The 115,990-nt window shown below is 43.5% G+C and overlaps 3 protein-coding genes and 1 non-coding gene across 4 annotated transcripts; 1 reads left to right on the top strand and 3 right to left on the bottom strand.

Annotated features, from left to right (window-relative positions):
• Positions 1-2,688: 2,688 nt before the first annotated feature.
• On the bottom strand, positions 2,689-23,258 carry LOC128716416 (procathepsin L-like). Its single transcript, XM_053811338.1, has 5 exons — positions 22,875-23,258; positions 22,622-22,774; positions 21,007-21,297; positions 20,718-20,846; positions 2,689-2,820 (listed from the first exon to the last, which is right to left on the bottom strand). The coding sequence occupies exons 1-5, from the start codon at positions 23,256-23,258 to the stop codon at positions 2,689-2,691; spliced, it is 1,089 nt and encodes a 362-aa protein (XP_053667313.1).
• A 14,330-nt stretch (positions 23,259-37,588) lies between these two features.
• LOC128708892 (cardioacceleratory peptide receptor-like) lies at positions 37,589-61,055 on the top strand. Its single transcript, XM_053803871.1, has 8 exons — positions 37,589-37,747; positions 38,599-38,709; positions 58,727-58,862; positions 59,239-59,436; positions 59,622-59,717; positions 59,802-59,996; positions 60,411-60,708; positions 60,809-61,055. The coding sequence occupies exons 1-8, from the start codon at positions 37,589-37,591 to the stop codon at positions 61,053-61,055; spliced, it is 1,440 nt and encodes a 479-aa protein (XP_053659846.1).
• A 4,401-nt stretch (positions 61,056-65,456) lies between these two features.
• Positions 65,457-89,373, bottom strand: LOC128707939 (cardioacceleratory peptide receptor-like). Its single transcript, XM_053802897.1, has 8 exons — positions 88,777-89,373; positions 88,572-88,694; positions 71,280-71,415; positions 67,178-67,375; positions 66,996-67,091; positions 66,747-66,911; positions 66,386-66,677; positions 65,457-65,709 (listed from the first exon to the last, which is right to left on the bottom strand). Exons 1-8 carry the CDS (start codon positions 89,371-89,373, stop codon positions 65,457-65,459), a joined length of 1,860 nt encoding a protein of 619 aa, XP_053658872.1.
• Trnan-guu (transfer RNA asparagine (anticodon GUU)) lies at positions 73,224-73,297 on the bottom strand. Its single transcript has one exon. It is a non-coding gene; the product is annotated as a tRNA-Asn (tRNA).
• Positions 89,374-115,990: the final 26,617 nt, after the last annotated feature.

The raw sequence follows: 115,990 nt of genomic DNA, 5'->3' as shown, positions 1-115,990 counted from the left end.
ATAGGACAGTACTGTACTGCTGCGATATAATAACATTTAACTATAGAACAAACAACCGGTAATCCTTCGGTTCCAGCCGAAAGGAACGTTAGGGACCCGACTTTGCATCATGTGATTATTTTTGTTTACTCTACGTGTGCGCGTTTGATGTGTGTTCTTTATATGTAGTAGTTTTGTTGATTTTCATTTTATGAGCTCCTGCTTTTGTCAGACTCTTCGTTTTTCGTTACAGATCTCGAAAGCTAATTACAGTTTCTGTGTTATTATAGCCTTAAGGATTTCGACCTGCAGATGCATAGCACACGGACTAGAACATTCCATTCCATTATTGCAATATTGTTTAATTTGACTAAATTCTATGCGAATTTTATAGCATTGATCAGTATTGACGTTCCCGTTACTCGAACATTCTTTTTCATAGCATTGGAAAACTATTTTCCGGTGCGAAATTCAATATGCCGTTTGAAATCGATAAGCCAAAAGTTGTAACGGATGTTGTTATCTTTAAGTACCAAAAAAATAGATTTCATGAACAACAAGTATTCATCTCAGTCGGTTTCGTTAGAGCAGACATGCAACGTGTGCTACGTCAAAAGCTTGATCTTTAGTTGCATTCAATGTTTATGGTACGCTGATTTATCCTAAAAGGATTTTAATGTGTGTGCGTGTGTGTTTGCGTGTATTTCCGATGTAGCTGAAGGACTACAGTACTGAAAACGCATGGCTAAAGCGAAAAGACATTCTGCTTTATTTTGGAAATCATAGCAACAGAAACATGATATTCGAACCGATGCTTTAGCCACAAAGCATGTACGCATTCCGCTAGATAGGTATAGAGGACACTCACACACTTCATTGATAGAGCTACTCGGTATATGATTTCAGCCAAATAATTAATAATAGTCTGCAGCCCATTCCCAGTGTAGCGCTGCTTGTGGCACGCCCAACTCAATCCAAAACATTCACTCTCTACTGACTCTTAGTAATGGAAAACGAAAACCTAGTTATTCGCATAATAATATTCATACACTCGTAAAGAAAAACGGCTTGGCAAGTATATGAAACGCGCAAAGCACGCTCGAGAGACGTGGAAGACAGTAGGGCCAAAACGATTAGACGGTGGAAAGTAGCAAGACAAGCAAATGCAAAAAAATGGTCTGCATTCAATAGAAATCAATACAATAGCGATACAATCAGGTTTTTTGGCTTGAAAGATTACAACACGGGATAGGATGATAATGCAAAAAGAAAACAACATACATTTATCAATAATATATTCAAGGCGGGCTATGGTGACCGGATGCGCTAATATGTGATCGTGTGAAGCAACAACAAGATCGTCTTCGTAATGAACCAAATAATAATAAAAAAGAACTATGTTTACCAGAATCAAAGCGAACGAAATGGATTCGCGAAAAGAAAGTATTTTCGTAATGAAATATCACAATGTTCTGTTATGTATCAACGTGGTCGTCAGCAACAGGGTGGTACGGGGATGACATAAATCATCTGCGCGAAAAAAAAAACTCTGGTGGCACCTGCTGTCCTTTCTTCTTCCATTCACAAACACGAACATATCTGCGATCATTTATCATTCAATTCGAGGGCTGTAGATCGTTCGTATGGGTAAGGATCGCCGTTGACTTGCCTTTATGCCCCAACGGCTGGTTAATCGGTGTGAGATTACCCGAAATTCAACCTCCATGGTTTTAAAGCCTCATAAATTGGCTGCTTTTATTTTAGCTTGCGCGTGAAGAATGATGTCATTTTCAGATATCCGGATAGTCGGATTGGAATTGAGCCCTTCTGACGTGTGCGAGCGCATTTGTTTGTTTTGTTCCTGAGAATGATTTAAGTACGACCCCTCTCGGACGTTTTTGCCGATGTTAGTGCAGCATGTGCTCTAACTTCGCTTCCCACACGTGCTCTTTGATGGCGGAGGGAACGTTTGGTGGAGTCGTTGTGTTTATGCTTATGTTCGCGTAGATATCAATGCATTTTAGCGAGCGGTCAGTGAACCGACTATCGCACATTTTGATTTACTTAATGATCTGTATATCAATGTAAAGAGCATGCCTGTATGTGTGTTGGCTAGCTGATGATAGAAAGTAAGCAAACATCGCAAACGCTGCTGCTTTTCTAAACCTTTGGTTAGTTTCCTCGAAGCGTTAGACGCATATTGTGAGGAATGCTTCTTGTTGTTAAGGTACCCATTATTAGAATGTCAGAAAATGAAAAACGATGCGTAGAACGCGTACTTCCAACCTCATCAACACACACCTGCCGCACTGAGAACTGTGGCTGTGTGCTGATACAGTAGGTCAGACGGGCAAACGTTAAAGATCCATCAAACAGGCGTGCCTCTCTCGGGAAAGGGTGGCAGCAGGTGTATCTTGCTAAAACAAATCATCTATAAATAACGCGACCCCAACCAGCGAAACGGTACACTTTCTCTAGAACCGATGATCTTTACTCGAAGGTGTTGTTCCGTAAAGAAAACGTTAGCCCGAGTTGTCTGGTACCGCTGGGAATTGTTAAACCAGCGCTCAGGATATCAACTCCAACGGGAATTCATCGGCCAGCTGAAGTATTTATAATCTTTTCAACAAAACAAACGTATTCACAATCGTGTTAACATAGCCCGGCAATGTGGCAAATTGATCATCATTGCTAACCATGTTGGACGCTTCATTTACGAGCGGAACCGAACTGTCCATCGTATTTGTTCGGTTCGTGATGTCTGCTGGTAGACAGTTGCTTAGTGCCACCTACTGATGGGTGTTTACTCTTTCGCTTGACAACCGCGTAAAACACTTCTAGCTGGAATGGAAGATAACAACGTAAACAAACCATAAATATCGGATGCGATGGCAAATAAACTTCCGTTTCTAATAATCGGTTTATTAATGGTGCGCTTCAGAAGGAGTTTGAAATCGTTTAGCAGGAGACGATGCGTACATAAAAAAAATCTCCTGCTGAATAGGTATTAATTTGTAGCTTCGCGAGGTAACAACAATCTTGATGGAAACTTGATGCAGAAAATGTCTTAAGTACGTCTAATGATATTTTTATTCGATGACCTACCTAGTGCTTTTGCTTCGGTGATTGAAGTACTCATTACATTTGGTAGTTCGGCAGGCTGGGTCCAATCCGACAAACCAAGAGAAATGTTCATAAAATGTCGTTGCAATAAAATGGTAAAATAATCTAATCCTCTTTGCCATTGAAAACAAACATCTGTTTTCATTAGTTAGGAACGTTTTCCACCCATAATCCATAATTAAAACACTTTGTATAGCAATCTTACTGCCATCTGATTATGCATCAGATAAAGTTGTCGCACGGCTCATTAACAAAATTGAGTGTACACACAATCCCATCTTACTGCACCTTTCTCCACAGTAACAGGTCTGGACAAGCGGAGGCCGGTGTGCGAGACGGGGTTTTGCTATCCCCGATCGAACCGGGCACCACTTTATCTCGTCCGAACAGTGTGTTTAATGTCAGAGCAAAGTTTACAACACCATAAAGTAACCAAAGTCACGGGTACCACCAATCAGCGGCCGTAGGGTGCCTGTCGCCTACAAAACAGTTCCCAGCTGCCCATGAGGAGGTTGTTCTGGAATGGGATCCCGCAGGATATGCCCAAACTGATCGAAAAACGTCCAAAACAAATGATGAAAAAAACAGAAAGAAATTAATATCTTTCAACACCCAACCCTCTGGGTCCCTAATTGGAGCACCTCGAACGGTGCCACACGATCCTCGCCCGATCTGCACCGAAAAATGTTTTCGGTGACAAACGTGTGCGGAATATATTCCAGCACACACACACGCACTCACACACAAAATCGGTATTAATATGCATACGAGAAAACAAAATGATAATCGTAAAACAACAAACTGGAACGGAATGCCTCCATCAAAGGTGTTTAATTTAATGCGTACCGAGCACAGACAGGTTCAGTTAACTTTACGACCAATTCGCTGATAATGACACCGTCAACCCGGCCCACAGGAATGCCGGGTGGGGGAGGGGTTTTATGTATCCAGTGTGTGCAGTTGTTTTTTTTTCGTGTTTGTTTTTGGGTCTGTTGCAGCATTTTGTTGTTCCTGGGTTGATGGGTTTCGCTTGTTTTCCAAGGCGCGAAATTAAATTTGTCGATCGTTTTGCACATCCGGCAATGAAATAGATGGTATGATCGAGTGTGTCCTTCACGCCGTCGGTCAGGATTCCGGGGAAACCGGGTGTGATCGTTGATTTCCCGTACAGAAGCACAAAAAAAGGAACGCTTATTCCATCTTTAATATTCCACCCGAGGGGCTGGCTTCCGGCGGTGAAGAAGTGCATTGCGTAGAGACCTTTCGCTACCAGGAGGAACCGGGTCCGACAGGGGGGAAGTGGGGGTGACTTTCCGTCACAGTAAACGAGTGTCGTGTATCTTTGCCGGGGGGAAAGCACGATGCATCGTTTCGGTTTGTACAATAAATTTCAATTTGCATACAATGGAACCATTTATGGGCATGCTTTTGGCACCACACACCAGCGTACACGAAACGCGAATCGCGCCTATATTCTATACGCTTTGGATGCGGCAGGAAATAAATCGAGAGCGGGTGTGTGTGTGTGTGTTTGTGTTTTTTTGTTTATTCTGATACGAAGTTCAATAAATTTTAAACGAGCTGTGAAGATAAAACAAGAAAGTGTTACTTGTGGAGTTTTATTTTAACTCTTCTCACCTTGGCTGAGAGTTTCCCATTTTCCCACCCAAATTTACTACTACCGGTTTGGTGAACTGTCGCCCAAAAAGTGTGTCAAGTGTGGTTCTGTTATTCGACTTATAAACACAAATACACGTGTTTGCTGTTTGACATATTTGTCACTCTCTTTAGATAAGGATGGTAGCCTTAATTAGTATTCCAGCTTTTGAAACAATCATTGCAAACCAAATTGGTGATTTTTTTTCCTCCCCGCCAATTATATACCATTTTTGAACCAGTTTATCGAAAATGTTTGTGTTGAAGACGCCACTCAATTTTGTTAGTGACGCTATCGCACGTGAAAAGCTTCGCTTACTCACATCGGGCCAAAATTACTATCTCGCCAGCACCTCTCTCTCTCTCTCTGTGTAACCCGATCCCGAGCCCGGCTGATTAAGTGATAGTAATCTTGTCGAAAGCCGTGAAAAACTGCCACAAATCCTTCGAAGTTACGATAACGGACGGGCGTGTGTTAGGGTCGGCAAATTGAGGGCGAGCAAAAAAAAAAACTGAAAGAAGCGAGATTGCGCCGCCACGCTTGGCGACCTTGCCCGAAGGCGAAAGACGGTTTTTGTATCTTAATTATCCAAATTCAAAAACCCCTTCCGGCCCGCCACCGGTGCTCGTTTTCTTGCATCCCTTGGCCAAGAAACCCTTTTGCCAAGCTTTTGGTAAGCGGGGAAAGGTTCGCTGCCTTTTGATCATCTACGTCTCATGCTCGGTTCGGTTACTTTCACGTTTGTGCACCTTACCGTTCCCGTGCATTGCGGTGAAGGTGGTTCAATCAACGAGCATTGGGTTGTTTTTACACTCTTTATCCAATCAACCGCGGCGGTACGTTCATGCGGGCGGCAAGGCCAGTGGAGCAGGAGGCTGGTCGAGCATTTTAAAAAAATTTATTTACCGAAATATAACAATCAGAAACTAATAATATTTTTGATTGTACGCGTCCGCGTTACGAGTTCCCCATTGTGTGTTTGTTGTTGGGTACGGTGAAGGGTGCGGTGTTTGCAGTTGGTTCAATTATGATTGGGTTTTCGAGTTGTTTATCGTGTTGTAGTTTTCTTTTTTTCAATTGAATTGTTAGTGATTTACAGTGAGCTGCAGATTTGACCGCGTCTGTTTCATCTGATTCGACGATAATAACAAATTATTTCAAAGAAGTGACAAATAAACTCATGTGTATTGCATAGCTTTGGGCGTTTATGTTTAGGTTAATTGGTGAAATCATTGTTGTTTGATGAAAGTAATTTAGTGTGTAAAGAATTTAGCCAAAGCTCTATTTTTAAACATGATTGCAATACTTTACAGATATTGAATATCAAATATAATCAACAATTTCTGTTTATTTTTAACTGTATTGTTTATTTTTGTTAAATTTTGCCTTCTTTTAACGTACTTATACATCATATTTACATCATTTTGAGATTGTAATGATCGGAAAATATAAATCAATGCGATAGAAAGCCTTAAAATTACTTCCGAAATTCGACGACCTCTTCAAGGTATTCGATTTCTGAACTTTCCATTGGAATAAGGATCTTGTGGTGATAAAACCAGCTCGAGCCTTAGCAATGCACAGCACTGTGTCAATCTTACTTGTGATATGTACACCGGTGCACATCGCGAAGGTAAACCGATCCGATTCAGTTGACGTTCCATTACCGAAGTCGGATAAAGTTTTTGTCCACCGCGAACTACATAACGGCAGCTAACACCGAAGCGGAGAAACGAAGATTGATTAAGCACCAGGTACGGGGCTAAAAATGTAAATTTCTGTCACTAATTTGCATAAAGTAGTGTACTTTACGATAATGGCCATCCCCTGTTCCCCCGGCTCCCTGAGGGGCTCGATTGAGCGATACCTGATGCCTTTATTTCTGCTCAAAACTCCACCACACGCAAAGGAGTTTTAACACAGCTGGTGGAGGATCTGTTTGATCGTTCAACCTTGCTTATCCTGCCCCGGACGGCGGGACAGCAGTTTTTGGCACGCAATCGATGCTAACCGTTAGCTGGATCCGTCGGCGCAAACCCGAATCGCGATGATGTCTGAATGTCCTGTGTATCGAATTCCTGTGTTACCTGCCATGGGCACGCCAAGTACAAGATGCCGCGAAGCGAGGGAGAAAAAGAAAACACACGAAAGGCTACGTTTGCTCGACAATAAAACATTTTACGATATTTTAATTACGAATCAATTGAAATCAGCAATCTGTGGCGTCTGGCCAGATGAACTCAACACATTGGATGGAAGATCAGGTTACAGTTTCTTTTAAGCGTATTCTGCGTAAGATGCAGACAGATACAGCTGGCAAATTTATAAGCTAAGAAAAAAAAAGAGTTTAATCTACAGTATTAAAGATTGAACCTTTGCTCCTCCATGGTGCGGGTTCACCGAGGTGCAAAGGTAGCCGGATTAATAATCTCCGTGTGAAAGCGTGCATGGAACGCCTTCGCCAGGCGGTGTATCTGCGAGGGCGTAATCGTGCCCGATATTCGAATGTGCCGCTGGAGCAAAGCGCTCCAATCTCTACCGCGCCACCGTTGGGCTTGATGCCGTAGATCACCGCGACGCTGGAAACGAGATCACTTCCAACATTGCGTGCCGGTAGATCCGTGACTCATTGGGAGGAAGAGGAACATGGTCTCGATACACTGACAACGCCCACACGCAAAACGCTCACCGTGTCATTCGCACCGTGTACGGACAGCCGGGTATTATTCGACGGGGGTTGATTTGTGTTCCGACACAAGCGCGAGGATGCTGTTTTCCCCCGTCTCGAGGTCAAGTGGTTAGCGTATGTTTTTATCAGTTCGAAACAAATCTTTCGAATGTGGTGTCATGTTGAGTGCGAAGGTGGATTGTTTGTATTCGCATGAGACATCACACCAAATCGGATCAGGAACTTGGGCCGAGATAATTCTTATATTTCGCGTGGTATAGTAGCTTTATTAAAACTCTTCTGGATATAAACGCCATTCATGTTGTCGAAACAATTTCCGTATCCTCTTTAGCATTAGAGTAATCTTTCAATACTGCCACCACTATGACTGTTAAGTTAATCTAAGGAGTTTCCTCTTAGTCTTAGGACTTTAGCAATTTGTTCAATGTCCACTTTAATACTTAAATGTCAACTTTTGGCAACCTTTGCATCTTGAGATAACTTATTAAACAACAAAGCTCTGCTGTTTCATAAGGTTATATCTTAGTTCTAGTCATTAGAATACGTTCTCATATGGAAGGAATTCGTATCCTGGACGGTAAAGAGACAGTATCAAGTATGACAGACTCTTATTACTAAATTCAGTCAGAAGTATAGATCATAAATTAGATCTCATATCCGGATTTACCCACCTACAAAAAGCCAAGGTTCTGCTGTTTCTCAAGGTAGTATCTTCGTACTAGGCATGAGACGAAGTGACCAAATGAAAGGAATTTGTAGCTTGGACGCTAAAGAGACAGTACCAACTATGACAGTCTGTTAGTACTACTTCATTTAATCAGAATACTACATCAGACTTGAGAAGAAGTGATCAAATGGAAGGAATTTGTAGCATGGACGCTAAAGAGACAGTATCAACTATGAGAGTATCTTATATCTACACTCAACCAGAATTCATGATCATGATTTGAATCTTATATCCTGTTTAACACGGTCCGTAATTTGTAGTGTTGACTGTTGCCAACATAACCATTAGCAGCATACCCACCCATCATCGTCAGGCTTATTGGAAGTCGGGAGGAAATTACATTAATACCAAGCCCATTTATCGTGTCAACTATCGCTCGAATGATCGTGATTGTAGAGTAGAAGCAAACATTAATTGACTCCCAGAGTACCCCCGGCGGCACACAACCTCCCTTCTTCGCGAAACTAAACCAACCCTGGTGCAGTACGTCTCCAGGGTGCAGTTCTGTGGCTTCGGTTGTGCGTTGCTTTTCCGCACCGAACATAACTTCAAAGATCGTTTTTTTTCGTTCAATTTTCCGCTACTGCCACTACTTAGCACCTGGTTGCAATGTCTCAGGGCACCACTAATAGGCTAGCTAATGCTGCTCAATTTGCTGCATTAAAGTTACACTTGTTTGCGCGTTTCTCGCGCACCCGCTGCCTCACGCACCGCACGCATCTTGGACAGTGGGCCAAATCGCACTACAAACACGATCGTGACTAACAGGCGTAACGAATGCAGCATTCGAATGCCCCCCGGAGGGGGAGGAGGGTGTAAATCCGGGGGGGGAGGTTGGGAAGTTTGTTGTAGTGTCCGCTTCGGGAAGCCACCGGATCGGACGGGTTTCCAAATTTGTCGTGGCGCGCGCGTCGAGTACAGCTGATAATTGGCTGCCAGGGTACGGTTCGCGGCAGGAAGGTAACACATGTGTGCCGTCCCGGGTGACTACCGGGCACAACCGGGCCGGTTAGGACGGTTTGGTTGGTGGGTTTTAGGAGGAAGGAATTTAGCACTCGGTCGCATTTAGTGTCCGCACAGCGGATAAAGAAAGTAAGAGGGTAGAAATTAATGAACCATGCAATTGGCACACTTCTGAGCAGAAAGCAAAAAAAAAACACACACCCATCGGACGCGCCACGTTTGCGCAGTGGCCCGGTGGTAATAGCCCGTTTTGGGTAAACAATGTCGTGACTATTTAATTTGACGCTCAAGTGTTTTTTTTAATGTTGTGTTGTGATGTTTGCGATGCTGGCGCGGCCAGCTTTAAAGCGGTGGTTCGTTGTTTTTTTAATGTCTTCCGTTCGCCGTGCCTACCGTTTGTTTAACCAGCCACATAATTTGATGCCGTTCGCGGTGGACACTGTGGGTAAATAGCAAATGTCACGCGGCGTGTGCGTACGAGTGCGGGTGATACACAGTGATTTTGTGGCGGTGCAGTGTGCCGTGTGACCGATCGCAACACATATCGGTCACGGTGCAAAGCGTATGATGGATGAGCGTTGGAATGTGTGTCTCCGTCTGTCTCTTCCGCAAGTGTCCGCACAAGCAGGGGGTTAATTGTGGATTAGTTGTCATATTGAATAATTTATGCTCTCCGCGGGTAACCATCGCATGCGGGTGTTGGTGTCAACAGCTGTTGGTTGATTTTTACACAATTGAGAAATTAATCTGTGGTAGCGGAACGACAAACAAAAAACACTGCGAATCGTTGGGTTGTTTTGTGGGGCGTAACTATTAAACGCATTATTATCCATCAAGGGCAGACGGGGGAAGAGATGTGCTGTGAAGCGTGAACAATAAGACATAAAAGCAATTTGATTTCAATAAATTAAAACAGTCTTATTTATTTGACTTTGTCACTTAAAAAACGAATTCATTGTGTTGTTTACAGTTTGTTAAATTTTATACAAAAAATGTTATAAAAAATGAGGTATGTGATTAGAATTAGTCTAGAATGGATTTTGATCAAGCAGGATGTCGGAAATAGTGGTCGGATTTTGAATTCTAAGAAAATTGGAAAGAAGTTTCGGAAGGCATAAAGTTGTTAAATAAATTTTAAATAAAAGTTTAGATAACTTCAAGAAATATTTTCGAATGTATGAAGTATTTTAAAGACATTTAATAACATTTAATAACATTTAGATATTTAGTTTAGTGTAGAAAAAACAAACAAACAAAGATGTTATAAAATACATGTTGATGGTATCAACTTCACGATGAGTTCAGTTGCATTTGATGACTTCCAGTTTTGATGCTCAACAGTAAAAATAAAGATTCTTTTTTCTCACATATTTTACTTACTTCAGCGTAAGAAACTTTAACCTTTTTTCCTTCTTCCCAGCATCAAAAACACGGGACATTTAAAGCAGACTGCGAGAGTGCAATAAAGAGAACGAAAACATCGACCAAGCGGGCAGCCGATTCCCGTGCCCGCCGTCCAGCTACAGGTTTTACACTAATCAAGTGCAGAACGCAAGTGCCTCTAATCCGGATTATCGAAAATTTATGTCCCTGTCAGTGTGCTCTAGGGGCCCCGCAGGAGGAGAAAGCAACGGTAAAGCCAACGGAAGGCGAAAAGTCTTTGGTAGGATGGTCGCGTATATGCCTTTTGGCCTTCAATCGTGTCCCGCTCCCCTTTTAACGTGCGATGACTTATTCCTTCCGTTCGGCGTTGTCGCGATGAAGCGGTGTAAAGGATGGAACTGATGCATCCGAGCAAGGAATGGCTATCGCCAGAGCTCCCGATTTCTAGGGCAGAAATGGTAGCTTTAATGTAGCGCGAAGTACGCGTTAATAAAGCTAGCGCTTCCCCGAAGTGCGAATAACTTCCGGTTTTCCGTGCGCATTCCCGCGGTGTTGTTTATTTGAATTTAATCAACAGCATCAACAGCAAGTTGGTTTTTTGCTGCGGAAGGAAGAGAGTGGAAGCGAGGGAAACAGAGAGGGCACGGGGAAAAGCAACAAGAAACAAACAGAAACAAAAATGTTCGAGACACGCGGTGTCTCGACACCTCTTCGGGTCGCGTGGAATTTGCGCCCTTTTGCGAACGGGTGTGTATGCATACGAGCAGAAAGCAACAGGTGAGTGAGAGTACGCTCACCGCCTCGGTTCCGTGTGCGTGAGAGAAAGAGAGTGAGCAATAGGAAAGCAAGGGTGTCGAACTATTCAGCTCACTAACATCAAAATGGTTGAAAGAATGATAAACGTGTCTTTAATCAAGAATTATGATTGGGTATTTTTTGAAAGAAATTTTAAATTAAATTAAAAGTATGTAAGATGATCTCGATTTATTTTCAACTATATAACTAACTGACTAGTGCTTTATTTATTCCCTTTTTATGTAAAATGATTACGAATCAATCACTTCATTTGACTCTGTCTTGTGCCTAGAACCCTTGGAATGAAATTAAAGATTCATTATCAAACAACAAAACTAGCTAAAAATGTCCACAATATTAATAATCATGCTCAAGAAGATATAAACTCTTTAAAAAACTCCTTGACAGTCTTGCAAAATGTAGGACAATTGTTGTAAAACTAATAAAGAAATGGTAGTAATCAAAGAATTGATAAGCAAAGTAGTTGACAGAGAAGTAAATAAACTAAAAAAAACTATTATTCGTCATGTTTGACTTCCAGTTATTCAAAAACTCCTTAGTGTCTCCATTGCTGTAGATTTGTTAGTTAATTTTAAGGAATTTAAACATAAAAATACTATCAATTAACACAACACATAAATTGTAGTTATTCTTTCGTTATTCGTTCCCACAAACCAAACAATTCTCCCGTGTGTCTCTCCAACTCTACGAACCCCCTTAAATTCTATCCCACTTGATATTCAACGGGTCATTGCTCCTTTTCTAAAAGAACTCGCGCAACACGGCAGTACGCTATCAATGGTCAACATGGGGGAAGGTCCCAGACACAGAAATGACCAAAACCGACTTCAAGGTGGTGCAACAAATGCGTTTTGGAGCGTCCTCTAATTTACATGCAGGCAAACACGAAATCAGTCACCAGCCCGAACAGCCCGAACCAGAAGTAACAGCGAACTAATGCCAAACCACCCACTACCCTTTTTGGGAGCATGTTTTCAAAACAACCACCGGCAATGTTTGGATCCACCACGGCACTAGGCGGCGAGCGTGAGAGCAGCACAGCACGCAGCAGATGTCCAGAGAAAGCATCCACGAAAGAGACGTCCAAGTGCATGGGCGGCATGCTGCTGGTTGGGTGGTTTGCCACCACGGTTCGGGTTGTGTGACCGTGCGCTCGCAGCGCCAAAGTCAGTTGGAATTTGTTGGCCGTGTCGAGCGGTCGAGTTTTTCGGTCTGTTCGGTCGGGTTGTTCGCGGGTCGTGCTATATGCGCCGCTTCCGTAGCTCTACGTAACTTAGCATCCGATGCCAATGCCGGCAAGGGAAAAGGTGTGAGAAATGTGAATATTAGGGCGTGTGGTTTTTGTTTTTATGTATTCTTTGCCAGTGTGAACGTTGATCGGCATGATGGTTTTGCCGGTGGAACAGTAAAGCCTTCTTTTTTTTTATTACCCTTGCGAAAATCTCCTCGGGAGACTGTTTGAACCATTTTGTCCCCGCGGGATGGATCACATTGCTCAAAACGTGCGTTCCTCTCCGCGGTAGAACAATGTAATTTAATAATCTGTGCAAAATCTGTGTAGCAGCATCGTTTAGGAGGCCAAAAAAAGGAGAGCATAAAACAAAACACACACAAGAACAACACAAAAATGTCTCCCCGAAGGAAATAGACAGGACACACGTAATGACATGCGGGGTCTAAACCAAGTCAAAAACCAAGCGCGATTTGTTACAGTCACAAGGCAGGCTGGGTGGATAATTTATGAGGTTTAAAGGTGACATTTGTTACATCTGTACGGTTTTTTGTTTTCTTTTCTTCTCCAACAACATGCTTGTAGTTGGCCATGTTTTCACTGATGTCAAGTTTGGCTTTGTGGTAAAGTGAGTGTAGAAAATTAGAATATGAAGTGCGTCGAGTGTGTTTAGAGAAGGAAAAGCGAAAAAAAAGGCCAACCAAATCAACCAACGGAAATGACGGCTTTCCCGCTTGTTTGTGTGTGTGTTTTGCTGTTGCTTCTTGACCTATTCCAAGTGGGCACTACCGAGCACCCACCACGATCCCTGCTGGAAAATGCGTTGCGTTCGCTCACATTGAGGGAAACGAAATTTCCTGCTTCTTTGAGCGGATTAGATTTTGAGATAGACTGAGCAAAAGAAGAGAAAAAAAGCATTTAGGCTGCGCTTGGTGGCGTCCAGCTAGCGACTGGACCGGACCCGGTGCGTTGGTGATTGTGCGGCGCGGTTGAAACAATAACGAAGCACCAGCGGTTTTCGGCCCCGCTGGCGGTGAAGATGAAAGCGAAAGTAGCGTACAACTTTTATTGCACGGCGCGGCGGCGATAGTGTGTGCGATTTTCCGCTCACTTTCGCATCCCACACACCGGCACACCCGGTGATGATGCGGAATGAACTTAGTGACTGCGGTGATTCGTTCGTTCGGGCAAACCGGACGGTGCTTGCAGCACTCGTCATTCGCGATTCGTAGAACCAGCATCCATGGTAACCGCATCCAAGTTGGCATAAAGATGGGATGAATAAGGGGTTTTATTCAAAAAGAAAAACAGTGTATGGATGTATGAATGCTGGATGCTGGATTTTTCTCCACTGAGGTCTTTTATTTTGGTTGCTCGTTATCTCCACCACCGAACGGGAAAAGATCAATGAACAGTACAAGTGAGTGTTTTATTTATATTTTACGGTGTCCTCCTTTATGTGTAGGAGGATTCATCATACCTTGTGCGGGTGTATTTTTTTTTTCCACGGAATATTGTCCCATTTTGTTTGAAGCTCGCGTGTGAATTCCTGTGCAGCCCTTGAATGAAACCGTTCGGGTGCCTTAGTATGGTGGAGGATTTATGCGTGAGAATAATAAGCAACGTTCGAGAAGGGGGAAAAAATTTGTTTCATAAACAAACAACATACAAGAACGTAATTTGAAAACAATTTTCCGTTGTGAAAATTAGACCTTCTTTGCGAACGCGAAAAATTAATGGACGGACATCGCTCAACCTAATGGAGGCGCCCAGTAAGACATAACGACATGAGCTCAGTTTCCTTTTTTTTTTTTCGTTCCCCTTTGCTTTACCGCTTAAAACGGACATACCATTTCGGTGTTCTTTTACGGTGGGGTAGTGTACCGTTTTAAAATTTATGGTTATTTATACTCATCTGCAACTCATGCACGCACGGTACGGGGCGCGCAACCCGCAACGTGATGGCGTGGGAAATTTACAACCTTTATAAAACACACCTCAATCGAATTTAAAAACGCATCTTAATAATAACAACATCTTTCGCGGGGAGGAGGTGTAAAAGGACCGAAACGGATATAATTCGAGAGTGCCCGTGCCTCGCAGTGCCGGTTTTGCATTGGACCATTCTGACGTACGGGCTATTTATAATGTGTTCCATATAATATTTGGGGACCATTCCTTACACTTTGCTTTGTTTCGTGTACCATCCTCCCGTAGGTAGTGTTGTGATTTGTTGCTTTTCCGTGCATTTCCACCCAGCCTGCTGATATGCTGCGACGTGCCAAACCATACCGCGTGCCACGCCGGTATCAGTACACCCCGATCTACGCGCTAGATGAAGCGTAAGCCAAGTGGGCAAACAAAACCATGTGCATGTGCAGCAACAAAAGAATGGCAGTGGAGTGAAAAGTGATATTTATATTCCGGCAACTGTTGATGCGAAAAGTGACAGCAGCGAACGGCGAGTGAACCGTCGCGGTCTCCCGGTGCATGTTTGCAGGTTTGCCGTGCATTTCGCGGGTTGCGAAAGGTGAAAACGGCGCGACGGGACGGGGTGTTGATTTGCTTTCTCTGTTAGCATTATTTATAAACAAGTGCAGTGTTGTGTGTGTGTGTGTGTGTCAGTGTGGAGTGTGTTGTTTTGTTACATTGCGATACTCCCGGACAAAGCGTCCTCACTTTACGATCTTGTTCGATCGCGACTGGGCACAGTTCCTGAGTGTGCGATGGGTGCGAATTTTCAACGGACGGCATCGTGTTTGTAAAGGTAGGTTAATAAATAAATTGATTGAGTGTGTCAATATTTTCACGATATGCCCATTCGTTACATGAGGATCGTTGAGAGCGTTAGGGTTGAGAAGAACATTTACTACCGGGTGTTTATTGAAATCTAAATACTGTCTAATGGAATGCGTTTGATAACAAGGTTGTAGAATGTTTGCTACACACAACAATAAGTGTGCTATACACACTTTATTTGAAATAAAATTCGATCTTGTAAATATTGCTTCTTACGTACTTACTTATCTGGTGCAACAAACGCTTCGCGATTAGTACCTGCTGCAGGAGTCTTATATGGTGAATGGAGTTGGTGTGATGACTTCAAGTTGAGTCTACCACTCATCTACCTTATATGTAGATGACCTAGAAAGACTCTACGGGCTGGATCGTCCGGTATCATTCTCATGACATGACTAGCCCACCGGAGTCTGTCAGAGTCTTATTCATCATATCGCTCGTAGAGCTCGTCATTGTAGTGGCTGCAAGGAAATTGGAGATCCTTCAACACATACTGGGTCTTAAATTTTTCTGGGCATTTTCGACTCAAACACGGCCAATTTTGCTTCTAAAATGACTTCTACTTATATTATCCGTTTATTTTTCCTTTCCGATTATCTCTTCACAAGCTACGCTGTAATTTTAAGGAAGTCTCGGTTTATTTTATTTCTTTTTAATTTAAAGACCGTCAAGTAGTCAATGCAACAATAGACATAAAAAAGTATCTTTGGCTTGAAGTAACGCATCTATGCGTTACGGCGTTACGCTTAAATCAGTTAGGTCACATTAAATTGAACCACCTACCTCTGTGTGTAAATAAATTGAAAATAAGGTTGGGCATTGATTATTTATTGCTAACGTGTCTTTCTTATGAATCTAATAATAACCGCTGATTGTTATTTTTTATGCCCTCAGAGCAGTAATGCGCACACGTGATTGAACATGCGTTAAAGCAACGTCGAAAGCATGCAGTTGTTTTTCACTCCGTACCATTCAATTAGTATGCTGATGAGGTTTTATATGCGCCTAAGTAAGCAAGCGGCAGAAGAAAGGAAGCTCGTTGCGGGAGCCTGCACAATATGTTGCTTGCCGAACCATTTTTCCGACGAAGCCGAAAGTATCGCATCCAACCACTTTGAAAGAACACGGAACGTAACGAAGTATTATAGCATTTAGAGTGTGAGAGAGTGAACGGAAGGTTCACTTTAATGTGCATCACCACCCCCTTATACCGGAGCAACACTGGGATTGACCTTGATTTTGTCGGGGGTTCCGGGATGGTAAGCAACGGGTACGGTTGTTGCGAACAAACAGCACCACTGTGTTTACCCGATATGTACCGCTGCACAGTTCAGATCCTGCAGAGGGAAACCCCCTTTCGATGCATTTCGCCCGTTTTGCTGCAGTCGGTGAAGGATGTTATTTTCTAGGAAATTTAAGCACACCTCCTTTACCCGCATCTTTTAAGCAAAGGATGGAGCGAAAAAAAAGAAAAGAAAAGCATCGTCGTACATTTTCCCATCTTTGCCCCGTAAACACGTGTCCCACGGTATGGTCGCCTTTTTGAACGTTACTTTTCTATCGCTTCCTTCACTCCGGTACACCCTAATAACAACGCTGTTTGCAGCACGCTTTTGTCGACTTCTTGTTATGAGGAAAGCTAGCTGAAAAGGTTTGTTACCGTGCAAAAGTCGCGTTTTGCGTTTGGCATCCAACTATGGTGACAAGTTGTTTTTCTTGCACACCAAACTTTACCCACTTGGGAATGGCAAGTCCCTCCGGCGGTGTGTTGCCTGCAAACCAGGGCGTGAAAGTGAAGCTTTTATTAAAATGCTTTCCTTTGATCAGGTGAACGACGCGTGGGTTGCAAAAAAGTGACAACCGATGGAAAAAGGCCAATCAGTCGCTCGGAGGTGAAAAAGTTCTGAGGCGCGTGAGTGTGCCTTGGGTAGGACTGATCAGTTTGGTGTCTAGGGAACAGTGTACCGATGTTTATCAGCTGTATTGAGTGTCGGGTGTAGGCGATGCTGTGCAATCGTGTCTAGCATTCGATGGAATATTGAAAGCAACACTACTCTAGTACCTCATATCCATCATTCGGTGATTGTCTTTTTTCTGGCGCTTTCGGCAAACTATCTTCGCCACAACGTTCATTACGTTCAATCAAGGCTTATTTTCAAATCCATTAGCACAGTACGGCTTGGTGCTTGCAAATTGCGTTACAAATTTGCAATGTGTCTGCCCCACGTGCGACTGTTGGATCGGATTGCTTGATTGTCCGTTGGCAGGACCGACTGCCAAGGGAACGTACACGCAGTTTTGTCTCCCTGCTTGATAACGGGCAACCGTAAAAGCACATTTTTCATTGCGCATTTGCTTTTCCAGTTTATTTCTACTTCAAGCCAAGTGTGCATTGCGTACCGTTCCATTCCAGATGGTTTGAATGGCGAAAGAATTGTTTTTTCTTTGAGATCATTTTACCGTTTTCGGAAATGCTTGCTTTACTTCTTTTTATGCAGACCGATAGCGTGGTTATGCCTATGATAAGTTTTATGTTTATGATTCATTTTTTTTCTTTTGTTTGTGTTTGGTCATATTTTTGGGACACAGTAAATGCGACGTTTGACTAGATGGTAATGGTTTTTTTCTCATCTTTCTTTGCATCCAACACCCGTTTGACCGTTCGGCCATTCGGCGTTCTGGTTCGGGGGCGTTGGGAATCGGAACATTTGTTTATCACACAGCAGAGCCTTTTTCGCCATCATGCATGAAGCTGACGATTTCATACCCTGTTTGCTTTTACATTATGCATTAGCCATCGATAGTTGCGATGTGGCTAGATGTTTCCTTTGCTAACGGGCGGCTTTCCGGTGGATTACAGGTGGATTACTGGTTGTAATGCAGCTTAGTGAGTTGTCTGCTTTGCCTTTTTGCGCCTCCGGTACATAATATGCGACCGATAAAGGGGAATGAGAGGTAAATGTATAAGCATTGAATTGATATGGTTTCGAAAATTGTCTCGTCAAATGCTGCGTTGCTTACTGATTTCCACGATGCATCTGACAGTAGCGGCTGCGACGCAATATCTGGAACACTCGGGAGTTTCCATCCGAGCTTATCGGGGTTGCTGGAATGGTGATGATGACGCATGTCAGTAGGCTTGCCTCGTGTTCAACGAGTAGTTAGATAGCGTAGAACCCGAAAAGGGAAACTTCGTAAATAAACTTCATCAAGATAAGTTTCGTCCAAATACTGCCATATGTATCCAGCCTATTTCTATGCCATCTTTGGTTTGTAGCTTTCCCGTGTAGCACATATTTACTACGCAATCGGCAGTCACTTGCAGATATCCCATAATCAATCGATATTGACATGAATGCTGGCACCTTTTAAACAAACGCAACGTTGAAATGATTGAAGTTGTCTAAAATTCTGATTACTTACCAATTTGGTTCGCAACTGCAAAATGGCCCGAAGAAATTTGTTGCATTAGCAAATTAGGAAAAGTTGTGACTGGCGTGGTTTTGAAAATTCATAGCTTCTGTACTGGAACTTCAGCAAAACTCTGCGACTGTATATGTTTTCTTTTTGTGTGTGTGTGTAGCTTTGTAGCGCATCAAACTTGGCCTATTGGAATAGGCTCGATTGCGTCGCCAGTGGCATAAATGTGGAACAGGACGGAATTATGTCGGCGTCCGAATATAAACGAAGATCAAACGTCAGCCATCAACCAGACAGTTCGGCAGCAGGTCAAGATCAACTCAGATTCGTTATCATTGCGGCTCGAATAAGATACATTTGTTATCTTAACTGTTCCAGATTTCCATGCAACATTGCAAATTAATTGAAATTTCTGATAACTTTGCAATTCCATTGAAAATTCTGATAATTTTTTTTTGCAAGAATCATACAGTTGGTAGCATTAATTTCATAGTCAAATTGAAATAGAGCTTACCGGGGCGATTACCGTCGGTATCTCGAATTTCGGTACAACGAAACAAGACGGTATGAAGGGACAGTTTATTTTCCTTCCTTACAAATCGAAACCTACATCACATGGGATTTGTGATACAGTGCCTTTACCCACATGCTAAACTCATTAGAATGCATGCTTCCTGGCGGATTACCTTCCCGTAAGTCCCTAATGACGTCCATGTTTGTACGGAACCGGCCTACCGTAAACATCGTAATGCGTCTTTCACCGTTTGTTGAATGTCTTCCCACTGATAAGGGATCTGTTTATTGAGGTTTAATTTGAAATCTCCTACCGCTCCCGTCGCTTGCGGTTTTGATTTTGAAATCTGTTTGCCAACAATCGGAAAACCATTTGCGCGGGTAGCAGTGCCATCAGTGCACTGATTGTTATCGGTCAGCCTGCGACAACGGCACGGACGTTCTGGCGCTCGCCACTGTGACAAGCTGCCCGGGGCCAACACGGTGACTTATTTATAGATTCCGGTTAGGCGTTGGTTGCAACCATGCACGGCCGGCTGCAGTTGATAGTAGCAGGGGTGGCAGGTGAATTAAATTATGTACGTCAAGCTGGCGCGTCGGTGTACAGCTCATTGTGCCGCAGAGCGGATACGTACCTCGATTACGCTCACAGCAAGATGCAACAGTACTGCTAAAAGAAAAGGTGATACAGAGGAATGAATTTACAAAAAAAAAAAATCGACAATAAATTCATCTAAAATGGCAAGAGGCTACATAAAAAGCAATCACCTGCATTTCGTCCCCGTTTGTCTCCATTACTCTTCACGGCTTGGCGCGACGGTTTCGATGGTAAGCCGAGAAGTTCAGGTCCATTATTTACCCATTCCATTCGCACGAGGTCTGTACTGTTATGGTACACAATCGTCATTTTTTTGTTGTTCGTTTGTTTGTTTGTACAACAGCTTTTGGGAAGAACCAAGCCAGAGAGAAATATTGAAAGTACTTACGAATATCATCAATTACGATAAGCGGCACATGATGCAATTTGGCGATCGGTGAGGGTATAATTCTTTGTCTTTGTCGTTACGCCTCACCGGTTTCGTCGCTTTGGCTTCTTCCCCGTATCGGTCCATCGAAACTTGCGCTCTGCCTGTTTGGTTGCACGGTGGGTCTACCGCCGCCCGGGTGCAATTAGCACTCGAACGGTGCAGTAAATGCATGATGCGGTCATTTATTTGCCACCTCGCCGCATCACTCTTCCATTCGGCAAGTTGTTAACCGAGATCCGGTGGGTGGTGGGCAAATTAGCTGAAAAGTGTTACCTTGTTTTTTCTTTTTTTTTGTAACGGTTCCTCTCACGGTTGCAGCACTCACGCAAAAAACACACTCATAGTCTTCTGATTTCAAATAAAATGATGACCTCCTTTCTTATACCTACCACACGGTTTAAAGTTTCGTCCGAATCTAAACTTACCGAAGAGGTGTACGGGTAGTCCACCTCGCGCATCACTCCACCGGCCTGCTCCAGATATTTCAGCGTGTTTCGGAGTGAACCACCTCCGCAACCCTGTCGAAGTAGATTTAATTTTAACAATGAAGCACGATTGACAGGCTTAATTTGTTCGCTACTCGGAAAGCTCCCACAACATATTGAGCAGAATATCTGAAAATACCCTGGCACGCAGTCGCTGCTGTACCGTTAAAAATTCCGGTTCCGAAACACTCACCAAGTTCCCGGTAGCCGTTGAACAGTCTACCATTTGCTGCTCGCTCACCAACTCCACCCGGCCGATGTGTTTCATTAGCTGGGCCGATATCGCGTACGCCACGCTGAAAGCGTAACAGGAACCACAGGTCTTTTGGTTGGCCGGAGCCGTTTTGAAGCCTTTCTCGCGCCAATCGACTGTCTCCGGCAATTCGTTGCTGGAGCTGACAATTTCGTCCGATATTGTGGGTTTCACCTTGCGGTGTGGGTCCATCTTCAGCCGTATCAGTCGCTTCCGGTATTCACTGTTATTCTGAAAAGAATGAACAGGATATGTATGAAGATTATGATTTATATTAAGTCGCTTCTTGGCGGATGATGAGGATAATATTTCCAGATTTTATCATTGTGATAGTGCTTTTGATGGATAGTCCTTTTTAGACGATATTTCCTCACTTTTTCACTATCACATTCAATACCATAATTAAATATACCGTTCACGATTAGCGTTCAACTTAAATTGACCCCAGTAACACGTGTCTGATGTAACAACCCTTTGCCAGGGAAGAAGTCTACCATTGGCGCAATCACACCAACGAGGATTACATTTCATGTGCACATGCTGCACTACATCGTACCAGGAAACATTGTCCAGTGTGTCTGCAGGACGTGTGAGAAGAGTGACCGTGTGGGAACACCATCAGGAGTGTGAATGTTTCCATTACACGCACCAGCTTGCCCTCGGCGGGAAAGATGAGAATGGACCACAGCTGGTGCAACCCTGGATGTACCGTGAAAGTTATGAACTGATCAGAAAGGTTTCCCCAACCCGTGATTGGTTTCGTGGAAATGTGGAAATACTAAGGACTGTTCGGGAAATATTGTGTCTACCTCAGCAAATGGCTACTTTGTGCGGTAGAAAGTGTTGTGGGTGTAATTTTGAAATTAATTTATGTGCGGTTAGTTAACAAGGGAAACGGGGGGGGGCGTGCGGGTTGGATGAAAACTCTCCGTTCGCAGTTTTCGTGGTTAGTTGTGACTGCAATTTCAAGAGATGATTAGCATGGCTTACAAGAAATACGGAATTGAATGATTAGTGTTGTAATAATCACAAGCAAACTTTAAACCCAAAAGTGCTCATGGAGGCATTACAAACAGCAACAATGCTTCAAACGCCTGAAGGTATGCAATGCGTTCGTTAACAATATATTATTACGATGGTATTGCTTTTGAAATTGGCGATTTTTAGACGTTCCCTTGAAAATTCCGACACAGTACAGAGAAGGGATATACCAACCCTCGTTACTTCTGATAAAACTTCGCCTTAAATTCATAATACACCTACGCCCTTGGTTGAAGGTTCCTAAACAGTGATGCTAATCAACTCACAAATCCACCACCGTATGGCTTGAGCAGCGTATTGAAAAGCCAGCGCCGTTCGCCCGGCAGCGTTGGATTTTATGTGGGCAAGATCCTCGACTTCCTTGAAAAACGGTTTGGCTGCTTATAATTCCGCCCGGTAAGGTTGCGGGCCATTCTTAATGCGCCTGAATGTATGTTAACGCAGTGACTTTTGCGATTCGTTCAGTTAGTGAAGCGAACCGGCGATAATATGCACGGTGAAAAGGGATGCTTACCATGTCGGCGAACGCATTCGGTGCCATGCGGAATCGATTGCCACCCGCCTCGAACGCTTTGTTGTGTTCGTTAATTTCCTCCAGGTTGTCCATGTAGGCGGACCGTCTACGCTGGGCACGATACTTGGCGTAATATTTCTTGCGGTGCGTCTCCTGTTGGGACGCGGGTTTGGGAGGTTAGAAAATGGATCCCATTAGTGTGGGCGATCTTTCGAAACCCATCTAGGAATCGTACTTTGCGTTCGTAACTTACCATGTACGAACGGAACATGTCACTTTCCGTGGTTGCGCTGGCTGGTGCGGTGGTGTTTGTGGGCGGCCCGTTCGTTACCGGGGCCATCGAGCGATCGGAAGAATGCTTTGATTTCTTCTTGCCGGTTGCCACCTTACCAACGATCGGTTCGACGGCTGCGACCATCTCCAACTCTTCGGAGAGTGGAATTATCCCCGATCGTGCGTATGATCGTTTACCCACCGATTGTAGGATCGCTGGTGCCTTCCGCAAATGTTTCATATCCTCCAGCAATGGTTGGTTTCGCTGCGAGGAAACGCGATTCACGACCGGTGGAAAATCAACAGCAGCCGCAAAACCGATAACGGAAAGGCACAGGATTAAACGACCGCAGCGAATGTTCATGGCGAACAGGGTTTTTTACTGGCACTGGTCACTGGCGCGACGTTTAACGAGCGTGCTATTAAGACAGAGAACAACTGGCAAATTAATAAACTCGACCCGACCGCACACTGACCGCGAAGAACTTGGGAAATGTTGGTTTTGCCGCTGTCAGCAATGAGTTTGAGTGCAGTTGAGTATTGTTGTTTTATTTCAGTATCGCCTTTATTTTGTGGACTCATTCTGCTCCATTCGATTGGCTTCTGTGCCCGCGTGCCTGGTGGTTATGGCACTTTATTTTTTGTGCAGTATTTTTCTTACACACCTTTTTTAGTTTTTGTCACAGCCCGCTTGCAAACATCGTCAGCGGAAGGATTGTTTTGTTTGTTTCCCCGTCTGCAACGCATGGTTGTTTTAACCGTGTCATAACCGGAACAACAATGTGAATGGGTTTACGGCGTTTTTTTTCTTTTTCATTCACGCATACAAACGATTGGCTTTGTGTTTTAACCTAGTTCTTTTGCTAGAAATAAAATAGGTTTATGTGTGGCGGAGCTTAATGGTGTGTTAATCATCCGTTTGACGGTGCAAAGTTAATAAAAGGCAACTGTAAGCAGTTTAAAAATAATGATTGGTCATAATTACTGGCGAGTTGTACTCTCTTGATTGTAGCACACACTCTGTACAAAGATGGCGCTAGTGTAATATTATTAGTGATATATAAGCTATACTAAAGAGTGAACCGGAAGGCATCTGCACTTGGAATTTTGTTTATTTTTTATTCATTTTATAGACGCTATGCTTATTGGTGGACCTACGCCTCTCTTCCTGGAAAAAGTGTAATGTGAACGTGAAATAAGCTTGAAGTACTTAATTTAAAAATTTCGACATCTGTAGATTAAATGGCGTACTAATTGCGTGATGAGAAAAGCATTGCAATATTTACCTAATTATACATCAACTCTATTTCTAGATGTATGGTATATAAAGACGATAACTTAAGTAAAATAATTATAATTACCATCCCCCATTTTATTACCCTTCCCTGTTGCAACCGTATTGAGCAACCCTTACATGAAGAACCCGTCTCGTTAGGAAAAGCAATTAATTAAAAAAAGACAATTTCTCTCATAATTAGGCGCGCAATGCGTGGGCTTGGTCTAGCAGCTAACGAACCGGGCATGCAACAGCTGTCCATATTGTTATATTGTTACTGTTTATTTTTATATTAAAAAAAAAGTCGATTGCTTCACCGAACGGAACAGTGTTTTCTCTGCTGTCACCCACATCAATAAACAAACAGCCTTGCTAGCGAGTTCCAAAAATAAACCCATTGAACAGTGTTCGAAGGTAGGCCTGTAACAACGTTGCCTCGGTCGGTGACAGTGCAGTCGGAATGGGAAAACGCATTTTAACCACATCAATTACCGCTCGGAGCATAATTAGAGAGATGCGTGCCGATCGTTCAACACCGCAATTTTCGGAGTATGTCCAAAAATTCCAATAGTATTTATACCATTTGGACAGCATGTTGGGGATGTTTTTTTTTTCGTCTTCTGTATATTTTTTATATATTTTGAACAACAAGAATAGGAAGGAGAATTCATATAAACAGGGACATTTTAGGGAGGTTAATTTCGTCTGCTGATGGGAATCCATCCATGGGAATTATGCAGGGCTGAGCGTATGCGGAAGGCACTTCAATTCAATCAAAACAATAGCGTTCCGAAAAGCACGTGCTAGGAACAGCAAACCATACCAAAGGAAAATGTATGCAGAGAGAGCAAAGTTTCCCGGTGGTAAGGTGTTTTTCCGATGAATTTTTCGTTCCAAAAACATAATTTTCAAGCTGTAACCATGGGGCCAATGTTTGATGTGCTAGTATGTCACTCCAGGGCAATGAAAGCTTAATACATTCGTTTACATTGTTTAGTCATCACGTCATCACCAAAAACAAAAGAAGACACGTTGCTTACCATGCAACTGGTGTTGGCAAGTACGGTAGCTTATGGAACAGTACAAACCCATAGCGAGGAAAATAATTTACTTAATTTTAAATGAAGTTGTGCGCTAAAGTACCGAAAAAAAAACCAAAATAATTTTCCATGTTAGATTTTAAAAATTGTCACACGCAATTAGGCTCATATGCACATCAGCAGAAAATTACTTTATACGTTATGCATTCCATTCGATTGCCTCAGAAGTGGCGAACAATAAAAAGCGGCCGAGTAATAATAAGCTTACGAATATTCTACTTCTCTCACGGCACGTCGCAGCTTAACGCTGTGGGGCGGACATTATTAAAAGAAGATTTATGAACCGCTATTTGCACGCTCGGAAGCAAATTGAGTAACTACGCAAGGGAGTGTTCTACGGTGACGAGTATATTTTAAATATTGGTACATATTTTAGATAACAGAATGGAAACATAAATGAAATGAGATATGGTTGATTTGGAGGTTTCATAAGTTGACTGAAGACTTGGACGAATGTAGATAGATTGTCTTGAATTGTACGTCTTTTTGGCCTATGAATATAATTTCTACGACCTCGGCATATGTGGCTTTGGATATATTAACGATCTAGCAAATTCATGTCATCCAATAATGTCCCTGACTTCCAATCTGACGAGCTACCCAACAGCTTCTAGTGTTAACTCTGTTTGGGTCAATATCATAGCACTGTCTTGTAAGTAAGGCCCTTTCAGCCAATAAAGTAATAAATAAATTCGAAGTTCAAAATTGTCATTCAAACACTTCATTAAAGTGTTATTATTATTGATTATTAATAATAAAAATAACCTTGTGTACATTTTACTAACAGTCAAACACACATCATAATTGAAGTATGCTGTTTAAGCTGTAGTGAATCAAATACCGTCGTGTATTACAAAAACGAATGAAAAATAGAAGTTCCCCTAGCAATTCCTAGCATTCAGTCCTCTTTAAAAAAAAAAACAAGCAAAAATAAAAGAAAAAAAAAACGATTTATTCCGCAAGCGAAAACCAAACGGTGGCGCTCGCGCAAGAGTACGCGACGTATGGTGTGAAAATAAATAATACAATATTTATTTCCCACCCGGCTTGCAATCGTTTGCATGCGTACAGGGTGGTGGGCAAGGTGGTTTTCAATCGTCCCCATATTGGATCGTGCCTCACCCCCATATAGGCCCGCGCTCCCTGCAGTGGGCTGGGGAGGATAATAAATTCCCTTAATGATCAATCGATCAACCGCACAAGTACACATTTGTGGGGCTGAATGTGGGGGAATTTGTTGTCGTGTTTTTTTTTTTGTTGCACTTGTTCTCTTCGTTAAATTGTGCGTGTGTTTATTTTATCTTGGTTGAATCGCAAAAAAATAAACGCCACTGGTTAGCGTGTGATAAATGGAACAGAAATCAAGTTACACCGGCCCGTTGTGCCTTCATTTGCGTGGTGTTGGTGTTGGAAGAAAAAAATCAATCGCGGTAATTGAAATCAACCAAATGCAATTTATTAAGCGCCACTAGGTGAATACAAAATTAAACACCCATGTCTGGTGGTTTTTTGGGAAGCGCCAGCCAGTTGTTGTTGTTGTTTTGTTTCAACGAGTGCAAGGCAAAAAAAAGCAACACACGTCATCACGCGCCATTGTGACAAATAAAAAAGGGCACGAAACAAACAATTCGACGCACGTTTTGGTCGGTGTCGCTGCTAATTGGGATTAATTTATGATCTTTTCGCTCGCAGCACATTTGCACATCATTCGGATGCTAAATGGGGGACGGAACTGTACGCAATATTTTTGAAGGAACTTTTTTCCACATGACCATTAAGTTGCTTTTTGATGAATATCCTGTTGAATATGCCATAAGAAGATGAAATTGAGGATTTATTGTACAACATTTAGTTAGATACGAGTTATAAAAGTAATCCTCTTTTATGTTTTACTTATTACTTATTGTGAAATACGTAATATTGAGAACGATTTCATAGCGAAATCCTATTTTTGTGGACAATCTATGGGATAAAAACATCAATCATTACATGTAACAATTTCTTCTAGGAATGATTTTGACGATTAAGTTAGAACTAATTAATTATCTCAAGTCCGTACGCTGTGCTGCATTAGCAGCATTTATGTTTACCACCATCAAAACTGAAAGCAAAATCTAGACTACATTTCCGGTAACGGTAACGAAGAGCGAAACAAAACACCATCCAACAGCATCCTTCCAGTACGGTTTCACCCGGACACGATGAAGGATTGTGTCACTTCTGTTTATTTATCTTGGTCTGTATGCGGCAAACCACTTCAAAAGATGGTGTTCTGTAGGGCTTCCGGTGTGGTAAGCGAAACCCGTAGCAAAGTTTTCTTTCGTTCCCTTTTTATTTCCAACCCCGACTGCCCAGAACCGGATCGATCTGGTCTAATGGTAAGGTAAATAAACGTGAAAATTATTCAACGCTGATTGGTGCGAAAGACTTACAACTTTTTCTTGAAGTGCGCCGGGGGCTGAAGTTGGTTGGAAGTGTAATAGGCCAAACTTCCGGTTATTCAGCGTCGGTGGCAATGGAACGTTGGATTGGGAGTGTTTTTCCGGTCCATTTCGGTGTTGATCGTGCTGATTGAATTTGATCGTGTACTGGTGTACGAGGTGCAATTTTAGCATGTAAGCTATAGAAAGGGGTCACTTGAAAGGAAGTAGCATAATTTTAGGCGCTACGAAACCTGACAGATAAGTTTAACATCCTTCCCTAGAATAATAAATGAGGAGACATTTCTTATCGGATTTATCACAAAACAGATAAACTAATTACTAATTACATAAATAATACTTTACACTAATGGCAAATTTGACACTTAACCTTCTTTGACTGAACAGAATTCGCCATACATAAGGCACTCATTTTGCATCCTAAAAAAGTGACTCTAACCAATTTGATTCCACCGTTTTCTCTTGCATTACTGGCATTACCGTGTTGCATTTTCTCACGCCAAGGGTTGGCGAATACCGGTAGACACCGTAAAAAAAATCTGTTCTTCGTTCCTTCCCACCGGACAGCACGGCTAGAAGTCGAAGCGCCTTTACATACATCATGGCACCGTTGGCATATGAATGGCTGTTAAAAGGTACATATTTTCTAGCACCGCAACCGGGTGCGGGAGCAACGTGGGTGAACGAGGTACGGAAATAAATCACTGTCTCACGTAACGCAAATCTTGAGCATCGCGCATGGAATTCGTGCCGCGTTCCAACCATCTTTGGACGACGGTTGCAGGAGAATTTCCTTCTCGGCTTGTTGCTCCGTATGGTGTTTTAAATGCCAAACACCACTACCTCCGCTACGCTTGTAAGTTGCGTTTGCTTTTCGACAATTGTTCCGGTTTTGGGAGAAATTCGCCGAACAATAGGTGTGCGCGGTGTGAGGCATTCTCGCGATCATCGCTACTTAATATACAGAACAACACCAGCCCGTGGCACAAATGTGGACGTGAAACCCTAAACGGAGATCGCCTTGCTTTGGTGTGCATCCTTCCGTAAAGAGTTGCACTTTTGGACGGTGGAGCTATAAATCATACCACAATGAAGCTGTATCCCACAGGAGGAGGTGGATGCGTTCCTGCATACCGATTCGGGTTGTTTGTTGGTCCACTGCCCCGCCTCATTGGCTGGTGCTGTTGCAACGAAAGCGAACGAAATGTCATTTCCGCTGGCGTCCCATTTATCTTGGCGTGTGTCCACACCATATTTCAAACTTCATCACTCTTGCACCATCGTTACGCTCGGACGATGAATACCCGTCGGTCACAATATTGAACCTGTGTGTGTGTGTGTTTTTTTTTTGTGTTCACACGGCGGGTGTAGAGGGCAACATAAATAATGTCCCCCAAGCGTGGATTCATAAGACTATCGAGATATTCATTTAAATTGTGCGCTGCATCCGCTGCCAGCAATCAGTGCAGGCTGGACATCTTGATTGGTGTACCGCTGCAGTGGACCGAATAATTTCCGAGAAGCAATCTCGATTATCGAAATTGTAAGGCGGTGAAAAAGAAACGGCGGCCGGATCGGCGTTGGCGGATAGTGATTGAAAGACGGTTCGCTATGGTACGATATTTTTAGCCGGCAAAGCTTTCCGCGTAGGCAGCAGAGGCAGATGAGTGAGTGAGTGTTGATTTATTGTAGTGGAAATGGTAGCGAATACCAGCGGGGGAAGTAATACGAACCTTGTGCGCCTGGAAAAATTGTTTCACTCTAATGGATTGCGATGTACATGGCTAGAGGGTTGAGCTTAATCATCGACCTCTCTCATCTCATCGACCAGAACCGGCAATGGTTGGGTTTGTGCGATTGAATTACTTGAAATTAATTTATTGGTGTTCAGATTTATTTGATTCTCAACATTCTTTGCTTCATTTAAACGTCGCGAAGAGTTGCTGTTGTCCATAATAATCGAAAAGTTAGAAAATCTTCTATGGAAAAATATGGATTCTCTCTTGGAAATATGTAACGAACTGTTATATGGAAATAAGGAAAGTATGAATTCTAAACAGAAAGAAGTCGCATTCTTAAAGTTTCCAGATTTATGTTAAATTGCAAATATATTTAAAGATTCCATAGATGCAGAATGTCCGCTTAAAAAGGTCGCAAAGAATATGTATTGTGAAGTGCATTGCATAAATTCGGGCTGTGTTAGTTGTACTTTCTGTCAAAAAATATCCTTTAAAACTTTGTAGCGTTTAAGCTAGTTTTTTTAATTGGATCCTTTCACAAATACACACAATTATTAACTAACTCGACTCATTGCCAAGTGAGCTTAAATAATTTGTGGGTAAAGAGAAAAGTATTTACTTTTTATACAAACAGAATCTAGAAGACGATAGCACGTTTTCAATAAAAAGCTATCATTACGACTGAGACAGGACGACCACGAGACCGTTTGGAAACGTGTAACCTTGGCAATTCATTTTTGTCCCGCTGTCCTTACAACCAGCACACTGTCAAGGTGACGGTTTTGTGTCTTCCTAGCCGTTGTGGTGGTGGGTCCTAGTTCTTCGAAACAATGTCATATGTGGCCGTGTGTTTTTGCTAATTTTTTATAGACCATCAAAGAAAACCAAAGTCAGATCTCAAGATGTCATCTTCGGAAATGTTGTGTTTGTCTAGGAAATGTATCATTAGCGGTCCTTTCGAAATCCTTTCTTACCGTACATCATGGCATCATTCATCTCATATGATCACGTGCACGCATCACGTGACGATTGTCATAAGTAAAACAAATGGCTATACAATCTTTTTCGAACAAACTTCCATCAAGCAAACACAAAACCTCCACGAAACCGCTCTCGCTCTCATTTCTCCGTATATGCCTTACTTGCTGGTGAGCTTGTCGCTATTTCTTGAGTGTGCTTGTCATGCTAAAGATTTCCGGCGAAAAAAAAACAACAAAACAACTACCGATTGAGCCACGAAATCGGTCCTGATTCATGCATGATGGAAATAAAATGGAGCCAAAAAGAAATACCCACGAAGCGGGTCACGTTGCGATGAGTTGTGGAAAAGCTGGTACGTTCAAATATGATTAATGGGGCACCGTTGTAATTGAAGCCCAGCAGTTTACGCTGTAACATGCGGTGGTTCTGTAATGTAATAAGACTCATTTCTCGGGCACAACGAGCGCGGGCAACCAAGCATGTGCGCCGTGACACACGAAACAATCATTCCAATTGTATGCTGGCCATTGCGAGTTTCTCGGGAGAATTTCGTTTCAAATTCTGCCGCTGCTACACGATGTACCTGCCAGAGCAAACATCCACCGGCCGGAAACAGCGGGGAATTACCTTAATAGGAAAATTGATTATAAGTATCAATCAATTCCCGGCGTGCACTGTGATGACAGTTCGCCAAGTCTTAAGCGTCACGGCTCGGCTTAGCCAGTTGACGCGTGGCTCAATGTTTAAGCCGTGTACGAACTGCATTTCTCATGCAGCATGAGTCCGGCGATGTGTCTGGTTGGTTGGTTGGGTTTGCAACAGTCGCTTCGTTACCGATCGCTTACCGCAGACCAGCTAGGCAAGTTCCCGAGACACGTGACATATTGCGCGTATGAATTATTCAATCTCCAAAGCAAATCTGTCACGCCGGAACGCTCGGCCAAGCATAATCTATGCACTGATCAGCATTTTGGGGGTGTTGAGGTTACAAACTGCGACCATAAATCGACCGTACAAAAACGTCGAATTGACGGTCGTAGCAGGAGGAACCGCATTGACGGCGCACTACCATCTTTGTCCGTCCCGTCAGCGGTTACGGTGATGGGTTAGACGCTCTTCTATGGTTGGTTTTGTCCGAACCAAGTGGAGATGAGCAATGACACTTCGCTGACAGCTGGAACAACTGCATTAGCATTCACGGTCCATGCATCTGCTTGATGTGTTATGATTGAATGGTAGAAAGAAAGTGCCTTGTTTTTGTGCTATTTATGCACCTTCTGTTGGTGAATGTTTTACATCTTTTCCCATGTACGCTCTGCAAGAATTCGCTCTCAGGACGCTGGTTGACGAAAGGTGGTCGAACATACAACGTCATTGGAAACAAACGCGGGCATCTTCGCATGGGGAAGGGAAAAAAATGAAGGGCAACACTTTTCCCACCCCTTTTTCAATCGATGCTCCAGACTCGGTTGGCCAGCAAAGATGAAGTTTCTTGTGGGAAAAGGGACACAGCACCGTTGTGGTGTGCTGTGCGAACCGCTGTCGGAATCCATTTATCACTAGAAAGGAAAAACGTCCCTTCGGATGTGGGTTAAGGAGATTTAAGACAGGTTGAGAATTACTTACCGATTTTGGTTTTCGCTTCCCTTACCCTTAATGCCACCAAATGAATGCTTGGAAATCTATTATAATCACTTCCGTGTTGTTGAAAAACGCCTGACTAATTGTTGTACCAAAACCGAGTGTCATTTCATTGGTGCAAATGACAGCACTAATGATTGCGTTTTGATAACTAATCCCAATCGGATTAATGTACTATTGTTCCTTTATTCTGCTCCATTAAAGCTGCGTGCATTTCCTCTTTTGGAGTCTTTAACACTCAGTTGTCGGTAAAATTTAGTTTATTTGATATCGTTAAGTCAATTATGCAGAAGTCCTGACACATTCTCAAATCGGTTAGTTAGATTTCATTTTTATTCGGAAGTTCTTATCGAGGTAGTCTAATGTGTTGCACCATTATAAGTTCATTGTTCATAGTCCATAATTTATGGACATTTTTCACACAAATTGGAATCACTAAAGTGTTAAAACAATTTTTAGGTAATATTTGAACTAGTTGTCTGGTGGAAACATTTATCAGAATTGTCAGATTGTACAGAACTTAAAATATTTGATTGTTGGAATTGTTTTATTAGCTTTACTGATTGTAAGAAAATCAGAAAAAAAATCCATAACCAATCCTAATCCAATCCATCATAAAATCCATAAAAGAATCAGACAACTGACACGTGGCGAACCTTAGACAAGTTATGCCTAAGGCAGAAACTCATAACAGAATCTGGATTGACGTTTGTAGAATCGTTCGAGATATTTAACCAACCATGTTTCGGGTCATGATGTCTACCGAGGGTTTTCCAACGAATTCCCTTTTTCATGTGAGGATACTTAAAGCTGTTCCAACTAATCGGGTGTGCTGTGGGATTTGCAAAACTCCTCAAAGAGGAATTGCTTTATAGAGTTGTATTCTGACTATTTCTTCGTTTGTTGTTTGAAATGCTCGTATGTTAATATGCATGAGCAATCAAATAAGCTTTTATGTATCGCTAACTCTTATAACTACACTTTAGGCAATTATATTACCAACATTATCCTTTGAAGCTTTGTTTACAACGATTTTACGCGTACGCAATATGTCGACGGAAATGATCTCATTGACATTTGGTGTTTAAGTTTGTCGTCGATGTGACATTTGTGCTAAGTAGCTGACTGAAATATTTTATTATCATTATAAGGTCAATCGCTTAACTCAAGCAAAACTGGGAAAAAGTATTCGCGAAAAAAAACGAAACGATTGCAAACGCAAAAAAGTTAATCACAACGAACAGGTTCCTTTTTTTTTAACACCTTTCCGTTCCCAACCGGGAAAAAGCTTGCATGTTCAGCTGCAAATGAACGCGAAGAAAAAAATTTTCGTCCCGTCCGTCTGGAGGGGGCAAAAAAGGGAATAATTTACCAATTCTTCGTACTGGAAACCGGGCTCACCTGGCACTTTTTTTTCCATGCCCAATTCCATGCACACGGTGTTGGGCCGGGACCGGGTGTGTGTTTAATTGCCACTGACATTGTCCGTCCCGGTAATCGTGGTATGCCACAGATGCCTGGGAAGAAATCGACCGTCTTTTCCAATCCTACCCAAATTCACCAATAAGTGCAAAGCCTGATCGTAACATAAAAGCAACCGCGTGACAGGTTCCGGATCTGCTCCCCCCCCCCCCACGGGAAAGGCATTGGGAATGTCTCATCGTGACCCACCCGCGATGTGGCAAGTGATGCAGGAAGGTAGTGTGGGAGATGCGAAGTGGAGTTCACGACTTGCTGGCTACGAAATTTGGCGTTGCCAGCGGTGTAGCCGAATCAGTGTCAAGATCGTGAAGGTGACGATAATTGCTTTATTGGCGGAACAAATGCCTCGGTGTGGAACGGCCAGCTGGGTTTTTGGGGACGGTGAAACTTATACCGAAAACAGCATACGATATCGGTTCTCCCCCGATCCGTTTGCAGCATTCCGATTGTTGCCCGGGCACGGATGGAACGGCCCATGTGCGGTTCCATTCGCTCGTTCCACTTATTGTTTGGTGTTGGGTTTTATTTCGTTCCTTCGCAGTCTGTTACCCAGTTCATCTTGATCGGCTAAACACTCTATATGCCATCGCTTCCTGGTTCCACCAAAGCCGCTTACATCGCACTGCTTGTAGCACATAAATAAACATATCGCCATATACGTAAGGGCCCCCACATCGATTCCAGGGGGGGTTCTTATACTTCTTATGCTGTGTCGTATCTTATTTTTTTTTTATTTGTTATGGTTGATGAATTTGTTTCCGTTTAACGATTGTTTTTCCTTCAACATCGAAATCGGTTTTTGCTACGAAGCGGCCGAGTGCAAGGAACCGTTCATTGGGTCGTCAACGCGACATTAGTTCGCACGAGTGCCACGAGGCCATCGTAAATCTTGGTGTTCGGTTAACCCGCCCTTTGACGTCCGTAGCACAGTATGCGCTGCACCGAACGGAAAGGGCAGCATTAAATTAATGTACGAATTATGTAAACGGTGCCGATCACCTCCGGCCCCGATGGTGATGCGGGACCATCCGGTAGGCCTCAGCCATCGATCGTCAGTGTTGTGTTTGTTGTGTTGCTCCCAAAGGGAAGCTTTCGAACAGGAGGTCAAAGGCCAAAATCCACCCACGAACACCATGCAAAAGGTGTTTGCCAGCGGCGATTGAAAGATTGTGTAGCATGGCAGCGATAGCGATAAAAAAGCGATTGTCGCAGGAAAAATATACTGAAAAAGGAAGCATCCGCTACGATCGAACCTTCGGTTTCGATGTTTTGTCTTTCCGCTCCGGATTCGGATTCCCACACAGCTTTATCTTGTTTTTCACCCAAGGTACCCAAGGAGTGCTGCCGACATGTCAAAGTGTTTGCCTAAGCAGGGCCCTGCACACCGTGTTCCCCCATCCTCAAGGCAGCGGGTTCGGGTCCGATTAATCTCGCTGACAGATGAATGGGGCTGAGACGGTATTGATTTATGGGCACGATTTGAACTAAATGATGGCGCTGGTGACCCGTTCGCGAACCAAGTGCCCGGTAACAGCACGAAGAGAAATGAAACTGAATTTGGAAAGTTAATTTGTTTGCTGACGTTACGGGCACGGTGTCGATCGTTCGTGTTGCCGTTGCGGTTCGCATATAAAACAACATTGTCCGCCGGGCAGGAGATAATCTATCGCATCGCATATCGGGGAATTAATATCAATTTGTGTGGCCGTATCCTATCGCTAGGGGTGAGCATAAAATTAAAAAATAATTTAATGCGAACCCTCTCATCAGTAGTATTTAATTTTCATTCGACATAGTTGTTTATGTCGCAATTGGTAGGATTTAATTTGTAGTGTTGGGCAAGCGATGGCAATCGAATGGTAATAAATGTAATTTAATTTAATGGGCAGTAGACCTCCTCCGTTGGTGAGGTGGTGGGGTGTTGGCGCCAGTCTCTCCACATCGATAATGTTTGGGAGTGTAAAGGGTCGCGCTCTAGATCAGATTCGATTCCACAGCTGTAGTGTGTTGGACCACGCATTTAAGTAGGTACCGAGGAATTACTCCGCGTGACGATATGTTAGAACTGCTGCTACGTCATTCGAACATCTTCATTAGAATAAGTCTTAAACCTACCTAATTCAATAATAAAAATGATTACGCTGTTATGAAAATAAGTCAAAATAATCACTAGCGATGAAAGCAAATGGTGCATAAATATACCAGCATGTCAATTTAAACAGTAATTGAGAATTTGAACGCCTTTGCCGCACTTTGATTGTATGAAAATTGCGATGAAAATATCATTCCAATTACCAATTAGCCAGAACTCAGAATGAACTTCAGCATGAAGTTGATCATTTATCATTTGGTACTTAGTCGCACGAAGTATGTCCAAGCGGTACGGCTAAAAATAGCGTATCTCAGTTCCTTCCTATTCGAAGCATCTCAATTAGGAAAGTGCTTTTCCTTTCCACCAAACCAGTGGGGCTAAATTTAGACCTTAGCGAGGATCGACTGTAACAACTTCAAGGCGACAAGTAATTAAGCACTTACTGTAATGAGCACTAACATTCGAAAGTAATTTGTTTATAAAGCCTTCTGGTTTCACTTTTTGCTTTTACTGGCCACCGGTCCACCGCCGAAACTTTGGCAAATAAGTGCACAACAGCATAACGTTCGGCGGTACGTTCGGCTGCTGCTTCTGTCACCCACCACCCCAAACCGTTAAAAAAGGCCCACTGCCGACCCGCGGGAATTGGCGGGGGTACACAGTTTATGGGTCGTTAAAATTTACAACCACCATAAACACAAATCTGGATCATCGCTAATCCGGTGGTGGAATCAAAACCGGTAATTACGACCGATAGCGTGTTACCTTCGCTGAGCTGATGTGCCGCGCTACCGGAATTTTGATCGGTGCAAACGCAGACCAAGTACCGTCGGAACTCGTGTCGTTTGAAGCGGCAGAAATTGGTTCCCGTTCGTGAAAGCGTTTGCATTGCTACGTTGTTGTGCTCTATTCGGCTCCCAGTTTTTCTCGGTCGACATAATTGATTTTATTTGAACGTGACATTCGATCAATCTTTCTCCGGCACCGAGTGGAGTGCGTGGATCAAAGTGTTACTGTGTTGAAGCGTATTTTTTTTGCATGGGATCGCTTAATTTAAATCCTTTTCCTATCGCTGGCCGAAATGGTACAACATGGAATGAAGGCTTTTTTATGCAAAAAAGTGAAGAAAATGATTGATCGGGTTTTCTATTTGCCTTCGGACCTGGCTTGTCAAGTGAGATTGAGTACGCACTCGCAAAAAAAAAGAGAATCAATTTCATTACATGGAGTTCTTCCGCCGGGATTTCAACGGATGGATAGCAAATGGGACCGAAAATTCTCGGAATTTATTTTACACGAAAAAAAAAACCCACTTCCCGATTTTACATTAATTATTCATTATGTGCCATTTTTCATTACAGAATATTGTACAATTTGATGGAAAATCATCAAACGACCCGGTACCCAGAAAAGACAATTTCGAGCAGGAGTGCAATATCCCGGGAACTTCGGCAACGAACATATTGTCCCAAACGTTTTAGACTGCAAAACATTGCAGCATTATCTCGTGATTGTCATCAGTGTCCGTGCCATTCTAACCCACCCGTGATTCTCATTAGCGAGCGTGTGTACCGTGTTTGTATGCGCCAGGACGCCCGTCCGGTCAACGCTGGGTTGGGGCTAGTGCAATGCAACGATGGCAACGACCATTGCGACGGTTGACGATGCGAAGTGTGACACCGAGACCAACAGTGACGAGATTGCCAACGGCGATGGCGATGATGATGACGACAATGCGCTGAACCGTTGGCAGTGCACCGTACGCCAACAGGAACTTTTGTGAACAAGCGCGTTACATTAAAGTTTGAGTGTCCTGCGGGTGCCAGGGATCAGTGCACGCGGCTGGTGGCCGGTTATTGGCTTGCGAAGAGAAACCCGTACCCGCTACACCTTCATACATAGTTTACCGAGCGATTTCGATCTCGATCAATCGGTTTGGACGATGGGCGAAACAATGGGCCGGGATGCGGATGTTCGGGAAGCGTTCACATCCGGACGGGAACGGACCGGGAATCGGTTCCCACAGGATACCAATATCGAAGACTTTGGTGTGCAGTGGTTGACGCTGAATGGAACCGAGCTGGATACGGAGTATAAGCAAGTAAGTGCGGTAAGCAAGGATGCTTCCTTGCGTAGGTTTACGTCTATCCCGTTGAATGGTACACTATTTTGTCTCACAAGAAAATAGAAACGATTCCATCAGCAAGCATTGTTATGAACGATGAAAAGTTAAAGTTGAATTAAATTTTACAAGTGTAGGAAGAAGCTATCTACAATAATGTATTTAAAAAAAATCGACTCCTCATTTGTGCAATTGAAATCTAATTTTGAACAGTTTTTATTAAACAGTATCATGTACTCTGTGGTCTTCACCTTCAAAAATACGATACTATGTTATAGAAGGATTTCTCAATTATTTATATAATTCCACTGTAGTACAGATCGTGGACGCTGTTCATGAGGAATCATCTGATGATGAAGGTGATTACTGCGGTATTTTGGAAATTGCTATTACTTCTGATGAAAGTGACTTGTGTGTGTGAACGATTCTATTTTTTTTTGTATATTTACTAGTAAAACTATTTTTAAATCCTTTGAATTTAACTAGTTACAAATAATTGTTAAAATGATCTACCAAAAGCGATAGGTGTACCTTATAAATGAGAAAATACGATAGTTGCACTCCAAATTTAGCTAGAAAACAGTTCCAATCAACAGTTAACACATCGGTTGACAAACCCTGACTCGTCTTAATGGAAATGAAAGAGTAGAATTTTTGCTAATTAAACTGCGATAACAAATACGAAAATGAATTAATCTTATCGATAATGCACGCGAGTGAATTAATTTAATATTCTCTCGCTTACAGATTAACTTTCTGCCTTCTTTCTAGAACTCCATATCTAACGAATAAATTTGCTCTTTTCCTCTCTTTTACCACCGGAATTCTAGCATAACCTTGGCATTCTCGAAAGGACAGAAATAGTTGGCAACATGTCGAACGGTACGTCCGAAGCAATCGAGAGCCTGGAGCAACAAATCAACAGCTTTTACTTCTATGAGGTAAGCAACGCGCAACGTACCGCAACTGCAAAACGAAATGAAACCGTACTTTAATTAAAACCATGCACAAAGTTTCCCGTGCTGCACCAGAACCTGTTGATGTTGAGCTGTTGAGCGAACAAAAAAAAACATGCAGAATCATAAAAAATATTCCCTCCCCGTGGGTAGAAGCAGAAAACGAATTGAAAAGGAAACCTCCGAACCCGAAAACTGTCATAAAGCGCTGTCATCGAAATGTCGGACACCGGAAACAGGATGTCGCGCTGTCGTTTGCATGTTCCCGGCCCGGGTGTGAAAGAGTTGGGTGGTACGGGTGGGTTAGGTAAAAGGACGAATGGGCTGAGAATGTAGGTAACGACAGGCAACGTCTGTTGGGGGTGGAATGCGGGCGTCCCTAAATTTATCGCCCCAACCGTCTAGACCGGTTGATGTGATTTTTATCGAGCTGATTCCATTTTTACTCGATCATTTGCCGGCGGGATGGAGTGTAAGCCGACACGTGTGTCCCGGTGCACCGGGTACGGGAAGCGACACGTGTGAAGGGTTGTGGTTTGCAACTTTTTGATCTGCTTCAGGCAGCAGGTGCGCTCGTTAGCTGCAGTGAAATACATTCGGTTGAATTCGTTCTCGAGAGAGGCTTCTTGACGCTGCAAGCACGTGGGTGACATGAGGCAGTGTTGGTTCGTAATGCTGCATTCGGGAGCGTTCTCCCGTGCTGTAGATGCCGTGACGATGCAAGGGGTTTCTAAGGTGGCTGAGTACCCTTAAAAGCAGTTTGCTATAAAGGATACCAGTAAATTTAACCGTAGTTTTAATTGCTTTCGTGAGAGATTCTTTCGATTAATGTGAATTGTTTTGTTACGGAACAAAGGAAAATTTATAGTTTAAAACTCAATTACATTTGATGTGGTTTCGAATTGTTGGAAAATAATACCATTTTTCACATATTCAAACTATTCAAAGTAGTCTTATATTATATTTGAAGTTGGCAGGAAACCTGACACATTAAATTCTATTAACAAAGCAACATTGCGAACAGAATATTTTTAATAAACGCCTAAAAGTATGCTATTTCAATCATTGCATTCTTTTTGCGCTGGGTGTGTTGCCCAAACGAAGGTCTCAATAAGTAACACAATTTGATCGCCTGCAGAACTCATTTTTTCTTACTTAATGAACAATTTGTTGTATGTAATTAGATCTGAAACAATACATAAGTCCGTCCAAAGTTTCTTAGATCCTTCATATGAAACACTTATTATTCATAATTTATCTCACATTTTTCCCACGAAAATTGTCCTTCAAAGAAGTATATAGCTTTCAGCACAACTAATGAGAACATCCTGCGAACAATTGTCAACCCTCGAAGGAAGCTCCATAATGAGCGCAGTTAATTTCTTTTTTCACCTCCCGCATGCGAAGAGTCAAACGATTTAAAGCCAACACTTGAAAGACGGCAAATTGGCAGCTTGCCGCTGTGTGGGCAAAGAAAATAAACTTTCGCCACTTCGGGTGACGCAAAGGCAAGGCAAGCGAAATTAAGCTGAGAAAAAGAGATTTAAGCCGGAAAGCTTCCTCGCTGCTTTCGTTCTTCCGGCACGTTCAGGGAAAGGATATTGGATGTTTGAAGTAGCGCACAAGGAATTGCAATCGTTCGCTTGTAGTGGGTGTATGTGTGTGGGTGTGTGCGTCTTTGTCAGGTTTATTGAAAGAAAAATTACATTATTTTTTTTGCGAGTCTTTGTGTGTTCCCGTCCAATGAAGGCAACATACAGTCGCTGTCCAAAAGGCCAAAGGCACGGCCAACTGGAGCGCGAAATGAAACTAAAACCATCGCTTCGAGTGGACCTCGGAGAGCACCGAAAAGAACACTAAACACACAGCGCAAGAAGGGAAGCACCGCATTTTCGGTTCTTGGCGTTTTTCACACTGCCCCGGAAAACTGCCGGTGGCGAATGTGCGTCGCTGGAAGAGTGCCGCTTCCGAAAAGAGTTAAACCGGCGTCACCGTTTCAGGGGGAGCGGTAAAAAGGAAGCACCGAAACTGGTCTTATCTTATCGTTGGATTTGAAGAAAGATGCCACGAGAAAGTTCTCGTTCAAGTAGCATAAAATGCGACATCGGACTGGACGTGGAAATATTCCAATACGAATAAAAACACACATTCACTGTCAGAGGCGTAAGACGAACAGAAAAGAATGTGCCAAAAGACAACATTTTGGCTTCCGTCTTTCGGTGAAGCGACCGAAAACGCTCGTTCCATTCATTTTTCCTTGTGCAAGTCGCGAACATTTCCCGCACGGTCTCGTAATCGAATATGGATGAATGAAAGAATGCGGGGCAATGAATGGTTTCGAATTCGTGCCAGTACGTGCCGCGGAAAGTGGCAACCGAATTTGAAGTGTGAAACCGTCCTTCCGGTGTCCTTTTTACGCGACCCCCGGGGTGGGGTGCTAAACAATGTTTCTATTTTTATGCTGAACATTTCGTATGCAAGCATTGTTTGTTTTGGCGGCGGTTTTGTTTTCTCATTTTTGGGAAGATCCCGCAAGGAACCCTGCTGGCACCCCATAGGAGAACTAATTTATGAGCATCGATTTTATCGATACCGAATGCGGCACGTTGTACAGCGTTCGCAGCGGGAAGCTTTGACACTTTGGCAGCTACTGTACGGTGTGGAAATTGCTTTCTAATTTGTGACCTGCGAGAACAGTGAGGTCAACCATGAAGATTATTTTCTTCCGCTTCGCCTTCAACAGTCGATTGTGGAGAAATTTGGAGCGTTTTGCAAGTGCCAAATGCGAGACAAAACCCTCAGATAAAAATGGGTCACCTCGTTGGCGAGGATCATTTTCTCACGAGCATTCGAATATCTTGGGATGAAACACATTACGCCAAGGATCACGGTTCAATGGATAAATGGACCGTTGCACACCCATGTGTTAGAGTTAGGTTTCAAGAAAAAGGGAAAGAAAATTGAATTTTAACACCAAACAAAACACTACTTCCCAGGAGCGCCAACGTTCGAATGATGGTGTGAAGTGGAATTGCGATTTCCAAGCGAAAACAATGACAATCACTGAATGCCGAACCGAAACTGTACGCGGAAACCTATCAACCCATTCGGTAGAAAATGGGATCGTTTGTAGCGGAAAGCATAAACATTTTCTGGTTTTTCACAATGGCTAAACTCGAAACGGGAACGCAGGACGAGTGTTTTCATTGTATTTTCATTTACATTTTATCGTTCCTTTGATACACCACGGCACAATGTGCTGTTGGTGTTGCAGTGTAAGGTGGTCTTTTGTTGCTTTCGCACTAACTGTTGCTAAAACTTCCACCAGACTGGCACCAGCTTGGGTCGGACGGGTGTGAGAGGTGAATCTTTAATGCATCAAACGTTGATCAGATCGTGTATTAGTGTCAGGTTTTTGTCGTATGTTGTATTCCATCAATCATTGCCATGGTAACTTAAGGGTTCTCGCTTTCTGATTGGTATGCGAGACAGTCGATGGTGTTTGAATTTGTTTCATGGCAGATAAGCAGCAATTGGCAATTTGGTTATGATCGTCATGTGACCTTCCCCTAGTTTTGAAACTATTCCTTTGTATGGTTACTAGCCCGATTTGCATGGATTGGAATGCAATACGTGTTTTTTTTTAAACTACAATATTTGCCATCAATTTAAGAACAACTGGATGAAGATGACAAGGTATTTGCATAACTTTAAAAAGTATGGACAACAGGTTCAATTAAATAATGATGAACTGATATTTTTCTACTTATGCTAGAGATGGCGTTAATATAATAATAACACACATTACGAAATGATTGATTTATTGATACTGCTCCTGCAATGGTTGTCTTCTGAAGTACTCAATGTAAGTTAACGCCTAGAGTTATGCAATTTATTTTTGTACCACTTAAACCACTACCATACAAGGGACGAACGATGAACGTGATCACTAAAAGGGGGTTTGCATACTTTTAGGCGTTAGGAATAGACGAGTACTGCAAAAGTAATCTGTTTTGAATGTTTTTTGAACCTTTAGCTTGCAGTGTTACATTTCTAAGGCACTCCCTTATTGTAGAGCACTCCCTACGTTTACGATTTATTAAAGCTCCCTCTAGTTGTCTAAAGTTCGGACGCACATTCCAAACGATGTAACCTGCATTAGACAACGGAATTGAGATCGTTCCTGCAGCTCATTATCCCATGCTGGAACGATAAATCACCTTAAATTGATTTACAAACCATCGTTACTTCAATCGCAAAACACGCGAATCGACAGAAAGTGTGTTGATGTCGTAAATGTATCCACTCGCAAACGGCCACCCGCGCTGCACACTGCAACGGCTCTATTCGGGTAGGAAATAAATTATCTTTCGGGCAAAGTTCCAAAACACCCGTCGCCCACAACTGGACGCAACCGGGATCTGTTGAATCTGGTAAATCTCACTGTGCGTGTGGTTTTGTGCCAATGACCCACAAGCGAAGGAAAACCCCTTCATGCAAAACAAAAAAACAAACATCATGGAAATGAAAAAGCAAACTTCACAAAGCGCAACCTCACCGAATGGTCGCCATGCTTGTGGCCATTTAAATGTGTACGATAAAGTAAAAACGGGAACGAGATGAAAGCGAAGGTTCACTATACTACGCGCACAGCGAGTGACCCAGCCGACGGGTGGATTCGATCGCGATATTGGATGATGGATGTCGATGAATTGTGATTTCTACGCGCTGTACGATTTACGGTTGGTTCTTTACTTCATGTCTTTGTTTTTTTTTCCCCATTCCTAACCTCCGATAATAATCGCTGTGCGCTTTGTTGGTGGAAATGGGTGACACGAGCACACATCGGCACTGGCTCTCCGTATAAAGTTCTGTAAAGTTCTAGACACTTACTTACTGGCTGTATTTGCAACCGAATGGCACTTTCTTGCACGGAATCGTGATCACGTATCACGATGGCAAGACGCTCACGCACACTGCTTGATTTATGTGTAGCTTTTGCCATCCGGGAAAAAAGGGAAGTGACCCGACGTGGTTCGCACGTTAAGAACCGTACGGAGCAACACACGTGAGATGCATTTTTTCGGTAGCATAAATCATATGAAGAAAAACGGACACAAAACTAAAAGCCCTTAGCGTCTGGTGATATGGCGACAAAGACGATCGGATCGGACTCGAAATACCACAGCGGCGGAAGATGTTCGCATTGGTTCGCATGCAACCAAGCTCGCGTATTTAATCGACATTCATGACCAGCGCTGAGAGAATGTGCAACACGTTGGAAGGCTGGGGTTTTATGTTAATGTTTATGTTAATGCTACTAATACAAGTTCATGCTAATTTCCAATTGGGAAATTCCCCAGTTGGGAGTTTTGTGCACATTTTTCCTCCATCTCCTCGCCCTCTCTCTCTCTCTCTCTCTCTGGACAATGCAATTGAGCCAAAAGGGTAGCCGATGTTTAATTGACATCGAATGCATCGACTCCAACATCGTCCATTCCCGTGCCGCGATGCACAACGGAATCGTACACGGGCAGATAGTAATTGAATTCGAACATCGAACACCGTTACCGATTAAATGGCGCATAATTGCTGTCGGAAGATTCGATGCAAACTGCTGGCCCCGAATGTAACGATCACGGGTGGACACTGGTAATTGCAGTCTGCAGATAATTGAATTCATTTGCACCGTACTGTCTTGTCGGTGGAATCGACAGCGGTTGCGAAATGAGGTTCCCGTCAAATGTCACGGACGCTTCCATTTCGATCGTTGCACGGTGGTAACGTTTGGGCGTCACGCCATTCCAAGGGTGATTCTTCCGACTTCAACGATTAGGCCATATGTAATACGGTTGCAATGGTAACGGTTATTGTAGGTACGGTGCGTGATGTAGTACCTTTAACCTCTTTCCATTTTATAAACACGGGATCGTGTGATTGGTTTGAAGAATGATGACTTTATTCAGCCATTTCAATCTTCTGTAAAATGGAATGATGGTCACCAGGTGTTGTGTACGAATTTGGCTAAAGACCAATTTAGACGAAAGGGTCAAGTGTAAAAAAAAATCCCCCCCCCCCCCCCAAAAAAAAAAAACAAGAATATCTCCAGCAAGATAGCTTCAGTGACATGTTGCAAATATTTACTCACAGCTGATTATTTATTCGAGCACAATGAAAATCTTTTGAACCATCCTTCTCAGAACTGTTCACATTTGCGATCATCCCAAATATCCAAAGCCATCCAACAAATTTGCATATCGCTGTAGGTAAACCTTCGTAGAAGTGTTATCTCATATTAGGCAAACCCTCACCCTCAGGTTGGAAACTGCCACAAATCATTAACAACCCAATATCACCAAGGCAGCATGTAACATTGCCTGTCTAGTCACCATTTTATGATGGAGCAATATTTTGTCCTTTCCTGACTGCTTTTGTGACAGCACACAGACCCAGCGTTACGGTTGCTAAACTGCCTTGCCAACGGATTGATATCACCATTCCGCGATTGACATATTTTATTGCACCATTAATTTATTACCTTTCTCACAAATGGGGACGAAAATTGAAACGTACCGCGGTGGTGGTGTGCCAGCGTACCATAAACCGCACGATTGAAAATCAAAATCACAAATTGGGAAGAAATTTGGCATTTTTTGGCTGCCAAACAGGAATGCTATAATAACATTCGTCATTAGGTTGGCACATCTGTGGTGGCCTTGGGTGGTAAAGGTTGGTAATAAATCGCAAGTCGAATTTTGTGTTTCATTAGCTTTGATCTTGGTGTTTAATTGTTTATGATTGCTAGCGAGATATAAGGCGGTCCCTTTGTGTGTGGTTTGATTGCCTATGCAGACAAGATCAAAATGGTAGGAGGAAAGAATTGTCTCAAACGATGCAATAAAAGTGATGAGTGTCTTGAGGAAGGAAAATATCAGAAAAGACATTTCTATCGTTTTATTTGGGCAGGTGATGCTGAAATAAATGGATCAACATCTGACATTCGTTATTTTTTTCCGTTGGAACGGCCAGACCGTATCGACTTATTTTACCACGAAGCCGGATAATCAGTCCTAGCTGAGTGAGAATGGTCCGAATGAGGTTTTGTTTCGGCCCTGTCGTATGGAGACCGGAATCGTATAAAAATTATAATAATTAATTTAAACAGGAAAAAGGAAACAATCTAATTATTCAATCAGAAAATGAAGAAAATAAATTAATTATTTAACCAGAAAATGATAAACTTCTTCTTCTAATACATACAAACATCAAATAATTCTTTCAAATTGTAAGGGAACACAAGCAATACAGCCCCGTGTGTTGAAAGTAAAAGAAATGCGATCCAAATCACACAATGGCGATTTTGTTTGTGTTCAACAAATTAAGTTATGAAAATGTTAGACATTATTAAGTTGATTTTGTCGCGCGAATTGCATAATTTAAGGTGATATTTGAAAAAAATTCATCCTAAATACACAATTTTCTCAACTAGACTTAAATTAGGCATTGTCTTTCGCGCCTCAAACTAATATTTGTGTACGGTTAGTGTGCTGTTATGTATCTATAGAGTGTAAAAATCCAGACCAAGTTTGACAGAGAGCTCAAGCTATCTCCTATAAAACAAATGTATGTCAAGGATAGATCACCTTAGCAGAAGGATACGATGTCATGGAACAATTTTTACTGCACAAATCGTTCTACGAGCAGCCACAGCACGTATTGTTGTGTTATTATAATCCTGCTGTCTAACAGTGCTTTAGCATCTTTGCAACGCTCGCTCGTCTCATCAACGTCCATGTGTCCTAACAGACCTTTCGTAATCTGCTCAATTCGATTGGAAAAGCAGATTCCTTCAACCGCGCCTGTGGTAGCATTATTTTGCATTCGGATTCGAGCGTGGAGTCGCCGTAAATAACGCACATAAAACCACCAGCTTAGAAGTTGCGTTGTGTCTTTTTTTCATCCTCCAATTCGCACCCCACTAAACACCGGCCATTACCCTTTGCAATTAAACGCAAGCCGTTCGATTCCGGTTTCAGCACGGCCGGTGCTGCATTCAGCTGGTGTTGCCTTTTGGCGCGAATGCTACGGGTTGGCCCGAGAGTGAGTGCTTAAGTGTATTATTTAGTGGCCGTAAATCGATTTGTTTAATCGTAAACTGCTCGGCAGTGGGCGATGCCCACCACACGACTCGATCCGTCCGTTTCGGAATTCGATCGTAACTAGACGGGGAAAACCGATCCGCAAATGATGCGCGCTTTATTTTATCGTGGCATCAATTTCGCGAAAAGAATCTAACGCTCTTGCGCAAAACGATAGGCCATAGGCCAACGCTTGCCGGATGGTGTAGCGATAGTAGCGATGGCCTCTTTCAAAGGTTAATCGAACGCTGTGGGCCTAGAGGCATTGCGTCAGCGTGTAGGACAATTTATCACCAGCCGGCAGCAATTAACCGCAGCAAAGCATCATTTTCTCATATTTCCCTCGATGCGTTACGAGATGAAGGAAGCGACACGAGACACGTGCACGTTTAAGAGGGCTCATAAGATTTCTACTAAAACGTGACACCGTGTATCTAATTTATTTGATAGATACTTCACACAGTACTGCCTGGTGCTTCTTTAATGGGCTCTTGCTATTTTTCGTGTCGTTTCAAGTTGAATTATTCGTTTCATTTGATTTTTACTGGTCAATAAATGTAACATAAAATTAAATAAATAACATATGTGTAAATTGCGCAATTAAATATCCCGATGGTAATAATTGCATACTTTTGGGCGTCTTGTGACCTATGCCTACCTGATAAATTATTTAGTTTATACTGAAAATTATGGTAATCGGCGACCCACGTTATGTTTTTCTCAATCAAAGATCAATTCTCTTTTAATTATATTTGTGTTCTAGCAAAGCTATCAAAGTATCTTGATCAATTTTTTTAAAATTTAATGTCCCTACCCCTCAAGCTCAAATCATTATTTATTAATTGACTAAAAATAAGCTTGAGATGATCGTTATTCATGAGCTCGAGCTTTTTCGATTTAAAATAAATGCTTTAAAAGACACTTTTGATTATTCTAGAAGCAATCATTTTCAAGTACTCAAAGTTCCAAGTGGAAACTCTTTCTCCGATCGCGGTTCAAGCCCTTGTTTTCGATCGTACACATTTGTCTACAATTACCGTCATCTTCATGGCGCCGCAGTCATCCACAAAACCGCGCACCGTTTGGTGGATTATCCATCAGCCACGGTTCAAAGACCTACCAGACAGAAGCTTCCCACGACTTGGCTACCCGTTTATCCAATCGATTCCCAGCGCCGAGTGTACATGTGTTGTACGCTCAATAGAAAATGATAATTATGATCATCATCGTCCTATCTTCTGGATGTCAGTTCCCGGCAACGAAGAACACTCACTCTTCTTATCCCACCCTTTACCGCGCTAGGGAACGAATGTGTGGCGGGTCTTTGAGCTTAATGCGAAAATTGTTTGCAAATGTTGGGTAAGATGCGGGCGGGCGGGTTCACGGTGGTACAATCTGACCTACTATCCACAGTGGCAAGTGGAAGTATATTACCTTCCGCCTGCACCACACACAACGGCTGGTTGGGATGTTCACCAGCCACTGACCATATGTTTTACTGTTACCCCTTACCGAAGCTGCGGTAAGCACTTTTGTTCAGTTTAGCTTGCGTCAGGTCCGCAGAGAAACCAGGCATTATGGACATCATCATCTCGACTACACGCACCCACTATCAGTGAATGGCGATAATCAGTTCGTAGGCGACCAAGCATGCTGACACAGTGGCAGAGTTAGTCGTAACACGACGACGGGAAACTCATAAAGACGCCAACTGTGGCGTTACCAACTGTACCGTCTGGGTGGCTTGGACATGCTACCACCCGGCCATGCAGCTAATTACAGATTAGACAGACAGAGCTCTCAACCCACAGCTGGGAACTTTAAAATGTGTTAACTTTAACCGTCAACGGATAATGTCGCATAGTTTTGTGAGGGTCTGTTGCTAACTACGGCCCGACCGTACCATGAAACATCAAACAACTGCATCAACTTGTCAGCTTTGGCCATCCAAATTTATGTAAACAGTTTATGCTGCCGATCACGGTACGGTCACGGTTGTCCATCCAGCCACGTGCCGTTGCTCCCACGCTCCCGCGCATTAGTTTATCAGCAAAAGTATTCATTTTGCGCTTCAATAAGCACGAAATTAAACGCATCCGATTCGCATTTACTTTTTTCCACCCGTCTTTTTGAACGATGGGAGTTTACACGAGCGGGTTTTTTTGTTTGTCCCTTTCCCCTTATCTCTTACGTCTTAAAGCTTCTGGTGACATAAAGGAAAAGGACATCGTTCACGAGGTTCTGTATGGGAAGTAACACGCAGATGGGGAGGGGGGGTAGCTTCCACTTCCGATAATTCGTTTAGATAGAGCTTTATTTAGGATGCCATTAAATTAAATGATCTTTCTCCTTTCTTTTTCGTCTCCATACGGTACGTTCATTTTTTTCTCTCTCTCTTTGCGGACCTTTTCATCATCATTGCTCTGAAAGCTTGCTGCACCGTTTCGTTACTCCAGTTGACTCCGTTCTTTCGTTCGGTTGCACTATTTGTGTGCAATTTTTTCCCCCTCCCAGCAAACTCCACTAACCTTGAGAAGACAAGACCTGGACATTGCTTACTTTATGTCCTGATGCAGCTCGCATATAGATGGGGAGAGAAAAATCTCGATTCAATGTTAAACATTTTGCCGCATCGCCGTCTAGCACGTTGACAATTAGATTGCACGGTGAAGCGTGCAACAGGTTTCCTTTCCTCTTGCATTCCGTACCACAGGAAGCGTTATTTATGTTTCGGAAAGCTTCGTGTGCCTTTTGTGTTGCTGCCCTTCCGCGGTGCAGTTGGCTGCAAATCCGTTACGCGTCGCGTTTATGCTTGACAGTGGTACGTGCGCAAATGCACGTGTCCGGACATGCCCGCTGCCAAGTAAAGGCGTATACGAGTGTGGAAGTTGATCGTACATAATCACTACATTAAGTGCAACACCCCGTGGATTACAAGTAAATCAAGCTGATTATCGTATAATAACTCAATAAAACCGTCTTTATTCCTTACCGGTGGCACGATGGATGACCGATCGACGCGCAGTGGACGTGCTTTGATGTGCGGTGTAGGCACGGTACATAGTACATATGTGATGCAATCCTTGGCGTTGATCGGTCGTTGTGAATTGATAGCTCACTGGAAGATACGCTCGTAGTGTCACAAAAAATACAAAAGATATCGTTTAAGAAAAGGTTTCATAGGCCATTATTTACAGCTTAAAATAATCATAAATGTCCATAGAAACCTCCAAAGTTCTTCGATATCCACAGGAATTTTTTAATAGATGTTGGAAACCTGCAGCTTTCATAGTTTTGTGAAACTAGGAATTCAAATTTATAAATCAGATCTTAATAAATATGTCCGACATGTATAAAATCGTTGTAAAAATTAAAGTTTCAAACACTTCTCAGTATGTTTATTAATTTGATACCTTTTTGTGTAAATCAGTGTCACCAATGTTATTCGCATAATAATGCACATCACTTTATATCTTTATATCGACTATGTCGACTGCATAATATCGACTACATTACTGGGCTATCTAGATTAACAAGAAAGGTTCAAAATATGTCTAAAAGAAAGTAATCCACAAAACAAAAGGATTTGTGTCTTCTTCATCGTCTTCTCTGTGAGATAATCCTCCGGTATCCGGCTGAGAAATCCAGGTTCCTGGGCCTTCCCTGGTTACTTAGCAGGTTAGGAGCTCAACTACCCTTTTTTACAATATGTCCGTTAGCAAATGACCTAAGGATTTATCGCACAAAATCTGTATCACCTCCAATGACCCATTTGGAACTGATGAAATAAGAGCCTTATGGGTTTCTATACCTCCAACAGTGCTCCTTATAAGCAAACCACATTCCACATTCCAAGTAACTTATCAAACAGCACAACCGCTCACGAGCGAACCCATCCCAGGTACATATCGCTCTTCTAATGGGCATAGCGCGACTAATGCCCACCATATCCACGTATATGGGCAGATCGGTTCGCAGCAACATCTGCCCGAAAAGCGTGAACCATCATCGCACCCGGTAAACCGACCGAATGACCAGAAAAGTCAGCCGGACTCGTCTGTCGGCAAACGGTAAAATGTGCAACGGAAAAACCAGCCCTTATCTGATAGCTAGTCAATCAATTTGTCATAACTTACCGCTGCACACGACGTGTGCACACTGCATCGGACAGCACCGGGCAGCCATCTCACGGTGGCTCACGGTGGTGTAGCGCACCCAAGGAACCACCCATAACGTGCCCTTCCGCTTGCAGATCGATCATCATAAATCTGCGTCATTTGAAGTCATACACGAAGCCATCGGTTGATGGGATTTCCCTTTGCGCGGTTTTTGTGTTTGCGCGAACCGTCGTACGAATGGATCCGTGCACCGTACCGGACGATGGGCCGGATACGCTACCGTACAGCAAGGTAGTTCTCACCGTGTTGATGGTGCTGATGTTTCTCATATTTCCCATGACTTTAACACTCTTAATAATTTTTTTTTTCTTCCATCGAAACTACCAGCGACTCATCGGGGATGCTGTAAATGTTTCTGTACGAGCTGATAAGCGGAATCGCACACAAATAATGGTTTCCATTAGGTGGAATTCCTTACCAACACCTCACGTGTTGGGGTTGGCGGTGTGAGTCACTTTTACTGACCCGTTCAAACCAGAACGAGATGAACGAGGGTTGCAATTCATGCCATGTTTATGGGGGTTATTAACCGTTTGATGCTTGCCATCGTGTGGGGAGTTTGTGTGGGATAAAACATTCTTGAGACTATTTACTGAATGATGATGAGAGACCTTAATTGTACGTGGAAAATTTTCACAAATACTACAAATTCGTCGAATAGTACAACTTTATATGTAATTTGTTTTTGTGAACCGTGGTTAAAGAAATGGAATGTAATTTGCCACCATGATTTTACATTTTTTGATCAAAAACCAAAAGCCCTATTACATCAGCGTATCATTCTAACCTTAAAAAAAACTTTCAAAACCACAAAAAAAAAACCCTTAAGATATTAAATTTACCACTCATCATAGTAGCACGGGACGAAGAATGCCGAAGGACGTAAACCAAACAGTCGAAACGATATCAAACAATAAAACCTACGCATCGAATAAAAGGCTTGATGAACGAAACGGCCTACTCTTCCACGCATCTGCATTGGAAGCTCTCGACAGACGGACGAGCGACGGTGTCCCTTGTCGAGAGTAGTGTCCTCAAAGACTTTGACCTACATTTGGTGTTAGTTGTTTTGTTTTTTTTTTTTGGGTTTTCTTTGCCACGCTGTCCTATCATTTCTCCTTCACTAGTGTCCTTCCCCTTAGTTTTGATCTGCCTTTTGCAAAACTTGCACTGCGATGTGCGTCTTCCTTAGGTTGAAGTTTTACGGCCATTGGTGGGCCATCCGTGTCCTCCTTTTCTTCACTGGAAAAAACGTGCGTTTTGCTATAATGACATTAAATTTATGATTTTATTTAGCGAACGGCACAAGACGCAGTTTGATGCAATGGTGGGGGTCGGTTTTCTTTTTTGCCCTGTCTAGTTGGGTTTGTAACGCTGCCGCGCTTTCTTCTTTTCTTGACGGACCTTTCTCCTTGGGAGCGTCATTCATTTCCTACCGAACCGTATCCCATTTTCACGAGGAATCTTATCAGAAATTCAGCTTCCCAATTGTTTTTTTTTTTGTTGTTTCGGTGGGTTGTCCCGAGGGAATTGCCGTATTTTAGGGCTGTTTGGCACCCACATCCGGTAAGGGATGGGTGTACTATTTTTACTACAAGGAACTTCACGTACGCATTGCATGTGAACGGGGAGTAAAGGCGTTCGTTCACAAACACACACGCGCGCGCGTGCTTACCATTTTCCCGCCATTGCTTCCGATTCTGATGAATCGTATCGGATCCGGTGACAAATGGGTCACAGTTAGGGGATGAATTCCTGGCGCATTTTCCTGGACCCCGTCCGGAATGGGACAATTGCTGATGGCGCCGGATGTTATTACTGGGGGGTGGGGCACAGTGCGAGAATTTCGGGTTTAGCTCAACAACCCATGACGAATGACCCGGTAAAAGTAGGCTGCACTGGGGGTGAGGTCATCAGATCGTTCCGCAGTTCCGTTCGGCTCACAGAGGGGCGCGGATGTATAAGTTGACGTGAAAAATTAGAAGGGAAACGGTCCGGTACGCCTTCGGCAGGATGGCGAATATTTTGGGGAGGGGGGATGTAATGTAGGCCATTCTTCGGAGTTTCGTAGGCCATTAGACAGAAGCCATCAAAAGGGGTTTCTTTTGAACTTTGTGGAAAATTAAATTGGTACCGAGTGAGACCATTCAAGTGAAGCATATAATAGTTCTCGCACTGAAAGCATCCACTTTGGGCGATGAAATGTTGAACTTTTCCTGCCATTGCACATCACATACCTCCGGCACTGGTCTCTCAAAACAACTACCACGGTGAAGTCGAACAAACTCTTTACTCCCCGGGGCTATATCTTGCTGATTGAGCATACAGCGCAACTTTGCCGGTACCCAGTAATTTGAGGTTCCGCATCATTCCTGCACGTACCAACATATGAATCTATTCATTGTAGTTGATCCGATATCCGTAAGATGAAAGCTCACCTAGTTCTTAGATCTCTTTCTTCGGTGAGTTTCTCCAGGAAGCGCTTTGTTGTTTGTGTTTGTCTGACATGGGGAGGAAAGCGTTGTAAGAGTTGTACCCTGCATTCAGCATGTCTAGCTGTGCAGACATGGCGGCACATTCGGAAGCACATTCAGCGTCTAAATTTGGGACGTATCGCCTTACGAGCAACCGAGCTCATTCAATTCGTCCGTCGAGCATTCATTAGAATTGCTTCTTGATCGGTTAGATGAAAGCGATCGAATGTCAAGTACTGATGGAATTATCGCTTCCGATAGGAATCGCCATTGATTTATGGACAGCGAGATGCGGACATAAAGTATAAAGCCTATAAGATCCGACCACTGTAACGGGGGAGCCTGGGTTCTGTTTGTTATGATGCTTTTATATGGAAACATCACAGGAACGTCGGATGTTTAATGGGAAGTTGTGTGTTTTGCGAGCAAAACCATGTAACCGTTTTATGTTATCGCTCGTACAAAATAGATTACACTCCGCCATTGAGCAAGGGGTACCGAAATTATATTTCTGCCTACCGTTTGACAGAATGAGGCTATGTTTATGGGTTTTTGGTAGTTTGTAGTGCGTCACAACCGTGTCATAAAAGTGTCAGTAAAAGTAAAACAGCCACACCGAAACAAACAAGCTTCTCTATGTCATTAAAGTAGGTTCCCTGCGCTACCAGGCGGCACACACCGGGATGGGAAAGTAAGTGTATAAAAATACTATTTATGGGATTAATCCAACGGTTCAATTGAAAGGCGGACGAAAATACCACGCTACCTCGACCGTCCCAGTATCGCGCACAGCAATTTTGTCCACCGGCCTTGGCAGCATTGTTTTGGAAGGTAAATATGATCTAATTGTACACCCGTGTACGGTATAAAGGTGTCATTTCGAGTACGATTATGGGCCGCCCCGTTGGTAGGTGGGTCCTTGTGAGCCATCAATGTCAGCACGCGACGCCAAGGGAGGGTAAATTTTCAGTTTCCCCAAAACCCAAACCCCTTTGCTACGAACACTGGTTTCTAACGAGCTTACATTCATTTGCGCCGCTTATGTAAACGGGTCTGTCCATTTTGCGGGCGTTTGCCATCCGGAGAGTGACAGATAAACAACCGTACCGCCGGTGTTGCACGCGGGTGTGGTGTAATTCGTGTCAAACTGACATTTGTAAATTCTCTGACGAATTTCCTAATTGGTGCTGGACATCTCGCTCCCTCCCCAAACCCACGCCACGTTCGTTGCATTTATCCATTTTGGCCAGCACGTGCCACCAATCGCGTCATGTTTACAGAAAGTCACTCGGTACACCACTGTCACAAGGCAAGGCGGACTGTTATCGGGGTATTTTGTCGGTGTCTGGCGTTTATGGCTGGATGCAGTTGCTGCTACCAACCACCGCACCATGATGGCGTTTCATGCGTGAGTTATGGGTTCCCTACCACCTACCACCTCTGCCCATTCCCCATCTCCTGCTGATCAATCATTCTGATCGTTAGTGCACCATTCACAGGTTGAAGCTCACCGAGCGCCAGGTGCTCGTGATGGAGCCGGGCGCTAAAATATGGCACAGTCTAAATTGTATAATTATTGCCAATTAATTGATAAAGTTCGGCTCATTAGGGTGTCGTTTGGGGGTGAGAAGAACGAGAGAGAAAATTAAGTATAAGGACACTGGCAGTACTAAAAGCTACGCTAGCAGCGCTGGCTCTGCACGAGACGCGCAGATAGACATCTTTAGATTGATCGACGGTAAATTGATGCACCTTCGCGCACAACAGATGGCCCTTTGCACAGTCGATACCGATATGGTTGCGACCGGTACAAGGCAAGACGGATACCGTGAGCCAACTGCTCACACCGGGGTGCCCAACCAAAGGGTAGCAACGATCAGGTATTTTGATTCGATTAATTATTTATGAGAATGCGAAGTACCCATGTATGGGACTGCACGTAGCGCGTCAACGTACGGTTGCCGTGTGGCCGCAGTTACAGTTACATCGTCTTCACCTGTCGTCACCGTTACATGTGGCTGCACCACCCAAACCGTCCCCAAAACCCAACTAACGGGTACCACCGATGGAACACATGGCACTTGTGCGCGGTGCGTTGATAAATCGTATCGCTGGGTGTTCGGTCGGTAGCTCTGGCCTAGCGCTCTCGCGCTTTGTAATTTATGCTCGACGAAAGCAATCCAACAAGTGTCGGACAGTTAGTCCGGTAACTTACTGTCTTGTTGTTCGAATTTGTTCACCCGAAGGTGTGAGGCACGTCGTTTTGACTGGGAATTAAATTAAAGCACCGGTGCTGGCGCAGAAGGTGGAGTGCACTATCAGTAGCACCCATCGGCCATCATCCATAATGGATGTGGTGCGGCACCGCTATGGGGAAGGTGGAAAAATAAATTGATCTAAAAACGAGACAAATAGTCTCTTAATTGCTGAATTTCATTTTTCCACAGGTTTTTTCTTGTATCTGTGGTGAGATAAGTTCATGCGGTTGCTCACAGATGGCGTTAATGTGTGCAGAGGCGCAGTGCGCGTTATAGTAATTCATTTCGTATGCTGCTAATTAATCTGAGTGTTTAACGGTGTGAATTTAATATTTCTGAATTCTTTCTCATCAGTTAAACTAATAATGGGGTAGATCATCCCAAAAGTTAGAAAGCTTAAGCTTTAAGCCTGTATCTGTCAAATAATCCAGGTACCGGGCTGTATCATTCTGTACAGATTCGTAAAGGACATAGCATTTTGACATAAAGAATGACACAAGGGATCATTTTTGTAAACTACAATTTGAGGAAAATCGATCTGAGTTTAGTAATTTAATTTTAATTTCAACTCATTTGAAATAATATACAAGTCTGATTATCAAAATAATCCTTTTTCTGTTCTTTTCGTTAAAAAAAAATTGTTTACCTTTTTCGCACACGGGAAACTTGGCCTAACCTGGCTCAGACCAGCTAGCAAAATTCTTTGTTTTGACATTTGTCCAGTTTGGGTTTTGGGTACTTGGGTTCTTTCATTGAGAAACCAATCTAATCCTTCTTTCCTAGGCTTAACTTGGCTTGCCATTTGTATGGCGAGCTGTAAGCGGATAAGCCTGGAAACGTCAAAACGCATACAAAAAACTGGCTTAGCCCGTGATCTACCCCAATTTTAGGGTGATAATAGTAAAGTTAATAAAGAAAATCGTTATCAAAATTACTCAAATGATTAATGCTGTCTGATTGCTCCAAAGGCTGCATAAATGCCTGCCTTTCTTATTGCCTTTACAACAATTTCCAACGTAAACAACCATTTGACGATCCTTGTCCATTATCGCGAGACCTAAACAAACAAACAGCACTCAAAAGCAACCCATCAGAATCAATCAAAACACCGCACAATCCATTGATTCGTTAAAGCTCACCTCATTACAATAATTGTCCCCGGCTCGCCGTGGCGATGGTGCTTGACGCGGTGCTAAATGAATTTAACCTTTCGCTTGTTTAAAACTCTCGTCTCGTTAACTGGCTCCCGGCGCTTGTCGGTTTTGCCACTACACACCAAACACGTATGCAAATGGGACGCACATCACTAATGGGCGAAGCGTACGCTTGAAGTTCACCAAATTTAGCATGAAAACTCGCTCGCATCTAATGAGAAACACCCATTGTACCGCTGGCCGGGAAAGTGCTTGCGGAGGATTATTATAATGATGATTGCTCTCAAACTCTTTCTCCCGCACGAGGGCCCGGGGATAATGGGCGTCCCCACAAGCGGGTTGCGTTTGCGTTAAGCACACATGCAATAATCAACCACGTGTTGGGGCGTTAAATGGGGCGTATAATTTCATTCCCGCTCGAGCTTTCGAGCGAACACTCGAGTGGACGAGGGTTTTTATTGCAATTTTATTGAACCACAAGTGGATAGTGGAAACCGGGACGGTTTGATACTACGACCGTAAACGATCGATTTGGATGCAATTCTGGGTCGTTTAGTGTGCAGTTCGATTAATGGAACGTACTGCATTAAGAGCGTTCGGTGCGATGCGGAACGCGTTCCACTGCCTAGTGACTTTTGCCTGTAGTGCTCGTGTAAATTAAATTACTGGACGATGCTTTTATCGGGCGTACCATCGAAGCTTTTCTTGCTCATCTTTGCACGACAACACATGTACCATGGGTATGGATTGATAATTTGTTTTGACGTAATGTTCATGTTCATGTTCCTCTATTATTGTTTCTTGAATTATCTTTGTTGTATGATATCGTTATAAATTTAATTTAATTTATTAAATAGAGTTTTAAATCAGTATTGTTAGGAGGTTTGAGAGGCTTACTCTGTTGTGATATGGTTTCATCATAATTAATGGAGGTGATAATAACATAAAATAAGATACAGCTTAAGGCTTCCTTCAACGTCGATTACTACTTTTTACTGATAGACGAAAGCGTGCGTACATCGTTAATTATCAAATAAGTGGTCGTTGTTGCGTCAAAAAAATCCTCAAAAAAATGTTCAAAATTTCCTCTTAGTCGTACCATTCATGTCATTTTCTTTTACTTTTGTTTTACTGACACGATACTGATGGAAGTCAAGCAATACCGGTCAGTAATTGGTGTGCGTTGCTTTGAGCGCTCTTCTTTTGCTCTTAAAATTCGAAACACATACGACACTTCACTACAAATAAAAAAAAAAACGAGTTTTCCAAAAATATTCAACACCTCATACAATGCAGAAACAACGTTGCTGTAAAGTGTTCCTAGAAAAAAACACAGTACGCGTTCTAACGCTCACGCTACAGTATCGAAGAACAGGTTGCCGTCTGACGTTTGACGGGTTGAGCGAGCCGGTTTAAGTGAGCTGCCGAAACGTGATCTACAGCTACGACTAGATTATCGTCCGTCGGCGAGGGACACCGCCGAAATGTGACCGTTTGTACGCGTGCTGACACAGACAGGCCGGCCCAACAGCAGGGATCATCACGACCGGTGTCCGACGGTGTGGAAACACTTCTCACAAACCGGGACCATGATGATGGATCGATGCGTGATGGCGAAGGTTCCTTTCTCGTTTCGCACCTACCAAAAACGCCAAGTTAATGTTAAAACCAAACCGTCCCTGCATCCGAAATAGTTGTTATGCACGGGTTGGATTGTAGTGGTCCCTTCGTTTCCCCGAAATGGTTTTTTCTTACCAAGCTGATTTGCTTCTTTCTTCTCCTCCTCCATTCTCGTTTCAGACTGAACAATTTGCAGTATTATGGATATTATTTGTGGTGATCGTGCTCGGCAACACTGCTGTGCTGGTGACGCTATTTCTCAACAAAAACCGCAAATCGAGGATGAACTTTTTCATCAAACAGCTTGCGATAGCAGGTGAGTCTTGGGAGGAGGGTGGAGTTTATTGTAAATGAGAAGATGCCGAGAGGAAATTCGAAAATGAAACACAACAATAGTTATTTTTTCCCTCTTGCATTGAGGAAAGAATTAGTTGAAAAACACATCATAATCGGATAAGGAATCCATCCATCTAGTTATTTTTAAAGCATAAAAACATATTTTCTTGTAAAATCAAAACAACAACCATTGCGTATGGAACCTCCGTATCGGCCGCAAAGTGTCAGAATTAATTTGAACGTGTTTGCAGTAGCCGCTGTCGGACAAACAATCGATTACATTCCAATTGAAAACCACAACCGCACGTTGACGGACGGTCGTTTATTTGCTCGTCTCTTTGTGTGCCTTCCGACAGACCTCAGCGTGGGGCTGCTAAGCGTCCTGACGGACATCGTGCAGCGGATAACGATATCCTGGTTGGCCGGGAACGTCGCCTGCAAGCTGATCCGTTTCGTCCAGGTGTGGGTAACGTACGCCTCCACGTACGTGCTGGTGGCCCTTAGCATCGACCGCTACGATGCCATCACGCACCCGATGAATTTTTCCGGTTGCTGTAAGTAATGTGTAGTGGTTTTGTGTGTCCTCTTGTTTTTTTGCTGTGTACTGCATTTATTTTTATTCCAATCACCTGCACTTCTATTTTCACTCGTTTATTGCGATCGAACCACGTGCACGACTGGGCGTCTCCATCGAACCTCCTGTTTTTGTTGTTGTTGTTTTTGCATCGGACCCGTGCAGGGAAGCGTGCCCGTCGGCTGGTAGCCGCAGCCTGGGGCTTCAGTGCCGTCTTTTCGTCGCCAATGTTCTACCTGTACGAGGAGCGCACCATACAGGGTGAGTTCGGGGCTAACCGAAAACATACGTAGAGGGGGTTTCGACTTCACACAGTCATGGGTTTCGTTTCGCTTCGTAAAACAGATCAACTGCAGTGCTGGATCGATCTGGGCGATCCGTTCCGGTGGCAGGTGTACATGTGTTGGGTCGCCGCCTCACTCTTCGTCATTCCGGCGTTCATCATTTCGGCATGTTACGTCATCATCATTCGGACGATTTGGAGCAAAGGTTCGATGCTGGGACCGGCCCCTGTCGGTACCGGTGCAAACGGAGCCAAACGTAAGTAAGATGCGGGAGGCGGGTCGACGGTGGGCTCGGAGATGAGATTGAGTGACAGGCGTCGGTTCCATATTCCAATTTCTAGTACAAACTCAATTTTCTACCGCACGATGAGTTTGGGGACCGTAACGCCAGTAAGGGTTATTGCTTTTTGCTTTGCATGCGATGTACGTCCGGTGGCTATTACATCATACCTTCGAAGCGTAGTGCAGTTTTTTTTAATATTTCGGATGCAACGTTTTTTATTTTGAATTTAATTTTGATCGATTTGAGAAGGATACTACGGTAGATTGCGGTTCCTTGCAAAGAAAAGAAAAATAATTCAAAACTTGTAACAACGTCTATTTTTTTACTTGTTTTATAAAATAAATACGTTTGTTATCTTTTTATTAATTTTATATCCCTTCTTCACAGATCGACCAATCCGCAACGGAGGTTGCGCCGAGCTGGCAAGCAGACGGGCCAGCTCCCGTGGCATCATACCGCGTGCGAAGGTGAAGACGGTCAAGATGACGATCGTGATTGTGATCGTGTTCGTGCTGTGCTGGTCACCGTACATAGTCTTCGATCTGCTGCAGGTGTTCGAGCAGATACCGAAGACGCAAACCAACATCGCCATCGCCACCTTCATCCAAAGCCTGGCACCGCTCAACTCGGCGGCCAATCCACTGATATACTGTCTCTTTTCCACGCACTTTGTGCGCACACTGAAGTAAGCGAAACCTGCTCCAATCCATACTGTTGCTGCTCGTTTCATTCGTTTTGAAGCTCCCATTTTTCATGTTTCTTCGATTTGTTATCTTTTTTTGCAGAAGACTTCCACCATTCCGATGGCTGCTATCGTCGCCGTTCTGCTGCGCCAGTGAGGAAGACCGCACAGACCGGGCCCGTTGCGGTACGATCTCGAATGGGAATCGCAACCTGCGCAACCAGCACAGCAGCAGCTCGATGCGAACGCTGACCACCTCGCTGACCGTATCGACCCGCCGATCGACCGCCACGATTTCGACGCGCGGTACGAATGGTGGTGCCGGTGCAGCGGGCCGCTTGCTCGTGTAGCGAGGGATGGTGGGGAGTGGACTAGCAAATGGGCCAACGCCCGGTGCCACGCAGGTCTATCTCGATACCGAGGGTAAAATATTCCTCGTGCACAAGACCGCTCTCCACCAACGCCTTGCTTAGAAATCTGGCCCCCATAGTTCCGAAGGATTTAGTTGACGTGGGTCGGTTCGGAAGGATCTCAAGCTACCATCTGGCCATCAGCAGTGCTGGCGGATGTGCTAGGTGCCATTCAGTGTTTAGTCTAGTCAGGATGTGGATGTAACAAACGAACCTTCACTTACTTCCCAAAGACATCACAAACAACGAAGAATTCGCATACGGTGAGCCTTTACAGTACGAAGGCTTTGCAATGACACCTTTCGGGCAGCGGAATTTAAGGTGGTGTTAAGCAACGAATACCGACGCGTACAAGAATTTCGACACGAAATAGTCCCAACAGGCCATCCAGAAGGGAAATCGCGTTAAACAGAGATAAATAAGCTGTGTGCCAAGTAATAAAACTCGATTTGTGTCGTGCAAATTGCATACTTTGAGGCGTTTTTCAGACAAATTAAGCAGGCATTTACCATTTACACAGCATATGATAAAATACTTTGCGATTGAAAATAGTTCAAAACACTTGTTTGTCTCTCGCCAATAAGATATTGCCAGCTGGGTATCAACTTACGGATTAGAATTTTTCGAGACAACCTTCCTTAGAGAGGATACTGCTACCAAAAGAGAAGATAATTTGTAATTTGTAGCGCTCTGCCTGTACATTGTCCTTGTGAGAAGTCCTCGTTGCCATATTGAACCCTTCATGGTGCATGGTGCAAACAAGCGTAAAATTAGGCTGTAACAGTTGTTATGTGTGGCATGTTACACCGGGGTAATGATTTGAGTCAATCGATGTGCTTTGATTAGCTTTAGATATGTTTATGTAAAAAGTCTTTTGATCGTGAGTTAATAATAACGTGTGTACAATACGCACCCTGGTAGGAAGTCGCTTTGGAACGATCAATGTGTACGTTCGAAAATGGATGTGCCCAACCTATCAGAGAGGAAGAAATGCATTTCAAATGCTTAACAAAACAGCAGAATGATTTCAACGCACACTCACCAACAGTAGACGCTGGAGTAGTTTTAGTGGATGAAAGGGTTTGCCATAGGGAATAGTAAATTTAACGGCATTGTGTCTCTTCTGAAACAAGCTTGACTGGCGTTAGCTACAGCTTATGTACGAATAGTTTGCGTTGACCCGCAAGGGTTTAACGAACACACGGCAAGGAAGAAATGGTTTCGAAAAGCGAAAATACTAACGACGACCATCATAGATAAGCCTACTTTTGGAAGAGCTTTTAGACTCACCCCTAGTACTGTGCCGTTCGGTGTGTAGTTTAGAACGGAACGATGGCGTTCGAGCGAATGTGAGTGTGCATTTTTGTGTAAAACTCTGTTGCGCTACAAACATTTTTTACCAGAGCCAGCCAATAACGATGCAAAATTGAACAAAAGAAGAGTTGTTAATTCTGTGTAGCTTAATTCAAAACAATTTTCTTAAGATTGTTAAACTACACCTCATTAGTGTATTATTTATCTCGATTTCATTCCGTTGGAGTAGTGTGTTGAATTTGCAACGCCTGAAACTATGCAATCATTCAGTAATGTACTCGTTCTGTTCTGTTCACGATTGGGTTTAGGCGGCCTCGATTCGATTTCAATGTATCGATACCTCTTTGGATTGCAAAATTCCGCATGGCCCCATAGCTCTCTTTTTTCGTGACTGGTGCTTTAAACCCCCCATATTGCATACCTTTAGGCGAACGCATCCAATACACAAGCGCGACAAGGAGTACGGCAGTACACCAAATGGATAAATATTTCGCTTTCTTTGCAAACCTTCTTCGACTGATGATGTTGTACTACTTTGTTTTGTATAAAGGATGAAAGCGCATGCGATTTATAAAATTGTAATAACAAACATTCTTGTATACCTGTTGATATGATATATACAAATATAAAGTAAACCTATATAGAAAACAAGAAACTCTGCCGGGTGAAACCCCTGTTCGAAAATAAACCGACTTTCCTTTATTGTGTTCAATGACTTTAACAATCAGACAGCGAGAATGGTTAAACCTCTCGGTACATTTATTATGGGAAATAAGTTAACACTACATCATGCCTAGCTTAGCTATGAATACATCTGTCAGGCTGGGAAACCCAGTGAGCATCTTACCGGCTAACTTAATCCCACGCATATATTTATGCCATCTTTACGGTAAGCGACATCACTCTAGGGGATTTGGTTAGCCGCATTATCTTAATACAAAAACTACTCCCAAAAGTTACACTCGCCCGGTGCCCTTGCCAGCTAGAATACCGGTGCGTTCAGTGTAGATGGAAGGCGAAATTCGAACCCATTCATTTCGATCGCCCCACAACAACACTGTGGATGCGTCCCACTGCTTACGGGTATTCATTTCCGACCGGGAGTTCGTTGAACCTTGGCTTCCCTTGATTGATATCCGCGATTGGGGTTTTGGTTTGCTGTTTGGAATTCGGCAAACGTCAGCACGTTACACCGTTAAACGTTTATCTTGCCTACGCCAACACATTCAATTTTCCGACCACCACACTGTGAAGGCATATTAGGACATTCATCGACAAAGCTCTTCCCAACACAAAAGGTGACAAACGATCGTTGGGAGGTGGTGGGTTTGTTCAAACTTCAGCCACCCAGCTACAAAGGGGCCGAAAGCAGCCTTCCGCTACCCATCCAGTGGCAGTAGTCCTTCTTTCTAAATCGTTTTAACATTTATTGTAAATATATTTGCAAATGGGGGTTGTTTTGGTTTTGCGCTTTTCTTTTCCTATACACATATTTGTTTGCAACGCCAAGTGGTATGTGCGGTTGTCCAAGTGGCCCGGAACGGTAGTCGTTGGGTGTAGTGAATACGGTTTTTTTTTCGTGGTTCTGCTTTGCGGTACCGATCAGACAGCATCGACAACTCGCTCTCTATTAGAGAGGGTTGGGTTTGGATTTGGAATTTTACTTCCTCGAACGATGGTTGATAGCTATTTACATGCAACTCGATCCCAAAACCATGAGCACCATTTCTCTGCATTTCGGTTTGCGCTTTCGTAGGCCGTACATACTTACTACGCCCCCAACCGGGGGCGTTCCATATCTTGATGCGGAAAACAGTTTGCCCATTCATTTCCCTATGCTCATCCTTCTGTTCCTTTAATGTCTTTAGTTTTCTTTTTTTGTGTTGGCAAGATACCTCTCGCCGGGATCCTTATCTTTCCCGGGTCTAATCAACCGCCATACACTAAGTAGGGATCTAACGGATCGAATGGGGCAACATTTACATAACATTCACTCACCCACGAAAACCAAAACACACACACACACATGCACACGTACGTACGCGCACATACGGATACGGATTGACTTTGACGATAATGGGCGTACATAAATCTACGGTCCTAAGATTCCAACCAGGGCTCTAACCTCATTCTGAGACGGATTGTTCCACTCTGCGTTAGGCTCTGCTTTTCTCTTGCGCACTTGACAACGGTCCACCCCGTTTGCCATGGTGCTTGCCTAATCGTTTCATTTGTAGCGAGTCCGAGTCACCAACGGACAGTGACGTGAGAAGGGTTCGTATTAATGAAACCGCTTAGCACTCGGTGTCATTGACCGTGCGGTATGGCCCAGGAAACCAATTTTTCGACCCAGCTAAGGTATGGTTTGTTAAGTGAAGGCTGACAAGCTGACGAGATGGACCGTACATTCTAATGCATAATGCATTCCTTTCGTATGTCCAGCCAAACCTCCAAACGAATCTCACATGACAAAAACGCCTAAAGCTATGCAATACGCATTACAAAACCGCATTCTGTTGCTATCATTTTGCACGCTGGGATGTTTCTGTTTTCCGTTTGAACCTCTTCTTTGCAAGCTACTTATGTTCGGGTCTATTATTCTATTGCCTTTTTTTGTGCCGTTTGAGTGAATGTGTGAAGCTGCAACCAAACAATATGCCCTGAAAACGGACCACTGCACCGGGTCGAGTTTATTTACGCATCGTGCACAAAGCAAACTGTTCTGTTAAGAGCAAACGATCGTTGACTTTTACGCTTTCATGGTGTGTTAAGCACCTCGAGAAAGTACGCTTTTTTTGTTTCTTTGATGGATGATGTACCGTTTTTGTTTCAGTTTCGCAACTTTCGACCGAAGCCTCTTAGGGTTTGTTTTTCTTTTGCCACCCCTAATGGGTCTTACGTTGTGTTTCTATTAAGTCTCTTCGTGCACCCACAGGATGCATTTCCGTTCGTTTGGTCTGGTGACGCTACTCAGCTTTAACGCATCAGCTAATTTGTCCCCCAATTCAGGACGGCTCCAGGACACGTCTACACCTCCGACATGGCGAGCTCCGTTTTCGGTCGTTCCACGATGACAACTCGGGCCGGCCGCAGGCAGGACCTCCGGGACACGGTCAGTGACGTGGTGAGCGTTCGCATCGAATCGCTACTGTTGTGGTTGTGAAACCGTCCGTGTGCCGCACCGTTCACTGTCGTCCCATTGCCGAGCGGTAGCGTGCCGGAATCGTGCGGTTTGCAGCACCACTTTGTCGACCATAGCCATCGGAATGGTGGCAGTCTCCTGCAATGAAACGACCCAAAACGGGGACCCATTAAATAATGGTGCAAATGAAGATGGTGCGAACAAGGTTTAATTCGTCCTTCGAATAGCCTCTTGCCACTCTACAGCGAGCATCTTTTCTTTTAGTGTGTAATACTAATTTCAGTAAAGACAAATTTTCTGCTCCGAACAGATGACGTCCATCGAGATGACGACCTGAAGGAATTGTGCAAAACGATTGTGAATTTACGACCGTAAATCAATAAACCATCCGCGATGTGCAAAATTATGACGCTCGTAAAGTAAGCACCTGCTAGATGGAATAATCCAATCACCGAGTACCGCTTTGGCCTCATTCCGAAACGAGGCGATGGATCACTTTTTAGCACTTTAAGTGCTTCGTCCGTGATCGGCTTGCCTGCTGGTTGCATCTGGATTATTGGGTGTGTGGAAAATTAAAAACCACATTGCCCACTCTTTAGAAGAAGAGAATTTAGAGCTGCCTTACGAAGTTTATTTTGCTTGAAGCCAACTGTTTGGCCTCGAAAAGTGGCAAATAAAAATATCCACCTACAGCTAATTAAAACACAATTTTATGGCACACTTGCGTGAAGGTTTTTTTCAACTAATTAAAAACAGTAAGTGCAAAAGAGGCTTTTAATAATTTCCCTACTAATGTAAACGTAACAATACTCACTTAATCATACGGCACACCTGCGTTGAGAAGAGACAGTATATCAGTGGATTGGCCGCCGAGTTGAGCGGTGCCAGGCTTTGGATGAAGGTGGCAATGGCCACATTAGTTTGGGTCGCCGGTATTTGCCCAAATACCTGCAGCAGATCGAAGATGATGTACGGTGACCAGCACAGCACGAACACGATCACAATCACGATCGTCATCTTGACCGTCTTCACCTTCGCACGCGGTATGATGCCACGGGAGCTGGCGCGCCGTGTTGCCAGATCGGCCATGCCGTTGTGCGTCCGATCTACAATGTTGTTGAAAATTCATTAACTAAACAATGTCCATATTAACATATCTAGCACACGTTTTTTACCAATCGGACCAAGAATGGTACCCTTTGCCCAGATCGTTCGTACGATGATAGCGTAACAGGCGGAAATGATTAACGCCGGTATGACGAACAGGGAACCCGACACCCAGCACATGTAAAGTTGCCATCGCCACGCTTCTACCAGATCGATCCAGCACTGCATTTTGCCTGGAAAATAAGGGAACGGAACAAAACAGTTAGTAAACGTCCACCCCCCCAACAACTCACCAATTTCCGGCCACGGCCACTAACCCTGTATTAGTCGCTCCTCGTAAAAGTACGTTATCGGTAGGGAGAAAAGGATACTGAAACTCCAAGCCGCAGCCACCAGCTTCCGTGCACGGCTCCCTGAAAGAAAAGCAAAGCATAGTTACCGGCCAACTGACGGACGGAAAGCAGCCAGCACACACTGGCTTCTTCTGGTCGTTACTTACAGCAGCCGGAAAAGTTCATCGGATGTGTGATGGCATCGTAGCGGTCGATGCTGAGCGCCACCAGCACGTACGTGGAGGCGTATGTAACACAGACCTGTACGAACCGTATGGCTTTACAGGCGGCATTTCCGGCTCGCCATACTACCGTGATGCGCCAGATGATGTCCGTCAGAACACTTAGCAATCCAACGCAGAGATCTGTTAGAGGGAGGTAGATGAGAACATTGGAAGCTTTAGTACAGTTAAACAAATAGGAATGGGAATGAATATAAAATACATGTAAGTAGACTTATAAGTGATCATATGATGACAATTGAATCAAATATTGCTGAATTAAATCGCTGTACGAAGCTTCTAGAATGTAACTGCATAGTGTCCTAAAACCATGTCGTTAAAATTTAAACGCCTAAAAGTATGCAATTCACGTATCTACAGATTCTTTTTTACGGGCATCGTCGAATTTGGATATAGATGGAGGTGCGATAGTAGAGTTTCAACTCAGTTACAACAACTTCAACTTCAACGTAAACCCCATGGAGTAGACTAAGTTGAGCTACCTTGAGTTCTTAGAGGCAATGAAGGGGCTTCTCCAACGCAAACACAAGGATGTCACCACATTACTTTATCGTGGAAATATTTTGAAAAAGTGCCCTATAAGTCATCATCGAAAATATCGTGCGATCAATAAGCTACTTGCAAAATTGAAGCTCGCATTCGGCAAGAAGCAGCCGGAGGATCGCTAGTAGATAATCAGTGATAATTGATCATCGGGTACAGCGTTCGCTCTACATACACGATTATCAGCTCACGGGCTGTTTGCTTTTCGATGGAACATTGCAACGCAATCCGATCGGAATTGCAAACCGATATCATTGACAGCAAAAAAAAAAAACGCTTTCAGCACAATGGTATGTAGAAGAAAACAAAAACCGTAAAAGCAGCGGATTTTCGATTGTCCTCAAGTAAGTTCCTGCAGATTCCTTTAGAAACTTTGCTCCTACTTACTTGCTCAAACTAAATCGCTTCACCTCGCTGATGACCCCATGTCGTCGTTCCCATCGTGCATCGTTTACCCGATTTATTGCTTCCGGACGTTGGCGGTCCGGCCGTAAATTCCGCCTCGTTACTTACCGTGCACAAATCGCGATAAATAGTAATGGCGAACCGAACGGCGCATAAATCTGATCACAATTTATGAGCACTCCTGCTAGAACACGACGCCGTGCGTAGTCGTACGTCATGGGAAGAACAATTTTTTTTTTTACCTTTCGTACACCCGAATCATACGAAAGATGGGTCAACCACAACTCAACTTTGGCCACCTTGGGTGTAACCGACCGACCGAGCGTGTTCCTTTTTATGGTGCAAGTAATGGAAACTTGTAATTGAATAGAAGTTTTCCTTCGCCGTGTCACCGGCGGCGAAATAGGTTACGGAAAGTAGTAAGTTGTGCCCTGTTGAACCATTCGTTAATAAAGAGAGTGAACGAAATAAATTAAAACTGGAACACAGTTCGCCGGTTGACAAGAAGGGTAAATGGATTGAACCATTGTTGTTAGACGATCAACTAGATGAAGAATAACTTACATCTTCGGTCCGATTCATTTGGTGATTGCTACATTAATGCTTTCTTGTCACTAAGAATCTACTGAACGGCGTCAACTTCAATCGACTTTTTCATTTCTAAAACATCAATCGACGTTTATTGAGTCGAAGGACACTCATAATTACTAACCATGGTGCCATTAACCGGTCTTTAAACTCATTAAACACTGCCTAAATACAGCACAACACGCATAACTGAGGGAAGAACCAATGAATGAACTCCTGAATCATCAATGAAGTTATTCTAGTCCTGTGAGCTCGTTAGTATGTGAGTATTTGCATAAACATTACCACCTAATAATAGACCCATGTCCCTAGAAAAAATAAGAGTCCAACGGGCGTATTGTCCATCTCGACCCTTCGTACCCTGCAATCGTACTCGCGTATCCCATCTTTCAGTATCGCGTGAAGTATCTTTAATTACTCACTGTTTTTTGCATAAAATATGGAACACCATCTGGTCGTTAGCGATGAATGAACAACAAGGTCACGGAATGTGTGGGAACGACAACGCGTAAGAAAGGGAACTCAATTTCGGTATGGCGTGATGGAAAATCGATGCAGATTCTGATGATCCTGCCATTGCGAGTGTCCAATCCAACGCTCAAAATGACAACGCACAGCTCCTGCGTAGTCAGTGGGCATTAGAGCGAATGGATGACAACACTCGGTACATCATGACCGGATCTGTCCCATTTTGCTCTCGATGCAAACGTTGTCCTTGTTCTTTTCACTTCACTTTGATCTTCCAGCGAGTCCTTTCCTGCGACATTTACAACCTTTTTTGCATCTACAAGATGTGCAAGTTTGCTCCTTGGGGGAAACAAAATCACATCTCATTGCCGATCCGTGCTCGGTGTTGGTGTGCGTTTGCCCGCACATCGCACGGGACGGCATTTTCCTATTTCCGCGTATTGTTGTTCACCGTTTGACAACCCACCGGTCACAATCACATCCCGATCCCGTGCAGCATAAGGCCATTAAATGAAGCGAAAGCAAACAAACAAACAAACAAACGGTTTACACAGTGGCGCAGAGAAGCACACCCGGGAAAGGATCCCGCTTTCGGGGTGGAACCCCCGTCCTCGTCGAAACAAGGACACATAATTTATATTCATCGTCGTGTGGGTACGGTGTTTACGGGATTGATGATTGCTGTGTGCGCGCGTGTGTGTGTTTGGAAAGGAATGTGTCCCTCATCTTTATGACCATTTTTTTTTTTGGAGGATGGAACCGAACAGTGGTCCGCCCCCAGATTGGTGACCGCCGGGTTGCGGTAGCAAAGACACATAACGTGAACGATGATTCAACTTGTAGAATGACAAAAGTTTGACCTCGTTTCCGCCCTTGGGCGTGGAGTGGTACCGGAAGTGTGCATCGCACGGAGCAACGGTCCCGTGAAACGGAGTGTGGAAAGCGCTGCGACCGTGGGACGCATTTTGTGCATCAAATCACCCACATCAAATCGCATAAAGGGAGAGTCGTTTAAAGTAGATATGCTTGAATGGGTCGATTTTCGTTTTTCTTTTTTTTTGGCTGGCATCATATTTTCCTTCCCGTTTTTGGGGATCGGATGGTACGTAATGCTTTTGGCACGCTTTGCCACCCTTTTTGTGGGCAGCAGTCCGTGCGGGCATTCCGTCATTCTGTGGGGGGCGCACTTTTATGGGCAAACTTTACCCGATTCGAACCGGATGGACGAGAATTGCGAACGGAAACGCAGGGCGGAGTAAGAAACCGTTCACCGTGAAGCCGTTGTGCGTCGCTTTAGTGCACTTGAACAGTTTGTTGTCCTTTTACGATTTAAAGCATTTTCTTTGGTGAGTTTGTTTTCTCCCCACGCACGGTGTTCAACATTAAATGCTGACGGAAGGATTTTTGCCAAATTTTCGAATGTTTGGGGCGAAGTAAATGGATTAGGAGGATTTTTTGTTTCTCCTAGATCGAACTATCTTTGTACCATTTAAGTCGCTACTAGAGACTCCTCCGGCAATCGGTAGCCCTCCATTACGATGTAAGCGTGGGTGAAAGGATACAAAACCTTAGCTAACGAGGAAATTGTTATTAAACGGAAATATTAGCCGCCTTTTTTACTTGTTTCCCCCTCCGAATGATATGCCACCAGCAGGCCCAACTTTAACTGTTTCTAACCTTCCGAAAAATGTTTTCTCTTCATTCGGTGCAACCCCAAAACAATGGACGAACAAGAATGATTCACAATAAAGAGGGATTCAATTAATAAATTTACTTCCACGTATCGAGCACGTGTCAAGTACCTTTACGGGTTGGAAAAAATGTACCCTTATCATCTTTAAGAGCAGTTGAAAATTTAATATTTCTCGATGATTGAATCTCAATTTCCGTTCATTTCATTGATGCCAACTACTTCAAACGCAATATCAGCCACTTTAGTTTTTCTTTCTTATTTCTTTCATTTTTATCCACACGGTAATGCAATACTGAAAATTAATAAACTGTATATTGCACATCCACTTACCAGCAATTGCAAGCTGCTTGATGAAGAAATTCATTCGCGATTTGCGAGTTCTGTTAAGCATCAGCGTCAGCAGCACGGCCGAATTGCCCAGCACGATCACTGTAAACAGCACCCACAGCAACGCGAACTGTTCAGTCTGCAAAAGGTAGAAAGAATGGTAAAGAAACGTGTAAATTAATAGTCTATAAGCTCTAATTTATCGTTTTTCAGTTCGACTTTATTTTTGTTAGTTTCAAACCGAACAACACAAAACACCCTTTTATACTTTAGCCCCCAAATGTATGCAAATCGTGTAACAAAGCATTATTTTTTGGTAGGACAAGTTTGAACTTAAAATGACAGCCGTCTCTTGTGTGTCTATGCGTAGATAAGGATTGATTATCCCATTATGAGGTATGAATATAATAATAATCTCGGAAGCCAATTACCACCAAACATCCTGCATAAAGTCAATGCCATGAACTTATTACGAGATTTTGCTCCGGTGCTCACATATCGATACTAAGCCTGTGTATCGCATTAAAGATTAAAAAAGTACCTTTGACGTTCATTAATAAAAGCACATGCCGAGACTTGGCATATATGAATGGAGTATTCAACTTCAGTTGTCAATGAATCCGGATCATGCTCATCATTTGTGTAACTCGTTATATTACACACTTAATTATTTTCTAAGCTGTAACATCCCATCACAGTTACCATAGCAACTCACAGAAAAGATTCACACTCATCCGCCAAAAGCTTTTACAGTATGTTTGACGAGTTTATCATCGAGTGGGTGTATGTTAGGAGGGAAAAAATTAACTTAACGCTCGTGAACTTTACTTTATCTGTAACAAAAAAAAACATTAATAAATATTGCCTTATCCTACACGAACTGCCACCAAAACGATAGCAAGCATCCTTCGCTCCGGAGCTTTCGCGTCCGGTTAAGGAAGAATAAACTCGTCTCGTCTCTCGCCATGTCGCGTTAAGCTCATACGCCGGTTTTACTACGAAACATCCCTCCGTAGGAAAAGTTTAATCAGCCTAATTGAAAGTGATGCAATTTAAGTTCCGGTCTGCGAAAAGCCACAGCACCGCACTACTCACAGTTAGTTTTGGGCGGTAGCAAATTTATGAAAATGGCATGAAAAGTCGGTTGTGGGTAGCTTTAAGAAATTGAAAATGGTTCATCGCGTAGGACGGTTCCGACCATCCGACGGATTGGGGAAAATGGTCTTCCGCAAGTAATACTTTAGCGGCGCCCTTAACCACGCTGGCTAATTAGTGCGTCTGGCGTTAGTTTTGCTATGGTGTACGATAATAATAAATTGATTCCACCAGCAGCACCACCAACGTAATATTATGTCTGGAAGTGCATTTCTTTGACTGGTTAAGTCTGGGTTCTGGCGAAAGGGAGAACTTTTGTCTGTCTGTTGAAGGAGTAAACCGAGCGAAATTAGGACGCTTGGTGAATGAACTTGTGAGAAAGAAAGAAACATCCCACGCAAGCAAGCATGTTTTGTATTTCATCCAGCGTTTGATGACTTTACGTTATCTGCTTTCATTAGCGCATTCTTAAATGTCAGGTTGAAGCTGGTAGAAAAACGGCAGTGGTAATGCTAGATCATGCAATTTATTTTTAAATGCTTTATACAAATGGTGATTTGTTGCTGTTGGCATGTCGGAAAGGTGTGGAAGAAGTCACAGCTAAAGGATTTATTTTGCTTTCACTAATTCCACGTGTCAAGTTGCTTTTGATAATAAACACGCTTGAATAAGTATAATGGCTCTCAAATACAAGTAGAAAGAAGTTCAGGGAAATGCTCTTAAACATAAAAAAATGAAACTACATAAATACGCGCGCAATAACCTTTCAGAGTAATATTACACGTCACCTCCTTGCTTGTATTATAGAACGAGTGTTGTGGCCATAGACGATTTTTAAAAAAAAATCTTCGCCGCCCCCGGGTGGACTCGAACCACCAACCTTTCGGTTAACAGCCGAACGCGCTAACCGATTGCGCCACGAAGGCGTTGTGCGACTGGGTCACCTAACGCCATCTGTTGCGACTCACTAACGCACACGATACGCCGCACTAGCAACGCACTGTGACCCGCAACCGCACTGTTAAAGATATCGCGTGGCCTTCCCATTACATCACACAGCGAGTGATAAACAAAGCGCAAAGCAAACAGTCCCAGTCAAGAAGATTTTAAACCCATTTTAAATAGCTATTAAAATTAGTCGAAATTATTACACGGTTGCTAGGTTTTTTTCTTCTTTTGTCCGCATGTTTACCTCTGCAGCAACAACCTGTTTCGATGGTGAGCCTGCTGATTTTAATTGCTTCAATTCATCGTCTCATCGTTTCTGCCTGTGTTGATCTGACGTCACGCACAACGGATGACATTCCACTCACCGGGTGGCGATGCGTGTTTAAACAATGTATCTGTCAAATTAATGCGCTCGCTTGCACACTCACCGGCCACCGGGCCATTCGGTTCGTTATACAATTTTGTATCTCTCATCACCTTTTTGGGCACCCCACGACCCAGTCCGGTGCTCGTGTGTGTGTGGTGAAACAATAATTATCGTTGCCAAATTATGTACTTTATCATCGGGCTCGTCATGTGGCGAAAGTTGCAACGGGTTCACAACTTCCTCCCCAAGCCAGATTGATGTTCACCGATTTGCAAGAGGGTGCTTCGGTTTTACTCATAATGGTTTCTGACTGGACAATTATAAACGGCTTCACCCTGTACATGTCAATGTCAGTGGCCCACACGTTTGTTCAGTTATTAAAATGTCAAAAGATGATTAAATGTAGGTGAGGTGCACATGTTCAAACCGAGGCAGAAACTCCTGGAACCTGTTTCCGATGTGTGACGTCATTTCATATGGGTATTATTTCCCGCCCGGCATTCGATGTTCAGCCTCCGGTCTATTTTTACACTTCGGCTAATATAGGACCCTTTAATTTGTACTCACCTTTCTCAAAGTTATTTTTGATTCATTTCAACACGTTCATTCCGCGCTCCGATTGCACAGAAATTCCAACACAGATTTTTAATGCTCCAGTAGCTGCATAAATGCTGCCAATGTGTATTCTTTCACCATTGCAGACGAACCGTGCATAATCGGGTGCCAAGGTATTTCCATATCCATCGCAACTTTACGGCATGAATATTGTGTGCCGTTTTGTTGACGCTCCTGCCCAGTACCACCGATTGGACCGTGCATTGGAAACATGCAGCAAGAGTTCGCCAAACCCTGTACCGCGTTCTAAAAATGGCATCCGGGAGTTACTTCCAGCGCCTTCGCGCAGATCCCTTGGGGGAATAGTGAAAGCGACTGAACGAGAGTAACTATTTCCCTGGTTCGCGAAGAAACAGTTCCTTCAACTCGCGGTGGACCGTTGGGACCTCATTCAAGAAAAATGGCGGCAATCGTCTTTGACTTGGTGTAACGGTGGGCACAAAATTCCCCAGGAATTAGAGGAATTATTTTCCTGCAACCGGGCCCAGCAGTTGGGAGGGCAAGAGCCAAACGTCAACGCCAACTCCAAGGAAGGCGGACACCGTTGTAGAAATTATTCACAATTAATTAAATTGCAATAGCCCACGGCTATGCGAGATGTCGTCCACGGTACGGGTAATTAGATGGTCAACATTTCAAGTAAAAGCCCCACAAGCGATGGACAACTGAGCGGGTCAGGGGCAGAACAAACCGCACCAACGATACAACCATCATACCATCACCAGAAGTCTGTCGATGACTACATTTCAAACCTTATCTCTGCTCAACCTGTGCGTTCGCCCTGATGGACATCTTCGGAGGCAAAGAAATAACTGGACTCTTTCTTCTGGTGCTGCTATATACGTCTTAATTTTAAGAATCACCACCAACCCTTGCCATTGCCGACACTGCTCGGGTGCTGCTTCCTTTTTGGACGCCATCAGGGTGCTGCTCGGGAGCCCGGAAAATCTCGGGTGTTGCAAAACGCGCACCACGCGAACCTGCGCCAAGCCTGCCGCAAATGGGTACGGACGGTTGCGAAGTAACCGCAAACACCACACTGCGGGGGTTTATTTATCGTCCGGTTGCGGCCTGATGATATCGCGATCGTCTTTTCGCCGAACTTGGCGGTTGGTAAAACTTGATCGAAGCACTACGAGGGTTTCAGTAACGGACAGACACAGCGACCACTAGGAAGCGGTCGGCAAACAGGACGTGGGATTGTGGCTTTTGTTTTCTGGTTCACGGTTACACACAGTCCAAACTGGATCGCTCTGCTAAAGGGCAGGGTGGTAGACACCGGGCTAGACGAACGAACATATCTACGATCTCGCAGGTCGTACAGATACCCGGCCGAAGCGCACACCGTGCGTAGTCAGGAGCTATTCAACCGCCGAGTGCATCATTACGACGACTTGGTCGCGTACGAGTACCGCACCGTTTTCCCAAAAAGGAATTACGAATGCTGATTGAGATATAATTTGTATGCCGTATACCTTTCCGTCGCCAACCGAGTCGTTGTTCACTGTCCGGAAGCTTACATTCAACGTTCAACAAAACTAGCACACACCGAGGTACGGTATGAAGTCGTAGAACAACGTCGTTAGGCTGCGAAAGCAAATGGAGGTGATTTATTGTGGCTGATCGTTGTAGGGGTTTTTTTCATTCCTATCGAATGACCGATCGTTCGCAGTACGTCGCTCGGCTGGGAATGGTTTCTGTGAACAAACTATCAAAGTGTTTCATCTTTTGGGTAGTCCTAATCGGTACGCAAGACTACCGTATGGTTCGATTTACGATCGTCGGATGTGAACCGACCGGGACGGTGTGATCGCGCGTGTCTGTGTAGATACACAGTTTGACAAAACGAACAACAAAACAGGATTTGCAGATGATCGTACTGCTTTCTCCATGTGTACGCTTTGTGTCCATTGATCAACAGAGAGACAAATTTTCAACTTTTGTTTTAAATCAATTTGTCAATACATCAGTGGGAATGCCGTTTTTTTCTATTTACATTCTGAATTACAGAGCCTCAGCTCGTGTGAGCACTGTATTTTGTGATTCCCGTTGAAGAGATCAAATTCTTTAATAAATTAATTATACCTGAAAATTATTTAACCAAATCTGTCTCCTTTAAAAATTTCTCCGTCGTTAAATAATTAGTAGTTTAAGATAATTACAAGAGATGGCGCTGTATGCAATACTTTTCAGTCATTAGAGGACAAAGTGAAGGTCATGTTTTGGTAAAATTATAGCAATTGCAACTCTTCTCGTATTGCTTCCTTTATATTATGAGTTACTAAAAATTCCAATTGCATACTTTTCGGCGACTGTATTTAATCCACAGCAAATCATCAACTGATGCGTGCATTCTTCAGGCATCCTACACAAGCAGTTGCTGGAACAACATATTTAAGTGGTGAACGACTGACCCCATTAAATAAGCATCAATAACAGTCACAACTACAAAGGACCCTTCGAGATGTTTCATCCAAACCAGGATCGATAAAATTTAAATGAAATTGTTAGCAAAACTAATCAACCCAGCATACCTGACACCATTCCTCGGTGCCGGTGCTCTGATTGCGGCTCTCCATTTCTGGGTTGTTATTACGCTCCGTTTAACCATCGGTTGCTTTTCCCAACCCAGCAGACTCAAAACAATCGTCTCCACTTAATGAACTTGAAACGAATCGTGCGGAAACAATGTTGTACTAATTAAAACTTCCTTCGATGGAGTTATCAACTGCTTGCTCGGGCAGCATTAGCCAGCAAAATAAAATCATATCTGATTGACGTTTCACGAGCGGTACGTGTCGTTATTTAGCTCGCAAGAAAAAGCTGATCCATAATGATCCGCCAGTAATCGTCGCATCAAATCGCATCGGAATCCATATTCCTGCGCTAATTTGATCCGTTCGCAAAACGATCACCATGGACCATGGACGTGTCTACGGTTCTGGCCATCCGATGGTTGTACGGTTGCAATTAGCCGATCGTTGTAAAGTGCACCCATCGGCACGCGACCGAACGCGAAAACAAATCGGAATAACGCGTGTAATTAGTATCTTGTCAAATTAGTTAGCTAAGCGTTCCGTGACCGATCACGCAAAGATGGCATAAAATTGATGATCAATTATCAGACACTAATGCTGTGTCGTTGTGCAGTGTCTCTAGATTGATGTAATAAAATTTCAATGTCAACCATGAACCCATGGGTTATATAGCACATCGAAAGAAAAAAGGTACTCCGCTTGGACTCTCCAAATCCGAATCCAAAGTTTATTCATTCCGAACTCACGTACAAATCGATTTGTTTTCTGTTAAATGTAGCGAAAAAGCAACCATATCCACGTGAGCGTCCAAGCGCCAAACCAAACGGCACAGCTTTCCGTAATTCTGCACAGCCGGCAGACAACGTGATACGGGAAACCACTCAGTTGCTCCAAAACCCACAGCCAACAAACCACGGCTAGGTTTCATAACAACGGCGAAGGACTTTACGGACTCGTAGCACTCTGCTAGCTGCCCAAAAGGACCAGGTGTTGGCAATGGAAAAGATGGGTTTTCCTCATTGTTTTACTCGCCGAAAGGTGTGAGCAAAGCCCTCCCGCTGGTAATTGATACTGGTGAGAAACTTTCAATTGCCCATTCGCCCACCATCCGGGTTTTGGTCGACGTTGTCTGTAGGAAGGGCACGTGTATTTGAAAACTATTTCTGCGCTGTACGTGGCACAGCACGCACCGCATCATTTGTTCCACGAACGAACTTTTGCGTTTGGGTAGATTCGGGGAGTCTGTTAGCAAGGTGACCGTTTAGTTGATAATTTGCAAATAGAACGTTATGCACCTTTTAAACTATTGCCATCAAAAGGAACAAACCAGGTGGAGTCAGTTCGTATGTCTCCTGGTTCGTGCCTACATATATTGAACACTAATTTGTGTGCCGACAGGTCATTTAAAAGCAAAAAACATTGAAGAACCATTATTAGTGGATTTTTCTAAGGAATTCATCAACGTTTCGCTTCAGTCAATTTTTGGTAGCTTCAGGGTATAAGAATTCGAAGCTCTGCATAAGGTACATAAGATATGTTTTTGGTATGAAGTTCCTTTTTAAAGACGCAGCCTGAAGGTATGCAATTCGCACTACAAAATTGCATTCAATTCATCGCGCCTACCATCTCCCAAACACCAAATGACGTAATGGGCGTGGAAAACGTTGCATGGTTAGATTGTTCGTACCTAAATGAATTTTCAAGTGCACCCGCGATAAACCGCAGAGCTGAAGCTGAAAGTGTCAATTTTAATGAACCTCCAAAGCAAAGCGAGCATTCCTCCACTAATCCGAACTAACGAGCTACAAGCAGTTGTAAAACGACCACATTATGCAGTCCGGTGAGATGCGAGTTATCCCGATCGGGCTTACTGTCAGTATGGGGACACTTGCCTCATACCGTCGTTGGTCAGTGGTTGAGTGTTTCCATTGGATGCTGCAACGTGTCATATAATTAACGTACATCCTACCCAATCCTCCCATCGTAAACCCCTGCTCATTGTACAGGCAATGTTATATGATTTACTGCGTCGATGGTGAGCCACGTGGTAGTTGGATTATATTTAACTGCTGCATCATCCTGCTTACCAATCTTCATGCATTTAATTATTCTGGTTCAACAGTTACATTCAAATGTTGCGCAAATTGTACACCAAGTGTGTCATTGTTCATTCGTTTTTTTTGGCAATATAAATTTACTTAAAATTCAACAAATTTGTACTACTAGCAAGCTAATTACTCTACAACTCGGCTAATTTGTACAAAGTATACGCTCAAATGATGCACTCCTCATCGTTACAGCTGCTCTCGATAATTCGCTAGTTAGTGCACTGATTCGCATCGCATCCGATCACGGCCCTGACCACGAAAAATGCATATGCATCTTCCCCATTGGTGCTGTCCCGCCATCCTCCAGCCCACGTTACAGCTCATTTATTAAACATTAGCACACGTTCGGCAAAGCGGGTTCTGCAACCGAACGCATGAACGACCCGGAATTCATCCCATTAGCAGAGGCCGGCGCAACCCAGCCAAAGGACGGGAATTCTGTCGCATCACCTTCGTGCAGCCGTCCGTCCGAGTAAGCAAACATGTTGCAAGTGTCAATCTGACGAACGCATGCGGCTTGAAATATTCATGAAAAAACGCTCCATCACACAAACCGTCCACCGTCTGGTCGGGGGAATTCCGTTGTGCTTCCACACAATGGTACTACGTTAAACTGTGTGTACCCTGCGGAATACGTAATCGTGCACTAGGATCTTGCGGATAAGGATGACTCGCCCATGGTAGATCGAATCGATCGACCTGTTGATGATGCTGCTGGGACAAGCTGTAACAAACGCGTCTGGATACACACTTCCTGGGCCGTGTGGTAGTTAGGCTTGCCATAGGAACGAGCATTCAGCAGCGTCCAGGTGCGACGTGGGACAACTTCGCAAAGAACGTCTTACGTCTTTGGCACATTCGCACGTTGGTGCGATTGCACCCGTAGGCATTAATTCACTGCGGCAGCAAGAGCCTTCTAATTATGTCAATAATTAGCTCTTTCCCACAGCATTTTTCACACCCTTTTACAGGGCGAGCTAATCCGGGATGCAGGAAACGTAGATTTATTATGCCTTTTCCAGGGGGATTTTAAGCGTACTTTCCAATGCTGAACTGTTATTGAGTGAATAATTGTGACGTTCTTTGATGCCTTTCGTCACTTACAGCATATTTGTGGTATGTTTTGTGTCCAAACGTATGTATATTTGCCATGTGTTTTTCATATTCGCACAATTGGAGTGCAAAAGCCTGCGTTTTATTTCAATATAGTTCAATGAAATAATAGATTGTTAAATTTTTTATAAAATAACTATAATAAGTCTCTAATGCTTCTACTCTCGCTTTGACGTAACGATTCACTAAACACTTCTGACACACACGTCTAGACATTCTATACGATTTATATCGACTCTCAGAAAGTCGATAAAAGGTCGATTACTGAAAGGGCGAGAGTCTGTCTTGATGAGTTCATCAAAAGAACAAGACGTCTTTGCACTGTCATTTCGAATATTCCTATAGACCTTTCCTTTGCCTCGTAACTGCAAAGTACGGGTTTAGTATCAAGCTGTTCGTATGAAGACTCGCACCGGTTCCTGTAATATAGCTGACGGAAGTCCTGTTCCATAGATCGATGTCGTGTTGTATACATCCAATCTTATTTCCATGCTGGGGTTGGTTGAGAGGAGATTGTACATTCGTTTTTTAGTGTATTTTGCTGATCGCAATAGGACTAAGCAAGGAGTAAATTGCACTTTATCGGTTGTTAGTCCTACTTGTATTGAGCTTGATTAAACATACATATTTGTTTCGTCTACCTGTTCCATAACTAAGCAGGCCATTCTTTTGTATGACACATTTCATTCAAGATTTTGCCAATGAAGGATTTTTTTTTTCAAATGTGAACTCTGCATCGAAATATCACAATCACAACGTGCCTTGTGAAATTTTATCCTAGTAATTCGGTCCAGCAGTGACAAAAAAAAACATATTAACATTAATTGAGCTAAATTGTGTGGCCCCAGTCTATTGACGCCTAGCCGCGATTCCACACGTGCAATTGAACGCATAACTTCGGTGCACTCGCCACGGCAGGATTCTTCCCATCGGTTGCCTCACCTACTTCCGCACAATTGCACCACCGTTAGCGAGCGGAATAATAATTAACACGTATCAATGTATCAAAACGCAAGTAACCCATACCTTACCCGCGCAGGAACTGGAATGGGGAGCGAGCCGAGATCTCGATCTTCCACCACAAATCGACGGAATCGATTGAAATGGCAAAAACGGAGAGTGATGCCCGAAGCCGGTTTGCAATTACGGCTTCAAAACTCGGCAGCCGAGCAACACAACAGACAAGATACTTCGAAGGGACAGGATGGGCATGAAAAAAAACACACAGACAATGCCAAACACCCCGTACAGCCCTTCATGAGCCAATCGAACGGATGGCCGGTCGGAGAGTTTCTGTGAAGCGCACCACAGAGTCATCTGCCTCATAAACGAATTCAATGCGAACCGTTTGCTGTGCGATTGAAGGCGTCGAAGAACTTGCTGCATTATTTCTTGCTCGTTCTCATTCGTTTAGTATGTTTTTTTTTTCATAAATCTACTGCAGTCCGGGTTGGAATGTAATGCACCCAGGTTAAATGCCTCGCTGGTCCATCTGGACCGTGAGGATGATGGGAGGGATGGTTGTTTTTCCTTCTCCTGTTTCATTTCGGTGTGTTCTGTGCGCACCAAGGCCCAGTACTGCGGAGATTGGTGCAAACATACGAACGAACGATTGACTGCAGCCAGAAGTTCAATTCTGGTACGTGAAAGTGCGAGAGGAAAAAAAATCACATACACCACGGGTGCAATTGCAGGCGCTTAAAGATCGAGGATCATTTTTTATCCCGCGCACACTTCGTTCCCTACATCCACCGGATCACTGCCAAAGAATCACACTCAAGATCATGAACAGGCTGGGCGAGTCGAAAATAATGAAGTGTTCAACAGATTAGTTAATTAGCTTCCTCGCCGGGGAGCGCACAGAACCGAGATTGGCACGGTTCCCGGGGAACAGGAAGCTACAGTACGAACGGGTGGCTCTAAATTCTTCACGATAATGATCACAAATCAATAAACTTCAAAGACGAACGTCGACATTCGTGCCTCGGCGAGCAGATGCCATACGCCGATACCATTTCATTCCATTGGTTGTTTGCCGGTTTTTGCACTCTCGGTGTAGAGCCTTATATTTGTTTTTGCTTTTACAGTTCGCATTTAAGACCCTGCCAGCGGCAAACCGATAAGACAGTGGAAGATTTCTTACAGAAAGACCGAAGACTAGCGGTTGCAGTGCATTCGTACCGGGGGCCTTAATTGCGCCGGGATAATTGAACAAGTTTTTGCTGTTTTGATGAATGTGCCAGTGTGCCATCAGCTGCCAGAGGATGGCGTCGCGTATGTGGTCATAAGCACATTTTTCTACCGGTTGCTGGAATGGCTTTTAAAAAATGCTTCAGATAAATCAAACACAACGAACATAACTATTTCCCGCATACCTGCGTGATTGCACACAGCACGATCCGTCAGGGTGGAGTTCAACCACGAACGAAGTCGACGGTGCTGTGAGTACTGCAGGCTAATAACTAGTTCTAAACGATCTGCAAAATAATTAAAATTTTAACTAAATTAACAACTAAATGGACCAAAACTTTTCGTGTCTCCGGATGCCTATATCAACTAAACTTCAACAAAACAAAAGCTTTTATAATAGTAATATTTGAATGCAAGAAAATTGTATCGTTTCTCAATACTCAATCTTCAATGAACTCTAGAATATTTTCAAATGTGTTTAAAATAATTTCACAATGATATTAAAATATCTCAAGAAATGTTGAGGTACGGGGAAAAAACCATTAGCACCAACGTGAAGTCAAACTGTCTGCAACTATATCTTCAACGGCTGAAAGGATATTAGGACATGACATGGAACTTGAGAACGCAAGCAAAGTAAAGTGAGGTTAAAGAGTGAGAAACATTCTCGTCTAAACCACTACATACCTTACAACTAAAACAGAATCCTCTTATTTGCATACCAACAGGCGCAAATCGGTATCACAAATCACACCCACACCTCACCAATTACAGAACATCAGCCAAGTGTCAGCACACACTTGTTCCGGACGTGTGCTTTGCTCAGTGTCAAAAGCCATTGCTGAAAGGACTTTCAGCGGCTCCCGTAATATATGGGACATCAATTTCTCTAGTGCTTCAACACGCCCCTTGCGTAAACAAACTATCATCCACCGGCCCCACAGTCGAGCATCATCGTAAATCGAACAAACTGCTGCTCGCTTTTTCTGTCCCAACAAATTATCGCTCCACCGTGCATATAATCGTTCCGATGGTGAACAGCTTCTTAACTGCATACCCTCGTACCATCGCGAGACGGCTCGTAAAATCCGGTTCTCGAGGTGTCAGAAGCAATGATGGCTTTCGGTCGGTTGGGTTGGAGGAACACACCACCCAAGGCGGAGTGCTGCCGTGCAAATCAAGATAAATGTTAAAATAATCGCCAACAAGCATGAAATCGATCGAGGCGCATCCTCACCATCGGGAATGGCAACAGTCAACCACCGGTGCCAGCCTGCAGTACTCGGTGGCACACGTCACATACGATTAGTGTACCGCGTGGATGGGTTATGCTAATTCCCTGCAGCATTATAGCATCTGTTTCCATTCTGTCTTGGCACTGCGGAAGGTAAGGGGGCACGATTTTATACCAAGAGGGTTTACTGTATGCCCATCGTGGGGGGTTTTGCTTCTGGTGATACGAAAGGGAAACCTTCAGAATCTATAAAATCTTACTAGCTGGAGCGTTTGACAGCTAGCAGGATAAAGGGTTGAAACGGATGGAGTCAAACGTAAGAGACTTTCAGACTTCTTTGGTGAAGCGTAAGACGAGTTTCTTTCCAGCGAACACACTTTCTTGCCTGCCGGCTGTGTACAATCCCTCGTGCAGTGATCGTTGCGTGTACATGTCGTACTCGATCTGCATATGTAACACGTGTCACAAGTAATATAATCGGTCGCCTGCAGATAATTGAATAGCGATAGACGGAACGAGACTCAGGAAAACGATGCCACTTCGCGGGAGGAATGCTAAAGTAAATAAACCAACACTCATCCAGCGATACGCGGAATGGACGATCAGAAAATGGCATTCACACGTTGATAGTTTTCCAATTAAAGTTATTCGTCCTGCTCTTAATGTACACTATTTCACGTGATTTGAATAATATTCAGTAAGAAATTAAGTATTACTCACAGCTCTCGAACAATGCAAAGTAATGTTATCAACCACATTATAATTAAATTATTTGCTTTGCTCAACTGTATCAGTAAACCATCGCTATCGGACAAAAATCAATTTGTTTATTTTCCAAGTACTGATAGCCATTCCCCCATCCAGAACACAGGAGCATACTGCAATTGCTTGTGTAATCTCATGATTCCCTACTAAAGTATCATCGAGAAACTCTTCTGGTCCAGCGGTTTGCACTAGAGGAGGATTATGTTGTAAATGCTCTTCAAGCGTCTACATTATTCATTAAAAGCGCAACGCCTTTACACAACCGGTCGGCTATGTTTAATTATTTTCTTATCACCTACGTAGTGATCAATTCTCCTGGCAGTACTTTACTCCTTAATAGGACGCACTTCAGCTGTTCCCGATAATCGCATTGATATCCTCGCCCTGGAATTAATTCCTGGAATCGAGGCATTTTGAGATTTCCCTGAATTAGTTCCACATCAAAACAGGTACCTGGTCACGATCACGGCTGGAAGTATTCGGCTTTACCTTGAGCGCAAAGAGTACTAAACTTATTATCCGGCAAAACCAATATAACCGCAGAGATGATTGGCACGTTTCAAGTGATGCGCATAATCCGGGTGGGGAATTCTTGTTTATCTGGATGATGCCCTTCAGACATGCAACTCGAGGTTCGTCATCATCCGAACACGGGAGTTTTCTCTATGCCCTGCGTGTTTTTAAGTTTGACGTTTCCGTCCACATCAACGTTAACATGCTTGAAAAGGAGGATATGATAAGATTATTGTCTATCCTATAATTATTTATTATGATGGTTTTAGCGTGTTGTCATCACGAACGGATTCCTACCGTTAGCATCACAATTGGAGATTGTACAACTGTTTTTAATTGTGCTCTAACTTTTCAAAACCTTCACCTTCATATTCTTAGTGAAAGTTTTCTTTAAGCGTTCTATTATGTATACTTTTCGTGCGACTGAATCATGATAAGCCAACCCGGTGATGCAATCTTTCATCACCGTTCACGCACACCCGAATCCAAGGTATTCCGAAACGCATGCAAATTACTTCATTTACCTTTTCCCCAAAACGAAATGCTTTCCAAAACAAGAGCCACTTTGGAAACGTTCCGCACGAAATGAAACCCAAGAACGCACGTTGTGCGAAACGTTTTGCGACACTCACCCGCTAGCCATCGTTGTCATACCGCAGAACGGTTTGATTTGGTGTGGTGTGTTGCTAACCTTGCCTCGTCATAACGTACCGTACCGAGCGGTAGAGGATTTAAGGTAGCGGACTGTGCCTTTTGCTACCGGTTAACAATTTAATACCAACCGATTCTCGATGAATTTCAATGAGATCTTGGGCCTGCTCGAACCGAATGTGGGGAAAGTTAGAACCGGCGAACGAGCAGAGCACCGGAAACCGCTTACGAACGGTACTGTCTTTTATGAAGTCTTAATGTCGGTCGCAGATAAGTGTTGGAAGGGTACGGTTTCCGGTTGATTGACAAGAAGCACGGAAGAATTTGAACAAGAGCAAAAATGGATTCGTTCCAACTGAATTGCAATGAGGACAGTAATCTGTTTGTAAGAAATTTTGATGGCAGATATATTCCATAGGTAGCTTTGTCTTGTTTTAGAGAATGGTTTGGTGGTGGGTTTTGATTCAAACCACTCTGTACAATTTAAATGTTACATATAGTTTTATAAGTTAAGTTCTAAGTAAGTTTTATAGTAAGTTCAACACACTTCTACAACATTCTCCATAGAGTACAAAACTTTCACTCGTGTGAAAAATCAACGTTACGTGATTTTATTCCGAAAAAAACCTTTGTAAAAGAGCGCCCAGTTCATTGTTTTCTGCATCCGGCGAGGGCTTTCCCCGTTGATGGGCACCAGCTTTCAGATCACCGACAGACACGCCAACTAGATTGCAATTTGTATCCCTTTTTTCACTACTTGAACGACCCCCGTGACAACCCCATTTAAAATCTCAGTTTGTAAATTAAAGTCTGAAGGACGCGTGCTTTTGATCCTCGAGTTGGTGTTCCAGGAAATTCCCTAGTCGGTGTGTGTGTGTGTGTGTGTGTGTGTGTGTGTGTGTGTGTGTCCTTCTTTACTAACCTCACTCTGTACCGTCATGTAGAGCGACTTCCTGGTGTACGCTATCACCAGAATCACTCCACATTTTCGACCGTTTGATAAGCAATTTTAATTGCTTCTAGCTACTACTTACGTAGTATGCGATTTCCTTCCGTTTTCACGCGTCGACAAAACTGGGGACGAAACTAGGTTAAATGGTGCGCTTTTTACGACACCCGCGGGTTTTCGTTGCGTGGTTTTTCGGCTAAGTGCACCCATGGCTCACGCTACCGGGCGGTGTGGTTCTCAATTGTCAAACCACTTCACACGCACATAACTTCCGCAAAACGGTCGGAAAACCCGGGAAAAAGTTATGGGCAGCTATAAATTTTCACCACCAACAGTGGCCGGAAACCGATCGTCACACGCTTTTTCGATAACTAATCGTTTTTCCAAGCGCGATTAGTGGCCCTGCCACATCCGAGATGTGGGGATGTTTTGTTTCCGGTTTTGGGTGGTTAACCGAAATGGTTTCTGTATGGCTGGCGCCAGCTCGGTGACCATTTGCTGCCCGTTGGCATGGATCGGGATTCGTGAAGACTTGTTGAAGACGTAGTGGTTGGAGTTTATGAACCCGCTGGAACTCTATACGCGACATTGTTTCACTTGCGTTAGCTAGCAAGCGAAAACGGTACCATATAAAGCTGTAAAACGTACCGATAAGGAAATCCATTTACTAGCACTAAATTGTTTCTGCAAGCTATTTCAGGAACTTTGTTACCACTCATAAAACATAGAAAGGCATATTAGACATCTTGACTACATATTGCCCGTTACTGTACATTACTGATACTGATCATGTATAAGGTTTATCAAACTAATATTTTACATTTATTTAACAAAATATACTTAACGAAGAATCCAAGTTGAGCACTACGTAAACATAACAGATGTCAAGCATATAAAACTAAGTTGAATACTTGAATCATAGCGACATGGAAACCACAACATGTGTTTCGTTCGATTTCAATTCCGACAATATAAAATGATTAAAACACCTGAAAATTGTAACAAACTCTTATGTTATTTATCACTCTACTATATAAAATAGTTATCCGAAAGATCTAATGTCATTTAAATCCTCATTGCTATAATTCTTCAACGAACATTCCGCACCGTTACGCGCTTCTACGATGCTTCGCCTTCGCCTCGAAAACACATCCAATGTTAAATGTTCCCGACTAGAACATTCCTCATCACAAAACCAGAAACGTGCCGAATATCTTGCGAACGCTCGCATTCTAAACGCAACGGAACGCTTGGAAATCATCATGAATCGTTCTCTGGCGTACCGTTGCTTCTGTCTTACGGCACTGGCTGACTCACACGAATCGAACACAATCTCTATAAATTATTCCGTCTAGACAAAATCAATTCAGCGCAGCACGTTCTTCTTTTCGTGGTGCTGCCCGTCAGCTAGGTAGGTCAATGATAATGCCGATAATGCGAAAATGCTTTCCCTCCACGATGGCGTTGCAGAAAATTAGGTCCTACCACACCAGCACACCCCGGGAATGTGTTGCGCTTGACGCCAGCCGTACCGAGCGCGGTTCAAACTTCGTTGCGGCGAGCGTTTGTGCCGATCGTTGTCACAGCACGCGACGACAAAACGAGCGTAAGAATGCGGCAAAAATGTCCGTACCGCACCGTAACCTACCGCACAAATTGTTATGCGGTTCGGATACGAGATCATAATCAAACGATGTTGTGGTTTGTTGGGTTGGAGTACAAAAATTTGGACAACAATTTTGTGCCGAGATTTTGCTCATCCGCAGACCGTCAAATAGCGCCCTTGCTCGTCTTTGATGTTTATGGCCCACGCATTGCATTGGCCATTTGTGAGCATACCTTAGCCGTCTTTTCCGGCAACCTGCAGCTGTTTCTGCTGTCCGCGTGAAAGTTTCGGTTGCGATAAGAACCGTTGATGACTTCATAAAAGCTGCTACATCACATCAATACCAAGACAACGGTAATGTGACGTCCCCTCCAATATTATTTTTTCACTCGATTGGCACTCGCGAAATCCTCGTCAACTTCATCACTAATGCACTCATATACTTTTATTACCCTGCCGTACCGTGCCACACCTCGGGCACCTCCACAGAGACACCACCACCGACGGCACCGCGTGACGAAGTAAGGATTTGTTTTCTTGTGCAGCGAAAAATTACCGTAACGCAACGAATCGAATCAACCAGCCAGCCAGGCACAAAACTTACCTCATAAAAGTAAAAGGAATTTATTTCCTCGCCGCGCGTCCCGTTGTCATCGGCCACTCCATTCACGGCCGCAATGATGGACGCACCGGAGCCCGCACTAGTCGCGGGAGGCGCTAAAAGAACCTGTAAAATTTTACGAGTTCCATTTTGCAGTCACTTCAGTCGGGGCGGATGTGGGAAGATGTGGGACATCTTGCGATCTTACCTGCGATAATGCCGGTGTAATGTTCATGCCAATGACATCGTTCACGGCAACGAATGATCCGACCGATCCAAGTCCGGTTCCGACAGCCGGGATACCGCGCACCGCGTGGGAATCCGTTGGATCCCTGGTGACTCCCGTACTGTGGACCAGCGGAAGCGGTAATGCTGAGATCTGTGTACTGCTGGAGATGCCGAACGCGTCCACCTGCTCCCGGAAATGCATACTCGACTGGTGGGTGTTTCCTCCCGCACTTGCTACGTTTGAGCGCTGATGTAACGGCACGGACGGATGGAATGTGCCGTCCGTATCGTTTGTGATGATCCACCGACCGCCTAACCTTGACTGACAACCGTGTGGAGTGAATGTCGAGCCAATTGCCCGATCTAAGTGTGTAGTAAATCCGTGGCCCTTATTCGAAGCGTTGCTGATGGGCGTAAGCGTCGACAAGGGACTACAATTGTAGCCGTGGGCTGCAGGTTCCATACCGAGGGAAGGTGTCGCTGATATACGCTGTACGCCACCGAACGGTTCCTGTGGTTCCGCATGGTACTGGACGGCAAGATGACGCAGGTAGGCCCAGGTGAGAATTGGCAGCATGGTTCCGGGCGCACGTCCGAGTTACCGGTCACCATTTCCGAGGAAATCCACGCGAACGATGCGTCCGATTTTGTGGGTCGCGTTGGAACGTTTTGCTGACGTACGAACGTTGTGTGCTGCGTGATCTGAAAGTGGCGAAACGGAATATGACTTATAAACAAAGATGTTCTGACGCTTTTAGCTACAAACAACCGTTGTAAGGTTCTACAATATTGAGATTGAAATGCCTCAGATCTAAGGGAATCGTTCGCTTTGGAGGCTTACCAGACACATCATCCATATTAATAAGAAGAAAAAAATTGATTTAATCGCTTCTGGCTATAATCCAATAAATGTTTCCATGCTCGCTGCTTCACATAATAGAGTCTACACGTCGACCAGATGTAACAAATAGCCAACTGTATAATTTTGCGAAATTTATTGCTGCTCAAAATCAAGTAATAGCTTTCCAAAATAGTCACTTTTTCCGCACGATGCTAACCCAAAGAGCAATTCGGAAAAAAAACGCAAAACAAACTCAAAATACCTCCAAGGTATCTCTCATACCAGCAGACATTCACCACGTTTTTTGCTGAATGTTTCATGTGTTCCTTCCACCGGATGCCCTTTCCCCTGGACGGGACGCAGCATATGACGGGTCAGGAATTTGTGCTCCGTACCGTGCATCGTTCACATTTCCTTGACGGCGTTATTTATGAGATTTGGCTGCAAATACTGTTTTGATTCGAACCTCGTTCCGTTTGGCTTCGTTTAGCGACGGGTAAGCACGGGAGCGATTCGGATGATCCCAAAAATGTTGTTTCCATTGCGTTTGTTCATTGCGTAGCTAATAGTACGACACACGACATGCGCGTCTATCTTCTCTCAACCTCTCGTGTAAAGCGAAGTACCGCGACCAGGAACAGAACTCCCTCCCTGTTTGAAGACCATCGGTCATGGTGGTGTGTCAAATCATTGGCGATTGGCGTGCTCCTGCCGTAACCGTGCGCTGATTCGCAATCCAATCATGAATTCATAAAGTGTGAACGATGGCTCTGAATGCTCGGAACATCACCCACGAGGACCACCTGTAGCTTTGCAAACTTGGCCAGTAGATTTCAAACGTCCCCCAGCGTACGGCAAATGGTCCTGCGGTACAAATCGATTCATCATTTCGTTCCTTTGAGAAGGGTCACTAATGGTCGGGCGAGCAAACATCAATATTGGCCACTGAATGTGCGGGCGACGGTAATAACTGACCGTGCATCGTCCTGGTTCCGGTACCGAGACCGAACAGTAAGTAATTAAACTAGCCCATGCCTGCAGGGTTAAGGTATGTGCGGTTTTGCGAGTTAACTGGTACCTTGACTGATGATTATTGCTTGGCCCCGAACTGCTCATTGGGGACATTGGATTACGGGTTGATGCAGTGGATCTTTCGATTGGTCGCATACAACGGAGTCTGTCCAATCAGCACAAACGGAAACATCAACTTGGTATGCTTGTTTGCAACATGGCGATACATGGACATGGTGGAGAGATACATGGGGGTTATATATGTAATCGACTCTTGTACGTTTAAGGTTAGTTAGGAAGTAATCTGTTTTGAATTATCTCGGGATCTCGGGAGTATCTGAACGCTACTTCAATAAGTTGTTAGATAAACTTTCAAAACACATAGAAGTATTACCATTCTATTTTTTTCTGTATGTATGTGTGTCTGTAAAAAAACTAGTTGACTATTTTGACTAGTACAAACTAAACATTAATCTGACATAGCCCGTATTCCTTGTATGGACAAGATCCATATAAAAGAGTTAGAACCACAAGTGCTCCCTTGCTAAAGAGGTTGTGCTGGTTACCACCATTAAGAACACAGAATAAAATCTTTGAATCTTAGTGATCAAAGATCGTTTTATTCCTACCTTCCTTGATGGTTTCTAAACGTAAAAGAAAGTTCCTGACTTCCTGGTCCTGACAGCTCGTGTTACAAAATCCACACTACGTTTAGTGCGTACGCTTAATTTCTCGCTAAGCTGGTTTACGCTGCCGGATTCACTTCTACTTTAGCTTTGTTCGCAACAGAGGTGTTAGAATCACACTCAACCGAAGTCCACAGAAGAATTAGTGTAGTTGACGTCCTGGACGTCCAGGTACACGCGATACTAGCAGTACTTAAGCCATAATAGACTTGCAAACGAGTAGACACTTTGGATCTTGACCTACCTACCTAGATCCTAGCTCCTAGATCTTGACATACGTTATAGATGTAAACAGAGCATTCACTATCCCCAGTGATGGTTCCTAAATATTAAAAATGCTATCCACTACCAACTACTCCTCTCTGGAAACTATTGAATTATGCAAAAATTGCTGGATAGAAAAATTCATTTGTTGAATATATCTAAGCCATGCACATAGTACGGTCTGGCCATTAAACTAAACGAAAATAAGTTAGCATTGTTTAAAACTTTCAAATGTAAACCACATTGCTGAAATATAAGTGCCTATGTTGAACAGTACACTTTGCTTCCATGTGCAACTTCTCCGCAAAATTTTCCAACATTTTTCACTCGTTTTTTTTTTCATTCAAATTCAGTGCAACACTCAAAAAGTTCATAGAACATAACCATTTTCAAATATAACTCTATGTCAAAAGAAAAACCCCAACTGAAATTCCACGTGTAATACACTAATTTTGATCACTCTTTTCCACCCAAGGAAGCAGAATTATGCCATGTTTTATATTAGCGAAATAAAAACAAAACACACTCATTAGAGCCTTTCCGTAACAAATTTCCACAACGCTAAATGCTTGGAACCGAACACAAAGAAAGAAGGGAAAATTCCACATTTTACCACTTCAGGATAAGTTTTTGCGCGCAAAACAACAGGAGACACCCGGTGCAAATTAAATTGCACATACTTGCTTCCATTGTTGTCTTTTCCTTGCCGTGGGCAACAAACTTGCACCGTTGGTTCTGTACGCCAACGCGCCAACTAAGAATCTTCGCTTCCTCTCGAGTGGAATGACAACACGTTGAGCGAAAGGAATTTCCCGTCATCTTTGCGAAGCGCCATCGTGCAATGCCTACCGCTACCGGTGCTGCCGCACCCACGGTCACGCACCAAATTGCATACCATTGCCACAAGCCGTTGTTTTTAGCGGTACGTGAAGTGATAAAATATTTCACCCAACGACTATTACTACTGCAGCCACACACCCTCCAGCATGGCAAAACGCACGGGCCAGCGTACCCTTTTTGCAAAACTTATTTCATTTCGCGTTGCGTTTTGTTTTAATGGCGTACACGGCACGGCAAAGTGAAACCGAGCACAACATTTAGCGCTGTGCGCTAAATCGTCCTGCTCGTCGAGTGCAGAACAAATTGCCAGCGATCAGTGTTGTGGTGTTGCGTTGTCAAGACGATCATTCTTCGGGCCGATTTAAGGTGAAGTGAATGATAAACGAGGATCGGAGATCGTTTTGCATGCAGGGAACAGAAACTTTTAAGCTGTTTTGTGGATCGGAGAGGGATCGCGGAGGGAGGACGGCCATTGATGGCTTGTTTTGCTCCCCTTCCGACAAACAATAAACGTCCGCCACTCTCCATCGCAAACGATGCGATCGGGATCTGCCATCCATCAAAATGGAGGTCAGCATCCGAATGTTTATTTTCATTTCCATTGTTTGAGACGTACAAGAAATAAAATTTCTACCGCACATACACACATCAGAAATTTTCACAATCCAATAGCTCCACATGTTGGCAATTAATTGGACAAGCCGGTCAAGTCGGTCGGTGATGACGAGCTGTTGCCACAACCGTTGACAGACGTACACGACAATCAAAACAAGAAATGTTCACTAGCCCCATTCCTGCTGTCTGGTTTTCCCTGCCTGAGCTGCACTCGAGAGGACCGAAAGGCAGCACCGTGACGCACCGCGAGAGATTTACATTTTTCCATTACATTTCAATTAAAGTCCATCTTCATCGGGGCGGCCTTACCGGCGTTTACAGGCGGACGGTATTTGGCCCGCATTCCAGAAGCGCTGATGCACTGAGGCAATCCGGGTTTGGTGTTTTACTTTGAAGATTTGCTAATTGAATAATTAAATTGCCCGCACAGTGCGGAACCACACTCATCGTGCCGCACCCCGGAACAGAAGAAGGAGGTCGGCTTAAATAACCGACCCTAGGCGAATGATCTTCGTCAACTAACCGAGACGGTGCATCGTTCGGATGCTGCGGATGTTTACTATCGTGGTTGTACTTGTACTTATTAACAACTAGCAAACTTCAAACGCAACACGTACAGTGACAATGTATTCCAATGTTTGATTTATGTTGAAGATAACCCTGCACGGCTTCTCCAAAGATCCATGCAATTGTTGGAAAACAAGTGAAGCGCAATACAAATTAATTACATCGTGTTTCATGGATCTTTGACCACAGTATTTAATCAAATTCCGGAACTTACTGGTCTGTGATATGATAATATATTAAATTTAGATTAAAATTTTCAAACCAATTAGCTTTCTGATATTAATTGCAATGGAATGTACTAACACACTTGTCCCTGTGGAATATTCCAGCTGATTCAATTGTGGATCTGTTGCAAAATTTTCCCACAATAATCTTCCATGTTGCACACGATTTAATATGCAAATTGACAACTCCCAACAGTGCGACAGCAGCAAGGGAATTTCTGTAGAAATTTTCTCTATTTCCTGACAGAGTGTAATAATAAACTTTGCCAACCCATGTATCGATTCCCATCTTGCTATAGAAAAACATTTCATCTTTGATCGTTTCTACCGCCACGAAACGATCTTTCTAAAACACACGGCCCGAACCGTGTCGTCGAATCCAGTACCTGATGGAAGCGGACGGTCCCCTCGACTACACCATCCTTTCGCTTTGTACGCTTGAGCTATTTTCGATTCCATATACTACATTAGTTGCCTCGGTGCTTCATCTCGCTCTCGACGTATCCGTGTTCCTTCCCGTTTTGTTTGCAGTTCCGATGAGAACGTTAGATTTTTCATATCGAATATTGTTGCAGTAGCTGCTGTCTCTGGCAGACGTCGGAGATGTAGAGACACACAACGGGCAAGCGTGCGCAATGTCCGGGGACATCCGCGAGAAGTGGAACGGATATTGCATATGCATAAACAACGGTGCGTACGGATTGGATGGACTCACCGTGAGCAACTAAAATCCGTTGCCTAGATTCAGCAAACATTGCCTGGCGGATGGAGTTCACGACTCGTTTTTGGAGTATGTTTTGAGTGATATAATTTTCAACAGTCCATTTGAAAGTTTGAAACGATATGATTGCTACGATCGTTAAATCGTTGTTACAAAAAAAAAGCAGTTCAATTCCTCCATCTAAACATTAGTTGATGTGGAGAGGTCCCTCTCTCGCTCAGCTAGGTCCATTTATTTATTTATTTACCTAACCGGGCCATAGAATACTAACCCCTTTTGCTGGGCAAATATTTATGCCACTCGAGACAGTTACTAATTGGAGAAAACAAACAGCGGCGATTACTTCAATTACTAGCCATCATCCAGCAATGATGGAAAGCATGGAACGTTCGTGGTAACGTGGTCCCTAACCAATGGCTACCATTTAGCACGGTGGCACGAGACATGACAGATTGTCAGCACCAGTGTAGTAAGTTTTCCAAATTGGCAATTAGTTTCTAGCTTGAAAACTGGAAACACAACCATGGAAAGTGTTTTATTTTGCAAAACAAGGCAACAGGCAACAACATAAAATGAACGAACACTGCCGTACAGGGTCCACACGATGGTCAGTTGACGTGTGGACGACGGGCGCAAAAAGTCTATCAACTGTCAAACGTAGGCTAGACGTGTTTTTGCGTGCTTCCGATTAGCTAGCAGCTTTTTATGCGTCTGGTATTGATTTTATTGTGTTTGGTAAAAAAAAAGACCCGAGCACATGTAGGAAACATCTATCGTATTTCCAAAGTTGTTTCACAGTTCCGCCAAAGTCACGGCAAGATGACTTTTCGAACTAGTAAACTCCTAACACTCGTCCCCTTGGCATCTGTCCACATGGACAGGATCATTACTCACCAAATAGTTGAATAAAAACCCATCAAGCAGCAGTACAGCAGCTTTCGCTATTTATTCGTATCAATGTTCGTAGAAGCTTTGACGTTTTCGGACACCAAAACGATCCGCCACGTGGTTGTATGGCGCCCGAAAATGGCCACCTATTTGTCACTTCACAAGGCTTTGAAAAAAATACAAACCATTCAACCGAGGCTCAAAAAAGTGGCTCTGTTGTCTCGTCATCTCGATTGTTGCAATCATGAGCTGGTTTGCAATTTCGCAGTTTCCATTTTTTTTTTGGCACACCTTCACACATTCAGCGACTTTCCCAGTTCCCGCTGTTTTCAGGCGGCGAGTGAGTGTTTTTGTCATCTTTTGATATTTACGATACGATGTTTGGTTAAACTTCATCGATTCAATTAAGCGTGTGAACATCACAAAATCACTCACAAAGTGAAACAAAAATAGCAAGCAGTCACTAGAGCTCACCTGAGGTGCCATTCGAGCGCCTAGAACAAAAGCGTTTCGTGCTAGGGTCCTGTGGTGACGTGTGGGGAAAGTTCGCTTCCCTACCATAGATAAACAATGGCTTGTTGCAGGCTTTACAATTTTACCCATTGCATACTGCAACTCTAGTGAATATTACGTGGGTGTATATTTACTTTAATTGATTTTTCTTCAACAATGGCACTTTTATTGAGGGCAGAAACTAGGACCAGACTGATCATTTAAACGCGCCGTTCAAACCATTCACTAAAGTTTGTAGCGTGTCGGTAGCCATTAAATAAATTGCATGTCTGAACCATTTATCACCGGTATACCGAATAAAGGAGGAAAGAAAAAAGAAACATCTCCCGAAAATCAGATCCAGAAATATCAGCGTGTGAAAAAGCATGACAAAGCGACAAATTGTTCACAGCGCTGAAACCATACCGATGATTTTATTATTTACCACAAAACCAACACGAGACGATCATCTGGCAAAATATATATACATATAATGTTTTTGTTTATCTTTTCCTGTGCTGCCCTTTTTTCTCAGTACCGGGAAGGGATCACTGTTGACTTGCCATTTTACAGCCCCCCATTTATCTGGGGCCATTTGCAGCCACTTAGCATGTTTTCTGCTAACCAGTCGTATACAACAGCAAGCAAAAAAGAGCACTACCCACCTCCGACCGATTGTATAAATACAGTTGTCAACGGGTGCAAATTGCAGCTAATTGATTAATGTGCAATGCTAGCCAGAGAACTGCAGTGCATGGTGGAAAGCATGTATGGAACGAGGTGCAACAGTTCCCGGACAAAGCGAAAAGCAATGTAAGCTGTGTGTTGTGAAATGGAAATATATTTTATGTTTTTTTTCTGTAACCCCCTGTCGAAGGGGGTGGGGGCAGTTGTCCACGAACGGACGGAGTGACTTGTTTATACAAGATCTACAATTTAATTGCTCGAGTAACAGAATCGCTTTTAAAATGTTCCGGGTTTAATGTGGATGATTTCATTATTCAAAGCGGTAGTAAAAGCAGCAATCTCTGTAAGAAAAATCTTAAATTGATTTATATATTGAATGCATTTGGATTGAGTTCTTTTTTATAACGAAAAGATGTACGCCTTTCTTACACGCACGACATATTTTAAAAATATGCTTACTGTGATTCTTAAGCGATTTTTTGTAAACGCCTTAAACTATGCAAAATGCATGAAAAATAACCATTTGCAATATTTTAAAGTCCAACATTTGCAGCAAACAGTTTAAAACACTGATTGAACTTTGATCCATTTGATTGTGTCTTGGATAAGAAAGGCTAGGAGTATATGATTATTTTTTTTTTCAAAAAGTATTAAAATATGCAGCAATTAAAAGATGATTAGTGATTGCCTAATGATTGAATTTCAAAAATCAATCTTTACCCAGCAAAATGAGATTTGGTGCATAATTCACAGTCTATCCTATTTTTGTGCAACACGAATCTTGTATGTAATAATCACACCAAATCTCTCAATTGAAGTTCTCGGTACACTACGACGGAGGGCTGCCTCAAGTACACACTTACGATAATTTCCAATATTCTCAACTACACCCATTCGTCGCAGTACAACCAGAACCATTAAAATGAACCCAATCCTGTCTAGTGGTTTGGTTTTTTCCTATTGCCAGGCGGTTTTTATCAGAAATTCTCGTTCACAAGCACACCACTTTGCGAGCGGGATATCGGGTTTTGTGCAAATCGGAACCATTTTCCGACCGAAACTCGAGTGGTCTCGATGTGAGTGAAAGCGAGAATAAAAGGAGGTAAATGCTTTCTACATTCCACAGGCCGTACCAGTTGCATGAAATCAGTCACTAGTGCACGAGCGGGAAATGTCGAACCAATGTTCCCTACCGAAGGGTGCGCATTGAGTGGTGTTTCGAGGTTTCGTTCTCCATCCGTGTGGAGCACACCGGTACGTACCACCATTGGCCGGTTTGGGTAGCAAAGGTTTCCGCATGTGCTAAAGGACTCTTCGCAGACCGCCCGGTCACATAACGTGCAGAAAATTGAAACAGGAAATCAGTTATCGAATCACATCACCTCAGCCAACATGTCCTCTGCTACTGCTCCTTTCCGTAATAGAAGCGGTCAATACCAAAGAGCCCGTTTTTTTCAACCCCTTTGTGCTTTCTTTATCCGGCCAGGCTTGTGTGGGTTATGGTAGAAAAATGGGGAGGCGAAAAAGCTCCTTCGGTAAGCTCCATCAATTTTCAATCATATCCGTAGCGTTGGAAATCTTTTCAACTGGAAAGAATGGCCCGAATGGACGAACGCACACTATCCACCTACATTCCAAGCTCCAGATAAAGGGGTTAAAAATGTCCTAATCCACTGTGCTGCAACATTACACACTTTTCAATGCATTTATGGGACATGTTTTGATGGCGCTATCCGTTCGTATTTTCTACCCTCGCAAACATTAGCGCAAAATAACTCGCAAATACTAAACAATTCTGTGAATCGGAAGTAAAATAAGGTGCATTATTCTCTTTACATTCTTACATTGGCATTACTAGCTCATGTCGATATATTTCGCTGTACTAAAAAAATATTTTCTTCGCTAACGTCACTCTTTTTTTGGTAGTAGTAAGACAAAAAAAAGCATAACCTCCTATCTGCCAAACCCGTTTTTATCCCGGTCCATTACATATACGGACATTAAACAACAACGATAAGGACGATATTGGGCGGGAGAAGCAAAACTAAAAAAAAAAGAACCATCACCGAAACAATGGCCGGAACTGGAGCAACGCCATCATTTCGTGTTCGGCAAAATGACCTATCTAAACCAAAACAGTGTCCAAAACAGTTGACCATAACGATTCCGTACCAGTTAACACGACCATCAGGCTGAACAGGGTATGATAAATGTAGGGTTGTTTTTTTTTTCTTGATGCCATCGTGTGGACACAACCCACCCGGGTGGATGTCCGGCCAGAATGAATCCGGCTTGTTGAAATAATCGGAAAGACAATACTGGCGAACCTGGCTTCCCACCATTACACATACAAAGCATCATCCGGAGTCAAGGATTGGTAGCAAGCGAGCCGGAAAAACGATGATCATTTCGAAATGACAAGGATATGATGTTTCGTAGACCCTTTTTTCCCTTTCCTGTTTTCCGTTGGCTTTGGTCTTTAATGTTTCGTCGGATTTCGGGGTAATTTTTTTCTGGGTATTCTGTTTGCTCTAAACCGGAAACATATGAACAAACAACTTGTGCACCCGTACGATGTAAAGTGATGTTATATGATGTGGAATAATAGAAGGCTGATGGACGTTGGATGGAAGGTTATTTTGTTGTCTTATATATCTGGCACTATTATGAAATGGTCAAATTTTCAATACTTGAATAATTTTACAACACATTCCCATTTATTTAAACCACGAACCACGAAGATGAAGCTACTCTAAGCTAGCTCTGTACTTCACCAGACCCCACAACAGCCTCAAGGTTCGTTGGAGAACCGAACCTCAGTATGCGTTGTGCCTCTCTAGGCACTTACATACGACGCTATTCGGTCAGTATCGAAAAGCTTGAATGAAACTCGCAACAAATACTCCCTTCTTGTCTACATCGTTGAAGCAATCCTCTTCCACATCGTGTACTGCACAATAATACCTTATTTCTTTATTATCCGGTAAGCAGTTCAATTTTCGGTTTACCGTCTTTACCGGATGCTGAAGTAATTTTTTCGTCTGCCTTTGCCCACCCCAAAATGGCAAACGATAAATTCCACCCGAATGGGTTCATTTTCGCAAATCATTTCCCAAAAAAAAAAACCCCCCGGACGGACGTCCACAAACTGGGAAGCTTTTTAAGTTCGATTTTTACGACCTACACCATACCGGCTGTGATACTGCTGACGAATGCAGACGAGATTGTTTTTTTTTTTTTGGAGTTCTCTTATCGATTCTTTGCCGCCACTCCCGACCGGTGCACGTTTGGGTGACATTCGCAGCCTCCTTGTCGCGCTTCTTCAATTCCCGTGTGTTTCCATCCCGCACGCAATACAAAACAAACACGGCGACCGGCGATTTAGCCGTAAACCGGTCGAATTTCAGTTATTAACTCTTTCGATCACCCAGGCGAAAGGGACGGTAAGGATATTGCCGGGTTTGGTCACCGACGAGAAGGAATAATAGAATGGAGATAAAAAACGCGAAGCTGCGAAGGCGATAAACGGGTACGCTAATGATAATTTATGACAGGTTCAACGATGCTGAAAATTACAGCACGCCGACCTCAGTGGCACCCCGGAACCGAAACTCTCCCCATCCGGTAGATGCCCGCCAATGTTTGTGCTTCGCTTGTTGATAAAACCTTTGACAGCGCAGTTATATTAATAGAGCCGGCGTAACAAATGGCCTAAAGTATCCGCTTATTAACCTGCGACCTGCGTAAGAAATCCCGTTGTGGTTGTGTGGACTTTCAAGTGGTCATTCATGTTTCGGTAAAGCACTCAGCTTACCGGTGCGACCATTCATGCGCACAGTAATGGATTAATTATGCTACCAGCAGCAAATTAACCGAAGGAATTTCGCCAATTGATAAATAATATTCTCCAGTTCGAATTGAAAATCAAGCTTACGGGCTTTATGAATTCCTTTCGAAATTAAGCCATCGAATTCGAACGCTCTTTATGATAATTGTAATGTGCATTGTAATAGAATCATATTTTACTAGCAATAAACCATAAGCCGACGGTAATCCTCTTATCGCTTTGATACGTGATTGTCCATTAGCGAAAGCGTTAACGAAGATCACAAATAAATTGATCGATCAAAACGAATTACGAAAAGATCACACATTCCGTTCAAGAAATGGAAAACGGCCAAGGAATTGACGGTACTTCTCAGAACGTCAATGAAACAGTTAAGATTGGTTTTCTTCTGGGAACTTTCATAACTTACTTTCGTTTGCAGCAATTGAGCACTCCGTTACAGGCATTTCAAATATGATAATACAGTGCTAAGAAAAGCTACCGAAGCTGTCGCTGATGGTTACATTTCCAGCAAAGCGAATTCCCGGCACCTTACCTTAGATTTTCCGAACCTTCAAGAATAAGCGCTATTAACATACAGAACACAAAGCATATGTCACGTAGCTGCCAACACATTTACGTTGGACAAAAGTGTTTGCGCATCTTTTACGTGGCATGCTTGAAGCGATGCTTAACATAACAACGACGCCTACCGCATGCTTGTATCGCTTTCCGATCGCACGAGAAATAACACACGTGCTAAGCGGAAAACCTGGCCCTGGAAGGAAGGAAATCATTATACGCTACCGTTTCATTCATCTCCTTTGCAGAATGAATGCGGATGACAACGGAATGCGTACGGCGAAGATGTAAAGCAAACGCTTCGCATAACGAGAACCATCTTCAATAAACACAAATACGTTCATTATGTTGATGAGTGAAAGAAAAACAAGATTACTCGCTGCGCGCATTGATTTCTGCTAAGCGTTTGAGCTAGTGACACTTTAAAATTTGGCAGGTATCGTTTACGTTGACTTATGTGTTATGTTTCGAATGCGATTATTCGCTTAATTAACGCACAGTGTACGAAGAGAGACGACACAAGACACCGGGTCCTTGTGCAACGAGTGTTCTTCGTCAGTTTTAATTATTTTATACATAATTTGTCTTTCCTGACAAGGTGACCTATTTGATAATTTCCATTTGTTTTCCACCAATAAAAATTTAGACATTGTTTGCTTAATTTGCCTCTGTTCTTTCAATGCATGCATATTTATTATTAGATTTTTAGGCATTATTAGAGGAACATTATCAATGATTATGAATTCTCTTCAGTGATTATCTTCAGTGAAGGGTTATTGCTTCACTAGAACATCTTTTAAATTGTTGTTTAAAGTTTTTGTTTCTCTTTCATTCTGCTTTCATTCACTTCCAATCAAGTTTCGATAAGATCAAAAGTATTTGAGTAAAATAATGTCTAACTCCCATCAATAACTTCAACAATAAATTCATGATGGATATTTAATTTTAGTAATTCATTCAAAAATTAACAACACTTTTTTGGCTCGATAAATTTCTAGTAACTCTTGGTTTGTTCCTCTATTTCACGCAAAGAAAAGCATATGCGGCGTGCGCATTTGCGTAGCACATTGACCATATTCACTCCACCAACTGTCAGGTGCGAAACGACGAAGATTATCGGATTTCGTACCGTTGTCAGAAATTCGTGTTGCATTTTCTGCCCCGCAGCTTCTTTTGCTTTTGCTGGTGCATCGCAGAAATAAGAAAGCAATGGCTTTGATCTACATTCACCGGCTTACGGCGCATTGCCTTTGTTGCCGGCAGTACGGGCGATCGGGCTTGTCAGGGATCGTGATTCGTTGTTTGTCGGTAAGGTACGTAGGCAACCTTTTAGGAAACGACCACACCGTCGCCGGTGGCAAAATTAATGGAACATGTGTGTCATGTCGATCAGCGGCCCGGTATCTGCACCGTATGCACTTCGACCAGGGTCGACGACATGCATCCGTGCCATTGCATCCGTATTCGCGTGACGCAGAGGGCAAACATTTCGGAAATATTTAGCGAACCGAACGGCGGATAGTTGACCCGGAGTGGTCCGGCGAACGATAGCGAGATGTCGGCATATCGTCACCTTGCGCAAGGGTAACACAATACAAAAATTGTGATACCAAATATGGGTGTAGTTAATATCCGGCATGGGAGGTTTCTTTTATTTCAGCGCGTTGTTTCTTTCGCCACATCAAATTTAGACAAAACGAATTAAACAACTTCCACCTTAGTGCCCGGTTAACAAAACTTTCACAAATTACGCTAGCACGTGTAGATTGATAATCAAGCAATCCGCTCCCAGATGCTATCGATACATTCATCGCTGATAAGAAAGTGCGCACCATGGTGTCTCCGTGAAGGTGCAAACATTAATTAAGTACCATTTTGCTCGAACACCGATCGTTGTCAGGTTGGAAGATGGCGTCCTTTTTTTGCGTTCTTTCTTTCCTTCTCTTTTGGAAAGGAAATTATCCTTATCAATGACCCACTCGTATTACCAATCAGACGGCTATCCCCTCTTAAAGGAAGGACCACGAAATAGCGTTAACCTCACGGTCCCTGATTAAAATCCGGCCGTACCATAATTCTTCCCAATTTCACATTTCCCACCCATCATCGCAGTGCCCTCGGTGCGCCACTCTTTACATTTCGCCCGCATGATTAGCAAACGCGTGTGCAATAATGAAAGAAGCTGGAACTGGAGTCGGGACGAACTTTCTTCGATCCCCGTTGGTGGGGCCGACGATGACGACCGGGAGAATAGTGAAATTCTTAATTAAATGACATGACCAAATGATCCCCATCCCGCCAAAAAAAAAAAAAGGGTCGATACCGAGAGAGTGGGCCAAATATTCAAAAGCCAACATATTTTAAGCGCACGAAAGCGCACACCGTAATGCCGCATTTTAAATCGGAAACCAATCAGTAACGTGACCCCAGGGTTGGATTTTTCTCTTTTGAAAATGTCGCACACTCACACTGTGTCATAAGAAATGAGGTTTATTTATTCGCTGAACTTGAATTCATCTCCTCCGCGTTTGGGGGCAGTAGCGTTTCGCTGCCGTTGCTGCGGTCCGCACGACCGGATCGGTACCGGTGCCGGCGCGTGCAATGCAATCATCGGATGGAATGTGCCGGCAGGGGGGAGGGTTCGGGAAAAAAAGGTATTCGCACAGGTGACAGTTGATTGAAGGACGTTGCGTTTCAATTTTGGTTCGTTGTTTGTTTGGTGGAATTTTTATAAACGCATAAGAACCGGACCGGTGTGGTTGGGGAACATTGGTGCAAGATTTCCATAACTGGTAGGAAATATGATACAGTTTACAGTGTGTGCACGGTATTAATTTATTCGCGACGCTGTGTAGGTGTGAAGCCTTCAATTATTGGGTGATTTCAGCTTTTTCAGCCATTCTGTGATGTATTTCGATTCAATTATTTCTTCCTACACATTCCTGTCAACCTTCCAAGGTTTCTTTCTTTAACAATGTTTTAATGTTTAAAACCCAAAGAAAATTTCATATTTCTGCTGAAGTTCCAACAAAACTTACTCCTTCAAATTCTGAGGATGAAAGAAAAGACGCTTCTTTACATATATTTGACTTTTTGGGGTTGTTTGAATCTCATTGCTTTACATACGAAATCTTTTGAACCAGCACAAGAGACACGAACTTCAGCCGAAACTTTTCATGCCCACATATTTATTTGTTTATTTATTTATTTACTTTTCCATGACGACAGCATTTGCCGTATTGTCAACACCGTTTCCGTTGAGTTTTGTACAATTAGTACAAAGCGTTTCCTGCTTGTAATTTGCCTTTTTCCCCGGCATAATCGGGTGGGATTGTGTGTACTTTTTTTTTGCTGTTCCAGTTGTTGAAGCTTGCAGTTGTTATTGGCTGTAGGATGTTCTATAGCTCTGTATGGTTTTCTCGATCCGGTGCTGTAGTTTTTTTATTTGTTGTCTATTTTGGTATTATTGTTTGTTGGTTGGTTGTTGAGAAACTTCCAAAGTCTTGAAGATGATTTTTGGAACACAGCAGGCTGTGCCTGACATCAGAATCTTACGAGTGTACCAACTCCGTTAGATGTTTCTAAGCAGTTCACAAAGACATCACTGACATAAGAGCCTGGACTAAAATAGCTTGACATTGACGATTCGTCCGTCAACAGGGTTCATCATAATCCATAAGTCCGGGTTTTAGATATTTAGACCTTTTCTGTATATGTTGCAGCAAATGTTCTTTAAAAGAAAATCAGAAAAAAAAATCAGATCACGCATGATCCAATTTATCTCGTTATCTCTTTATGATTAGCTCTTCCTTTTCCAGTATCTTGCACCATCATATATATGTGTACATTTTTTATTTAACAAAAAATGCCCAGAAGCGCATCATAAAAATGTATATCCTCTAGGTTGGCCGACCGCCAACGCCATTGAAAATTCGTTTCAGTTTTCATTACTGTCGTAGGCCCTCGAGTTAATCTCTGCTAAGCTCCTTTACAAAGGAATCGACAAATAATCGGACAATGACTTCCAAGAAGATGGATCCTTATTTTCTTCCTTCGTTCACCGCACCTCCATGGTGATCCGTTTTTGTGTATATGAGCTATCCTACCATTTTCAGGGCATTCAAGTTTCTTAAATTTGTTACCCAAAATTCTATAAGTCACTGACGGTTTGGGCAACGAATCAACTGAATTGGTGGTGTTTCTGCTATTTCCCGCAACTCAAAACACTGTTAGCGAACCATTAATCTTCGGTGAAAGGATTTTTTCCTTCATCTCCGTGCAGTGTGCAACAATGACAATTTTACCAACGCTTCCTGGTGACAAAGTGACTTCAGCTTCCGCCTGTTTCGGGAACGAGTTTGAAGCACAGTTTTGACAGTTTTCCCCACAACAAACAACAAAAGTTGTTTTCGTTTGCTTGTTTTGCTATTTTGCGCTATCCTTGCGAAACGGCACACGAACCAATCATTACCCGAACGAGGTCACTGGTGGTGGATAATTACTTGTCTGTCCGTCTGGTCTCGCTTCGGCAACTTCGTCCACGTCCTGAAACGGAAGCTGCTAGAGACAAAAATCGCATCAAATTACGTGACAAATGGAAAATCGATGCAATGCTTAGTCGTCTTCTTACAGCATCAGCAGAACTACGGCCCTTGAGCAATCACGTCGAGCAGCTGGTCTAAGCGACTGGCCAATCCTTCCGGTGTATGGTCTACACCGAAACGGAAGCAATCGCAAATGTTCGCATTACAATTCAAAGCGATCCACACAGAGTTGCTTACGGTATTGATGCGAAAGAAGCGTACAAAACAAGTACTTCCTTCATCTGACCGTTAATTGAATTGCTTCAATCCGTGGTTATTGCTTTAACCCAAATTGGGTAGAAGTTGTTTTCCCGGCTGGTTGATATGTTTGGAACTGGGCTGTGACCAATTGGTCGAATTGTTTGACTCTTGTTTCGTTCCCATATGTTGTATTCGATTGTAGTTAAAATACTTCTTTTAATGAAATCTTCATGAGGCATCATTTCCCTTTGAAGTAAACTGCACAAATGACCATATCCTAATAAAAACATTTAATTTCCTAAAACTCAAACCCCACACCCTTAATGGGTTCATTTTATTCATTGATGTCATCCATTACAGTTTCCACTTGAAACCCACAGCAAAAGCAGAAACCCTAAAACCGCTTCCCATCTGTCCGTGAAGTGATATCGCGGAAAATTCAGCTGACCGCTGTGTGGGAGTCGGCATTACGTGCTATTTCCGATGTGTCTTTTAGCGTCCACACTTGGCAGAGCTTTTATCATCGTTGGTGGATGGATAGGAAATGCGACCAGTCATAAATAATCCATTTCATGAATGTTAATTTTCACGCTGTTCCCATTCCCACCGCCGAACGCAAAAGTCCCAAAACTTTATCTCCATTCGGGTGACGCACGTCAGCAGCCGAAGTGCGGGTTTTATTTCACAGGAAGCAGCTAGCGGTGAGCTTTATTTCTTTGTGGAGGAAACAAGACCGATTGTTTTCCCCCGGCAACTCCTGTTTATTTCCCACCGAAAGCTTCCTTTAGGTGGAGCCCTTTTTTTTAATTCAATTTCAAACTCCGTCGCACACAACACTGTTACAGTTGGCAGTAAAACTTTCCGCATCTAACCCTGTTTGCCGATGCCATAAACTGTGCAGCCCCCAATTCGCACATTCAAACATTCCGACATTCCGCGTTGATGTCAAAGGGTCAAACGTTTACGGTTCGAGCGAAAATGATGGAAACACACAACACATTGCTTTTGTGCTACTTTCCCCGCAGCCAGCCACACATCCGAGGCGTACCGAATGATGAATGGTGAACCGATATTAGCGAAGCGATGATTATTACGACTGTTATGCTAATAAAAAAACCTAGTTCGCATTCGGCGGTCTTACACGGTCTCTGGCTCTTGTTGGGTGGAGATCGTTTTTATGTTTCGCTCGATGATGCCCGGTAGCCGGACGTGGTGTGAGCCGTAGGCCGTCGACTTACAAGGCACGCTGGCTGACCCGTGCGTCGGCCAGGAGATTGGAAGAAAACGGTTTTGCGGTGACCTCATCGTTTACCGATCGGGAAAGTAGTAGCGCGTTTGGTGCTTAATCGTTTGTTGATACGAGAAAGAACAAAACGTTCCAGAGACGTAGTGATCGTCCAAGTGTTCATTGAAATATAGAAATATTGTTAAAGTCTTAAAAGATCGATGTTTACCAGACCTATCTGATCATTTTTCGGTGCATATTTTGTGGTTTAATTTGTATAATTCTTACTCATTTTCACATTTTTTTACGGTGTTATAATTTTGTTATTCTGTTCTAAACGCTGTTTAATGCTAACTTCCTATAAGCTGGATCCGGAATGCTCTGGCACTTGTTATGCACTGCTTTTTCGAAGAGTCGTTCAGAGAGTTTCATACGTAAGAAATCATTATAAAAAAAGTAAATATTCTCCTCAGCAACTGTAGCAAAAACGCTCCTCGTTTGCAGCACTTCATCATCCGCTCGTATGCAAAGTCGTACTCACCGTGGAGTAGCAATTTTAGCAAACGACAAGAACAAATCCAAATAAAACAAGCTAATGCTCTGTCATCGGTCATGCAAAATGGAGTTTGCAATCGTTTTCGGTCGCATTACGCACCGAGGGACTATAAATATAGACTATCCACTTCGGTTTAACAGTATAAATAATTTATCCTACCAGTCAGATTGGGACCCGAATGGTACAACCCAAAAACACGATGAATGTGCGATGGATGCCAGCCAACCCTAACACACTCCTTTTTAACCATGTCTGTGTGTGTGTGTGTGTGGATATGTGTCGCTGCAAAGAAGCATAACGAAATGGGACCAACATGACAGATGAAGCAGTGTCCGATTAGTAACATTAGCAATTACTTAGCCGCGGCCGACACGCACGGACACCCGTTTTGTAGGTGATTTAAATAATAAATGTGCTACCAGCTTACCGGGAGGAGACCACTCGAAGGCACCTTCTGCTGGGGAAAAGGTTAACCTCATGTGTAACTTCTTACCTGCCAAGACGTACGCACACCGAGCGTGGTGAAAATTAATTAACTCATTCGGGGTTTAATTTGAAGGCGCTCATTATCATAATCCAAATGAGTTCTGTCCTTAGGCTGTGTTCTCAATGTACTCCGGTAAGAAATCCTTCACGGAATTCCATATGTTTGCAGTGCAGTAAAAAAGACAATTTGTCAACAAGTGCCCCAAAAAATAAAGCAACGCTAAACCGCTGAAATACCCAGATCCGGAGTGTTGAAATCCATTAATCACTCGAGTCGCTTGGTGGAACAGGATTCCCAAACATGGCAGGCACTCGCCAGACTGATCAATTGGTCTAGAGTCTAGAGGTCGAAGCACTGCACAATCTGCCCACAACCCCCGAGCCGAGACGTTCCAATTACTCGGTAATCCTTGTAATTCTCACCCAAAAAACACCCACAAAGGAAAGCAAAACCACCCACCCGGTGTGGTGGTTTTTGTTCGTAGCAGTGGAGAATACGGATTATTACCCCTGCTCAACATCCGCTATAGTAAACACCTTCGAAGATGTTATGTCTCTTAAGGGTTAGGGTCTTGTAGCGTACCATCGGTAGTCGGAAAGCTGTAGTAAAAGGTCAACGGAAAAACAGCTTCAGCTTTGCTGTCCTGTCTAACCCGAAGCCTCGCAGGCTCTATTATAACTCCATTAACTACCCGTTACTCTAACGCAATCCCAAAAATCCTCGACGGTGTCGCTGTTCGACGTTGAGGTGGAGTGAGGTTGGAGAGCGAGAGAGAGCAGCGTTGAGGCTGCAAATATCCTCCCAGGCAGAATAGAGCTGCAATTTATACTTCCACTCGGCAGGTCGTCTGAGTCACTTACAAGCTACCCAATCGTCCGAATGTGAAACGGAATGGTAGATGGTCGGTGGACGGTTGGCTCTTCATTTACCCTTGTGGCCCATCCGAAACGTCCCTCGACACGTGGAACACGTTACACTCGTATCATTGCTTGCTGTTTCTTCATTTACGTTCAATTTATTGCCCTCCGTTTCCGTTCTTCTAACACGCATGATGCATGCCAATAGTTTCCCTCAAGGATTCGCTCCTTTTCGAGACGTTTTACTACCCATTATTCCCTTCACGCGTAAGTACACAGTTTGCGAAACGATTGCACTGCAGCAAATGATTGTAATTTAATAATCGGCCACATTAAAACTTATTTAACAAAAAAAAATAAAAGGAAAGACATTGCCACTCGCGTTCGGTTCGATTCGCTACTTCGGTGCCTTCGCGCCAATGCAACGGGAACTACAATTATCGACTGACAGCAGCAACAAGCGCCGATACAACGTATCATTACGGACCGATTCTATCATTGGCAGGATGATTCCATCGTCCGGATTCAATTATTTTTGCCCGCCAGCGCCGACCACCGGATCGGGATCGCGTTACATCGTCTGGCGAAACATTGTTTACAGTGAACTTTATTTGATTTTACAAGCCGTAGGGCGAAAGCGAGTGGCTCTCAGCAATTACGTCCAATGCCGGGCAGGGCACAAACGGACTTTTTTTTGTGTTGTTGTCTGTTGAACAAACTGTTGATTCAAGGGCCAATTAAAAATCGTTGGTCAAATAACACGGATAATTTCATAGGGATATTTGGTTTTAGTTTCCCGATTACAGATGTTTAATTGAATCATTATTTGAATAAGTAGCTAGCAGCAATTACGTTTATTTTGCGTAGCTTTTGATAATGAACCGTACATTAACTTCATCTTTTACGGTTCTGCCACGGAGTATCGTTAGTAACGTACTGCTTAGGGGCAGGCTGGGTCTAAATTACATTCTCGTTTGGACCCAGGATGCCAAATGATGGTCGGAAAGGTGTTTGTCAAAGGAAGAATCATCCAAAGCATGGAATCACACACACTCCACCAGTTGCAGACAATCATAAAACGGGCAATATAGAATATAGTGCAACAGTGTATTTAATAAAATTATTCATTTAAGGTATAATTAAAAACGCTTAAAATACTTTTTTTAAACATTAGCACCTGTGCTGCACCTATGAGTTAAATATTGATTGCAGCAGAAATAATTCTTCCATTGAAATATTATGAATCCGAAGTACAAGCAGATGCTTGTCACAAAATCAAAACAATACTGAAGTATTGTTGGTGAATTGATTTTGTATTAATGATGCAACATCCCTTCCTTCCAGCATGTTGCACCCTTGCGCACCCTTTAAAACTCATGTCACCCTGAAAAACATGTCACCAAGAATTTACGCTTCATTCGTCACGGAACCCTTTTTATTTCGCATTACTCAATCACGCCAATGCCCATCTCGCCCATGTACGACGCTTTACGAGCTTCGCTTACAGGTGTACCGGGTATCGTAAAAGCATCACCCCTTATCGTTACAGTGTCATCATTAAAATACACATCGCGAAAAAAAGCGGAGGTAAAAAATTGAAAATAAATAAATAACCAAATAAACCGGGATCGAAGAAGGAAACAAAAACGCATAACACTTGGCAATGGATTCCGCGTCAAAAGCTCCCCCTCCCCCCCCCAAAACATCCCCCTGGCAGCAATCCGGTTTTTATTGAAATGTGTCTTTTTATGGTCACCGACGACGGATCGTCCCGAAAGCGCGCTTTTTTTTAGGCCCAAGAGCTTCCCGCAGCGCGCTGCCAAATCGATGCCGGTGGGATGGAGTGGTTGGGATATTGCATAAAATTAATCTTCAAAAACGGATAAAATATGGCGCTTTATTGAAGCGGTTTTTTTTTTTTTGTTTGTTTGTTTGGCAGATCGGGACATTCGCGCGACAGATGCACCGCGGTGCAGCGCGACACTTGCATTGCTTCATTTGCGTGCGAGCGGTGCCAATGGCAATGGGGGAAGCTTTCAGCGGTTGCGGTTCATTCCGGTGGTGGTGCAGCCTCCAAGCTGTTGCTTCACATTTTTTGAAACATTTTATGAGAAATTCAGTTAAATTTTTCATTCACACCGTGGCACTCCATAAACAAGAGGGGAAACCCATCCAAAAATGGCTAACGGCTTTAATGCAACTGTGTGGGACTCACGAGGGAGGGTGTTAATAAAATGAGACATAGATGTTGAAATTAAATGTGAATACATAAATTTGCTGTATACGGTTTGTTCATATATTATTTTTTCAACTGTCTTTTGATGACCTTCTTGGAATGAATTATTATGAAAATCATCAACGAGAATCTTCAAGAAAATTAGCTAGAAAAAATAAAAATATTTACTTCACCTTTGCAGCATAAAACACTTCACAACTTAACGCCACAATTTATGCTGATTGCAACATAATTGAAATTATTTACCACACCATTACAGCCATCGTGAAATCATCTCAACCCATCAGCAAGCTGGTGAATTATTAATGATATCAAAAACATCGCCAACCCAACCCGGTCGGAAACAATCCGAATGCAGAAGCCACCCTCACGCCCACACAAAACGGCCGAAGAATGGGTCCGGAAAGTAAGAATCACAAAAATGCAACACGTTCGCTTTCCCTGTCCTGTTGGCTTGGGGCCACACCGCACTGCCGATGCATTTGCTGGCAAACGTTCATGTGACCCACGCCAATTACAACACGACCCACTACCCATTGCGCTATTGTGTTTCTGGTGCTGTCGGCACCATTACGGCACGGATCTGTCAAGACCGTAACCTACAACTGCATTTAAAGCAGATTTATGGGAATTAAAAGGTTTCGCGGTGGGAATTGCTGTACCATCGCGGTGGTGGATGGTAAATTGAACTTCTTCCCGTGCATGGAAAGAATGGAACAATTGCTAACTGTTTAAGTTATGCAGCGCATAACAGCGCCAACTACGATCGCACGGAGCGGCTGGATTGTTTTAGTCGGCAACCAATTTTAAGGAGCCATAAAATCGTATCACTTACTGCTTAGATGGGTTGTTTAACAAATTGAGTTTCAAAACGGACACGGACACCCATTTCGTTTAACACTGCACTTAATTACGCGCACGAAACGCTTTAATTGTACCAATTCATTGCACTGCGCGTTCCGTACAGGGGAGTGATAATTTCAATGAATCATTTACCTTTTTATGTTGCTGCAAAACTTTCTCTTCCCGACGACGCAAAAACGATATGTTTACTTATTGAAAAACTTCACCGCGTAACATGGGCAGCGGTGGTACAAGCACAAGCACACATCAACGAGCGTACACTTATCATCATTACGCTAACAATCTCACATTTCGCCGTCTGCCATGCCAAGCAACAAAATTCACAGCAACACCGATGTACAGTGAAACTTTTCCTACCACCTCACGGGGAAAAATCACCACCATCGGGCCACCGGTGAACCCCAAAACTCCGGAAAGAACTGTTAAGCACTCGTCAACTTCACACCATGTAACGCTGCCACCAAGAAATCCGGCCCGCTTCCGGTAATTTACGAGCACCTAATTCGTCGCTAATTCTGCCGCCTGATGAGTGTACAATTTATCGTCCTTTGGACACGGATACGCGACTTCGCGACCTTCCAACGGTTCCACTCGCGACCGCCCCGCACTTACGCCCAACTCGCATCAATAATTCGGCCCACTTTTGGGCAGGAGACGGTACGCCAGTGTGAAACTTTTTAAGCTCGACAATTTATGTTTCATCTGCATTTTACACAATACCTTTAAGGCTTTTCATTATTCGCGTGCTTCGGTAAAGTTTTGCGAAGCTAGGAGTCACCTGCCCTCTTTAAGGATATTCGGAGGATGAAGAATGTCACGCACCGGTCGTAAATACGGGTGGCTGAAGTTTGATGGATTTAAGATTTCGAGGAGTTTTCCCTTTTTCGGAAGTGTTTTAAACGATCTTTGCCTCACTTTTGCTTCCGTCACGTAGCAGGACGAACGCGGACCGGCTATCGGCCTCCAAATCGACACCTGTAACACCGGCTAACACCTGTAACGCACACGCACGTTTTGCATTCTTTCCAACCAACGTCAACGCGTACGAAATACGCGCCATAGCTCGTCCGAACGAGAAGACAAATGTCATACCACTTTTACCCGGTTTTTCACATGCTCCATAAAGAATGACACAAACAGCTGGGTTTGAGAACAAATTTCCTTCGTGTTCGGTGGGTTTTGAAAAACCGTGTACTTTTCACACTCGTTTGCCTTCACTCCCGAACGGAACGGAAAAAAAACCGTTCCGCTGAAAAACACAAACAACGCGACCCGCACTAGTGTGCCCGGTGTGGACACGGACACGGTTTGCCCGGTACGAACGCACAAACGTCAGTGAGCGCCGCGAAAGCGTCTGCGTTCTCCGATAGCGCGACTGCTGATGTTTGGGACTCGATGATTCTTTTCCCTTTTTTGTTCCCCGGGTGCTGGTGTTCCCGCTCACGACGATGATGCGTTCGTTCGCTCTCCACCGTTTTGCGCTGTGCCGTGCCGCTTCCACACTCAGGGCCCGCCCGCCCAACAGCCACAAACCAACCATTTCGGGGACGGATTTTCCCCGTGGAGTGGCAGATTTTTCCTTTTGCACCATTTCCACACGCCGGAAAACGGTGGGCAAAAAGGAAGATCCAACATTGGGGTCATTGGATTTGTACGGCGGCGGAGCGGTAGAAACGGTTTCCATTTCGTTTGCGAGATTAATGTAATGCAAACAAACACAAAACGGACGTCGAACCGATTCATTGAGTAGGTGTTAGGGAGGAAAAATCGTATCAAATATTAGTACTTTTAGATGAAAATATTATGGCTAAAGCATTAGCAACAAACCATGATTTATGATCTCTTTGCTTGTATACGATGCCAGGCTTATACACCGGCAAGGCGTGGGTTCTAATCCCATTCGAAGCAAGTCGCGAAACTGAACTGTTTTTGTGAAGGTTTGTTCGAGAAGATTATTTCATGTGGTTGTTGTTATTAGTGTAGTTTTAAGAAAATAAAAGAAGAAGAGAAATTTGTTGTAAAATTGTAAAATATTGCATAACTTTCTTTAAAACTGTTTCACTATTTTGCTACATTTGTTTCAGTCAGTAATGAATAATTTGTCTTAAAATTCAATTCGAATGTTTGGTGAAGCAATTAATTTGTTTGTAAACCCACTCACCATTTCTTGTGTTTAATCTGTAGTTGTTTTACATAATCCTTTCGAGAATATTTTCACTGATTGGAACATTCAATTCACTATTAAACTTTATCGCATAATAATTCCATCATAATTTACACCTAGCTCCATCGCCACCGCGCTCTTACACTTTTATTTACTCTTTTCCAACCGCGCGCACACATTCGTGAGAGACCAACCACGCGAACCACGATGCCGGTTTCCAAAAGTCTGAAGAATATCGTCAACGAATCCACTGCCAAATCTGGACCACGGGGAAGCGAAAGGCAAAGGGTCCGATGCTGATGATTAATTTATGATACACGCGGTTTCTCGTGCAAGGATGGTGCAGCGGAGCCAGGCAATAAACTGCCTCGGCTGATTTGTTTGCAGTGAGCAAGGCTTCACCGTTTGGTGGCCAATCTCTTTCTCAATTTCACAACACATGGAAACGAACACAATTGTTTTTTTGAGTGAAGCAAAAAGGCAATTTAGTTTGGTTTTCAAACGTGTCGGCGTGCGATGGATAGCACTGCTGCATGTTTCTATCCTTACTGCGGTCCACGAGGCTAGGATTCATTCATTACAGGAATTTGTGTTGTTATTGTTTACTAGCCGCACGTTAAGCCGGAGGTTTGACCATCCCGCTCATTGCACGAACGCTTGTTCGAGCCCGCTCAGCCACGCACACGAGATCGAGCGTTATCACACACGCAGGACGGAGTCAAGGGGGCATTCTACCGGCTGTCTTCATTGATAAAATTATTATTTTATTTTATTTATTTAGAGGTCTATCTGGCAGTCAAAAATTACAATTGATGTACTAGAAAATGTGCATCAAATAAAATACAAAATGTGCGTTTCGATTCACGTCCGAAAACAGCTGTGGTGGAAGCGCAGCCGATGTGTGAGACCGCTTCCCATCACCGCTGTCGCGAGAGAATGAGAACCAGGCCCCCGCCACGGTCCCTTCCTCCTTCCTTTCACACCCCCTCGATGGGCCGGACAATCCTGCTATCCGGCCGATTATCCGGTCCGAAAACGGCCAATCTTTCGCTTCGTGCCCACATCGGCAATTGCTCGGAACAGTTTCGCGAGAGCAAAACTCCCGAACACCCAGTCGGAATCTCGCACATTACGCTCGTGAAAAACGCGCGGGGTTGAAACATTTCAACTGCTTGAAACGTTTCATCTTTCCCAAGCGCATATAACCACCCGTGCGAACCGTTGCATAGTGCATGAGGACAGACCACGGCTATGCAGTGCAGTTCCGGCAAGGGAGGCAGGCTGGGAGAAGCGAGGCGCGGACAGAGGACGACGCCCGCTGTGTATATTGGCCGTGGTTAAAAATTCAAACCACCGCACAGAAAAGGATTGGAATGTATGTTCGACGTTGTTCGTTCGCACATAATTCATGCTAGTCGGTCTCGCCGAAGATCTCGTGCGAAACCGGACCATGTAGGCAACAGGGATGATGGGGTAGAATGTGTTTGGGGCGAGTTTCAAACGCCTTCCGCCCGATGTGGCAAAAAGGCAAACAAACATAAGCTGTACGTAGAGCGGGCATGAAGGAGAGAACAGTCATAAGCTCGCCACACAACGCCACGGAAAATGGTCCAGAATCTGTAATAAGCCGTCGGGTGCGTCGTGTGCGGATCTCTCACGTTCCAACGTCAGTACGGCCAACGGGCGGACAAAGGCCGAAAGTATGCTGTCATGAGACCACTTGGCAGGGCACACTTGTTGATGATGAGATTAAGATTTAGATGCTCGCTTGGACGCA

This window comes from Anopheles marshallii, chromosome 2, assembly GCF_943734725.1.
Source record: "Anopheles marshallii chromosome 2, idAnoMarsDA_429_01, whole genome shotgun sequence".
NCBI lineage: Eukaryota > Metazoa > Arthropoda > Insecta > Diptera > Culicidae > Anopheles > Anopheles marshallii.
Note: the sequence above shows the minus strand (reverse complement) of the source record. Positions and strands in the feature narration are given on the sequence as shown.

Bases quoted from the DNA above. Each gene is read 5' to 3' on its own strand.
- LOC128716416 (XM_053811338.1), bottom strand. From the start codon at position 23,258: ATGAACATTCGCTGCGGTCGTTTAATCCTGTGCCTTTCCGTTATCGGT. The intron at 22,775-22,874 runs GTAAGTTACGAA...GCGTCCCAACAG, and splicing joins ACATGTTCCGTTCGTACATG to GAGACGCACCGCAAGAAATA. The intron at 20,847-21,006 runs GTGAGTGTTTCG...CTACTTCGACAG, and splicing joins CAACGGCTACCGGGAACTTG to GGTTGCGGAGGTGGTTCACT.
- LOC128708892 (XM_053803871.1), top strand. From the start codon at position 37,589: ATGGGCGAAACAATGGGCCGGGATGCGGATGTTCGGGAAGCGTTCACA. The intron at 38,710-58,726 runs GTAAGCAACGCG...TTCTCGTTTCAG, and splicing joins ACAGCTTTTACTTCTATGAG to ACTGAACAATTTGCAGTATT. The intron at 58,863-59,238 runs GTGAGTCTTGGG...GCCTTCCGACAG, and splicing joins CAAACAGCTTGCGATAGCAG to ACCTCAGCGTGGGGCTGCTA.
- LOC128707939 (XM_053802897.1), bottom strand. From the start codon at position 89,373: ATGCTGCCAATTCTCACCTGGGCCTACCTGCGTCATCTTGCCGTCCAG. The intron at 67,092-67,177 runs GTAAGTAACGAC...CTTTTCTTTCAG, and splicing joins GATGAACTTTTCCGGCTGCT to GGAGCCGTGCACGGAAGCTG. The intron at 66,678-66,746 runs GTAAAAAACGTG...ACAACATTGTAG, and splicing joins TACCATTCTTGGTCCGATTG to ATCGGACGCACAACGGCATG.